Source organism: Strigops habroptila, chromosome 1 (assembly GCF_004027225.2).
Source record: "Strigops habroptila isolate Jane chromosome 1, bStrHab1.2.pri, whole genome shotgun sequence".
Lineage (NCBI taxonomy): Eukaryota > Metazoa > Chordata > Aves > Psittaciformes > Psittacidae > Strigops > Strigops habroptila.
In genome coordinates, this window is record NC_044277.2 from 154,228,003 (window position 1) to 154,372,181 (window position 144,179).

The following is a 144,179-nucleotide window of genomic DNA, read 5'->3' on the forward strand; positions in this document are numbered from 1 at the left end:
CTCTTATGAAAACATCAGATTAATCTTTTGCTAGAAGGACGCTTATGTTCTCGAAAAGCCATTATGAAGTTATCATCTTCTTTAAATTTAATTTAAAACCATCCACCCTTTTAGAACGTCAGCCTCTGCATCTTACTACTGAGATGTTCATTTGGGGGGGGGGAAAAGGCCCGATAATTAAATTACATACATATGTTTACCATCTCCAGAGCCAGAACAGCAGCAAGAGATTCGTTTTAAAGGATTGCTCCTTCTCCTTGCTCTCTGATATCTCTCTGTCCCCTCTTTGTTTTCCTTCCAGTTGCCACAAGTGCCATCTTTTCTGTTCCCAAAATGAAGCAGCAGAAGTGGTAAAGCATGCTCTGCTCAGCTCGTGCACTAGACTCTGCATGTGCATTTAATTGTAGGTATGGAGGAGTATGAAATACTGGAAGGAACACACAGCCTTTTCCTTAAACCAAAGCAAAAAAGAGATCTAGTAGTTAAAAGTAGCTCTTGAAATCATGTAGCATCATAAAAGACACCACCTGAGACACCACCTGACAAGTACAAAACACATAGGAAGAACTGCAAGATAAATTTTCAAGTCTGAAATTTTCATTCCTCTTTATCAGAGGATTAAAACTAAGGGGATACTGGAAAATACACCAACCTCTGTCCCTCAAGTACGAGCACACCTGGACTTGGTAGCAGAAGGCCTCATGCTTCACTTCTTTTAATTATCTCACACTTCCCTTAGGGTGATAGGAAGATAAAGCATGTCCATAGCCCACTACGTCTACGACAGGCCAAAACATCTTCTGAGACATCTCATTTGTATGCTCCAGCCCTGTCTGTTTATTGCGTTATTTATTCTTGAGGCTTTCCCTCTTTAATCTCAGTTTTCAGAAGCTCAATTTTCTCTAGCTATCACTCTGTGTTGAAACGTATCATGAGTCATACCCCATATACTGAACAGTAAAATATACTGCATGCAAAAAGGATTGTCCCAGCCGGCATATCTGAAGGAAACATCATTTTTGGAAAGCTGGATCTGCCCTGTTGCAGCAGAGCTGGTTTCAGGTTTGCAATTTTAATGAAGCTGCACCTGAACCTTTTCTTTTTTTCTTCTTTTTAGATTTATTCTCAAAATTTTTTTGAGATTTGTTCTCAATACATGTGATTACAGTAGCCTTAGTGTCCTAAAAGACAGCAGAACAATTCCTCTCTGTAGCCAGCGGGACTGTAATTGGTATAACGTCCATTTAAATGACAGGCCAGTGTATGAACTTCAGTCACAGATGCTCTGGGTGTTATCAGTCTTTCAGGACTTAGATTGAGCCAAGTCATGCAGAAATAGTGTTGATCTTGCATTGCAAATGTGACTGAGAGCTTATTAAGTACTTCTCCAATTTCCCCAAGATTGATGCTTTAGATTGATGCTTTAGATCAACCTGCTCCTGTGTGCTCCAGCCAGAGCTGAACAGGGTATTTATGCAAAAAAAGAAAATCAAATTATTACACCAAATACTGAACTTTGATTTGAAGGCATCAGAGATTTATTAAAATCAGCCTTTCTTTCAGCAGCAATGAGAAAGTCATAACTGGATGCTCCTGCATGTGGCACAGGCATCAGTTGTCAGTTCCAGGAGGTGATGCTATTTTATTTTGTCTGCTACCACAAACCCTTTCAAAACTGTGTTTCTTTTAGGAAGGGTGATGAAGGTGAAAGGGAGAATGATGACTGAGAGGCTGCTAATTTATCTGGAAGAAGCCATTCCAGGACAAAAGTCTGTTCCAAGGGGTAACTTCCAAGAGGCCCCAACCTTTGGTGCTTGTATATCAGGATTCACTAGGAAATGGGCATTCTTGGCACAGAGAAGCTGAAAACTCAGTCCTGGCTGCCTCTGCCCCAATTTGAAGACTATGAGTTGTTCAGTAACAGCCAGGATATAAATTTTGACTTCTGAATATACGACTGTCTCTGAAATGCAATTTAGTCCCATTTCCTCCTTCCTTCTAGAGAGTAACAATTCATACCCAACTGATAATAAAAGTGAATTTAATTAACTTTTCCTTCTGGAAACCTTTCCCTTCCTCAGGTTTTCTCTGAGCTCAAAGTTTTTTTTGACAGCTACTCCAATGGCAAACTGGGATTCTGCCTGCTCTGTGGTGTATTTTCACCATGTTGCACCAGACCTCGGTTGAAAATCCAAATAGGCTCAACAGGGAAGGATGGAAGACCCTTGCCAGTAGACACCAGAGCACCCTGTAGCCCACCTCCATCTTTACAACATCTAAGCATATAAGAAGCAGCACCCATTGCCATGTTAATTTTTTTCTAATGCTCTTTTCTTGTAGAAATTTGTTGATTTTATACTTCACTTGATGAAATTCCAACTCTGAATATGCCACTGAGAAATTTTTTGCATGGGTATAGGACAATGAATTTCTTTATTCGAGAATATATTGAACTTAACAAAGAGGTAGAAGTAACCCATCTGTTAACTATTGTTAAAAGATTGTATGCTGGTCAAATCATATCAAAGATATAATGAGAGCTTGTGCAACTCAGTGGCTGCAGCCTTCCAGGATATATCCCTGTGGTGTCCCTGGAGTCTAACTGGGAGAGAAACTTGGTCACAGAGATGCATAATGCAATCACTGTCTGAGGCATTCTTCTTCCGGAGCCTCAAAGGTGGCTGATGTTTGGCTTGCACTGCTTCGTCTGTGTAGTATTGACATGGCTAACATAATTAAGAGGAAAGGCAGAGTCAGAGGTTTCCAGATGAATAATTGAAGACAATAAATAAACTGGGATTATCACTATAAACCTTTTTCTCCATTCATTTACTGCTTTCTCTTTTTACCTTATAACTCATTTTCTACTTTTCATCTTTGTCAGCCAAGATTCCTCACTCAATTTTTCTTAATACCAGTCCAAATCTGTTGCCTATCACCTGCTACTTAATTCTAAATAATAAATCTGTCCCTATATTACTCATTTCAATTAATTGCCATGCTTAAATGATCTTTTCCAATCCTTTCTAACCCCAAGGCAACTCTTAACTGCCATCTTGGTAGGTGATTAATGACTTTCCATTCCTGGAACCAATGTGAAAGACAAAAGAGATATAAGACAACCCAGAAAAGACTGTCCTTCTAACCTTTCTTTCATCTCAGGAAGGAAGATGAGAAGGGTAATAAACGTTTCAGTCTTCTTCAAGGAACATCAGCTCTGCTGGTGCCCAGTGTTAATTACCTGAAAAATATTTAAATGAGTGAACACAACTGGAAAAGAAAAGCTCCTTTTCTCTTGTCAAGTTGGGCTGGTGGGAAAAATAGTGCCTGCTGACACTGTTAACTCCCTCTCTCTTTGAGTAAGGTCTTTATGTTGCTCCTTTCAATCCAGCCAAGCCTGAGAGCAAGAGCAACACATTTCGTGGATGTAATTTTAGACCAATCCATGAGTGGCCTTGGAGTTAATCTATCTGATTCAGTCTACAGTGGTTTACAGAGCACCAGTTACTGCCAGAGGTTTGTGTTGTGGTAGCACCTCGGGCTCCAGTCGTACAAGATTCTCAAAGCACTTTACAGTCTTAACTCACCTTGTCTCTTCTTTTAATTGATTTCTATCACCCTTGTCCGCTTGTTCTTAGCCCTCAGTAGCATGGACGTACATGGATCCAAGCATCATCACATGCATACAGTTGTCATTAAACCATTGCATTCAGCTGCAGAGGTTTAAACAGATCCACAAGGTCTTCCCACTTCCCTTCATCTTCCCTAAGGCAAAACCAAGTTCCCTAAGACATCCTGCGTATTTGAGTGCTGATCTGTCATGTCAGACCTTATTGCGAGTGCTTGACTGTGATTTGACCCACAGCAGTGGTTTTTTATATACTCCAAGTTTCCCTGTGCCACTCACACCATGGCAGGACCTGCCGCCATTCATCGGCACCACTTGAATGTGATCGGGTGATAGTCAGCTGGACCCTCCTTCCTATGACAGCCTCAAACCCATGGTTAACCAGCTTATTTCTCAGTCTGCAGATGAGTAGAGAGTCACCATTCCTCTGCAGCTCTGTGCAGAGCTGATGATTCTGCTCTGGGAAAAAGGGACCTGTGGTGGGGTACAAGGCTGGAGACCACTTCTCAGGAACCAGGAATAGCATATTTACTTTGTTTAAGAGGAATTTATGGCCCTATTTTCAGTTCCTGCTGGGACTTCCACTGTTTAAGGGCAGCCTTGACTATGGATTCGATATTACCCAGGGTGTTTTGGTTTTACTCAAAGCAGTTCATTTTACACAGCTGCATCTGGGGTGGCTTGGGGGTATCATGTAAGCTGGTTAGCTGGTGTAGCTAATAAAGTAATGGACCCTGAAAGCAACATCTGTCTCATCCTGCTCAGGCTCTCAGATGATAATTACATCACCTGCTCTATATCTCATTAGTACTGACAGTTCTTCTTTCCCTTGCTCCCAAGACAGTGGGGGGAAGGCACTTACCCATCTGCGTTTGGATTTCCACTAAGCAGGTGCTGAATCTTCATCTTCAGTGGAGAGACTCAGAGGCTGCAGCATTTCATTAGATGCTGCTCCATTTACTTGTCAGGTCTTTCCCTGACTGTCTGAGACCAAGGCCACAGTGATGCTGCTTAAAAGAGGGCATGCCCGCATAAGTGATGCCTTTATAAGAGGGCAAATCTTAGAAAGCTGGCTATGAGAGGGGTATTACATACAAAGACCATTACATGGCGATGTGTGATTGCAAAAATAACTCTAGGCTGAGGATGATCTGTCTGAGTCTGGACGTGGAACCACCCTACAGGAACAAGAGTCGAAAAGACCATTCCTATTTATTGCACTACCCATGGGCTGCACTGGTCTGGTGGGCAGAGGAGTTCAGTCACAAAGACAGCATTGCAAGCAAGAGGCTGCTTTGATACCTCTGGCCTGCTTCAGACTGTTTCATTAATTGCTAGCGTTAAATGTGACCAGTGTGTTAAATTTGTGAGGCGGTTAATTGGGGCACTGAAGCAGGAAGAGTTCTTAAAGAGCTCTTAAACTCCAGAAGTCATGGTGCCTCCTTCTCAATTAGCAGGTTTTGCGTAACCAGAGTCAAAGGGGTAAGTACAGTACCGTCAGATGAAGAACTGTGTGTCTGCTCCAGTATCTGATCCCTCAGCTCTTGCCTTATGATAATTGGGGTTGGGGGGGGTGGTATTATGCAGAGATTTTTACAACCCTTACTAATGTCACACAAGCCAACATAAAGGCTGCTGGGATTTTGGAGAAATCAAGCTAGAGCATTGTGACCTGTGAAACCAATATGTCCAAAGCTGGGCAGACACTTCCTGGGCACAGACTGGGAAGTGATGTTTTCTGAACACCTAGCATTCACCTCCTGCTCCAGCGGTGCTGTTACAGCCAAAGCTTTATAGTGTCTGCACGGAGCATGTTGTACATACAGCCATGTCCAGAGTGCCACCTTTATTTCTTTGCATAAAATGCATCTAAGTTTGCAGGATACAAAGATTGTCCCAGTTAACATTGTGTGCAGGCTTGCATGTTCCATTGCACTGCTGGTATTCACACGGAGGTCCAACACAGGTTCTTTGTGGTTCTTTGCGGTCTTTAAAGACCAGAGACTCACAAGCTCTGTGAAGAATAGCAATGGTCTTGGTGCCACAGTCTCCAAGAAGAAATCTGTCTCTTCCAGTCTCCACATGTGGGACCTTTTACCCTTCCTTTCAGTAGGAAATGTCTTACTGACCAGTGAAGATTTATGTTCAGGAATTAAACTAATTTTCTGTTCATTCCATAAAGCACCTGTGAGCTAGTGTCAGGATGCCAGTAAAGCAGATTTGCCTGCCATTTGTACTCCTAATTCATATGACAGTAGCCTCTAGAGGCAACAGGACCATACACGTCTCTACAGAAAAACTGCAGCAGATGGTTTAGAAGCTGCGTGTATAAGAAGATGGGTAGGAGTAAGCTAATAATGGGTTATTTTTGTGTATTTACCATTTTATTTACATAGTAAAATGCTGCAAACTGTTTAAATACTGAAAAAAAGTATCTGCTCCACTGTGTTTTTCTAGTTTGTCCCACCACAGTATTAGCTTTCATTTTAGCTCCAGTGCCATTAGATTAATTACCTTCTCCATGGTTAAAGCAAGAAACTGAGCACATGGGATCTAAGTACTATTTTTATGGGTAACCTTCTCTTGACACTATAATAGCCTGGGCTTACTTCTTCCCTGTGCAGCTGACATCTCATTCCTGGCAGGACTGAGCTTCAAACGGCTTAGTCAATTCAGGCAATAGTAATGTGGATAGCTGTGCTTAAGTAAGTAATACATACCACATGTACTGGCAGCTTAGAAAAGCCTGCCCCTACTGTCCTGCAGGGGGGAATTGATTACTCTACCTTATTAATATCCACAGGAAGCATCACCTTTGGCAGAAGGGCAAAAAACAGGGAGGTGAAACCTTTGCAAGACTGACCACAGCTGATTGGGATGTAGAGTGAGTGAAAGAGAGAGCAGGAGAGATTTGCATTCGCTTTGTATTTCTCGAGCCAAAATGCGGAGACAGAGGGTAATAAATACAGTGAATGGGCTGAAAACAGAAGTTGTTCTCCCATGTTTAGTATGACTCACACAATACTTGTGCCTTAGCGACCCAGACTTCTTCCAAAGGGTCAAAGTAAGGTAGTATCTGTTTTTCCCCTTCCATCCTTGATGCCATAGGGTAGATCCCCCAATCCCCAATGCTGATGGGATGTGGCTCACAGCAGTCTCTTTGAATGAGGGTTTCCAACCAGTTCATAGAAGATGCCCATGTGGAAGGTTGCTGAGCTGGGATCAATGCCAGCCTTGCCTTTTTGGGGGCCACTTGCTTGACAGCAAACATTTAACAGTGAGTGCACTGGATGGGCCTAAAAGGTTTTTCCTATCAGGACAGGGTGTCAGACTCACTCTGTGTGTAAAACGGGGGTAGCTGATTTGTTGGTGAGAAAGGTGCTGCAGCCTTCCCAGCCGTGGCAGGACCAGCAGCAGTGGTGGTTTCAGCTTTGTGATGCTTTATCTTCACTATCTATCTCATTATTGTGAGGCAGCCAGGTCAAAGTGGTATAATTTACATGTTGTTCTGATGTTTTCAGGCTGCCAATTTGTATGCAGTGTGCAGTCCTACCTTCACCTGATGAATGACATGCATTTTGGAGCAGTATCTTGACTGCACTCAATGTATTGCATATTTGCAGTTCAACTGCTGTAACTCTCGGTTTATGTGTTATATGCTTTGTTTAACACAGATAAAACTTGTCAGGGCTAGACTTCTCTGTAGAGTCATCTGTCTCAGTACTTATCAGGCACCAATTATGATCCTGTTTAGGTGCTGAGCAGTTTAAGATAAGGAAAAAAATAGGCCAGATTTTTAAGGGCATGCATTCTTGCCTTTGGGTTGATGTTAATGAATATGATATACATATGCATCTATATATGTTTATGTGTTGCCTGTATATTCATTTATAAAATATGAAATTAATCTGATGATTGACCAAATGTCATTAGCTTAGGTAGGTGTTGTACTGAGTTCCCTGAGCCACTCAGGAGATGGACACACATGCTGACCTGAAGCACTCCTACTACAGTTTTTCTGGTCCTCCCTTATGAAGACCCTGCCAAGTGTTCATTTCCCCGGCACATAACAGTTTTCTATATAAAGAATAGGTTTAAAAATAACGCTCATGTACCTTTCAGATTTAGATGTTCTTTTTAGCCATGGAAAACTCTATGTTGTGATGACATGTATTCCCACTGGGAAACACATTTATTCTCCTTTCTTTGCAAAATCTAGCCTGCACAATCTGCATGATAATTTGGGACTACATGTATCATAAAATGTCTCAAATACGAAATTGAAGACTTTTGTTGGTCTGACCCTATTTGTAGTAGAGCAAAGTACAGAAGGAGTATGCATGGCAATATCATTCGCACTCCTCCCTCTTTATATTTTAAACTCAACCTGACATACTTTGTAATTGTTCACTTTCTTTTGGACTCATTTTCACTTCTGTACAACCTATTTGATAAGTGTATCACCAGTGAACAGAAAATACACCTCTGCTTTTTGCTTTTTGTTGTGTATGAATAAGCAAAGCAACACCCACCCTTGCCCAGGCCAATGTTATTCACATTGGTAGATTGGAGCATCTCAGAATGTTGTCCTGGAGAAACACTGTGAAATGTCAGTAGAAAATGAACCACATGCAGATCTGCTGGGTAAGATCTCTAGGGTAAGTGCATGCTTCTGTTCTTGCTTCTGTTCTTGGAACTTACAGACAATCAGTATTTTTGCAGGCAGGGACAGGGTCATGCTAGTATTCTTCCTGTTCAAATTGAAATGTCCTTAAATAGGATTGGTTCTATATGATATTTAAGTGATGTTTGTATTTAAACGCAGAATGTTTTACTTAGGAAGCCACCCTTATCTACCAGCCAGTAAAGAAAATCCTATAGAAAGAAAATGGGGAAAAAATGCACTTTGGTTCTCATTTCTAACAGCTAGTAACTTCACAGGCACTGTAGAAAGTGCAAGACACATGGTAGTCAGGTGTAGCAGTTATAGAGACATACATGTTACACCTACATATCCAGAAATTCTGGCTAGGAATTCTTCTGCCCTGAGAGAGATGTTACATCTGCAGAAGTCTACATCTGACCCAGGTGTCCAATGATACCTTGGTTGTTGATGGGTAGAAACAGACACTTGTGAGGCACAATCTAGCTCATGTAAAAGCAAAAATCTTCAGTTGCTCAGGTGAACCATAGTACTGAAGTGCATGTTACTCCCTTTCCTGGCAAAGCATGAGAGCAAATCGATTTATTCGCTTAGGTGTAGACATTTGCAGTTAGATGAGACAAATGACATCACAGATTTTGGGAAGAACATAACACTGACTAGCCTTTTCCAAGACAAAAGCTGACCTCTAGTCCTTGTGGCATTCAAGGGTTCATTTCACTGTGGATTTCAATGGGATAAGATTGCTATGGATAACTGCATTTATTCAGTGTCCTTCAGGGAAAGAAAGATGTAATTTAAATGCTCAGCAGATCAGCCTTGTCTGTGCATATTTAAAATACATGAGTTAGGTTCATTTTGCAAAGACATCCATCTAGTACCATTTTAGACAACCTACATGGTCTCTGGTGACTTCTTTAGAAGGTCATGGTTCTTCTAAATCTCCAGTGTCACTGCTGGCTCTATGCAGGTTCCTCTGATGGTTCTGGGTGCTATATTTAGTCAATTGAATATCAGCAAATAATTAGAAGACAAGGTCTGTAAGCAGTGCTAAAGATAGATACACAATCTTTGTAGAAGTGTCTTAGTTTCCCTGAGGCAATGAGTCCACAGCTGACTGTGCACTGCAGCATCTATCTCTGAAGGAAGTCAAAATGGCCAAGTGTAGAGAAATGATAATGATAACGAACTGAGACACTGTGTTATTTATGGACAGGACGAGATGATGGTGATTCAGGCAGTTCACCCTCAACTTATGTTGATCAACTCTTCCTAGCACTTATAAAAGTATTCTGTACCAGTTTTATGCTGTGATGAGATGCGGAGTGGCTAAAATACATTCTGATGTGACAGAAACAAATGTTCAAGATGGCCCCACCACAAAACATCACCCTGAGTCTACACATGGTGCATACATTGCAGAAGAGCTACTTCAGAAATGGTTTGCTTAATGTGGCAAATACAAGTGCTGTAGATTTTAAATGGAAATGCTCAGTAGCATATGATGATGGGTTTAGTGAAGGTTCTTGAGGGTGAATAAGTGAATATGATACAATCCAATAAAAAGAAGCCAAGAAACATACACTTCTATTCTCCTTCCAACCATCACATAGTTTTTATTAAGCAGAATATTAAATTAAATCTGAACAGCATTTATCTCCTAAAATTCAATTTTTCTGAGCACACGCCTGATAAAGTCCAGTCCATTTTCTGTCTGACTTTAACTGCTTGCTAATGCAGTACCTATGGTGAACTGCATATGGTAGGAAAAAATGGTGGGATACTTGTCTGAATTCAGAGTAAGGCATCCAAAATCAATTCAAGGAAAATTACCTTAATTCAGCAAAGTGCTTTAGCTTTAAGCATGCAAATAGCCAATGAATCACATGCTTAAAGTAAGACTCATGTATGTGCTTCTTGCTAAATTAGGCATTCTACATATCAAACGGCAGCAAAAGCCCAGTAAAAAGACAAAAACCACAAAGATAACCATGAAAGCTTTGGTTCAGAAGCAATGCTTTCTCAGATGTAATACAGTCCACATAAGGTCTGTTTTGTTTTTACTCAGTCACTTTATTATTTATTGCTCAGTATCAAAAGGAATCAAACTGACATTGATTAAAGGCCATTGTGAGTTGTAGGTAATATTCATATAATTCTTTCAATAGCGTGATGCACATTGTAGGGATAAATTGAAATCATAGAAGACTGAAAGAGGAGGGAATCACAGTATGATGTAATCATGTAAACAACAGCAGATATAGAGATTAATACAGATTTCCTTTGTCCATGAGACAGGCCTGATCAAAAGTAGTAAATATTTTAATTCTAACAAACCTTGAGTTTTTCTTTTGAATGGGTGAATATTAGAAAATATATCTTACAAATCAGAGTAGATGAATATATCTCTACTGCTTTTCCTCTTGATCTTTAAGGCTTAACAGAATCCTTTGTCCTTGCACCAAGTTTATTGGTTACTTACTTAGGAAAATGAGCTGAGCAAATGTTCATTGTTTGAATTTAAAAAAAAAACCCTGACATTTATAAATTGCTGATATTCCCACAGAAGATATGAAATCAGATACTTCTGATCAGCCAGGAGGACATGAATTGGTATAGACTAATATAATAACTCATGTTACAAGGGAACACATTTCAGTAGTTGCCACCCCTGCAACTTCCTCCTCTGCAATAAGTGATACGTAAGAGCTGCAGAATGTGTCTCTGAAAGGTTGAAAACTGATCTACTCTGTGAACTTCTGGCCATGTGGAGAGTTGCACCAGATTTCATAAGGCTTTGTGTAAGATCAGCTATTCAAATAGAGTAACTATTGAGACATGGGTTGTGCATGCCTCAGTACACGGGAGCAGGACTGGTAGCTTGGTATTAGAAATAGTGTCATCTCTGCAGAAGCCTACACTAGCCTGGCACCATCTGAATTTCTTTTTGTGGTATCAGGATTTAGGACATCATTTTGGGCTTAATCTCAGTAAAGACTTGAATTCAGTCTCAATCTGGTCAAATAAGGCATGAATTCAGCAGGGAGCTTTGGGATAGGCCTTAATCTCCACGTCATAATACATGCTAAGCTGTTTAAGTGTATTTGGTGCAATTACATCCAATTAAACACTTGGAAACTAGGTTCCCTGTCTTGAGTCATCATAAGGCCCCTGCTCTGCAACAGGATTGGCACTGGTTGACTTGTACAGTTTGGTCGAGATCCACAGGTCCCACAGACTGCTTCCTGGGTACCAAAAAGTTCATATGCCCAAAACATGTTTGAAGATGGAGGTTTACATGGACAAAATAGAGCTGTCTGCACAGTCTTGCTGAGATGGAAAAGATTTACAGGATGCTAATGGTGGTTTATACCAAGGAGGAATTCATGACAGTGTATTTATTGCTGAATCTGCAAAAATTCTGTTCAGCAAATGAAGAAGATGCCTTTGGCGTGTGAACACAATACTTGGATAGTGCCTTTCTATCACAAGTTCTGGATTTCAGCAATTACAGACTTCACCTCCACGTGCAGTCTGTCCTTCCCTAGCATTTTCAGTCTTCCGGGGGTTAGTTAATTGTTTTATTTTTTTTTTATAAATAGGAATAATATATAAAATCTTTCAAGTGCAATAAACACAGAAAAATAGAAAACATTTCAAGCCTCTGGCTCTCTCCCAGCATTTCTGTATCACCAGATCAAGGCGCAGGAAACACAGAGGGATGCTTCTGAGAAGGTTTGCAAACCAGAGGACCAGCTATTTTTGTGAGCTATGAGAGCAGCCACCACACCCAAACCACGCTGAGAGCTTTTGTTCGTATACAGAGAAAACAAAGGACACACAAGTTCGCTACTCTTTCATATGGGAAGATTGCACAGAAAGAGAAAGCTGCCAACTTTCAGGGCACAGTGCATTTCTGGAACTGACGTTCACATGGTGTCTCCAAACCGCTTTGTTGTGGGACTAAACACCAGGGTTTAAACTGATCAGTTGATAATGGGACGAAACTGTAGAACCACAGCCACACTTTACTACAAGCATTGGACTGTAGTACGAGGACAGTTTGAATGGTATTTTCCCCCCTCCCCCCTAAACGCACACTTCGAACAAGAAAGCAGTCCAACAGTTTTCTAAGACACAAGAACAGGACGTAAGTTTAGTCCTTCAGAGCAAACTGTCTGTCTCCATGAGGGTGTAGCAGCCATCTTGCACCAGAAATCAGCCCAGACTTTTCTTTTCCTTACCTTATTCTTGTTAGTATCCAAGGACCTCTCATTTCCCTATTGGTTTCTGACTATGTTTTCTGTGAAACATTCCACTTATTTCTCAGTGTTGCTGTGGCAGTCTAAATGTCTTTTTCTTCTTGTAGTTGCAGTTTTCTCACTATTTCCCTGAACATCTGCAAGACAGCCCATCTGGGTTGACACAGTGTGAGATGAGGCAGACAGGCATTGCCGACAAAGGGCTCCTACTGCAGCAAGTGGGTTGTAGAAATCAGATGTTTTCTAAGACGTCTATGGGGACAAAGCCTTTCTTCTTCCCGCTGTATACTTTGATAAAGCCATCGTGTTCTTTTTCAGAAGTCACACAAATCTGAATGCAAAGAAGGTATGAAAATAATAAACTCCTTGCCATGGTCAAAGCAACAAATTATTCCAGGCTATTTATCAGGTGGGTTAGACTTCCTGCTAGTTATTTCTAGGGTAAGTAAAACAATCCCTTTTAGGCTCTCCCTGCTGAGATAAGAAACTCAAACTCATATATTTAGAGAATCACCTTTCCCCCACCTCCTGCACGTGCCACATTTGCGTAAGAAATGTTAAAATCATTAAGAAATTTGTGGTGGATCAAAGATTTTGAAACTTGAATTGAGACTTCAGCCTACTGTAATGGTGTGATTTAGTTGTTTGCATAGAAGAGGAATAGGTATTTCAGATCATGAGCTATTTGGCTCCCTCAACAGTTGCTGGTGAAAAGTAATTAGAATCCCAGACTGGTTTGTGTTGGAAGGGACCTTAAACCTCATCCAGTTCCAACCCCCTGCCACAGGCAGGGACACCTTCCACTAGAGCAGGTTGCTCCAAGCCCCTGTGTCCAACCTGGCCTTGAACACTGCCAGGGATGGGGCAGCCACAGCTTCTCTGGGCACCCTGTGCCAGCGCCTCAGCACTCTCATCGTTGTCACTGAATCATGATGCCAAGGTGGGTCACTTGCAGCAGCTGATCTGAATGCAAGTATATTCTCTTTTGCATGTTCAAGGAGCCCAGGTACTTCTCAGATGAGCAGTGGGCTATTAATTACTCAGCCCTTGCACCTACAGATGCCTGTTTTGGACACCAAAGTATGTGATCTGAATCCAACTCTGTGAGCGTGTTTGCATCACACCTACTCCAAATGGAGGCAGTTGTTGTGAAACCATATTGTCTTTCCAATAGCACAAATATTACATTGTGGTAAAGGTTTGCATTTCCTGAAGACCTTTGTGATCTCAGATATTTCCACTTTAGGGGCCTTTCTGAGACACTTCTGGTAATGGCCAAGCCATTTGAAAGCCTAGTGGCACAGGTACTTCAGACTGGGCGCTTCAGCACAGAGCCACACAAAATAAAGAATTGTTTTCAGACACCTCTGCCAAAGAAAGTGCTACATATTTCCTACTAATCAAACAAGGTTGAAAAATAGCCAGAAAACTGATGGTCCTTTTGAGACCAACTCACTGGTTTCTCATGACGTCAGTGCCAGGTCTTAAAAGCCCTCTGTCTGGACTAACTCTCGCAGAGGCTCTGTCTGTAAGTATTTACAGTGTTTAATTACAATAATTCAGAGAGTATGAAATTAAATAAAAAGTGGCCCTAGAGTATTCCTGGCTAAATCCATTTCAGCGTGACTGTTCTGGATTGTACGGTGACACCTAAATACCACTTCTGAAGTTGGGGCCAGCTTGTCTTCCTATTCTCACATACACAGAATTTACTTTCAACAGTGATGCTGCCAGAGGGAAATGAAAGGTCATAAGAAGGAGGTGAAGATGCTTCATATTTGCTACCTTCGGTATTTAGAAATTCTCAGGTTCATCTTTGTACCTGCAAACAAATGTTTGGAAATCAAATGGACTCATTAATTTTCTTGCTTAAGCTATCTGCTGAGCACTAACTGAATTGGATCCCTGCGGCAGAATGACTGAGCACACCAACAGAGCTGACATGAAATTAAATAAAATCATGTACTGTTGTTTGGGCTAAATCATATGGAAAGTGTGGGAGGTGTGGAATTGATGCCGTTTAGTTTAGGCTCTGTTGTAAAGCAGCCCAGCCCATTTGTGTCATGATTCCCTAGCACAGCAGCTGCCCCCTTGGCAGTTGCATCACCATTTGAAGCACATATACAGAGAAAGGTGTTTCTGGCCTTTGATAGATGTTGGTCTGTATCTCTAAGAAAAACTATGAAAACTTCAGCAGTGAGAGAAAAAGCCTGCAAAGAAGCATGAGACTGAGGATGGCTGAGCATGGCAGAGTATTCAACACTGGGAAAGAGCATCTTGGTTGAAAGATGCCCCTTCACAGTTGATCCCTGCTGTGGGAAAATGAGCCTTTGCGGCCTCTTTTCTGGTTAAAAGGAATGCCTGACTCCATAGCTTTGCTTTCTTCCCAACCAAAGATGTCTGCAAGACCCCTGGTTTCTGCATGGGCCAAAGAATCCCTAAAATAGATCTCCGGAAGATCTGCACTGCCTTCTGCCAATGTGCATTTCTTGCTTAAACCTCTGTTGCTGTGCAGAACGTATTGTGAGATTGGAGTTTTTCCCCGATGTCATGTACTGTCAGCGGAATGATTTGTGGACAAAAGACAAATACTGAGCTTTCTGAACACTGGTTTCCTTTATCTTGGGAGCTAAAAAGGATGGCAGATTTGGTCTTTCATTTAGAGGGTTTTTTTTGCTCTGTTGCTGGTTTGAGTGCTTCTTGGTATCAGTGGGTGTGCTCTGCTATAGCAATAACTTCAGATCTTCACTGGGCATGAAGAGTACAAGGTGTTCTGTAAGAACTTGTCTCTCTTTACATACAAATGCATTGCTCTGAATTCTCCCAAATTCCAACTGAAATTCTCCCATCCTAATACACTAAACTCTGCATATGCCAGAGGTCAGAAGGCAGAGGATTTTCCCACTCCTTCTTAAGGAAGGGGATGTGTGGAGGGCAGAACAAGCTTGCCCGCAATATGCCACATTATCCGGGGTTTTGGACTTCACCTGGTGGACCTGTTGCCCTGCTGACAGATGCCAAACTCGATGCTGTGAAAGCACAAGGTGCCACAGCTACCATCAGGGGATCACGATTTTCTGTGTCAAATTGAAAACTACCTGATCAAATGGCAACTACTCAGGCTGGCATGTTCTGGGGGCAAGGCTGCTGGCCTGGCCAGGTAAGGGAGCCACCGAGCAGCCACTCTCCAGTAAATCTGGTAGCAACACAAATGGAGATAAACAACAGTTGGGTTTTTTCCCTGCACCCACCTCAACAGGTCAATAGAGGAGTAAGCCCCAGGGTAAGAAATTGCATCTCGGGCTATTTCTCAGTGATCAAGTGATCTTCAGAACCAGCTGAAAGTGAGATCTACTGTTGTATAAAGTCAATGCTCAATTCTTTCATCTCACTTAAAAAAACCCCAAACCCAAACCACTAAACCCAAAACAACCTTCAGATCATGACTGTTGTCTGAACTTGTCAGCATCTGCCCTGTGGATTTTTTTTACCCAGCAGTCAGCCTGGAGCAGATGGGGAAGTTGAGCAGTTAGGAAATGATCCTTTAAGCTGCAAGGTCATTAATGCTCTCCTGTTCTTCTAAGTCCCGTGCTTTGAATTTGAGCTCAAGTGGCAAATTCTCTTTGCCCAGGAGTAATTTTGGACTTGCTCTAATTTCACGCAGCTATCCTTTACTTATCTTCTCTCTCCTATATATTTAATACACCTGTCAGCCACTCTGATCAAGGAGGAATTTGGTTATAATGACAGTGCAGTTTCAAGAGCTGCCCTGGAGCCTGAAGACCAGGTGAAGTGCTCTGAAAGCTCAAGTAAGTCTTCTGTTTGTCTGTGAGAATGATAGCATAGGGTCACTGTGAGTTTCTACATCTGCTGCTGCTGGTGTACTGAAGTTTTTGCTTATGTGAGCTTTGTGGATGGAAAAGTAAGTAGTTCAGTTTGCATACCCATTTAGTCTTAGTGAAAATAATGATGACAGGGTTTATATCAGCTTTTAGACAGAGAGCACCGGCTTGTTTTACCTACAGCACTTATTTAGGGCTTTAAATATGACCTGGACTGAACTGTATGCATGTTTTGGACTCTTGAAAAGCTTGTATGCTACTCAGTGTCTCTGAATGAATGAGGACACCCCTCCCTGTTCAGCAAGACTGATGTCAATGAAAATCAGAGACAGCAGGAAAAAGACACTTTTCCCCTTAAGCCTCACCATTAAGTGCAGCAGTTACAGCTGGGGAGCATGTGAAGAACTGCAGTCTTGCCTTCTGCAATCTCTGCCTTCTGTGTTTTATGTGATTCAGTCCAAATGCATAAGTCACCGTAATGCAACCGATTTTCAAAGGCAGCTGAGTCATGATCTTAGAAGTTCAGCTTCTCTTAGAGTATCACAGGATGAAAAATGTGGGGACATAAAGGAATTCCTGGGCAATGAGGTGAAAAGCCAGGTAGAGACAAAGCATCTAGTCTAACCAGGAGAAGAACTGAGGCAGGTGGATCCCCCAGGGCTAAAGACCTGGGCTGGAATCCTGCCTTGTTAAGCCCAGGTTCATGGATATGTTTAAGCCCATTCCCAGGCTCTCCTGGAGTGCCTGGATCATATCCGCACATAGCTGCTAACATACATGTGGCTTTTTGAAATCCATGTGACTGGGTGTTGGGATAAGGAGGGAAGTTTGCCTCCTGGGCTGTGGTGCCAAGGGGACAGCAAGCCTGACAACCCTAGTTCAGAGGTTGTGGCCGCCACCACAGCAGTGGCCTATCTGCAGCCACGGCAGAAGCTGGCTGGGAGATGCTTTTGGTAACAGGTCTAGTTTACAGCAGCGACATTTACAAAACACATCCCTCTCAAAACGGATCTGTTGCACTGACCTTTATGTAAACCCACAGTACACATCTAGATGAGCAGAGAGTTCGTGATTGCCAGTCTTGCTACAAATGTTGTGGTTTGGGGTAATTTCTGTTGCACAACATGACTTGTGCAATTTAAAATCAATTGTGTTATTTAATCACAAAAAGCCCAACTCTAAAGTGGTTTGCATTAGTGTGACTGTAGACGTCAGAGGCAGCCAGAGAAGGGCAGGAGTAGCTTGGTTTTAAAGAAGCTATTTCCTTTATTTAAGTAGGATGTCATAAAAGGAGTAAACCCACACATTCAAACAATAGATTATTATGACTTCTTTAAATATAAGGATGACTAAAAAGGTTAGGGGCATTTTAAGAGACACTTTTCCAAACACTGGTGATGTATTAGATGTGGTGACTTTTTCTTTTGTGAAAAGAGGTCAAATCAGAGCCTGTAGTCATGCAAAGAAGCATTTGTATAATGTGTGGTAATGAATTCGGGTAGGCTAGAGCAGAAGTTACAGGCTGGAGAAAACATTATATTTCCAAGCGATGGTACAAGCAATCAGAGTTGGAAATTATGCAGCCAGTATTGTGTGTGAAACAGCTTAGAAGAGTGGAAATTGGCTGGTTTTGGTTGCCCTGTTAATAATCTTGCTTTATTGATGTCAGGACCTATGTCTGCCTCTCTCCCACAGATTCCTGATTGAGCCCTGTGGTCCCCAGTCAGCTTCTGAAATGGTTTCAGGACCCAGAAGTCTGTCAGTCAACCCTAAACCCCAAGAGGTTGCTGTCTGAAGCAGTACTCTCATTCCCCCCCCAGGCTGGGTTTCACATTTCATAATGAACTTTCCAAGGGCTCCTTTGTGAAGACAAGCTTGCTCATGTTGCTCAAGATGGGTGAGCAAACTGTGTTGTTTTTCCCTCAGGCTTGTCCTGGAGTATTGGCTTTGCCATGAAGGTTTGCATGAAGCTGAAGCTCAAAATGTTATTCCCAGGGCATGAAGCTGCCCAGTGATTCCACAGAAAGCCTCACCCACTGTGCTTCAAACTTCGAAAATGTCTCTGCTTGCCTGAGATGGCTTTTCTTATGGTAGTCCTGTGGCTTTCTTGATGTGAGTGCCTTTTGCCTTAGAAGAATAGACTCTACCTGGGAACATTCATCTAAAGCACAAAAGGGATAGAGACATGCAGTGTAAACCATGGAGGGCATCGAGCAGTATGATTGATTAATCATGGAATCACAGACTGGTTTGTGTTGGAAGGGACCTTAAAGCTCATCCAGTTCCAACCCCCTGCCACGGGCAGGGACACCTTCCACTAGAGCAGGTTGCTCCAAGCCCCTGTGTCCAACCTGGCTGCCAGGGATGGGGCAGCCACAGCTTCTCTGGGCACCCTGTGCCAGCGCCTCAGCACCCTCACAGGGAAGAACTTCTGCCTAATATCTAGTCTAAATCTACCTCTTTTGGCATGTCATCTTTGCCTTTGTTGTCAGAATAGCTCTGGGCTCTTGTTAGACCCTGCAGAATCTGACCCACTGAATTAACAGTATAAAATTAAAACAATTATTTGCCATACTGTAGTCACAAGAATTTATTAGATCAGTTAATGAGGTTTTCTAGCTAAAGTGAGACTTGACAGGAATTGGTAGCAATAAATAACCTCCTCTTCTTGCTAACCTGGAATAAGCCAGGTTATATGTACTATGTGCTATGCACTTAGTACATATACTGCATTCACAGCGCTCTGGACACTGTGCCCAGAGACAGCTAAAGCAGCTGGTTATGTCCCACAGACATCCCCAAATAGAACAAATCAAACAAACAAACAAAATTCTGTCAAACTTTTCCCAGAAGCCCCATTCAGATGACTTTTTTTCTTTTTACGCCTTCCCTATTATATCTCTCTCTCTGCTTCACAAGGAAAACAATGGGGGAATAAAGGACTAAAAAAGAAGAGAAATGGCTGAAGAAAGAAGAAAGAAAATTTGACTTTGGAAACATAAAATCATTTTTTGAAGTAAAAAAAAAAAAACCCTCCCAAACACAGAATTGTTTTTGCAATCAGAGTTTTTCCACAGTGAAGGCAAAGTCGTGCTGTTAAAAAAAAAAAAGACAAAAAGCATGGTGCCATTCAGATAGTGATCTCTGTGGCAGACACACACATCCCACAGGTTAGGTTCAGGAGACCTTGTTCTCCTGTCGTTGTCCCACTGCTACATGCTGGTCATGTGCGTGCTGCCAGCTACCATGGGATGCTCAAAACCTGCATGGAGGGACAGCTGCTTGGATGCCTCCCTTTGGATAATTTGTGCAAGGTTGGAGTGAGATCTATTGGTTCCACTCTTTTCCTCTGATGTCTCTGCATTTGTCTGTCTGCCCTATTGTTTAACAGCAAATATTTCTTTATTCCTCTGAAGCCTCTCTCACACGGAGTGAGCACCTGGCAGCATTCACATTCGACTTCAGCATTTGCAGGGGTTTGAGATAGAGCTGAATAAGTTCACTAAAACAGAGGAAGCAGAAGACAGGCAGGACGTGTTCATCCCTTTCTTTGCCTCCTGCCCTACCACAGACAATGGTGCACCCCTGACTACAAACTCCCTTGTGAGCCTATTATGAAATAGGGACAATAGGAAGACCTTGTGTTTAGATGAAGCTGCCAGATCTGCCCACTTGGAAACTGTGAGTTTGTGAGAAATGAGGCAAGAAACTGGAAACTGGGTACTGCAGCAGCAGCTACACTAACAAAGAGGATCTGGTATGTCCACTGATGAGAAGGGACTCGGACCTTGAGCATTCCCTCATGCTGGCATGCCATATTCCCACACTACTATTTCCCCAAGCTTTGCCCTTGTGTATTGCTTATTCTAGAACACAAAGGGTGCAAACCCTCTTGTTCCGCTTAGATAATGTTTTTTTTCCTCTGTGTGCACATATATAAACCCTCAAAAGCTGCATTAAAAAAAGAAAATAATGAAGCACTGTTCTCTCTTTCTAGCAACTTCAGGGCTGCCCAATGTACTATGTGCGCAGGGACAGTTAAAATATATTCTAGTCACTGTATTGCTGTGCCTTCCTTAAAAAAGCTGTGTAAATCCAAGGGTTGTTGGCATTTGTATGGTTTGCTATGCTACAAGACAGCAGCAGCAAAGGTATAAGTTAATCTTCTCCACCAAATAAGTGTTACAGAAGTGCTATGTGGAAAAATTGAAGGCCCTGAAGTCCATTTGAAACTTACTTCTGCTCTACTTTATTAAAATCAGTGGCTGTCCAGGCACTTCAAGGTGAACAAATCCTGGTGATATGACATCAGTTGCCAAAGGAGAAGAAATATTTGATAAGGTGGGAGAACATAAGCCTTCATGTTCATCTCAAGATGCAGTGAGAAAAATCTACCTATTTCATCCAGGTGTCAGAGTACTCAAGCTGTGCATCACCCTTAGTCAGCCATCCTCCTAATTAATGAGTTTACACCAGAAACCTCACTGTCCCTTTATGCAGGTTTTGAGCCGCATACTTTTCTCACTGTATTCCAGCAAGCATTTATAGCAGCATCGTGAAACTTGACACTTGGATGTTTTAAATGTTAAAAATCATGTTTAAAATCAGATCAAAGACAAATCTCACAGTGGTGGCGGTGTCTTTCACCTAGTGAACCCAGCTGAAGGGCACAAAATAGAAGGAGCTGCTGAGAGCATGCGAGGGTGAATGGACCCAATGAGTCCTCACTGTACATGGTGTACTTTAACTCACAGTAGCATTTCTAGTTAAGAATAAATTACAGTAGAGAGGGTGTGTAAGTGGTGACACAAGCACTTAATGATTAAAGATACTTTGCAACTGGTGAACGAGAGTGAAACTTAAGATTTACAGGTTGGTTTGGTGCTGTCTTAACTCAGTTCATGTTGACTCAAACCAATCAGCTCTGTTCGCATCTTTAGGTAAGTTAAGGTCTGGGGAAGAGAGCCACTGTCTTTTAGGCTAGCTCTAATAGTGAGTAGAAAACCAGCTCATTTATCAAGCATACATGGTCTATCTCTAGAAGACTGTGTGTTCTTCAAGCTGTCCCTCTGAAGTCAGTAGCAGAATGCATAAAATGCAAAGTGCCTTTATGAATGTCTGTGAGTCTGAAAATTTAGGCTACATTAGGCAGTGTGCATGCATTTGCACAAGGCCCACACTGCTCTTAACTGGCTACTAGACACTATTAGTGTAGAAATAATAAATGCTGTAGTAAAACTAGAGTGAACAGCCTCTGCCTGTGCTCATCTTGCACAACAGTCCCTTCAGTCATCGGTCAGACTGCTGGATGCTCAAGTCCGGTGAGGATCTGGCACAGGAGAACTTACCTGGTTCTCTTTCAGAGTTATCTGTCCCTGTTCCTTGCAGCCAATGAATGTTCTGATACACCTGTAAATCTTCTCATTGTGTTGTACTCTTTGAACAAAGTTAGCAGGAAAAAATCCAGTTCTGTCATCAATTTTCCCCTGTGGAGAAAACATACAGGCAGAAGAAGATTGCTAACATAAGTAGCCTTCATACAATTTCAGTATTGGGAAGAACATATTTTTCCCTTTGAAAACAGGTAAAAAATAATATGCACATACCTTCCACCAGTCTTCATTGGAGTCTTCCAGAAGAGTTATCATATCTCCTGGCCTGTAGTTAGAAAATGAATAGTGGTTGAGTCTTAACTGTTATGTTGCATTAGCTTCCACAATTACCTTCTAATAGGAAGGAGGTCTTGTCTTGGTCATTTTATCTGAGCATTTGCTGCAGGTAGACTCGATGAAGCATCAAGGCTTACTTCAATCATGCACAGCAATGTAGAGAGAGAACCTCTGTATGTTTGGGTTGGATCTTTATTTTGGGACAACATCTGTGAACTGGAATTTTTGCTTCCTGTTTAATAAGAAACTGTTTAAAATGCAGCCCCTATTTGTTACAGGCGTTATCTTGTTACTTCAAGACATTTCACATTGTTGGGACACATCACGTTATCATCTGTGTTTTCAAGCTGTGATTGCAGAAGGAAGGCAGCAGGAAAATAGTTCTATTTAACTGACAAAGGCAATTAGTCAGCAGGGATATAATTCTGCCCAAGAATGTCTTTTTGATTTCAATGGGACATATTTACCTTTATAATATGTGGTGCAGGATGGTAATTGCTAAGTATCAGCATCCAGCTGACTAGTTCCAAAGCAGAGCTAAGAGAATAATTTGGCTGGAAATGCTGATCGCAAAATGTGCTGAGCTGACTGCATACAGGTAGTTGAACAGTTACTTGACCTCAGTCCCCCCACTGGAAGCACTTCATCAACATTAGTATGTTATAATAATAGCACTGCATTGTAGAAAGTAAGAGGCAGCCCATTTCCAAACAAATTAATGCCAGAAAGCTCTTTCTGCTTGATAACAGGCATTTCTTTGATCTTAATAAAATTAATGGTTGATCCCTAATTATTCAGCTTTCCCTCCATTCCTTGTTAGTCTCACTGTATTGTTGTGGTATCCGCACAAGAGCTTGCAAATACGCCTGGAGCATAGGATGGATATGGGTCCAATTGAATGGGCTCTTGCAGAGCACACAAAGAAGATGTGGCCCTGCCCAAGATGTAGCTGGCCCAGTGGTAGGCCTCTTTGGTTTACTTTCCAAGTGATTATCATTGCTGCTGACAACTGGAGAAACAGGCATCCAGTCTTCTAACACTGCACAATCTGAACCAGTGTTTTCCAGCTTTCCCAGAAAGCTGCTGTCACTAGGACAACAGGGTTGTTCTTTTTCGCGAGCCCTTCTTAGGAAGCTGTTCCAATGTGTTTGGAATAATTAAATGTTGCTGAGGTGAGAAAGGAAGCTTAAATTAGCACAGAGCTGGTGAGGCATTCCTAGGTGAAAAATTCTGGTTGAAAAACCAAAGCAACTGAGAACTTGGTATTTTCTAGCCGAAAGCCATCCTGCTCCTAAAGTGACGTAAGTGATTTTGAAACTTTTTATCTATTGTGTCCTTGCCAAAAAAAAAAGGTGGTCACCAGCTTTTTATCTGTGAGAATATCTTTGTAGCTACAAATGTGTACATCTATAAAAAATGTTTAGTACAAATATGAAAATGAAACCTCCCCCCCTCAAAGTCATATATGACCCTCAGTTCACATAGGTCAAAACAACTAACAAATGTTTTGTTACCTCATCTCCAAGTCTTCATTTTCTTGTGGTACAAATTTGTACAAGGCAACATAGGTGTTCATTTGTAACGTGCTTTTATAAAATGGTCCCTTTAAGTAAGAAGAGAAAGAGAAATTTCAATATCTGTCCTGTGCACATGGTTCACTTTGTTAGAGACTGAGAAACCAGGGCCTGATCTTCCAAGAAATGAGCCAGAATCATCTCATTCCTTTCACACCCTGGACGACTATGGCCCAGATACATTGTGAACCACTAAGGCAGCAACTATCTTCACTTAGAAATAAGATTCTTTGAACCCCAAGATCAATTTCCAGGCTTCCAAAGAACACAAGCAGAAATCTGCACAAGTTGGTCTTTTGGGTGAGATCTTAAAAATGAGTCTGCCTTTTGCTCTCTGTTAATGCATGACTCTTATGAGCCCAGTAGCGTACCACTCACATTATATTTTTATTATGCAGTCCTTGTTATGGATGGAGCTAGAGCTATACAGTGCACAGGTCCAAAAACCAGGGTGGCAAAACCACTTTCTTAATCAGAAAGCTGCTTGTGCTGGGCTTCCCACAGAGAAGACTGGCTACTCTCTCTCCTCGTTTTCTCCACTGGTATTCTGGAGGGGGAAAAAAGCACCTAAAACAAACCCCAAATAATTTTCCAAACCATATCTGTGATTTTTCTGTTCCTGAAGTTCTGTTGTAATGACATATATTCTACACCGGATCTTCTGTGTTCACAATATCAATTTGTAATAAACAGAAGAACATAAAAGAGTCCATAACGGGTAAATCAAAGAGCCATCCAGTCCTGTATATTGCTTCCAACTGTGGCCAGTGGCCCAGAAATGGTATAGGAATATGACAGTCAGATATCAGCGCTTCTCCAGAATAGAGCCCCAGCAGACCTACCCAAGGGCCTCAGCTATCTATAAAAACAAGACTTTTATATGACTTCCCATTCCCATTCCCATTGCATTTTCACAAAACATATGCCCATACCAGGGAATGTATACTTTTTGATTCTTCTCCAAAGTGTTCTGTGCCATTTTCAGAGTATGTAAACACTGAAATAAAGAAAACACATGACATTTTAGGAGTAGTTTAAGACTCTTCACCTCAGCAGGATCACTTTTATTTTGTTAATCTGTTTCCCCCTTAATTTCTCTGATCCCTTGTGCTCTCCTCTGAACCCTTCTACACTCCCAACAAAACCACATACACCACTGGCATATAGCACAAAATAATCTTTATCCTGAAGAATTTCCAATCATAGCAAATAAACCATTTTGATTAGGTGAATATACACAAGTACAGCTCTGGGAACAGAACCTAGGTCCCCTGACTGCATTACTATTTGAAGTCCATCAGCCTCTTCCTCACACTGAATGCTGGATTTTCATATTTAGGACAAGCAGTATTTCTGTTTAAAAGCACCTGCAAATGTGTTACTATAAATGACAACTTTGAAGTTTTATGAGTGAAATTCGGAGGTTTCTTGGTAGTAGGGAGTTGTGTTTAGACACTGGAAAAATGTAATGTTCTTATAACAAAGATAGATGAAACAGCAGCAACAGCGTGCACCAAAAAGATCTTGTACAAGGTGGTATGTACCCATGAACACACACAAGCACATATTCTCTGATAAAATGTAGTAATATTGTAGTCATAAAGCCCAATGTGTGAATGTGAAGACGGCATGAGAGCTGGTATCCACAGCGATTAAGTTGAAAACGCCCCACATTGTGTTCATCCACGTGGTCTGACCACACTGACCTGGGGGCCTCACTCTGCTCCTACCGAGTCCTTTTGTAGAGAGACCTGACCCTGCAAACTGTCGAACTGCCACCAGTACCAGAGGGAAAACCTTAAAAATAGAATTAATGTCTTTTTATCTTCTAGTATAGGGGGGTATGTATAGCTGACATCTGTAGAAAGGGGTGTAAATGCCGCTGTTACAAGCTGGCAGTGTTTAAGTCCTACTCACGTGGCTATTCTTTGATTTTTGTATCCAGAGGAAAAGAAGTTAGGGAGACAAATAGAAGAAATTCTAGTTAATAACGAATTGGGCATCCAGGAATATTTTGGACTTGCAGAAAGTCATGCACTAGACAAAGTAGAAGCACTTCAGCATCATGTTTGGAGTGACTTCTGCTTGGTGACAGAAAACAAAGCTGAAAGCTAACGTATTATGTACATTATGTACATTATGAGGCTAATGTACAGCCTCATAAACTGTGGAGTTGACCCAGGAGGTGGAGAGGGACCTGAAGTATATCCTGGGTGTGTAGGGAAGACATCCCATAGCTCACTTGAGGGGAAAGTGCTCAAATCCCTGTTGATAACAGATTCATACATGTCACTTGAATCACATTTTGGCTTGCAGGACTTTTGTTACAGACAGTAATTCACAGCAGTGAAGGAGTATAACTGGCTTAGAGGAGGCTGAAGGGTTGGAAATTCAGTATCCCACCTTACAGTTGTAAACCAGGAAGCTTTGCTTCATTTTCTGAATGAAACAACGTTCCTTTGAAGTTGTTGTCAGAGCAGTCTATAGGAGTGATTACATAGCCACACGTGCTGGGTTCTTTCACCTTTCTGCAGGCTGTGTCTTTTCCATTCTTTCCCTTTAAGGAAAGAGTCTCAAAAGTACATTTTCCTAGAAATCTTATTTGCAGAAGACACTTTTTTAATTAAAGAAAAGAAGAACTGGACTAAACCTGATTCATAGAGGCATCATTGTGACACTGCCTGCTGAAGGGGGAAGGGACGACTGAGGAAAATGGAGTGGTGAGTCACTCTGTAATAATATTTTAAATGTACTTTGTTAAATGTTTAATCTGTATGTAGCTCATGGTCTCTGGCTCTTACTGGGATCTGAATGCCATAGAGGTATGTGGTCCACTTCTCTGCACAATAAAAATCCATCTATTTTCATGTTTGCTTGCCCCAGCAGCAGTCAAAAAAAAATGGCCAAAAAAAAAGGGATTTTTCCAGTGTGAGAAGGATTTTACCATTTCCATAGCTTGGGCAAACAGTGCAGGCACTTTATTAAAAATCTACCAAGGGGAAACTTTTGGAGCGACTGATGCATAATTTATATCCTGAGCCTCTGAAGGATGGATTGCGAAAAAGCCAGTGATGATCAAAGGAATTGCTAATGTGCCACAGAAGTTATTTGGAGGTTTGACACATGCCGAGTTTTTTAAACTAATCTCTTTAAGTAAGTTCCTTGAATGCCTTTCAGTGCACCCAGCGAATACAGATCTCAGAGAAAAAAGTTTCTTCGGATGTCAGAAATGAAACTACCGATTGACAGTGAAATGAGAAGTTATCTGAAAACTCAGACAGGGTCAAATTAATCTTGGGTGGGCAGGATTAAACAATGTGAAGCAGACTGAATTCTTTAACCAGGTCAGGTCAACTTGCACTTGCAAAACAGAAAACCTAAATATATTGTTGAGAGAAAGGAGGTAACATAAATGGTATGTTCACAAAGTGAGAGGGAGGAAATGACTGAATACAGTGAGGAGAAGTGATAGGACCAGGAGGGGAGGAAAGGAATAAGGAGATAGCATAAAATGGGAATGGACAGTTGAAGCTCTTATTTTACCTACATGTATTGCTAGCAGCATGTAAGGGGGGCACTGGGGATGCTATGAAGAAGAAAGATATCCTCATGGTGGTTTATTTTTGTAGCGTACGTCTTATGTGAGATTCAGCAAAGCAGCCTTCAAGTGCTGCTCGAGAACTTGCTCTGGTGGTTAGGACCTGAAGTTTTGCTTAGGGTCCCAAAACCCTTTGCACTTATTTCTTCCCTCACCATGACTTAATTCAAGAACAGTGTCACAAACACCAATTTCATTGTCTAAGATTTCATTACTAAGCTCTATATGGGTATGATGGTCTTAAAATGCCATCACACCAATGCTGCAAAAACATTACTTTTGTACTACAAAGCAGACAAAGGAATTGGGCTATTAACATTACTGAGCACATACTGTAGTCATACTGAGCTGCAATTATGATCAGGATTCATTATGTTGAACATTTCACAGACATACGAATATTATACAATTCATTTCCTGTCCCAAAGAGGTTATGGTATAGAAAGACATGTAGACAAGTCCAACATATGGAAAAGAAAGAATTATTTTTGTTCCACTTAGCCAATGCGGAACTGAAGCATGTTAAGTGATTAGTCTACAGCCATGTTCCTGAAGTGTGGGAGATAGGGAATGGACCTGAACCTTGTCCAGTGTCAGGTCAGGACACAAAAACTTAAGAAAATGGTGGCTTGTATTTCATCTGATTTCATCTGAATGGCAACAAGCATTCCCCAAGTTCTTGCACCAACTTCATGCCCCACTCAACTCCCACTTTGAAAGCCAGAATGCTGCTAAAATATGGGCATGCCATAAAACCCCCATCTGAAATAGGTTGTATGCAGGCCTACATATCTGAAAATGCTCTCCTGGCCTGGCAGCACTCACCGCTGTTGCTGCGCTTCCTGCTTATGTCAAGGGTGCCTGCAGAGCTACTGCCTTCCTCAGGAACTTCTGCCAGGTCAGCTGTCTGCGGGGACAGAAAGAGCAAATGAAATGGGATGAGCCAGAAAGTGAGTGATGAGGTGACAGAAGACCGCAGAAGAGCCTTTGGGGAATGCGGTACTTGGGTGTTATCAGAGCAGAGCAAGTCAGGCTGATGGGATTGCAGAAAACATTGTACCTGGTGATGCGCAACAAATACCTACTTCACAGGGAGCAGTGAAAGCCCAGAAAGAAATTCAGGCCAAATGTACAGCCTGAAGTACAAATGATTTCTGTAGTATAAAGTGAAGTGAAAGTTAAGGAACAAAGATTTATGTTAAACTATGTGGTTCTCCGTATAAAATAGAAGGAGCTTGGGGGAATTTGTAGGTCCTGCAAGTACACTAAATAGCTATCTACCAAGGAGGCTGGACATTAATTGGAATTAGTGACTATTAATTTATGAACCCTGAATCCATTATTCAGTAAAATAACTGTAATGTATTGATTTTAATTCTGTTAAAGTGCTGTGAAAGGAGCTGGACTGTGATGAAGTTGGTGAAGTCAGTCTTTAAATATCTGCCCTCACATTCTTTTTAAACAGTCATCTGGCTGGTATGGTTAGGGAAAAATGAAACCCAAGTGGTGTTATCAGAATTACTATGATTTCTCATTTGTACCATATTAATGTCAATCATGGTTAGGGACCCATTGTTCTAGAGTGTAGGAAAACATGGGATGATATAATCTCAAGCCTCAGAAGCATACTCTGCATAAGGCACTGGATTCCTTGGTTGGGTAGTCAGCTTCTCCATCTATAGCCTGATAGGAACCAGGAGCTGGTCCAAACAACTCTGGCTGAATCTGACCTTATGGAACTTCAGTTTTGGAACTTTTCACATGTGACTTCTTTTGGGTAAAACATCTTTGATAACTGTAAAAAAACCAAACGCTGAAGTCAGATGCTCTCTCTAATCTGAAAAACTGAATCCTGATGTGCTCCTAAGATATGCTTGTTTCTTGTTAACTGGATTGTAAGCCACATGGAAGGATGTAACTTCATTTTTCTGTGACACTTTGCAATTGTACTGTACACACAGCTCTGTCCATTGCTTTGCAGACCTTTGCTTTGTTACAGGAAGAAAAGCCAAATGAGAAACATTCACTGCTTTTGTTCGGGGAGCACAGAATCTGAATTGCTTTACAGATTTTGATGGGCTCTTTTTGTTTTGTTTTACCAGTGTTGACAACAAGTAAAACAAGGCTGTTTCAGAAAGTACTTTGACAATTCTATTTTCCGTATCTAGTACATTCCCAGCTACTTCTCCATCCAAGGATACTAATGAACAAAGAGGTTAAAAGTAGATTTATGCCTTAGGTATCCTGTGGTTATGTTGTTTCCCTTGCTATTTTAAGAGCCCTCTACTTTACTGCTCTGTTCTGCCTTGCTTTTAGACTTAGCCTTTTGGAGCAGGTCATGCTTGTCTTGCATCTACCACAAATGGGTCACCCCAGATGAGAAGGCACTGCAACAGCAATGGTAACATGGAGTCAATGTAGAGCTTATCTAGAGAATTCTAGTTGCTGGGTGGAGAAGGAAAAGACTGGCTTCGATGAAATAGCAAGTGCCAGCTATTTTCCAGCTCATTGCAACGGCATGTTCCTCATTCTTCATAGAGTAGCTTAATAATTGCTGATTAGCTTCATATTTTGTTGGGTACTACTGCATATGGGATGTGCAGTGACTGTCTCTTCAGTACATACCTCATTCAAAACCTCCTGAAGTAACCTCAGCTACCTTTAATGATTTTACAGTCAAGAGCTCTATGACAAATGGTCTAATAGAAATGATAGAGGTACAAAGCTGCTTTCGAGAGGAGCTGAGCTATGAAAAGCTAACAAGAACTGGAATCACGTTTACATCACCTCGAGTGACTTTCTGTATAAATGTGGGTTGCAGAAGCACAGTTTTGAAGGAAGCAGTAGGTAGTAAATCTGGAGCATATGGCCACTTTCCTTTATGGGAAATGAAGAATCCGGGCTGAAAAATCACAGTGGGTGCGTCCACACTGCTCAGTCATGTTAAAAATACCATGGCTAGTTCTCTACTCTGCCTAAAGTCATGAACTGCAGTCCTGGAAACTTTATGGCTGTAGAGGCAAGGCATGCTGCAAAGCCTCTGCGCTGCTGTGAGCCTCACATTGCTGCTTCTGCTTGGAGAAGAGTGAAGCAACGCAGAAGTGAGGACCACTGGGGAGAGAACTTAGTACCTATGTGTTATTAACTGCACGCATGCTGCTAGCTCACATGCTCTGGTGCATTTTCACCTCTGCTCTAAGGGCTCTGTGTCATGTCCCTGCTGTGGTCGCTGGTCAGTGCCTGCTCGTGGGTCACACATCACAGTTGTAAAGCTCCATCACTTGGATCAGGCTTGTGTCTGCCCCTGGTTGTCTCAATCCACAGGCTTGCACTGGCACAAGCTATGGTTTCACATGTCTGTTTATTCAGTTTTCTCATGTTTTCAGTTTTCTGTATGCTGATACGTGTTATATTCTCTCACAGCCTCAATACCCTGGAGAAATTCCCATAATGAACTTGCGTTCCTCATTCTCCACCCACACCCCACCTAGACGTGATCAGCTCCCTAGGGCAAGCTTACGCAGCATTCGTGATTTCTATGCTTGAGTTGTCATTCATAATTCAACAGAACGCTTTGTGGATTTAGAGAGCAATAATTACATTTGTAGAACTTCTTTTTTAAAGCAAATTAAATAACTGAAAGAAATGCAATCACAATGTGAGAGGCGGTGGTGTTACTTTGGGCTTTAAAAAAGAATGGGAATTACAAAAATCCTGTTAAGGCACAAACAAGGGTGTTGTTTAATAACTTCTTTGCAGATTTCACTTAGTTCTTGTTTAAATTTGTCTGTTTTCTTTCCCATCTGGTACAAATGGATGTTTGTTTAGAGACCACCTATACCAGCTAACGTTACAATTCAGTGAGCATACATTGAAGCGCCACGGAGATGTTGTACCAAACATAAACAGATATTAGCACAACTTTAAATTAAACATATAGGTATTTGCTCTGAGGCTTGGAGGCCAAGTGTCATTATGTCTCTGTGCCTGCTGGTTTTTCTTCTGAGATGAGTGTGGGACAGACTGTCAGATAGTATGGGTCTGAGTTTTAGATATGACAATAAGTTTACCCTCCAGTGTATTCAGGGGTGATTTTGGTTTTCCTTTTTTTTGGTGGGGGGACCAGTGGGAAGAATCTCTATGGAAAAACAAAAGAGCCTCAAGCATAGGCTAAAGTGCCTGTTTATGAGAGATGAAAGGGTATGAAACATTCTTTCGACATCATGAATGAGCTCCTGATCTCATGGATTCCAATACTGCTGAAATAACCATTTTTGTAAGGAAGAAATTGGTAATTGTTACTGTTGAACTAGGTATGGATTTAGCAAAGGCAGGGCCAAGGGAATTATTGTTTCCCTTGTTCTCCTTCTCCAGCTTTCTGCCATGGTCCTGAAGAAAGTGACTTTTCTCGTAGGAGAAAGTGAATGACAGAGATTAACACAAAGGTGAAAATCTGCCTGTCTGGGTAGAACAAGCTGTATACGCCTGCCTGGATTTTGGAGAGGAATCCAGATCTGTGAGGCCTCCCTCCTGAGTCTATACTGAGCAGGAGTGAAAGTGACAGTCCATTGCCTTGTCACAGTGGCTTAATTTTGTTTGGGTTTGTACTGTGGAGCTTGTACTTTTGAATTTAGGCTCTGAGGACTCCAACTCATTGCCATCACTTGTATGAAGGGTAAATGCCCACCATCAACCACAGGCAGTACGCATCTACTCCAGCGTGACAGCTAAATATCTCTGTTCCACATTTACACAGATATGCAAAATCAAAAGAATACAATTCCCTTTTCCAATCTGATAAAATAATATTATTCATTTAATTCGTATTTTCCCCTTTTTCTCAAGGGTCATCTAAATGAGATCTAAAACCTGAGTTTGCAAAAGTAATGTGTTTTCTGGTCTCATTTTGGTAGCTCAGAGTGAGATTAGTTTTTTACAGTTTGAAATACAAGTTTTGTGAACTCTGATACCAACTCCTGTGGATGAATATCTGCTGCTCCTCCAGAAAGAAAATGGAAGAAAGATGTGGGATACTTACAGAATTTCTGTTTGGAGAATCAGACCCACTTCCAGAGCTGCCCTTTTTGGTTTTCTGGGCTAAGGAAGTCCCAAAGCGGAGAGTTTCATACACAGGATCAACCTTATTCCCACAGGCTGCAACAGAAGGAGCGAAACATGCATCAGTCCCTTGGAGATACTTCTGATCATGTTCCTGCTCCACTTGGAGAAAGACCTGCCTCTACCAGCATGCTTAGACACAAGTTTACAGATTATCCTGATAAAAGTGTTTGATGAACTTGGTGGAATTGGCTTTTGGTAGTGATTTTTCTGCTGCCTCTCTTCTCCCATAAAGATCATCCTCCCCTCATACAGGATCTTCAGGTCCTGGCCATTGCCTTGTCTCTCTTCACCTGCAGTCCCCCTTCTCTAATCACCACTGGTGCTGCCTACACTGAGGTAAAGAAGACAAAGTGCCAGTGACTCCAATCCATGTTTGCTGCCTGTTCCCACCACTGACCTCTTGCATTGCTCTCAACAGTAGATGCTTAAAGGGAAAAACGCTGTATGGTGCCTCAGCATGCTTGTGGTATGGGTGGGCCAACACCCCTATCCATCTGCTTTCACAGTGCTCCTACTTAGCTAATGTGGATAAACAGGATGGCCTGGATCTTCCTTGAAAGATGATGACATCCTCACTGTGAGGCCATGTGAGGTCTGGAGGCAGGCATGAGTAGGTACTTGATGTTGGGAATGTGCTCCAAGTTGCTCAGCTCAGTCTAGGAGTGACTAGAAAGGATACCACTCCCACTGGTGTATGTCTGTTCAGTTCTCACTGCCACTCTCCCTCATAGCTGCCCCTAAAACTCATTTTCCATGACAGAGAAATGGACATCTTCAATTTGCACAAGCAAATTCAGTTAAAATCCTTTTCTGCATACATAATAGTCCTCAGCCTGCTTTTTGGTACAAGGCAGTAGACGTGTATAATGCATTACATACATAGCACTGTGTAGAAGGAGAGAAATTTTGGCCAATATACTGAGAAAACACATGGGATTTTGAACTTTGATAAGAGCAAAGCACACTTCAATTTCAGCTAGAGTTTGTTCAAAACATTTCTATTACTTCTGACAAAAATTACGATGTTTTTTAGAAAGAAATTTAGATGAAATCTGTTTAATTATTTAATTTTAAACCCCTTACTTTTAAACTGCTGAAAACAACAAAGCAAATGTTCTCAGAGAAGTAAACTGACTGCCTAGTTTTGGCTTTCATGTTTTGTACTGCCAGCCCTGCCTGGTCAGAGTCCTGGGGGGGGGAGAAATATTTCCTAGAATCAACTTCTCCATTTCAAAATGTTTCTTTTCAGGCATTTTGGTATTACAGTGAGCAAAGTCTGGTCTCTGCAACATTCAGGCAGTGTGCAGACATGGTTAATAAGGAAAAACATGAGGAAAGTAAGAAGTGTGGATAGAAACAGACAGGAGCTGAGCAATGTCCCTCAAAAGCCAGACCAGTGGGTTGAACGCCGCCTGCTGTTTTGATCTCTCTGTCCTTTATCTGGTTCTTCCCAGCTCAGGCCTTCACCTCAAGATTCCAGTGCTTCCTCCCTTTTAAGTTCCGACCTTGATCTCAGCTAGTGATGATTATGAACAGGGTAATTGCTAAGAGGTTATACGTATGGGGGTCGAGTGAAATGCACAATAAACACACCCTCTCCTCTTCCAGCTTTGTATCTTTGAAGTGGTCCTTTCCTGAGATGGCAGAAGGACATCCAGTCACCGAAAGGAGCTGGAAGGCTGCTGAGGGTAAATACCACGGCTGGAAGTCTGCCGCTGCTGCTGCAGAGCACTGCCCAAGGGAGACTGAACGGAAAAGCAATCAAAACCTACCAATAGGCATCACTTCTTTGATGCAGCCAAACTGTTCATGAATGAGTAGTGGTGAGCTGTAGTACCGGCGAAATCCCTTTGGCTGGAGGGAGAGAAAGCAAAGACAAGTGAAGAGCACTGCTCCCATGATCCACGCAGTAGAAATAACCTCAGCTCCTCTGCTAATGGCGTAACAGTGTGGTGAGGCTGGAAATATGCCTCCTGTTTTTGAGTCACGATGGGGTTTAGAGATCAGGGATTAATTAGGTTTGTTGCCTGGAAAAAACTAATTTCCCTTAGTTATGTGCAAGGAGAGGCTCAGTTTCAGCTCCTCTTTTTCTTTTGTCTTACACAAAAGCAGCACTAACCAATTGCAGCAGAAGTGCTGAATCATTAGAGGTTCTGGGAAGTTTCCTCTCTCCCTTTCTTTTTATGTAATGTGAATTTGCATTGTTTTGCATTTGCTAAACATGCGACTACCCTTCCCCGCCCTAACTCCAAATCCTCATGTTCCCACGTCGGCACTTGTGAAACCCAAGGAATTTAGAGCACTTCTATAGATTTTCCTGAGGTTTGCTGCTGACTGACTGCAGCTTCCATTGCTTTCTTGTCTGGTAAGGACAAAAAACTTCCCAGGTTGTCACCAGATTTCCCCTCAATGTCCTTTTATAGAGAAATGCACTATAACAACTCAAGCTGTACCGTTAAAGAAGACCATAATATGGTGAACAACTGTGTCCTACACCACTTGTAAAACAATTCTTAGAAAGTTAAACATTTCCTTTTACTTCTCTATTTACTATCTCAGCTAGCAAATATCTCAGGCAAAGGCTGAGTACCCAAAAGGAAGGTGCTAACATCTAAGACGTTTGAAAGACCCTTCAAGGTAATAGAGATTCACAAATGGTCTCTCAGGTTTTTAATCTTCACAGGCTCAAGAACTTCCAGTCACAGTGAGAAGTGGAAAAGCCTCATGGAGGTGTGCATATCTTCCATATCCTGTGTTTAGTATACATCCAAAATGATAGGCAACTAGTTCTTTTGCTAATGAGCTGCAGTATAGATGAAGAAGGAATAAGGAGACTGATAAATTTGGTTTCTTAGAGTAATAAATTCCAGATCCTTGGTTTGACCCCAAACTAGATTCAGACATAACATAGCTCATAAAATCCAGTAACTTTGCTTGATGACTTCCTGATGTAAATTTGGCCTCTACTTTTCTGCTTTTGAAAATTAATGACCACAAGAGCTGAGTCTGGAATCAGGAAATGTATGAAAGTTTTTATATGAAAGTTAAGTGATTTAATATTTGACCTGTCCAGGGCTTGCAGTGGCATCATTCAGCTCTTCACAGACCAACTTCCTATATCAGAATGCCTCACACTAGGGCTATGATTATGGTTTATATGTGTAAAGATTTGCCTCACGTGTATGAACAACAATAGCTTTTACTGAATACTCTTGGAGAGAAAAGATCTTTCCAGTGAAAGGTGTGGTTTCCTGCCCTTTTGAAATCACTGCTTGGTTTTTTTTTTTCATCATTTAACACAGTGAAACTGCTTGGGTTTAGCTCATATTTGTCTCAGGTACCTTCAGGTTGCAACAAACCTGAGAACATCTGAAAGGAGAATAGGTCTATGCAGTTTTGATATTCTAAATGGTCATTTTTCCAAGCCCCTTTTCCAAAAGAACTATAGTCCCATAACAGTCATCAAGTTGAGTTAGAATTGTCTCAAACACAATGTCCTGCTTTTGCCAATAATGAGAATTTGCTGCTCAGAAGGTGACCCAGGCACGGGTCCATACGGGAGGAAGTCTCCTTCCAGCCTCTCCTACCGAGAGATTGCTTCAAACTCTGAAGTGTCCCACAGTGAAATAGCCTTTGGTTTTCTTTTTAAGATGAGTTCTGGGTTTTCTTCAAGCCCTAACAGTGGAAAAAACAATAAAACATAATTTGAAGGATTTTTCATTAAACTCCGTTGGAGTTTAATGAATTAGTGAAATTATTTTCACTAATTTCTAGCATTCCTTGTGAGATTTACACTACAACCAGCACAGTTTAAACCAAGGGAATTAATTCTATTATTTAGCTGAATTTGGATTATGGAGCTGTATTTTCACATCCACTAACAGACCAGATCTGTGTTTCATTTTGGTTCAGGTTTTTGAGTGGCAGCAATTGCCCAAATTGATAATACGGTGACCACCCGGCTTTACTTTTCTCTCTTCTGTAAAGTGACCTGGTTCTGTGCATACACCAGCTAAATGCCAGCTGGGAGGTCAGGCACACAGAGTCAGTAGTGCTTCCTACTGCACTTACCAGCTTGCCCATGCAACGCTGTTGTCCAATACTGTCCGCACACTTGTGGTGGATGCTCATCTTACAAGCCTTGCAGCGCAGTCCGTGCTTAGCGGTTGTCCCTGTGAAATGCACGGAAATGATTTATTCAGACAAAATCAATAGTTTCCGTGCATTTAACGAATGACCTGAAAGAACTGATGAGGAGGTCAGTTACAGTAGTGTAAATATTAGCAGCATTATTCGCCTCGCCTGCTTTTTTAATATACATTTATACACACATTTTCTTTACAGCCTATTTTAGGCATTTCTCCCCCAGGCTCTTTCCTAGGCTATTGTTGCCTTTAAAGATATATACTGGATGACGCTCTGTTGTATGACAGTCTTATCAGTGATGTCCCTACTTCATAAACACCAAGTAAAATCCCTTTGCTATTTTGAATGGGGCTTGGCATGAGAGCTGTGCATGGCTGAGGGAGCCGCTGAAGGAGCCTCCAGGCTCTGGAGGTGCCCTGGGGACCCAGGCCACCAGTGAAGGACCAGGTTTTGTGGGTGAGGGGTACCTCCAGGGGTGTTTGAGGGGGCTAAACCAGCTCCCTTACCATTGCTCACCCATTCACCAAGGGATTGCTGCTCTACCATCCTGGACCAGTGCTCAAAGGCTGCAGAAAGGGCTCCTTGCATGTCCCTGAGTGGGGCAGTGAGGATATCATATGTCTGACCTTGCTCTGATTCACTGGCAGTGGAAAAGACCAGCATGACGGGTAAGGTAGCTCCACGAGAAATTTTGCAACACAGAAGCAGGCTTCTCCCACTTGGGCAACAGTAGTTCTGCATTAGGCTTAACATGGACCTACTCTTAAATGTCAGAGCCAAGCCTGTTTGCTTCCAGGCAGGAACAGTCATTCGTATTCGTACACCTATAAGGCTTCCTAAACTATGCAGAAGCAGTTAAGCTGCAACAGCTCTTTTATCCCTACAGGGCTATATAAATGTAATGAGTAAGCAACATGTCAGTTCATTATCATCTACTATGAGAGTAAGAAACAAGGTAGTAAAAAAACCTCTAAAAAACTCTTGACATTTTAACCCACCCTCATTAGTCAGGCATGATAGGAATATTAGTCAGAAGGATGCTGCATCTGAAAGTACTCATGTAGCTCTTGGTTATTTAAGTAGTCAATGCCATGTACATGCTGCTCGCTTTATTCAGTGAAACCCTGTGTCTGAAAGAAGCACTTCAGGGAAGGGCTCATCAAGGTGGTGACAAAATCTGAGCCTTGACAGGACTGCTTTCAGTGGTAGAGGTCCCTGAAGTGGCCACTTTCAAGCCAGATAGAGCCAGGCTGGAGGAGCTGGGGGAGGTAGCAGTGAGCAAAGCTCAGCTGTTTCACTTGTAGGACAGGGAACTGACATCCTCCCCACCTTCCTTATGAGCCTGCTGGAGAGATGGGGAGTGGATGTGGTTGAGTGTGAGGTGCACCCCAGGGACTCTCACAGAGAGGGGTCAGTGCCTGCTACCAGCTTGTTGCTTTCTTGATCCCTCTCAGCCCCTTTTTGGTATGTGCAGATGCCTAGCCTCATTCCTGGGGTCTTTTTTCCTAGTAAACACAGGATTTACTAGAAGAACAAATCCCTGTGGGTTTTGGGTTTTGTTTGGGTTTTTTTTTTCTGTGTGGTTGCACTTGGATTACTGTGCTGTTTTTCAGTTAGTTTCTTTTCAATAACACATGCTCTAGCCAATATTGACAGCTGCGGCTTTGTGCTTTTATGACTGATGATGAAATGCTGACTCACCTTTCCCGATGGACAACAACTGACACAGTGAGAAAACAGGGCTTCCTCCACAGGTTTTTAATTATATTTACAAAGTGGAATGAAAAAAAAAGTAAATGGCATCACACTTTGCCTACGCAACATGTATTTAATGTCAGTGCTTAGACTGGGTCTAATTCTCCTCTCATGCTGATCTGTACTGACATAACTCTTAGCTGCTTTATCAAGTTGCTCCTGAGATTCACCTGAAAAGCAGTCAGTCTCACAGTCCTTTCTACTGGCTGTTACACCCTTCCAGCCATTTCATATGGTGTATATTTGTCCTTATGTGTTATAACCATGGGATCACAGAAGATACACATTTGTCAATATAACTGTGAATCCAAATGATGTGCAAAATGAATGCAAAGTACCTGTTCCGCTTTCAAAAATCAAGACCCAGCTTCTCCGAAGCAGAAACCTGTGATCACGTGAAAATCAGTAAGACCATAAATTACAAAAAGAGCAGCACTATATTCCTATTGCTGAATGTCATTTGTTACCAGTGGGCAGGTAAGTAGGGGCTTTAAAGAAAGGAAAAGTATTTCAGTCACACTCTTGAGTCTACGAGAAGTCTTTGTAAATCAAAATGAAATTCCCTATAACTACTGAAAGCTTCAATCTTTAATTCATTGTCATTTCTAACTACTTGGTTTACTGTGGGATTAGGCAGCCTGGAAATAATTTGCATATATCTCCCTGCCTCCCACTGAGGAATAACTAAAGGGTTTAAAGAAGCAGCATTTATTCTGTATTTACACTTAACTACCATATCCCAAGTTCTGAAAAAGGCATTTCTACAAGACAGATTTTCATTTTTCCCCAGGATAATGCTTTCTTCTTCAATTTCTGATCTCAATCACACTAAATCAAACCTCCTCAGAGAACCACGGCTAAGCTATTTCAAAACTGCATGCCAGAGATTAGGCAATTACATACTGGCAATGCATCAGACCCAAAAGTTCCTGAGATTCAGAACTGCGGCACAGCCACAGCCCACATTATGAAGAACAGATACACATTCCATATAGGTGTAAATGAGACCAGGGTTTGACCTGCTGTATCAGTTTTCAACCTCCCATGTAAGCAAGCTTGCTGACTTCGCAGTTGCCTGAATGGGGCTGGTTTTGGAAGGCATCCTGGTAGTTTGAAATAGGGGAAAAAGCTTACAGAACAGTGTTTCACTGCATGCAAATGAGGAAATTTCATGTCGAGATACCTGACTAACTCTTGAATAAACTTAAAAATGAGATTCTTCTGCAGCCATTTTCTTCAGATACCAGCTAATGCATCCAGACACTCGGCACTGGAAGGACACAGTGTTTTGAGAAGCAGGTCATGTTTAATAATGCCTTGCTAGAAATACTCTACGACTGGGTCAGCTCCCATTTGAATATCTAAACCTGTGGCTAGGTTTTCCAGAACAGCCATGGAAAATTGAATCTTAAACTGTTCTGATAATCTGACCTTAAATATCACCAAAAGGACAGACTGCATCACTTTCATAAAGCTAAGCTTTCTTTGGAGGAAGCCTAAATGGAAACAGGACACCTCAATATAGGTGGATGGAAAGATCTGGAGGCAGAGAGAAACAGAGGAGACAGGGCAGAATTTAATCCTCAGTCTTTATGTCTGTCTCTCCTATAAAAGTAATTTAGTAACCACTCTGCATTTCAGGAAAGTGACATTTATCCTAAGGAATGTAAATGAGAATTATATTTGTCACACACATGCAAAGTGAACCTTTGTCATCCTCTTGGTCAGCACAGCTATGGCCTCAGCACGGTTGGCTGCTTTCTGCCTGTTTCAAGACTCGACATAAGATTAATAGCTAGAGATGGATAAGAAGCCCTACAGCCTGGAGAAATGTGAAAGGGCACTGCAAATGTTGGTAACAACATGACATTATGCTGCCTGTATAGAGATAATTATGCTATACTAAAGTGGGGGAAAAAAATAAAAGAGGATAAAATGATTCTGGTCTGTAAAAGAGAGAAAGGAGAAGGGAAAGAGACACAGAGAGAGACTGTCACCTCCAGCTAACCCAGCTATGACCCAACAACTACTTTTTAGAGTTCCAGCTAAGTGGAACATGCCAGTCAGAAATTGTTTTGATTTAAAACTTACATAAATAAATACATTTAAAATTGCATATTTTCCATAGAACTTCAACTTCTGCTGTGGGAGGCTGATATAAATAATGAGTGCCTTGCCCCTTTCTCCCCAAGCACATTTGCAATTGTCACCAGAAAGCTGTCTCCATGCCAGAACCGATGGGAAAAGGAGAATTTTAAGGAAGCTGGGCCAGTACTGTAGCACGGAAGGGTTTTGGATGTCACCTTAGAAGGAGAAAGAAAAGTCCCTGAAATGGCACCGGTGCCCCTGTAGTCACCTCCAAGCCTTTGCACAACCTCCTTTCCCATCCCCTTCTTCATTTGTAATTGATTGTTTTTGAGCAAAACCTCTGATGCTCAAAGGGAGACTGGTTTTAAAAATTCCTCTATGGCTATTTCCTGCCCCCAGAGCTGCTCGACAACTTCTCGCCCTGTCCCATCCCCTGCTCTGCCTCAGTTGAGAGCTGTGGGTAGACCAGAAAATGGCACTTTCTCTGCGGAACATCCACCCCTTTAAAGTTAACATTCTAGATCCTAATTCCCCCAAATCATTAGGTTTGTAAGGATGAGCTGTGCATCCCTTGGCCTTCTTTGGCCTTCAGACTCCTGCCACCTTTGGAATTGCTCCCTTCCTCTGCCCTAATACCTGGCATCCTCCTGCCTCTTTTTCTTAACAGATGCTGGGACCCCATTGCCTGCCCCAGCCGACATTGTGGAGAGGACAGAGGCCCAGATCCTCAGCTGGTCATCAGGAGAGCTATAAATCAAAGCCTGAACCCAGATTTCCTGAGCCACCCTAGATAGCTTACTGCTGGAAGTCATTGCCATCTAATGCTAGACTGATAATGCAAGTTGCTGGACACGCAGTTGCTGGGTGTGTTGACTGATAGACAAATATTCACCTCACATAAAATTACCAGTACTATTAGCTACCCTCCCATTGTGCTTTCCACTGCTAAATACAGGACTGAGCGGATTGCTTAAAAAAGTAATAAAAAGATGACATAACGATTTTGTGGTCTGCTCTGTGTTGTTCCTAAATGGCCCACAGATAAACATCTTATGGCAGCTCTTGCTATTGCCATTTTGATGCTTCTAAAGGATCAATTTTCCTTTTTTAAGAGATGAAACTGCACTTCATGGATACCTTCTCTTTTGACCCAACTAGGTAGTCATTTGAACACTATTGCAAAGGCACTCTGTCCTGAATAACCGATGTGTAGGATGAAAAAGTTCAAAGCACACAGAGAAAACTAGGCAAAAATCTTATTTAGACATTTTTTTTCATGAATAATGGCAGCATGGGATTGACTTCAAAGGGTTCACTCTTTAGTGAGAGATATTTTTTGTATTGGTCTTCTTTTTTTTTCCTACAGTTAAATCTGTGAGTTCAAAGCATGCAGAGTTGTGGGTAGGTTAAATCAGTCACTCCTTGGGATGGAGGTACACTCTACAGAGACATCCAACAACATGTGTGAACTAGAAGAGGAACTTCCCCATTTGGGACCAAGCTGTCAGGTCTGGACCTGACACTTTGACTGGTTGGAGTGTCCCATTCCCCCGAGTCCACCTTGTGCCGGTCTAAACCAAATGGAGCGGGGGGAGAAGCTGAGACGTGTATATTTATGTTCTATAGAATAAGACTTGATATCCAACCATGGTACCTCTCCTGCTAAATTGATAAATGTTAGGTTACATGTCATTAAGAGGTGTGGGTCTATTTGAGTCCTATCCCACCCGATTTCCCCATAACAATATCCAATGTTTCGACAGCAAAAAAAGTTGCTTTGCCTGTAGGCAGGCTACAAAACAGTGCATAAAATTAGAACTGACTTCCCAGTGACATAGTTTTCTTTAGAAACGACATGCTGAGAAAAAACTGAGGCAGTAATAGGCAGGTTTTTCTTCAAGGCTGTTACAGAGAAGAAAAATATCCCTACTAAAATAAAGTACTAACTTCATGGTTTTAAATCATACACAGCAGCAAGAGGAAATGCCTTTATTCCTCTTGCAAATCAACTCTGTAGCTCCTTGACAAATGACAAAGAACTTTCAATAGTGCCAGACCTTTTATTATGTGGTTCAAGAACAATGCAACTTACTTAAAATGCAAATAAGCTTTTCCTGTCTTTTGGTGCAAAAGTGATTCTCATTCTTGATGTCTGGTGATCAGAAGAAGAAAAAATTGTCCACAAAAGGTTTTTTGCAATGCACTTTTCACATATTCAGCAGCTTTGCTATAAATGTCTGTCCCTGAAAGGAAATATCCACCTCCGTACTTCTCAAATTATCATCTCAGGTCTTTGATCATCTAAATGTTAATTAAGATGCTGGAACGCCATGATAAGTAAACTAACATCTAGATATTATCAAAAGAAACAGTCCCAGTCCTCTAAAAACCAAACAAGATAAATTATATCTAACCTTGTTTGCTCTAAACACACCCTCATATCTCAATACCTACTTTTCTAGACAATCGTCTAGACTACTGAGCCTGTGCTTGTAGACCTTTGCACTGTGTTGCTTTGCTGGGAAGGAAAATAGCTCAAAGAAGATAAGCATAGACTTGCCTATGGGAGGTGATGTTGAACTTCCCCAGACATGATGAACTGAACTGAACATGGAGAAATTAAATCTGGTGTCATGTCCCAGAGGAGGACAAGCAGAGGTCAGTGGCCTCAGAGATCTTGGCCTCAGTAATATTAGTAAACATAGTGTGTTCAATAACTTCTTAAGAAGAAGATGAAGAAACTCAGATTTCAAACACGATCTCCACGTTGGCAGACTCAGGTTTTTTGTTCCTGTGTTCTTACACGTGTTGAAATGAAAAGCTATCCAATTACAGCTTTTTGTGTGTGTGTTTGAAACACTTTGGAAAACCAGTTGAATTTTGTAGGGCCACTTATATGTGCTGATCGTTCAAGGACGTTGTACCATTAAGGAGGAGTTGGAAAACAAAAAAAAATAAATATCTGAACAAAAACCATGCTGCGAAATGAAGAGCAGGGCTCTATGCTTGCTGAAAATGTGGAAGAAGACTTGTAAAACAAAAGAAGAGTCTGTCTTCAGCAATGGGATTTAATATCCTCTCTGATCTGCTAATGGATTTTTAACATTGCCTGCTGCTCACAGAGCTCCATCATCAATTGGCTTGAAAAGAGAGGCTGCTATGTGCCAGAAGATTATGACAATTAATTAGGACTATAAAAGGTTTCCTTAAAAAAAAAAACCAAATCCTGCTATGTGAATAGTCAGTTGCTCTTTCAAACTTACTGAGGTTTTTGGCTCTTTCCTCCCATAGCAAAAAATGCTCCCTCAACAGCACAACCTGTGCGAGTGGCAGCATGATTTGCTCACACTAGAGATGATTCAGGGCACCACTGTGAGTAACTGGGCAGTTGTACCAGCTTGGTGGGATCAGTTTTCAGGGAGTTATTTTCACAGTTAGTCACAATGTGTTGCTTCTTTACATAATCTCACAATCACATTCTGTAACAGTGGTTTAGTTTTAGTTTCTCTTTCCACAGTGATTTTGAAAACAAGAAGTGAAATCGTAAATGTGAAAAAACATTCAAATGAAACCTTTCAGCCCAAGTTGAACCTTTTTAAATTTTTTATTTTTTATTTTTTTTTTTTTCAGAAGTAGTTACTTATTTCAGTGAAATCCCACAAGCTGGGCAGAAATCCTTTTTGGTTTACTACTGTCACCTGCTCAAACAGGCAATCCCAGCTTTCAACCTGAGAGAATTCAATACTTGACACATAGCAGCACTGGCCTAAAGCGCACCTACAAGTACACTTCCACATGGCATCAATTATTGTTTAAATGAAGAAGAAAATCTTCTGTCAAATGGCTGTACAGAAGTTTCTCCAGCTCAGCAATGTAGAATGAGTATTACCTGCCTGGGGGTAAAACTAAAACTTAGGCAGTTTAGGGAAGATTGCCCAAGTTGCATTTTCTTGCATTCATATTACCTAAGCAGAAAGAGCATGCAATGTTCCATGTAAGCCATAAGGATCACTGCTTTCTGAGACATCCTTCTATACTAAGGACAGCGACAAGCAACCGTGGGTAGGCATTTTACTCCACACAATGGCAATGCTCTGTTTCTTGCAAAAGCATTTCTGCTAATTGCCTCATTTTATGGCTTCTGGAACTCATAGTAAGGTGAAGCTGTCAGTAATTTCCCTTCTAGGTGATGCTTTTGTCAGCTGTGTGGCAATGTAATTATCCACATAACAGTGATACTCTGGTAGACAAAGACTCTTAAGTAGAAAAATAATGTTATGACTAGAAGGTCAGTTTCAAAGAAGATACATTTAATTTGCTTATCTGAAAACACCTGATGTCCCATGTGAGCTCAGGAAAAGTACAGCAGGACATTAAAAAAAGGAATCTTGTATTCTGCTTCATCCCTAGGTCTTTAACAAACCTTAAGCTTACCATTATGTTCTTCACTTGGGCTGATTTCAGAAGAAATTGCCACTACTGGGTAAGGTGTTTGGTATTTGTCAATGTAGTTTCTGGTCAAAAAACATCTTGGCTAACCTCACGTTAAAACACTGCTTGTAGATGTGCTGGAAATGTTTATTGTTTGCCATCTAGTTAGGCACCAAATGTTGGTCAAGATCTTTAATGTCTCTTTTCACTGAGGATTAACTGCAGCCTCATATTAATAGCAATTTCCTCAAATTATAGTGAGCTTGAAAATGATCTGGCAACAAATTTGAAACATGCTTGATGTTGTTCAACGACAAATTAGAATTTAAAATATATTTCCACCCCCTTTTTAAAAAATATTTCCACACTCTTTTCTCAGCTAAGCAGTCGCTGATTATCCCATTTACTGATAACATTCTTGCCTCCTCTCAGAGGAGGAAGCCCTCCCTAAGGATAAACAGACTAAATATTTGCTTTTCAATTATTTGCTTTAAAGTCTGTTTAACTCTTTATTAGCGAAGAACAATATTAATTTAATGCAAGGATGCTGCGTGACCCTCAGTAGCTACTTTACAAACGTGGGGCTGTATGAATTGGATATTTTTGTCATGCTTATTAAAATAGGAGTTATATTGGTGGAGCACACCTATACCGCATGTACCATATGTATTACTACCTCTTTCCATCTGGTCATCCCCACTTTATGTATTTCAGTAGACAAACTATCCACTTTCTGGAAATTGTGCAGAGTCCCGATGACATTATCTATACCTGACTAGTCTACAATTAACAGTTAACTGCATACCGTACAGTTTGATTTATGCAGTACTTCCTATTCCCAGAAGGTTTTTGTTTAGCTTTTCTTACAGGGCTCCTCTCTAAAGCGCAACTATCTATGCTTATGGAGAGTTACTAACTCAAGAAAGAAACTATAGGACAAGCTGGGTTCAATTTCAAGCTAATATGTATATTAACATTATTATTTTGCATTAATTTTTTGCAGATGTGGGTTAAAAAATGTGATGCTTTTGTTCGCCTTAAACCCTCTCACAGCAGGTCAGAGAGGACTGAAGTAATTCTCACTCACACCGATTCTTGAAAGTGCTAAGGGATTTAGGTGCCCATCAAGTGGAGCAAGAACCTAAGTCTCCTAAATCCAGGTGTGGATTTACCGGAGAGAAGGAGGAGGGAGAGACAGGGACTCCAGCTCACGTGTTATTAAACATGTGGGATGGCTCCTGTTACCAGTCACTGAGTCATTGACAAGGTTACACAACTGCCCCTTTTCCTCACAATCACAACCAAAGGAGTCTTTTGAAAACCTCTTTCCATAGAGAAGCTCTTTGTCCTCTTACATTAATAATACACAACATTCACACAGTGTTGTACTGTAGGAGTCATCAGGAAAATAGATCTGGGAAGGCTCAATTGTGACTGTACAAACCCATTAGAGAGGTGGACACAAAGCTGCCTCCAGAAGCTGCTCCAGGGGCATCTCCTTTTCACTGGCAGCCCTTTTACCCTTCTCTATAGGGGACAACTCCCATGCTGATGCAGTGGCAACACAGATCTTTTGCCACAGGGTCATGGGGGCTGGGAAACATTAGAGAGACTGAGTGGAGGAAAGGCTGAATAACGTTATTTTGCCTTTATCCTCCAAGAGAAGTCTCAGTAAATAAAAAAACCTTTTTTATATTTATATTTGTTCAGAGTCCTCCAAACTACTATAGCCTTGGAAACAGAGCTTCAGCTACTGTCATGCTTCCCAGGAAGTCCTTTACTTTGTCTAGCTGCCAAGCAGTGGTGATCAACATGTTTACCAGGCCATAGTCTACCTGGATAATGCTAAATAAAGGTAAGCCTGGATCAAACCAGAATGCCTACTTAATGGAGAGAGGCAGCAAGCTTAAAAAAAGTCAAGAATATTCTTTATGAGGGAGCCGATCAGACTGGAGGCAGAAAGCACTGTGTCATAGTTCCTGTGAAATTTTGCTATATTTAATAAGCATCCACATAAATTACAGTTACATAAACACTTCCTCAAACTACAGTTTTTCCATTACTTATTAGTCGCAGTTACCAATACTCTAAGAGAAGAGATTCAGATGTAGTGACTAAGGAAAATGGGAGACCATAGCTCCAACTGAGATCTCTTTCTCTCATTCATTCCTGCATTTGAAAAGCTGGGCCAATTTATCAACTTTGAGCCCAGCTTTATGGAGTATGGTGTATTACAGCTCTGGGGATGAAAATGACTGAAAGTTCTAATAGTCACAGTAGCACAGTGAAATAAAGGAATAAAGGCTGCTTCTAAAAGATGTGGCCAGAAAGAATTTTTCATGGCACTCTGTTGGTGGCTAAACCAGGACAGTGGTAGGAACCAGTTAATACTGAAGGGATATCACAGTTTCACTGCTTAAGCACTGTTGATTAGTAGACAGGAAGTAAACTGTGTCAGAGGTTTATTATTGGTATTACCTTTTTACATGCTGCTTAGATTTCTACATGTTTCTCTGCCTGGAACCTAGTAAGTTCCCTGAGAAGGCAGGTACTGAATTGTTTACCTCCACAGCTGCAAAGGTCTGGAGAACCTCCATTCAAACCAGAAACTTGATTGCCTAGAGACCAACTATAGATGGGTCTATCTCAGGTACATAAGCTAGTGATGACATGATCCAGAAGGAGCTGGTTTTGACTATTATTGGGCATTCCAGACCACAATTTTGTTGGGTCTTCCTGAAAGTTCGTGGCCCTCTAGCATGTCTTTCCAGGCAAAGGTACTGCCTCAGGTGCCAATGAAACAGGTGGTTGGTCAAAATTCTGCAAGGTTAAGCATGGAAGGAAACTGCTAAGTATGCTTTTGAAACACCAGGGTTGTTATAAATAAGCAGCTATTTCGTTAAAACACAGCTTTAAAGGATTAACTTTAAAGTCAGCTATTTTTAAAAGCAAAGGGGCTTATTTTTTGCTACGCTACTTATATCTGACTTAGATGGGAATACGTTAATTGCATGTAATATGCTTGGAATGTGTGGAAAAGAACATTTTTTCCATGTGAGTCAGCACAGGAAATGAACTGCAAATGAGTAAAATGTTGAGAAGTCTACAGATGGAGTTTTTTTAAATACACAATGTTTTTCAAGAGTAGAGCACTGACATCATGTTTTCTTCAAGAGTATCACAGAGATGACTGATGACACACCAGAGACTGAAGAAGAGCAAGAACTTGCTTCTGATCAGCATAGTTTCAGACTCTAACCCAATGCAACATTAAAATTAACAGTTTCGATCTTTTCTGGAGCCAGGCAGTTTTGCCTCCCCTTATGGACATTGCCAAAGCTTACCACATTCTTGCTAAAGACAGAAAATGGTAGACAACACAAAGCAAGCTCAAAGGTATTCTGGCTTGATTTTCTTTCCACAATGATGTAAAATAAGCAAATCAGTGTCTTCTAAATAATGATCTAATGATACATTCCACAAGATACTTTGATTTTCAAACTTCTCCCTTGTGGGGGGTTAGATATTAAAAGAGTGATAAATACTAGTAGTAAGAACAGCAAATGAATGGGTGTCTAAGAGTCTTACTGTGAAGAATGTTCATGGGTGGATATAATTAGGAAAAGATGTAGCCCACCATGGAGCTGAAACCTCAGTCCTAAACTAACCAACGCTTGGAGCTCACAGCAGCAGAACAGCGAGTGGCAGGAAGGAGGACAGAGTCTGCTCCAACATACTGTTGATTTGCTCTGAAATTACATGAATTATTACTGCTGACTTCACTATTAGAACTGGCAATTGTATTGGAGTATTTGATGCTGCAAGAAGGCTCCATTAATGTAAAACGGATCCTCCACACACTCCTCAGAGCTCCCCCTGTATCTGAAGTTTTCTCTCTTATGTCGTTTGGCAGAAAACTATTGCTTCTATATCAAATTTTCCTTCTGTTTACTGAGGTGGAACTTTTCCCAGCCTAGTACAGTCAGTAGGAACACTTCAACTCCAGTCTTTAACATGAGGTATGAAGCACACTTGTAATACTGCTTTTTCTTTTTTGAACTCGAACCAATAGAGTTTCTTTTGAATATGTTCCATTGCACTCTGGGATGCATGAAGAGCATTTGAATGAGTAAATGAATTGATCCTAGTATTATACTGGACTATACTGGTCCTAGTAAACATCTTCCTCTGAATGCTGAAATCGGTTACATGTATTTGGCCATTATCTTATGACTCTACCGTCAAATGAACACGTGCTGCATCCCAAAGGCAACATTTGGCTCTTAGTGCTTAACAATCAAGGAGAGATGATGCACATATTTTTTGTAGGAAGATAATGTGTCACATCCCTTTGCTTTAATTTTGCCTTGAAAAGAGCAGCCCAAGGAGCCTGCTGCCTCTGCTCCCAGTGTTCTGCTCACTCTGAAGCTACAGACAGATTCTGCCACACCAGTGAGGCTGAAGTATGTACTGCACGTTCATGCTACACACAGTTCATCATACTGCCCTGTACCAAACAGAGCTGCTTAGTTCATAGATCAGACAGCCATTTAAGGTGAACCTGGAAACATTCTTGGTGGCAAAACTGAAACCATCTAAAGTCAAGCCGGGATTTTCCTGGACTCTTTCCCCCAGTCTTCAAAACACGTATCTGTCTTTGCCTTTATTCTCATCAATAAGGAATTTAAAGCCATGGAGTCATTACTCTTCAATGTCACTGCCCGTGAAAAATGCAAATAGAGAGAACAAAGAGGCTCCATGTTGCAAGTGTAAATTCAGAGTCCCTGCACAGAAGCGAACTTGTTTCAGTCTGTCTTTGGGAGCATGAGTTCCGGAGAATCTGCCTGGTTTGCTTCCCCATCAGCTGCAAAAGCTATATGGATTAACTGAGCTGCAAACAGTAACATCCAGATCTCCCATGCTCCTTAAAATACAATACAGCAAAACCAGGCGTGACTGCAATGAGGATCAAAAGGACAGAATTACGGGAAGAAAGTAGATGTCTATTTAGAACCAGGGCATCTAGACTCTAAGGCATTATAAGATAAAACTCTCAACATCTTTTCTGCTGTACCTCCAGGCAAAGATGAGCTGGAGGAGGTGAAAGCAATTCACCTGACTCAGCCTGCCACCACAGACAAACCAGGTTGCATTAGCTTCTTCAGCAACTATAAAAGGCTTCTTTCTCTCCTGAAGTAGCTAAGTTACAGAACAGAAAAGGGCATATCCTCAGAGCATAGAAAAGAATAGAATAAGTTCAGAAGGCAGGTGGGGTTAAAATTATATTTTGAAGCTTATAGCTATGCTTCAGGACTTTCCTATCCCAGTGGGACACAGATTGCCCAGCAAAGGAGAAAGGCATGGATGTTTACGAGCTGGAGTTACTCCCTGCAAAGTTTGCTGCCAGTAATAATACATCTTGAGCAGCAGTGTTTTGAAACAGTATTGCTGAGTCGTGCAGATTTGTGAGGATACTAATCTCCATACAACTTCACGAGAAGCTGCCAGGAAAGCAAAGGACTTACATTTGCAGCATGTATTTGTGAAAGTAAGGCTTGATAAAACGTCCATCCACATTACAGAAGACGACAAGTTCTGGGCCTGCTTCCACAAATAAGTTATTTCAGCTAACCGCCTATATTCTCTCTTCCAGACTTCCTTTCAGTCTCTGGTCTATGAACTTCCCTGATATTGATGCTTTAGTCCTTCTCCTTTTGACTTGTTTTATCATATAATTTAAAGTAGAAAAAAGCTTAAAAGACTGGAAAATAAGCCCAAAAATTTGGGATCAAAACTTCTCTGTTTCCCTGGATTCAGTAGAGCTGTGATGCAGAGAGGATGAATTAAGCCTTGTGTTTAATTCTTTACTTCATGGAGGCAGGATTGTCTTGCACAAGATTTAATGTTCTGCAGATATCTGCCTTTTCCCAAGCACACGAGCTCCCTACACAAGTGGGGGACACTGAGCAACCTTCTTAGGAAAAGGAGGTACCATTCTCCGAAAAAGGTTGAGCAATCCTGCCAGCATCTTTCAAGAACTTACCATACTGTTATCTTAAGGGCAGTGACTTCCATGTCAAGGGACACAAGTTTCTTACAGTAAGCTAGATAAACTACAGACAATAGTTTACGCTCAAAGACCTGTGCTACTTTTACATAAAGCTAGTGTTTTACTCCTTATCCTGACTAAAAACCTGGAAACTGTGTCACTGACTTTCACACTGGTACACTGCCGCTGAATTTATTCCAGATCTACTGTACTGAGACAACTACATGATAAGTAGCAAGAAGACTGTCATGTGCACATAACACACTAGCCAAAACAACATGAATTTCTAGGACCAGACTTCTGAATAGCAACTCCTGCAGCTTCCCACTGTGGTGACCACGCACGTTCTACACCTCCAGACACTGGCCACCACTTCTTTCCCGACCTCTCCTTGCACAGCCACATAGATAATCTGCAGCATGAAGGCTGGCTTTTTAGGCCTTCATACTGCACTGAAAATTACCTCAGAAGCAGGGTTCAGTATGACTTTAAACACTGCCAGGGATGGGGCAGCCACAGCTTCTCTGGGCACCCTGTGCCAGCGCCTCAGCACCCTCACAGGGAAGAGCTTCTGCCTCAGAGCTCATCTCAATCTCCCCTCTGGCAGGTTAAAGCCATTCCCCTTGTCCTGTCCCTACAGGCCCTTGTCCAAAGCCCCTCTCCAGGTTTCTTGTCATCCCTTTTAGGTATTGGAACACTGTTTAAGGCCTACCCTGAGACCTGTGGTCACCACAGGTGAACGCAAACTGAGGGCAATGCAGGGTGTGGGGGCAGACACAAGTTGCAACAGAGTTAGAATTACTGTTGTGCGGAAGAATAGCATACACAAATTTGCAAGATATATTTCTGCTGTTTCTAGTGTAACATAACAACAGTGTTTGTGCTTGATGCTCAGTATAACCTGAACGAGGGAGGAAGTTGACTCCAGCTGAAACCCTCACCTGTAATTTGTGATAACATTATGTGTCTGCAAGGCAAGAGATCTGTCAACAAATATAGAACTTTTATTAACCAGTGGCAGATGTGACAGAAGTCTGGGTCCTTTTTGCATGAATATTCTCAAGAAGACATCTGGGCTCATGTAGGCTATGGAAAGGTCACCTTGTGAGCTCTAGCACGGATGCCCCCACAGATTAAAACCCAACCATTCCTTACCAACAATCATGTGGTTGCAGACATCACAGAAGGTGGGTTTTTTGAAGATGTGCTCCTGGAAGATGTGAGCCTTGTTGTTTTCCGGCAACTGCTGGACTCTGGTAGGGGAGGATGCCTGGCTCTCAGAGCTGGGGAGCTGCCCGGTGCTGGTGCTCACCTCAGGCATCAAGTCCACTTGCAGTTTCACATCACTATTAGTCCTCTGGAAGAAATTGTCCGCGCTTTTACTCCGCAAGCTTTTGGTCTTGAAGGAGAGCGATCGTTTCAGTTTCTGCAGCTGCAACAAAAAAGCCAGTTACAATTACTGCCCTTTCCTCTTCAAGGGCAAGGCAAGGCTCCTGGATTTGGGGTGTGCTGTTAGCAAGTGAGCCTGGGAGCCGTGGGCAGACCCTGAACCACCTGAGCAATGAAATTGACTTTAGAATTTAACCAGCAATTTCAGAGCAAAGAAAACAGATCCCAAAGAGAAAATAAACTATTCTACATATGCTTTCTGATAGACAATAAAGCCTTTATGAATGCTTCTATTGGTCTTTTCTTTCAGGTATGAAAGCAAAGAGTTGTACATATTAAAGAATATATCCTTATAACACCTGATGTGTGTTATTCATGCTTGCATGGTCCTTAAGCAGCTTGTAAAGCCATTTCAGGAACTCCTGTTAAAAAACCCCAGTACAAGAGGAATGAATTCAGTAAAGATATTTGATACACTTGTATTTCCTGAATTTGGCAGAAACAGAGATTACATGCAGTTTTGACAGAAATTCTTATTTTCTTTTAGTTTTTTTAAATGAAAGAAGTCTAAGGAGCAGTAACAGAATCACTAACTAGCTAACTGATAGTTGATGCGTTAATTAATAACAGTTAACACACACTCACATATATTCTTGTATATATATAGAATATATACGTGAATACATATACGTATATATATGTATTGTGCGTTGATTGTCAGAACTATTGAGCACTGCAATAAGGCATTATTAACTTAAAATTGTTAACTCAGATTCTTTACCTGTAAACTGTCTTGCACCATAGAGACCCTCTCATCCTTCCCCACAAAAAATTAGTTTATATAAGGCTGAGAAGGGTGCTAGGTGAGGCACAGAAGCTATCAGGATATCAGCTACACAAGTTTGTGGGTCTGTCAACTCCGATGGCCCACAAGTAGAGGCCAGGTAAAAGAAAAGCCAGCTCTACATTCCCATCATGTTTGCTGTCTCTGAAGCCTAGTACCGCTGTATCACCTTTCACTCCGCATTATTCCAACCACTGCACAATCATTTCAATCACTGCTGCAATTCTCTGGGCAAATGTGATGTAACAACCAAAATTTTCCATGCCACCAGGCTGTCTGTGGTATCCAGCTGGAATGGTTTATATTAGAAACTGTTTATGTTAGGAGCAATGATGATTTGGAATCATAATTCACACTAATAGAAAGGGAAGGAGTTCGCATGCTTTCCTAAAAAAAGCATGGCACTGGTCTGTCACACTGGCTTGGTTGCCTCAGAGTGCTTGCTCTCCCTAGGTTCTATTCCTGATCCATCCATTTTTTCTATGGTGCAGCCTAAAGCACAGTGTCAGAGAGCAGCCTGAAGGAATCCTAAGGGGAAGCCTCTCTTCCACCTTCACACGCAAGCAGCTTGTTCTTTGAGAAAGGAGACACTCCAGCTCTCTTCTCCATGTTTCACAATAAACTCTCCAAGTCCAATAAAGAGGCAAAGAGCTGCCACTGCCTCCAGTTAACAGTGTTTGGGTTTGCTACGTGGAAGAAAACTGCATTCTGCTCCCTGTGCTGTTTCTCTTCAGCGACTTTGGGAGTAGGGAAAGACCAGAGCCCATCTGATGTACACCACTCTCACCCACAACTCTCTCGGGGTTCATGGGATCCAAAAGGAAATACCTGTTTGCAAGAGACTCTCAGTCTCTGGGGGAGTGTGTAAATAAGAGCAATGAAATTATTATATGCCAACTACTAAGTAAGAGCAGTTTCTGAAGCTCTTTCAGCTGAAGCCAAAGTCATGGACTAGCTGAGCCTAAAACTCGCTGCATAACTGCACCAATAAAATGTGAGATCTTTTCTCTTCTGCTTGGATGTTAAGTCACTGGTTCCCGAAATCACTGAGGTTACTCAGTACTGAGATTACTTCATTTCTCTGGTGACAGCCAGGAACTCAGCAATAATTCACCCCCTTCCTCCTCACTGGAGTCAGGCGTAACTAGTGTAGCAAAACACAGAGAACTGCACCACCACAAGGTGACTGAAATGGCATTCATTATTGATTGGCCATCCATTTCTACAGTGCCACAGGAAGTTAATTACATTTCAAAATGCTGCTTCGGCCACAGAAAGAAGACTAAGCTGTGCAATACACCATTTGTTTTAACATGAAACAACTGTCCCGCTTGTTTGGACAAAGTATGCAGTATATTTTAAGGAGCTCTGCACTTACTATCCTCCTCCTGGAACAGCCATTTGCCAGTCAAGGGAAGTACCAGCAGCTTTTCCTCCCGCGGGCAGAAAAGTCAACAATTTTCCATAGTTTAATCCAGCATTCAGGCTATGCGTGTCCAAACACATGCATGCATACCAAGGTAAGCATGCAACTGTGCATACCCTGTGCATGTCCAACAACAATATTCAGAGCAGGACACATACTGAAGAAGAAGTCTACCAAGTTACATTCACAGATTTGGTAGCCATCTCTGCACAAGCCAATAGTCCAGAGATTCCCTGAGCACTGTCCTGTGTTAACGTGGTTAAATAATTTCCAGACAAGGTGGGCATCCTTGTTGTTACCCAAATGCAGATATCATACTCATTTGCATTCACATTCAGGCTAGAAGACACCTACGTATTTGGCTTGCACTGCATCCCTAAAACACCAATGAAATCTGCAGCTATTATATCCCAAATAGGCTACATGTGTACAGAAGTGACTATGCCAAACTGCAGAACATCAGCAATGTTTAGCATTTTACACAGCTAATTATACACTTTGCTCAGTACTGTTAAAAATCACCTCTCCAATCAGAACGGTTTACACCCACGTTGCATAAGTGAGAGTACACAGGGCAACGGAAGATTGGCATCAGGTCTTAAAATTTGATCCAAATTTCATTTCTGATACTAAGCTTAGGAGAAGATTTGTACAGATAGTAGAAATTGTCAAACCATAAAAGTCTAACTTATTATTATGTTGCAGTCAAGTAAGCATCACCTCACTTGTTTAAATATCACCATCTCCTCATTTTGGAGGTTGCTATGGCCTATCCCTATTCTTTTACTAGAAGATTCCAAATGTAATAACAGGCATGTAATCTGTGCCTGATTTTGGTCTGCTGTAAAGTGATTTAATGCACTTGTGATTCCACTGGCTCCTAATGGAGCTGCTATAGCATCACCTGAGGCAGGAATCAGCTCTTTCAATGGAAAGTATGCAAATTCTACTATTTATCATTTCTTTCTGCAGAGTGAGTGAGTCCAAAGCTAAATCTTAGGAAGAAACCAAACTATGGATAAATGAGGGTTTTTCTGCACTCAACACTTCCCTCAACACCTCAGTGAAAAATCATGTATTGGGACTGAAGAAAAAACCCCTAAACCAAGCACAAAAAAGCTTTTAGAAACATGTTTGAGATAAATCTCCTGAGCCTTCCAGATTTTCTCCTCTGCCAGGAAGGCTACAAATTAGCTTTCATTTAAATAAAAATTAAATTCCCATAAGCACAAGAGTTTTTCTAGACTTGTGATAGCATCATTCAACATTGACACTTCAGAAACAGGAACCCTTGATATGAAATTCAGGATGTTCCTGTGGTTTGAAATTAGAGTCAGGGAAAAAAAGTTTGTCTCTAGTTAAAAGCATTTTATCAGTCACACAGCCTCCCAGTGACTGCACGCACTCACCCCGCAGGCAAGATAGAGATAAGTGCAATAGCTCTACCTCAGAGCTTGGTTGACCTTTTTTTCTCAGTATCTTCCAGCATAATCTCCATCTTCCCCCAAGATATTGAAAATTCAAGCTTCAAGGACTGAGGAAGCTCTGACAAATCACAGCTTATCTGCACCTCCTCTGTTCCTAATTCCCCTATACTCAAACTCTTTAGCTGTTAAAATCAGAGAATAGCAGGCAGAAAAAGGACAGCTATTGAAATTCATTCCTAGTGTTAACTAGGTGCCACTGCTTTTGACGTGAGTGGGAATTGCACCTGCCTTCACTAAGAATTTATTTGACATAAGCCTCAGAAGCATGCAACTCTTCTACAATTTTGATGTAAGAACTTTCCATGGAAGTTGGGAAGATATCAGTGATTTGAGCTCTTTTATATTCCCTGGCTTTTCCATTCCAAAAGGTAATTATCCACCCTGTAATTTATTCAGGCTCCTAACTGCTCCCTGGTATCTAGAAACTCTTCTTTGCTTGCCTCTCCACTTTGTCTACATTAGCAGTCAGCATGGCTCAGTAGGAGAAGATCTGGAGAGTGAAATAGGGGCTGTTGAGGACCCAGCATACAGACCCTACATGTTTCAGGGCACAGAGTACTCTGAACCAGCCCACCCAGTTAGTCCAGCTGTGTATTAGGTACAAACCTGGAGCACAAGCAAACCCCCAAGTGACGCAGCCTAAGCTCTACACAACAAAACAAGGACCAAAGTGGGGTGAGCAGCAACAACTGGGAGATTTGCTTTGAAACCACGCTCCCAAATCAAACTAAAATGCTAAGATAGGTGCCCCCTAGGCCATCATCACTTCTCTAGCACAAATTCTTCATCATACCTTCTCACCATTCAAAAAAGTTTAAGGAAAGCCTCACTCTTTCCACATCCCACACACAAATGCTTCATTACCCTTCCTGAAGCTCCCTCCATAATGATCTCAGGGTGAATGGTGGTTACTAGGAGGAGAAACTGCATCTCGTGCTATGTTACATTATGTTTGTTCTATTAAGTATGTTGTGTTATGTTATGCTTGCTATGTTTGCTGATGCCAAAAGCTTTGGCGTTCAGAGGAACCCTCACAGAGCCTGCCCACTTCAGCTTATTTCCCAACATGCTTGGTCGTGTTCGCTTCTCAACCACTGCTACTCATCCTTGCTAGCAGCAGAGGCTCCTGTGCAGCGTGAAGCCAACGAGGAGATTATCTTCATACATTTCCACTCTTAACTATCTTCCAAGATAAATGAACAAATGAATCACATAATCAACTAGATTGGAAAAGACCTTTAAGTGAACCAGGCTTATCAACTGTACTTAACTAACAGACCATATAACCAAGCCGTCATTCTCAGACACCAGCTGTCTGCTGCATTGCTATTGTGCTAGCAATAAAAAAAGAGGTACTGCTTGCTCTTCATTACCCTTTTCTTCACACTAGTGTTAACAATATCACTAGATGGATAGCAACTAATACAGGGTATTAACAGAGTTGGAATGAGCCATCAAGCCAGTTTGATTCCTGCAATTTCTATAAAATGCAGCTATTTTGTTTAGCTATGCAGACTAAAAATGCTCTGTCAGCATATTTCATTCTGCTGTGAGATAAACATCCACCTTCTGTAAGGAACTGCTTCTTCTTCCTTACAGCTTCTTGGAGCAAGTTTCCAAATAGTTTGACTTTTACATTGTTATAAAAGAAGGACTTAAAACACAGAGGGCATAGATGATGTTGTGTAGATTCACTAGAGAGCACATCATGGGATATTACCCAAGGGGACTCAGACCAAAAGCCTTTCAAATAAGGGAAAGAACAAGAGTCTTGATGAATGGCATCATGGCATCTCTTCTACTCAGCACAGTCCATTTTCTGGGTCAAGGAGCATTCAATTTGTATTAGTAACCCTCAACATACTTCAGATGTTAACTAGATTTGTTGAAGGACTGGATGTTACCAGGGTGTAAGCTAGCCTGGCAGCATTGCTTAGTTTCAGCTATCTATGCTCATTAGGAGCAAACAAGGAACCAGCTCAAACAGAAGTGCTTATTTTTTGTGAGCGTGAAGGCTGATGATTTTCTTCTTAAAATTGAGGGATACAAAAGTAAGTGATTTTTTAGCACAGACAAGGCTGGTTTTTATTCCTGGGTTTGATTTGAAAATGCTCTGCCCTGGTATTTTAATGAGCAAAAATAAGATTACGACATGCCCAAAGCCAGTACACTATTTCATAAATAATATGTACATTTGCCTGCTGATGAGAGAAGTAGCATTTCTTACAGAATTAACAAGATAAAAGGATATTTCAAACACTTCGTTCGTATTGTTTATTGGCAAAGCACCCATGATAAAATTTGTTAGCAAGGCCGATTCCTTTTCTATCTTCTTTCTAAATAATGAATAGTACAAATACTCTACTGTTACAAACTGAATTAGCTGAACTGACTTCAATTGTAACTGATTTATACAGTCTGAGAATCTGGCCCTATCGTGTATTTGTGCCTGCTCTAGCCAGCTTTCTTGGAAGCTGTATGATTTTAATCCACTACAGACAAAGAAGGAGTGTTCATTATTGCAGAATCTGCTACGTATTATATCTGTGTGTTTTCCCAAACAGATTGCATAGCTGGCATTGGAACAAGTATGTTTGTTATTGTTGTAAAAGTAAATAAATCAAACTGTCTGCTTGAATACTGTGTTGGAATACTCAGAGGGGAGACGTTTTCCATCATACGTAACAATAACATTGTTCCTGATTTATTGGGTACTTGCAACTACTGTGGTTGGCTCTTGCTGCTCTGATCGTCATCCTCAGATTCTCCTCCCTGCCTTATTCTGGTTTTGAAACTCGGTCACTGATCCTCAAACCTATTTAGGATATAAACCTTTTCAGGCAGGGCTCTTCCTGTGATTTTGTTTCACACATCGAGTCCTAACTACAGTGAAATGCTCTGATTGGCATGCCGGAGCCTAACAGCGAAACTCCTGAGAGAGCCTCAGGGTTTGAAAGCATGAAGTCTGAAAGGATGCTCAGTTGTCACTGCTCCTATGAATGTCACTGTAAATCACACATCCTCAGCCCTTCCCTGACGTACTACATTGCTGGCAGCTGTGCGTTTGCATCTCTAATTCCAGACCTCTAAATTATCAAGAGGTACAGCCTGCACATGTAGCCAAACAGTGCGTTGGCTTAGCAGACCTGTTCATTCTGTATGACTCCCTGGTTTGGTTTAAACCAAGCTGAACAATTAATTTAGTTCTCAACAGTTGTTCCTGCAGTTGGTTTGAAATTACCCTACAGTTTTGGGTACGTTTTCTTCTCATATTGCAAGGAACCAGGTTTAGCAAATATGTGAGACAAATGTGAAATAAAGTGTTGAAAGTTTTAAGGCCTGAAAAAGATGAAAAAGTCTCACTTATGCTCCAAATTCCTTTATATATCTTCAAAATTCAGCTGAAGAGGTGTCAGGAGAAAGTAATGCAGTCTGAGGAGTGATAGATTTGAGGAAACACAAACAATTTATTAACTATAACAACTGACATCAAATCTCAGGAAAATCCTTTTTCTCCAGTAAGTTCAGAATAGTCTACTTAGTCTTAAGGCATAAAAAGAGTAAACTCTGTGTTAGATATTCTGCAATTGTGACTTACCCTGAGCTCGTATTACCTTCCCTGCCAAATATATATTCATATTAACTTCAAAAGACTCACAGCCATTTAAACAGTTTAAAACAGCTTGTAAAAAGGAGGAAACATATGCAAAATATAGTGATACTTGTATGCATGTCAAATCCAGCAAATTTTAAGGTTAAGTAAAATCCCGCCCTAACACATGTAATAATTTATATATTTAGCCAGAACTCTTAAATTCTACATGTAACAGCATTTTTGCTGTTGTGTTTTTGAACAGCCCTATTATGGTGTATTCCTCTGTTTTCTTTTAACCAAGTTATATTAGAAAGAGTAACGTAGAAAGGAGTGCATATAACATTTCTCTTTGTGAGAGATCTAGTCTCTATTGATATCTCTTCAAACTTCCTAACAGGTTGGATTCAAGTTCAGTTTGGGAAAAATGCTTGTGATGACACTAACCCAAGGTTCATGTTCAGCCTGCTTCTAACAGAGAGGTAAAACTGAATCTTTCTCAAATTTGCAGCATTTCAAGCTAACGACAAACAACATCTTTCAGAGAAGCTTCACTGTAGCTTTCTGAAGTTTATCATCTGGTTCATGAAAATTAGATCAACAGTCCTCAGATAAGATCAGCTGGGTTCATTTTGTTGAGCTTGATGATTATCAATTCTTCCCTCTCTGTGAATATGTGCATAAATCAAAGCACATTAGAAATCAAACTAAACAACACTTCAGACACTACCAAAGTTTGTTGCTTGTTTTACATCAGGATTGCAAGATGTTTTGTCTCTTTGATCTCCTCTCCTGCTTCACATAGCAGAAGAAGAGCTGCTCCTCTCAGGAGCAGAGGGAAAAACTCCAAATCCTGTGTTTATATCCACAATTATATCCTCCCTGCTGCTAAATAGCTGTTCCAACATGGGGGGCACCAGCTGTAGGAGATCTTTTATAATTCAGTTTAGGAAAGGTGCCTGGTAGAATAACCAGCTGCAAACCTCTGTGTGGGTCCTGTCCTGTCTCTCTTTCATGGTCTAGCAATTGAATTGTGTGAGTCTTTCCTCCTGAAACCAACAGGAAAGCTCATGAAGAAAGCAGGACATAGTTAGGAAAAGTCTTTCAATTGTTTTTAACACAGAAAAAATCCCTATACTTCCGGTTTCAATATGGGTACATGTTTACAACATCTTGTTTTGTACTTTGGGTTTCACCTCAGGCATCTGGTTGCTAAGCAGCTCGTCATCTCCATACTTTGTCCCCATTAGGATGGGGGACACATGGTTCTCTCTTGCTTCTTGACATAGAAGGAATTTGGACTGTTACCTCTGAGGTTCCTTCTGGGAATCCCACATTTTGCCGCCCTTTTTGGATATGTCTTTTCCATTTCAGCTTCCAAATGGAGCCACGATTTCCCTGCGGTAACTCCTGGTTTACCAATCTTTGCTGTTGTGGAAGTAACACAATGAAATTTGGAGATTAAAAGGCTGGATTTCAGAGTAATGTAAATCCAGGCAGCCCTGATAAGTTGAAGGAAGCTGTGCTGGGCTTTACCCGCTGGGAGTCTTCAATAATAATAGAGCTTGCATCTTGCTGCTTTTCCCTCTCATGAATATTCTGCCGCGGATGTGATTGTGAATGCAAGATTAATCATCCTTGATTGTATCTTGTCTCTGTCCATCTATGAAGAGTGCATAATCACTTGCCACTATTGATCTTATGAGAAATTAAAGCTCAATACAATCCCCTTGGACCAACATTCTGCTAAAAAGTGCTGCTCTACCTACAGCAATAGTTCCCACTAATTTATTTTACAGATTTGTTTTTCCTCTTTTATTTATCTTTTTTTTTTTTTTTTTTAAACAGGGCTGTTTTATAATACTTTAAATGGTAGTATGTCTCCTGGAGCAAATATGGAAACACATCTGGCAAGGAGGCTGATAGTAACCGAGGGCAAATTAACATCAGCACCAGATCCCACATACTAGATAACCACATTTGTACCATCTTAAAACAAAAGGAAGAGTGAGATCTACTTGGAGTTGTTATAGTTAATATTCTGTCAGTGTTTCCACTCCTACTTCTGGGGTTCAGAACTTACGCTGTTCAAATTGCTTCGCAATGAAAACATGCAAGTGCTCAGCTCTACAACAAAGTTATTGTCACTAGGCCAAATCTTAAGGTCTTTGCTTACTGCTAACTCCTGCTGACTTCAGCGAGCATGTTTACTGAATAAAGGCTTGGGGTTTGGCTGGCTGGTTGGGTTTTTTGTTTTGAAATGAAACTTTTTGTTTTTAATACTGTTTTACACTATGCATTAAACCTGAAGGCTTTCTGCATGCATGCAGCATGAAAAGACACCTGGCCACATTCGGCATCCTGTTATCTGGCTGACTTCATTCAATCCGTCTCTGTCAATCTCCACTCCTCCATAACCAAATATAGATAGATCCAGGGGGACACTTAAGCTTCTTGCTTCTTTGGTCTTTCCTAGACACTTGTTTCAAATTCATACTTTGTGTGAATTAATTTTGCCCAAACTTCTCACTTAGCTGCCGTGCTTTAACCCAGAGATGATGCTACCTCATTTTCCAACCAACGAAAGGGCCAGAAACACAATGCCAGAATTTGGGTGCTACATGGCTTATTGGCTTAAAACAAGCCCCTAAACTTAGATATTTTGGCTTATTTGATCCCACAGGTTTCTGCCCTCCCTTCTTTGCTGCCTGTTCACAAACAAATACAGATCCAAGTTGTACAACGTGTTTCCATCTTTCCATTTCAAGCCCATCTCAGTGGGAGATGGCGTAGGAACTTCTGCCTTCCAGAATACTAGCAGTGTTTGTTGGTTCATTTCCAATTTTCCTTTTTCACAGTTCCCTTCCCCTTCTTGTGCATATCTTTGCAATCTGACAGCAAATTTACTGCCTTCCATCTTCTTTTTATCCCTCCTGAAGACTGACGCTGTCCCATCCTGTGAACGCGGCTTCTTGCCAGCCACTCTGGAGGTCAGAGTGCAGCCACCCTGGCACTGCCTGTTCTGACAGCACAAATCCAACAGGATCCATATGGTCCTGGTGCTGCTGCCCCAGCACCACTCTGCCCTGAAGCCCTGGATCTGAGGGAAGAGCTGAAAGCAGACGTGGAGCAAAGCAACTAATTCCTCTGGGCTTTTCTTTGCTTCACCTGTGAACCCACCAATTTCCTTCATCTCACATTTCCAGTTCTAATGTCCTACAGCAGCTATCAGATACATTACAAATGCTCTGATACGTACAGATGTATTACATACATATGTATCTGGGATGTGTCAGATAGATACATTACAGATGCTCTGATATGTAATAACAAGATATTACAAATACAAATCTGATATTACAGATACAAATGCGGTGCCAATTATAATTTTTTCCCATCTTGGTAACATCTTGTTATTCATTCTGCATCTAGTTATCTTACTGTCCACCATAGCAGAGATCTTTTTATTTCAAGATGCAGCCCAGATCTGGCACATTTTTCATTAAAGCACTACTCAAAGTGTAACTTATGGCACACATTTATCCCTTTCAACACATCTACTCTAGCCATTTTCTAATTTTCAAACAGCACTTCCAAATAATTTTGGGGAAAATTACACCTGTAGTGTCAGTTTCCAAGGAACCTGTTACCGGTACAGAAAGTCTCTATCTCAGTTCGTCTTTTGTCTTCTTGTTATTACACATTAGTCATGCCCAACAGAAACTGCCTTCAGTGTCCTACATAAAGAATAGGCCAGCTCTCTACATGTAGAATCTGCTCAACTTGGTGATGATATTGTCGTATATATGGCATACAGTTACTTGGCACTTCTTGGAGATATTTGAAAGCCTAAACACTGCTTCAAGAAGTTGACAATGTAAATACATGTATTTGGAGATGGTAACTGACAAGAATTATTACGTATGGGATCTATCACACATGTTTGACTCCTTTCGCCTCAGGCTATTCCGTTTCTTTTATATTGTTTTCTGCAAGCTCCAAGCTGCTGAGCATATTTCACCAGCTATTGTTTCAAGATCAACCCTGCAAAACAAAACCATTTTATTTTTATCCTCACCAGCTGCACAGCTTTCCTCTTCAAATTACCTCTATCAAAGTCTCACGATTAAAATGACTGCCTGAACTGCAAAAATGTGTTTTCACACTGTGATAGCTAATTTCATGTAAAAAGATGGTTACACACAGAATACCAGAAACAGAAAGGTAGAAAATTTAAGGTTATAGCTTTCTGAAGAACTACATTTTTTTCTGAATGTTAGAAGAGATTTTAAGTCCCTCAGAATCCTCTAAAGTTAAACTATTGCTAATGAAAGCCTGCGCACAAACAGCTAATAATAAACAAAGGAAAAAGCTTCTAACACTGTCATGAGCTTGTGCTCATCTAATAAATGAAGTATATCCAAACTTCATATTTTTGGTATTGAGAGAGAAAAGAGCTGTTGGTATTGACATAAAATAACAACAGATTTAGTAGGGGTTACTTATTTGATAGGAGAGTTAAGGATCTGTGAAGCCTTGTCTGACAAAGATAATATCAGTGACTCCGATGGGAACAACGTATTGCATGGGCTGCAAGAGGGATTCAGGCAGACAGGAGAGCAGGGGAGTAGAAGGAGGAAATAGAGAAAAGTCAAGTTAGGACAGAGAGGGTTTTAAAGAATATAAATATGAATTCTGTGAAAGAAGAAGAATTTCCATGAAGTGCCTCACTTTGTTTAGTCCCTTCTATCCGAGTAGGTATAATTCCTGGTATTGGCAGAGTAATACCTACTTAGAAAGAACATAATGTATTACACCAGAAATCAGATCTACTGATCTCTACTGAACTGAAGAGCAAGTGCAGTGCTTGCTTCATTTTATATGAACTGAAGAGCAAGTGCAGTACTTGCTTCATTTTATATGCAGTAGTGGCTGCAAGTATGACTGTACTAAAGGTACAATAACTCATGGAACGGAGAATTTTTTCCGGAACTCAGCAGCTGGTAGTAAACATGAAAAGACATTACTGGTACTTTAGAAATATTGTATTTACTACAGTGTGTTCTCTACAATAAAATAGATGCGCCAATAAAAATAGGTTAGCCTTTTCATCTTGTTATAGAAGATCTGACTTTTTTCATCAGGCTGGCTGACTACACTTCTCATGGCCAGCATCTGGTCATAGCTGAGTTCTTCTTAGAGTCAAATCACCTTTATTAAGGTTTTTATTTTAAGACTTGGCTGTCATATTTTGAACATTTGTGAAATGCTTTTGATTCATCTACATTCTAGCAGGATTCAAGTAGGTCTATAAGAGCTGCTGGCATTCATTTTAGCTTGGATAATCTCTAAGGAATCATATGTCCACAGCATTTTTCCTGGATACCAGGCAGGAACTGCTAAAAAAGCCAATGTTGTCAGAGCACAGAATTGCAGCCCAGGGAAGTCTGTGGGAGCCTAAGTTGCTTGGGGAAGCAGGAGCTCAAAATCCCTCCACTGGCAGTGCAGTTGGAAAGGGATCTCCCGATTTGCATTGGTCTTCAACTACCTACCCAGAAAGGAGACTAAGAGGAAGGCTTCATTTCTTATGTGTAAGGAATGTTTTCTATTACCTCATTGCCTGGGTTTTAAATTTATGTACAATTTCCTGCATATACATATAAAAAAACCATAAGGTTACATCATGTAAGAGGTGAATAGGCATCCACATGCAAGAAACAGACCACGTAATACCAGACAACGTAAGGAAACTAAACTGCAACTTCAGGCATTTCTTTGTGAATAAAGCAAGCACAGCTTGGGTATAGATGAAAGGGAAAGTACAAAATGTAGGGCTTGCTTTTTTTCAAGTGCACTTACAGCATGAGTGCTAGCATCCACACAGTGTTTATAAGAGGTCCCTCTCCCTAACAGAAGAACCACCACCCGTTTTCTGAACAGGAATCTTTAAACTTAGCTAAGCTTGGAAATGTGGAAGTTTTTCCTGTAAAGACAGACCTTGCAGTGGCTTATTGTATCAGAGAGCCCAGTCCTGGATTAAAGCATTTGGGTGAGAATAGGAACAGAGGGAGAAACATTGAAAGGCAGAGAGTGAGTGGATGAGCTAGCAAAAAAGTTAACTGTTCGTCTGGATCTTTAACAGCCAGAAGGATTAAGTCCATTTGTCATTACGACTAACCACAGGAGATAGATCTAACTGCTGTGAACCTGCCAAAGACTCCTGTGTGCCCATACTTCATGAAACTGGTACATGATTCATCTTGTGGCTACAGTTTAATAGCAGCACTTCACATTTTGAAGCCTGGATAGGCTCACATTTGTCTTCCTTTTTGTCATAGGTGCATAACTTTCCATTATAGGGCTGGCTGAAAAACAGCAGTTCCACTTAGCAAAAATTTTCAAAGTTTGAATGATTTTGTTCCACGTTGACATGAAAAACAACTGTAGCCTTTCAAAATGTCTTTGAGCAAGCTGTGGACAGAAGAGGGGAAAGTCAGACAGACTAACCTGCCAGGGGAACAGAGAACTGGCCAGTTTTTATAGCCAAGGTTCAAGACCTTGCTCTGACAGATACACTGTGGTGTTCACCCTACTTAAATTCAAGCTTTTAACTCAGCTGTAGCTGCCTACTATGGTTCATGGAAAAAGATCTCCCCTCAGAGATGCTAATTTAGAGCACGCAAGGCAGGCTTTTCCTCTAAATCACCTTTGATTGGTAAAACAATTTCAGTCTGTGTTCCATTTATAACATAGGGAGACTGAACTACTAACTTCACTGCCTAAAGCTGGTCTCTAATTACAGGTGAGGCTGTACGATGAGTTTTTCTCCTCTTTTGACTAGAAATACCACACGCAGCCAGGGATATTTTCCTGGATAAAGTTTATCCCATCAAGAAAATGGAACATTTCTGCAAAACCAGAAGTTTTGATATTTAAAAAACCCAAAACTTCACAAGTACACATTTCACTGGAACATTCATTAACAGAAATGTTTGGCAAATCAGTATAAGTCACCTTACGTTTATTTGTAAACGATAATTTGAATTAAAAGAGGATGTGTGAACGTAAGAAATGAGCTACATGCGCTTATAAATAATATAAATAAATACACTAAGAGGTACAATAAAAATTGAATGTGCCAGACCCTTGAGCTGATTGGTACTGGCTGATAACTTAACAGTGGGTGCCTTTACAAATGCGTATGGACCTGAGCATCTTCACAACTTAACCGCACAGAAGCAAGTGGCGCACTGCTGAGTTTTCCATGTTGAATTTTGTCCAGTATATTTTGGTTACTTGTGAGGACAGAGCAGCCCGGTCCTAGGCCATTCCTCACCCTGTGTATGCACAAAGACAAGGGAGGCTGGGTCAAGGTTTTCAGCCTCTCAGTTCAATCCAAAGACATTTTGGTTTTGAGAATGGCTACCACAACATTTAAACTGTCAGGGGAAACAAAATCAATACTGAATAATAAACCTATATATGTGATGTTTGTATGCATCATGCCAGTAATCTGACTCTTGGCCAAGAAAAGCTGATGCATCCCTTCAGCATGCATGAGCACTTTTTGTAAAAAGCAGATGAAGCGAAATATTGGAGTAATGGAGATGCAAGTTGGTCTCTAAGATCAAATACCACAGTATTTGCTATAACAACCTGTCAGGCTGACTTTGCTCTCTCACCTGAGCTGGGCCTCCATAGCATACTTTTCTTTGTCTTACTCTGATGAATAAGCTGGGATAAAAAAAGTATTCTAAACGCTGATTTCAATAGCTTTGTGAATCCCAGTTTCTGGTATTTTGCTCCTTTCTGAATTAAACCTGATCATCAGTTACTATAGGTCAGCTGCATTTTTCTTTTCAGATCACTAGATTGCTAAAATGATGTTTATTAATAAAGCAGTGCATGTGTGGCATTTTAATAAAGCTTTCAAATGGCACTCAGAAACAGAGCATATGATGCCTACAGAAGAGGAAAGCATTCACATTGTCCCTGTTACCCACCTAAAGGACTGTCTGTAATTCCATATTGAACTTGCAGCCTCCTGTGCCTGGGAAACATCTCTCTCACACAATTATTCATGCTATGATATTTTTAAGTCACCACAGCAGCTCCTGAACTGTAATACTTCGATTTGACAATGCTTAGCAAACTACTCTCATCAGTTACAAATAGGTCAGCTAAGAAATGCTGACCTGTCAATGAGAAAACTTCTGCGTCTAGCATCTTTATGCAAGACTACAGACATAAGACATTGCTTTTAACTAAATAAGAAGATATGCAAGTCATTTGTCATATTTAACTGCTGATACCAAAGACACAGGAAGTCTGCTTTTCAGACATCCCTTGTAAATATGTTTTACATATGAGTTGAAATCCCTGACAAGGAGCATATATTCTATCAGCTGGCCTACTGAATCAAGGGAGTTCCCCGAAGTAGAGGCATATGCCAAAGGGAAAAAAAAAAAGATCAAGTTATTTCAGTCATTCACACATAGATTTCTCATTTTCACAGCTGGTCCTCTTTGCTAATGAACATGCAAAGTTTGCTTATGCTTCAGCTAGAATATAGACATTCACTTTCCTGGCAAAGCGAGTGCTCATTTAACATTGAATGATCACTTTCTTGTGCAACCGGAAGTCACGCAGGTCTGAAGACTGTGTTAAGAATGTTCAACTTGTGCTCACATCTGAAAGATCAGTCTTCTGCCTGGCAAACATGAGCACAAATTTATCAAATATGCAGTCTTCTACCTATCAAGAGTATGCAGCAATGGCTCAGGTAGGCAATAGGAGAAATGCTCGTCATACAAGGAATTACAGTTTTCTGTCAGGTGATTATGATTTACTTCCATCTAAATTAGGTGTAAGGGGAAAATGAACCTCTAAGACATGTTTTGGATTTCAAGAGGATTGCCTTTAATGTGCTATGTTCCCTAGAAGAAATTCCAAGCCTCAGCACTCTCAGATACCTACGGATATATTTTAGATCACATCACACTTTGGAGTGTGACACAGAAGGATCCAAGCTGGTCTCTGTCTGAACGTATGATGATAAAGCAGTGGTCTGGAAAGCAGCACAGCTACGAAAGCAGGTAACTGTATTTGCTAACAAGTCCTGGTTCTCAGCAAGTACTGAATGCTGATGAACCCAGGTGACCACAGGTTGTAGAACAACCTTGGCCTTGAGGTGACAGGTTAGAGACATGCTTCACTGATAAACATGGCTGATCAGAAATGGTCAGATACTTGAATGTGCTTTGATGCGTAAGAGGCATAGAATTTCTTCAAAGCAAATCTGTTAATACTACCTGGAATAAAAAATGAAAAGAAATAAAAAGATTCTGTTAATGTTTTCCAGGCAGACTGCATGAAAATAGTTACCTCAAAAGGGAAATTTGGAATAAGCAAAGAATCCACAAAGAATGGTTGGGAGGGGAACGAGAAAAAGTGGGAAAAAACCTAGTGTGCAAATGAAACCAGAGCTTTCAAGCACAGCTATTTAGGTCTAAGTATGCTAATCGTCAAGACAAGCTGAGTGAGTCCTTGCAAAAGGTATTTAAGGAAATGTCAATGGATTGATTTGGGCTAAGGAAAGAAAAAGAAGGAACAGGCTGTGGTACAGTAAGGATGGGATAAAAGGCTAGCTCAGAACTTCAGCAAACACTTTATCTTGCATTCTTCCTGGAACAGTGGGGTAAAATAATAGGGAAGAGGTTGCAGAAATGGATGGGATGACATTAAAAAATCAGCTCAATGTATCAGCTGAGGTGAAAGGGAGAAAAGAAACCAGTTAATCTCCATTACAAAATTTTCCTTTGGAAGAGTAGGATCAACTTTTCTTAACAAGATTTATGAAGGCAGAAATGATACAAAGTAAAAAAGAAGTCTGTTTCAAAAGCAGCAGGAAAAGCAAACCCCAGCAAATACAGATTTGTAGATCTGACCTCAATATTGCTTGGCAAAAAGGAAAAAAGGAAAAGGTAGATCCTCCTAGACTGCTTGTCTTGGATAAGATGAACAATTTTCTAGACAAACAAAAAGTTTTAGGTCAAAGGTAGATTCTGCCTATTTGGATTTCATTGAACTTATTGAGTATGCTACCTAAATCTGTCCGCCAAGACTGAAAAGAATGGAACAGAGCAGACTACAGTCGGCCACAGAGATACACTTCTTTGGCTCTTGAAACACTTATGCTTGGAACAGAACTGAATTTCCTTTAGGAAAAAAAGAACTAGAATATTTTGAGAGATTTAGTTTAGATATTAGGAAGAAATTCTTCCCCGTGAGGGTGGTGGGACCCTGGCACAGGTTGCCCACAGAAGCTGTGGCTGCCCCAACCCTGGCAGTGTTCAAGGCCAGGTTGGATGGGGCTTGGAGGAACCTGCTCTAGTGGAAGGTGTCCCTGCCCATGGGACAGCTAGATGAGCTTTGGGATCCCTTTCTACTCAAACCATTCTATGAGTCTGTGAAGTAGTGAAGAATGTCTAAGTTCAATGAGAGATGGTTATTGTTGAAAGAAGTGCTAGGTTGAAGGAAGGTAGAGTTCTTCAAAGAACAACATTGGCATAGTGTGAGGATTAATCTTGTTCTCTGCATTTTTATTACTGAATTTGATGCAAAGATTAGGCATGTCATAGGCCATTTCTCTTTGACATGAGGTTGGAAGCATTGTCAAGGAAGCATTGGGGAGGCGTGGGGCTTAAGGGAACGCGATGAGGTTCAGCTTTGGAAATGCAAGCTTGTGCACCCGAGACCTGATCCAAACTACGCTAGATGAGAACAGACAAATGTATCCTGGATCCACCAGGAATTACAGAGAAATAGAATGGACACTTCTGGTTGACCAAGGGGAGATGAGGAGACACAAACATCAGGAGCACAGTTTCTGGGAAAGTTAGGGAAGCATTAGTGATACTGTTCAAGATCTCATGTAGAACACCATGCACAAATTCAGCTACCTGTTTTCAAGATTATTCAAAATTGAAACTGATGCATGGATCTGTTACAAGAATGAGATGAAGAGTGGAGAGTTTATCTTGTGTGAGCCTGACTCGTTTGGTATAGAAAAGAAAAGGCTGGGAAAAGATGTAAAAGTCTATTCTTACATGATGGAAACCTGCACCATGAATGGAAAAAGAGGTGTTTAAACTAAAGCTGAGTTACTAAAATTATAACGGCACACAAGCTGGTCAGAAATAAACTTGGACTGGAATTAGGAGGGGGTGAGGGGCAGAGGGCATCCCTTAACCATTAGAGCATCCAGGTGCCGGGAGAGCCTTTTAAAAGCAGTGGTTAAAAATGAATTCAACAGGATTACTTTCAGAGAAAGAATACAGAAAAGGTGAGATTGTGGCATCCAGCTTTGAAAACAACTTTTGTTACAATGAAAATTTGCACTTTTTAGTAAGTCAGACAAGTCACCACTAGCTGTTGAAAGGCAATAGGCATTTTCTCTATTTTGGCAACATTGAAAGTATGCATTGAAGAGAATGAACTGATCACATTCCTATTTTGCCTTGGATATCTCAGTGTCCCTAGGAACTGATCTAACATATATATCAAAACAAAAACAATACCAGAGTGTTTTAATTAGAAGAAGAATAAGAAAGACAAGTGAAAAGAAATGTAAATACAAGAAGAAGTCTGCTTAAGAAATTATTGATAGGGTAGAGTATTATTTCCTGGTCTTAATGAAATCTTTCTGTACATAATTTGTTCTAACATGTACATAATTTGTTCTAACACTTCATCAAAAGACATTAATATATTTAAGCTCATTTCTTTCCCTTAGTCTTACCTACACAGCATGTACTCACCATTTTAAGCAGAGGCACAGAGGTAAGATTAAGAAGAAGAACTGGTTTTTCCTTCCCCTTTACGGGATTTTTTAAAGCTGTTTGGTATTCCTTTGAAGACTACAGCAGTAGTTTATGTACTAGATATTTGTCACTGGTATGGAGGGTGAAACACTAACTGTACACCAAACTCCCTGCGCTTTTAAAATATTAATTGATGAGTAACCATCTATGGAGCCTCATAAAGTATTAACTCTTTAAGTGAGGAAGATCTGTGCTGAACAGCATAGCACAAATCCTACACGATTAAATCCCACACAATCCTATTAAAATCCAAAGAGTTACAAGCTGTTTACGTTAGTTTAGTATCTAATATTAACACCTGGGTTTGAAACCTCATGTAAGCTCCATTGCTCTGTTAGATCAGCAGGTCAGGAGAAAGTAAATTCAATTTTCTTGACCAATATGGGAATGTACATAAATTAAGTTTAACCTTGGACTTTGATGCTTGATCTTTTTATTGGCTTGTTATTCTTCAGCAACTTCCATTTTATGTACTACACATCATGTACCACATATACACATGATGTGTAGTACATAAAATGGACATACACATTATGTACTAGGTTAGCTAGTGTTTGAATAATTGTGCTACATCTTCGGAACTGCCATACCTGAATTTGAAGATGATGGTCTGCATTTCCTTGAATACTGGCCACTGGATAGTCAGTGTATGGAAAGTCTAGACTGAGACAGACTCATTTATTTTGTGAAGTACATAGTCCAGACTAATAGCTTGAAGATCAGCAGTACTGATCAATCCTGCTGGTACTAGCTCAAACATCCCAGATGCTCAGGCCCCCCTAAAACTTAAAACTGGTAAGGGAATTTTCTAAGATACATTTTCTTGCCTATGAATACCCTCAGCCATTATTCACAATGCAGTGATAATGACTTGACTCACACATAAAGAAATCAGCAGATGGGCTCTTTCCTCTTCATATAAAAATGTCAGTTAAATATAAGAAGGATAAACCTAGCAGAATTATGTGCCAACTATGCCAAAACATAAAGAAATACTGCCAGGTGTAGGAATCCTTTCTTTAGACAGATATTCCTTCAAATTTCAGTTTTCTTTACTAAATTCTAAGGAATCTTTACATAAGAGACATCAGAAATATGATCTCTGACCGCTGCCACTAGAATTCTGCTTACATTGCTAAGTTAGTGACTGTACAAGTGTGCAGTGTGTCTGTAATTGCTACCACCAGGAAGAAATTTCCCTTCAGGATTCCTCCCTCACTGAGTTGTAAATCTACAAAAGTCTTTGGCAAACTGGTGGCTTGACTTCTTGGAAGCCAAACTTGAAGGACCCAAATAGATGGGAGCCATTAACTACAAACATATGAATGTAATAAATTTAGCAATTACCTGTATTTGTATGGTACCCTCATGAAGGTATTCTCCTAGTAAACTTTAAATATCCACTCAAATCATACTTAAGTGTGAAGTAAATGTTTTCAAGAGCCAATAATTTAATAAATTAATTATTAGCTTTGCAACATTCTTTTAACCATTCAAGCTTTGGGGATTTTAGCACAGTAGCAGTATATACAGTGCTACAGGCTGGATTAGTTACAGTGTGTTTGCTACCCTTCGGACACCTATTTGAAGTTATATTAATGAGAGAGTACGCTGGAGGTGCTATTTGTAAAGTAAAGTACTTGAGGACACGTAATCCAAACGACACAGTGATGTTATTTAGCAATATATGTACTATGCAGTAAGGCAAACATGCTTAAAACATGTAAATGGATTTTCTGTTAGGGTCCAGGACTTGAAAGCGCATTTGATTTTCCTCGTTCTGAGCGGTTATACTGAAGTTCAGGTGTTAGGATGCTCACGATGAGGAGGACATGTACGACAGTGTAGCATTTCAACATCTGGGTGTGCTCACCTGCCGATATGCTCCTAATCCATAGGAAAAGGTGGTGATGACGTACACTTTTGGAACAACAGTGGGAGGCTTTAGCATTTATTAAGGAGTGAGCGACCTTCCCATGACGGGTGTGTGAGCAATACATGAGAGTCTTTCCTCCAAATTTCAGCTACTGGGTAGCAGCCTGAAGTTCTGCCTCTCAAACTCACACTAGTCAAGAACTGCAATAACTCCTTCACGTCAGAGCACAGTCCTGTAGTGTGGTACTAGAAAGGACTCTATGCCACAGTCGCTTATGATTACACAGGGCTGGAAGCAAGCTTGCTACGCTAGTTCTATATTAGTTTTTCAAAACTGCTCTTCTGCTGAATGTTTTCAAATACATTTTGAAGGATGCTATTATCCATGTTGTTTCCATTCCCATATTTGCAGTCATAATAGTGTTTTGCCACAGAAACAAGTCATTGTGGGGTAATTAGATACTGCACAAACTGTTCTACACTAGCTGCCACAGACGTGAACTTGTTAACCTATGCAACAGAGAGTACCTGAAGAAAGCTTAGCCCTCTTGGCATGCCAGGATATCTCCCTCAGCAGGGGACACCACAGAATAAAAGCTTGCACACAGGCCCTTGGCACGCACTGGCTTATGCCTTTGTCAGTCTTTAGGTTCTGAAATGTAACAATTCTCTTAGAAAAAAACAAGCACAAACATCATCTTTACGAAATCACAGAGAATTTTTCCATCCTGCTGTTTGCTAGGACCAAAAAAAGAAAGCTTATCGCATTACCCTGGAGATCAGAAGGTTCCTCTGACTCTGTTTACTGAAATGACAATACAGCATGCTTTCTGATGGGTTTTGCAGTTCTACAATGTAAATACACAGATTATATATTTACTAAAAATATCTGTGAGTAATGGCATCAACTGCACAGTCATGGCTCTTGCCTGTTCCAGTGTACTACTTCAAACTGATGATGATAATGTTTGATTATAAACCAGTTTGTAGCTAATTTATTCTCTGGCCAGATGTGCCTAATTCGTGTTGTCATCCTTGCAAGAGCATGGATGGATGCACAAGGAGGAGCAGCAAGGAGCTGCAAGGAGGAGCCCTACATGCAGCACTTCACTTTCCCTCAGTTTTGAATTCATGCTGGTTAGTTTGTTTTGGGAACAGCGCTCTGTGACCCAGTGAAAAAGTCCCCCAAAGCACCATTGTAATGAAGTGCCCAGCCATGTGAGTGGCACCTCGAGTTCCATAATCACTTGCCCAGCACTGAATGAGGACCATTGCTGTGAGAACAGGGAGCATCAGGCCCTGTGCACAGCCCAATGCACATGAGCTGCTCCTGGTAAGTGCAGTGCAATCTCCAGTTACTTTTGGGACCTCACTGTGGGGCTGAGCTTCCCACTGGCCAAATAACAACTCAGCAATCCCAGAGAAGTAGTCTCAGCAGATTTGGGTACCAACCAAGTGAATCCTTTTAGAGCCTGTGGTTGAGCTGATGACCCATTTACTTTTCATTTGCCATTAACCAGGAAGACTACAGCAGCACCCTGGTAGTGCTGCATGTGTATAGTTAATAGTGTATATTATTGCTGGGGAGAGAGCTCTTTTCTTTTAAAGAGGCTGTTTTACATAGGGAATACCTCAGCTCTCCTTGGAGTATAGCAGCTAATAGAAAAAAGCCTAAAATAATAAATCCCAAAGCCCATGTCAGAACTACCCACACAGACAGATAATTTCGACTCACTCTCCAGAAAGCTATAGCTATAACTGCGGAATAACGGAGCCGTCTTCCTACGTTAGAGCCAGGCAGCCACTGCCTTTAAACTCAAGCTGGAACAAACCTTCCCTGTCAAGTGGCTGTTTTGTTCATACACTGCCTCCTAAGGTTCTACTCAGCTCCTAGTGACAAGGACCTCCCTATTTTTACATGTTTACACAGCACAGATCATCACTATGAAGTTCACAGAGAGATCAGTCAGGTGTTATCGTAATACCCATCATAAGTAAGTAGTAGAGGATCAGTAAAAGCACATTATCCAGGTAAGCTGCAAAGAACGTTCATAGAATCAACTAGATTGGAAAAGACCTGTAAGATCATCGTTATGCAAGGTTACCTCTTTTCTCCCTTTACCTCTCTATCTTCCAAGTGACATACTAGCAGGCAGAAAAACTTTTCATATGCAAGTCAGTTAAAGATTCAGAGGCCATGCCATTTGAGCTGGAAGTTGGTTTCCAGTAAAGTAAATTGAATGACATTTAAAAATTAATAAGTAAAGGAAAAAGGCTGCAGGAAAAAAAGAAGTGCTTTTCTGGGTGGTATACATAAGGATTATTGTGCCCAAACTGTCACATCCTGTTTCAATGCTGAGTGGCTAAACAGTGAAAGTTCTCTGATGAGTCTACCAGAGAGGGTAAGGCAGGTGAAAACCCCCAAGCCCCTAGGCAAGTGTCTCTTCTCTGAACCTGTGTAAAAAATCAATCTTTCCAACCATGAACAAACCCCTGTAAGCGATCTGATGCTTGGTGTGAAAATAACTAAAACCATCTATTGACATCGATCCTCTCCCTGAGCCCCACCACTCCCCCAAGACCTTACTGTGTAAGGAGGGAAAAACACAAGCAAACATCCCCAAACCAAGCATCTCAAAGACAGATATTTTCCCAGTTCAACCTCCTGAGCTGCCCAGGTGACAGGGAGAATTCAGAAGTAGGAGTGTCAGAGCAGGCACCGCAATCAGAGGTGTCTTGTAGCACTCCACTGCTGATCCTGGCGCAGGGCTCCAAATGAAAATCAAAGCAAATCTCTCTTCAAAACAAAGAAAGAGTAAAAAAAAAAAAAGATGAAAAGATCTCATTGTGTGAGTACCTTTGATTCCTGGCTGGTAGTTGATGCTGGAGAGGGGGGCTGCTCTGTGCTCTCCACTTCATTCTCTTTCTCCACACTATCCACGCCGACTTCGGTCATGCTGCTAGGAGGAATCATTTTACCGCTAAATCACTGCTACTGTCGGGAAGAAAGCTACAGACCTTGCTTGCTTTTTTTCATTGAACGTCCCCTTGCTTCTCTGCTCCTCTAGAGCAAATGAACTCCGGCTGCCGGGCTTCACTACATTTGCGAGACTGGAATTCTCTGGATTTTCTTTTTTTTTTCCCCTTCTCCTCCTCCTCCTCCCCCTCTTTCTCCTCTCCCTCCTCTCTCCCTCCCCTCTCCTGTGCGATTCTGCTGTGAGGGGAATAAGTTATCGATGGCTCCGTAGGTCAGCTGTGTGCCTGCTCCTGTGTTTTCCTGGATCCTCCTCCCCTCCGTGTGGAGCAGAGTCGTGACCGCCAGCCCAGTGATCGGAGGGGAGTGAGCTGAAGCAGAAAGCCCAAGCCACGCACACACACGCGGGGCACTGAAGGGAGGAGTTGTATTTCCAGTGCTGGGAATAGCTTTAGAGGAGCATGTGCTGTCATAGTAGTGAAAGAAAGTAAGGCTTGCATGAACACATACACATGCAGGCAGAGGGACAGGCGGTGTGTATGAGGTTTGGAAGCATTTTACCTTTTAGTAGGCTGGAGAAGGCAGAGTTTGCAGCCTAGCTTTACAAGTCCTTTCCTGAAGAAGGGTTCTGGAAAAAGAGGAGAAAAATGAGTCTTCCCTTACCTTGTCGCAGAGAAGACGACTTAAAATTCTAACTACCCAGTGTCTCTAAAACTCCCGCCTTGCTTTACATTTACCTTACATCCCAAACTTGCTAGTAAGTGGTAGGACAAAGTCAGGGGAGAGTCACCTGTGGTTCCATACGTTCTTTGCTCCCCTCCCAGGCAGGGAAGCCCAACTCCGAGCCAGACACGTGCAATCCGGGTCAGCTGGTGCTCCCGCTGCTGCACACATCCTATACCTGTGGGTTGTCATAGTGATAACACTCCATCTGGCAGACACTGAGCAGAGGCAGCCATCGGAAAGTGCCCTCTGGCTTCCCCAATGCCGTCATTCCCGAGGATGTGACACCCGGAGTCATGCCTGGGGCTGTGGCAGCACCAGCAGAAGGTCAGCACGACTTTGCCGGCTGGCTCTGATTGCTTTCTGTTGCTTGAGGTTTTGCCTGATTCAAATCTGCCGCAACTGTGCCTGTCAGCTCTCTTCCCTGCTGAATTACAGTCTGTATTGGAAAAAGCTGAAAGGATGTGCTATAGGACCTGTTAGAGCAAATCCAGGGGAGGCTACAAAGATGCTCCAAGGGCTGGAACACCTCTGCCATGGAGAAAGGTTGAGAGACTTGTGCTAGTTCAGCCTGGAGAAGGCTCCAGGGAGACCTTAGAGCAGCTCCAGTGCCTAAAGGGGCTACAAGAAATCTGGAGAGGGGCTTTTTACAAGGGACAGGAGAGAGGGGAATGGCTTTAACCTGCCAGAGGGGAGATTGAGATTAGACATTAGGAAGAAATTCTTTAAAAGTCTTAGACAGTTCTCTTAAGAGCCAGAGGTATTCTCCAGGTGCAAAGCTCATTTCTTGCACTCAGCAAGTGAGATTTGGACTTTGATGTAAAAATAAACCTCTTAGCAACGAGCGGGAACTGGGCAGAGTCCCAGTTTGGGAAAATTAGGGCAGCTGTGGGCAGCAGAGATCTTGGCAGGTTGACAGCGATGGAATGCTGCAGCTCTGGCAGTGGTACCCTCTCCTGATGGTCCAGCCTAGCACAGCTAAGTCAGGGCCAGGGCATGGTGCTCTGCCCCCTGCAAGGACTGTTCCACATGCCCAGCAATGGGACAGATGAGAAGCACAAAACTCACTTTGGTCCCTAGCAGTGTTCTGGACCAGTCTTGTTAAGAGCCTCAAAACCCACCTTCTTCTGGTGAAATTTTAGGTCACCTTAGAAATGGACGTGGAGTGGCTTGTTAATGATTAATGCTCGAAGTGTTGTAAAATCCTGCACACGTTTTGTATGAAAAGCTTGTAACGTCATGACTGTGTAAGTGACTATCATACCACTCCCCACTCGTTTTTTTTGGTTGATTTACCAAATTAGTACTGACACCTGCTGCACTCCCTCTCTTCTCCCAATTACTCACTTGTCAACCACCACTGATCTGTCAGCTTCTTGACAATTAGCCTGGGAAAGATGAGTCAAACCTAAAATCTTACCAAAAAAGCAAAAAAGAAAAGAAAGTGGATTTCTTCTATTTTCATTTCCTTTCAGAGGCTCTTGCAAATCACATCTTCTGTATAACAAAACGGACTGATCAGTTAAAACCTACATCTCCCTCTCTCTCCCATACTTCACTCCTGAGAAGCTGGACTTGTGATTGCTGCCCATCAGTCTCTAAGCGAAGATACTTGTTGGAAATGTGAGCACTGCTACATGGTGCTAAACGAGGAAATTGAACAGATTCTCCAGTGAAGAGATAAACGTAGATTCCTGGAATGGGGAAAGGCAATCTGGATGAATAAAACATGAGAGCTGATGCTCAGCCCCCAGCTGAAGTTGTTGCACCACGTGAAGGCACTTGGATGCTGGCTGGAATCACCTCCAAGCATGGCCTGACCGGATGCTCTGCGGCTGACTGCATGGGTGCTACACCTTGTCCATCCTCCTTCCCACTCTCTGGTCCCCACCACACAAAGGTAACAGGGTGTGATACAGAGCACTCCTCTGCTGGGGCTCCAGCACTTCTTCTTAAGCTCTGACTGCAGCCAGCACAATAAGAGCATCCCAGAGGACCCTGACACCAGGAATATACGTGCACTGCTGTATTGCCAAGTCCTACCTGCTGTAGAGCTCCACAGTGGCAAGATTAAGCTGATGTAGGGGGCTTGGCACATGCCATGTTCTTTTGACTTATTTTCTTCTGGTATAGGCATTCATTTGAAATATTTGAGCACCTTTCTGTGAAAGAGGTACAAGAGTAGAGATGGATTTCATCAAAGGGAAGATATCAAATCAGTACTTATTAAAAGATGTTGTTCTTCAGAATAACATGCAGTTATAATAACCAGTATCTGAAGGAGGCCTACGAGGATGCTGGAGAGGGACTATTCATGAGGGACTGTAGTGATAGGACTAGGGGTGATGGGTTCGAACTGAAACAGGGGAGATTTAGGTTGGGTACAAGGAAGAAATTCTTTATTGTGAGAGTAGTGAGGCACTGGAACAGGTTGCCAAGGAAGTTGTGGATGTCCCATCCCTGGCAGTGTTCAAGGCCAGGTTGGACACAGGGGCTTGGAGCAACCTGCTCTAGAGGAAGGTATCCCTGCCCATGACAGGGGGTTCGAACTGGGTGAGCTTTAAGGTCCCTTCCCACCCAAACCATTCTGTGATTCCATGATTCCTCTTTAGAGCCTCATGTATTTACTAGAGAAAAAACAGAAGTAAAAAGGAGAGAGGGAGCTATAAGTGTCATCATTCGCTGCCTGCTGCATAAACCATCCCATGCTCCTTAGCATATAGAGGATATAAGAGAGCATATAGAGAAGACACTACTGATAAATGCCATTGGTTTAAACCATTATGTGCCTCTCTCTGGAAATGTACAGAGCAGTGAGGAATCAGGCTGGTTGCCACCGAAGCTGGGCCCTTGAAGGAAAGAGGAATTACGTTTCCTGAACTATATCCGACTCCCAGGAGGATGCAGACTGAGTGCCACAGAAAACTGTTCGACACAGAAAAAAAGGCTGTAGCTCTGGCACTTGCAGTGAAACTTCCCAAGTTCCTCAGTCCAATTTGTGAGTGTTCCAGGTGAGAAACAGTAGCTTCATTTCTTAGTCAATTTAGTTTTGTCTTTGTGGAAACTGGCAGCACAATACCCTTCTAGTGCCATTTGTGATGGGAATTTTACTGTTGGTGTACTGCATTTGGCCAGATGAATCAGTGGACTTCACTAGGCTCTCCTCTCAAATATCTGCTGTTGTCCACAGCTGGCTAAGAGACTGCAAATACCAGACCATTGCTGTAGTGGAGTATCTGCCTGTGTTTCCAAGTAACAGGCTCGTGGGCATTTCTTACCAGCAAACATTGTAATCACAGAGAAAAGGACACTAAAATAGTGTCAAGTGGCTGGGTTTTTTGTTTATAGTCACAGGGCCCATGTTTGCTTTCAGTACAATCATGACAGTTCATCAGGCTACTAACATAGTAACACCCCCCCCCCCCCGGATTCCGCTTATCAAAATGCCATCTAAGGGCTACAATAACCAGTTCATCCAGCTGGAAGCACAAGCTGGTCAATGCTCTGAAAGCATTCCCAGTACTAATGGGATACTGTTGGCTTGCATTTTGACTAAAATTATCTCAAAGTACTTTTTAGAGTTTAAGTATTAAGCCTCCCACTGCTCCAGGGAGCTATTATACTGTAGCAAACGAGTAACGGCGGAGGAAGCCAAACCAACAGATTTGTGCTTGTACTTAAGCTGAGAGAAAAATGGAACCTCTGCCTGAGTATTAATTTCAAAACCTTCCCTCTCTCCATCCACAGCAATGCTACAGGGAGCGATGCACAGATCACGCTGCATCTTGGGCAGCTCGAATCTGTCCTTCAGAGAGATCATGATGAGGCTGAAACACCGCTACCCAGATATCTAGACCAGGAGAAAGAAGAATGCTGCATCCTCTTCTGACAGCAAGAAATGTTTGAGAAAGGGAGAAGAGGATGTAATTATAAGAGATGGAATTTAGCCAAGATACAGCATGTAATATGTTCAGTCTTACAAAAAAGCATTGCAATACCTTTAAATAACCAGCGACAGTCCCGACCTGATTTTACTTCTCCGCTGGCAATATGATTCCTTCTCACTTTTTATAGGAATGCGATATAAAAAGAAGAGGCCCATGGAATCAGTATCACCATTTCCTGCAACTCACAGATGCTCCTAGAAATTCCTGTCATTTAATAACCATTTACTGACTTGGACCAATATGACTATAGCAGGAACGTCCTGAACCAGTTCATCAGGTTGCTGCAGTGGGTATTTAGCCATGTATTAAATCCTTTCAGGGTATCTATGCTCCAAATATTTAAAGACATAACAAAGATGTGATAATTAATATGGTCTTCTCCACTCTTTCGGGACTCTGCTTTAACCTCACTTCTATTTCCTTGGATAGGCGTTAAGACTCTTCCTGATGGCTGACAGTACCACTCAGAAGGGTCTCATACAATGACACCATTTCAGCCAGATACTACTGCTTTTCCTCAGCCTTTTCCGGGGTGGGGTGGGAGGAATCCTTCCCCCACAGGTCAGCACGCTGGATCTTGGGCTACTTTTTCATTTTCTGAAAGGCTTTTGTTAGGTGTGAGCTTTCAATCACCTCTTTCTTTCTTAGACCTTCCCTGACCTGAACTGCCCCTTAAATTCCTTTGTCTGGTTGTTAGCCTCTCCAGGCGTGAGCTGGGTATTACAGCTCTCAGGGCTTTACTGGATTTGTCTCAGGTTCCTGTTTTCTCCATTCACTGTGGTATTGAATACCGTCAGCACGAGCTATTTCTTCACTCATGTCAGTGAAAATGCATTGAGAGCAACATTTTGCTCAGACTGTAAATAGAATCCAAAATAAGATCTGGCAAACATTCCTAGCATAGCTGGTGGTGAACACAAGGATATGTATATGCATTTCTTTTTTTTCATACAGATATCTTATGGCTGTGCACCAATTTTTGGAAGGCTGTGCATGCAGAGTGTTTCCTGTCTTAGGTAGTTACAGCACGCCTGTCACTGCAATATTTAGGCACAAACATGCATGCTGAATGCAAAATGAACCTCGCTGTCAACTGCAAACCTGCAACAGTTGTGCCTTCATATTTTGATCTGGAAAGAAAAGGATTTCTCAGTGTGCCAATGACCTCTGTCAGGAAAGTGGGGCTTTTCCACGGGGTGTGGTGGAACTCGGTTACATGCAGCATGTCTTCTAAATGTGTTCAGAGCCTGTAGGATGAAAGGTTTTGTAGAAATATCAGGAATTATCATTATCAAGATTAACACTCCACTCTATCAGATTAGTGCATATGTCAGCTGGAATAGAAGTGTGTATGATGAGGGTTCTCCACAATTAACTAACTTAAAGTGATCTATTACAGCCCTCAAACAATAATGAAGAAAGTAAGTGTCCAGCATCCTATAAATCTGATGGGAAAGTGAATATCTTACAGCCCACATATATTGGGTTTGTTCCTCAAATCTTCGTAAGAGGCAAAATTTGAAAGATATTGGTAGTAGCTGGGTTATCTCTCTACATATCTACCAATTAAAAATAAAAATGGGAAGTAAAAATTGAATTAAGCAAAAAATAAAGGTAAACCTTAAAAACACTGGAAGACATTATATATAATGATTTGTATTATTTTATTTAAAGCAATGAAAGTCTTGGAGCCCAGTGAAAAATGGTAATAGAAAGGTAAGTTTGTTTCCTTGGCAAAGACAAAACTATCACTATTCTACGAGCCTATCAAATACAATCAGTACGTTTTAAAAAAGATTCAGGTCAATTTATAATATAAAAAATCAGATTGTGCTATTAAGACTCCAAGCAGTGATAAAACCACTGAGCACTGCAGTTGCAAACCTTTCCAATCAGATTTCTCCATAGAAATAACATCCATTTTTTTAAAGTGCTGCAGTGCATACAATCGTTATATTTTGTTGCTTAAAGCAATAGGAAAGAATATGATCACTCCCATTTGAAACCTCAACATAGAGCATTCTGGAGTCACTGCTTTTTTTGATAAATACAAACCACTGCCTCTCATTATTCAAGGAGGTCAAGCTCAGCTGCAAGAGCAAACAATTTCACCAGCAAAGATAGCAATGATTTTCAGAAGTACAAATATCAGAAGAGAAATAAAAGAAAAATTAGGGGAAAATTCTCCAAAGTACGAGTGCCTTTACCTTCCACATGCATAACTGTTTCCATTCTTCATTAGATTTACAGGAAAAAAAAAACCTCTTAAGGTTCCCTGATGTTTGTTAGTCATATCACCTGCAGTATTACCCCTCTAAAATTGCCATTCTAATGCCTCAGAGTGTCTGAAGTGTTCAGGCAGAAAGACATTGCCTGCCAGGTCCAGTAAGAGCTGGACCTCCCCTGTTGTTTCCATGGAATGCATTATCTCAAATTCAAATGCATAATAACTGAGCTCAATGGTTTCAGACTTTGAGTAAACACGGTACTGCAGTTGTAGATTTACCCATATAGTTGATCAAATTAGTTCTGATAACAGACACTTAAAGTGACATGAATGATGATGTAAGTAATATAACTCATATGATTTTAAAATTCTATTTTCATTTTGTAGTCTATAATACTTCTGTCTTACTAGGCTTTTTTAATGGACCATGAGGAAAGAAAAGGCTACTGAGCAATGAGCATTAGGATGGCTGAAATCTGGAGGCAAAGCAAGTTCCTAGGGAGAGCTAATGTTTGGGATGCTTTAATTTAGTGAAAAGCTAAGCTATGAGCCTGACAAAGCTGAGCACAGGTCATATGTAAACTCAGTGGACCAAAAATGAAAGAAAGCAGCAGTTTATAGCAGAAAGGATAGCCTTCATCTCAGAATCTCAGGGACTGATTCAAACTGGGGCATTCTTCTGGGATCCCAGAAACAGGGAAATCTAGCAGACATGGTAGTCCCCATGATCGCAACATTCAAAAGAGATGCAGGCATTGGGAAGACATAACTTCAGTCAAAAAAAACCCTTTGGTTCATGAAAAAAAATACAAAAAGCACTAGTAATCAAGCTGGAATACAACAGGTGAGATTGTCTTTCCAGAGGGACGTGATCAGCCCTCAGATATGAACTCCTGCAAACTCAGAAAGTTTATATCTACATTGTGAGCTCTTCAATCTAGGTATTTTCCTTTTGTTTTGAGATTCTACAGCAGCTAGTTCTGCTTTCTGTCCAGTCTTAGACATTACAGTAAACCAAACAAATAAGCATTTTAAAAGGTAGATATATGCCTGGTCAAGAAGAAGCTACACAGTAGTTTTTTATATATATATACACACATGTATATGTTCATATGCTACATACTTAGCACAGTAATGGCTTCATATGCTGTAACCATGTTGAATGACAGATAATAACAGGCAGTAATGCTCAGGAAAGATAGGGGAAAGCTCACTGCAGACTCCATACATCAAAAGAAGTAGTGTAGAGAATGATCTGACAGAACAAAAAAGTCTGCTGTGTATTTGTGTGATCCCCAATGAGAGCTTTGTGAAGGATATCTATTTTTATCTTCCACGTAGAAAAGCAGAGAATGTGCAGAGCTATGAATGATGTGCTTTAACTGCAGACGGCTGGTAAAGGTTTTGACTTCTTTGGGATAGTTTTTTAATCTCACTGCACTCAGTGGAGTTATAAGGCTGCTTGCAACATGCCTTAAAAGCTATTTCTCCATGAACTGAAACACACCATGCGCAGATCATCTTGGGACCTTTTTCTTCTTCAACATATGTGAAAGCTGCCCTCCTTTCACCTGGACAGAAAAGTTGGACCATAATCAAGCACTTAGTTGAAAATCCTAACCCCACTCTGGTCCAAGACAGTTTAAGCCTTTTTTCCTTATTATTATTTTTTTATTATTGTTACAGGAGTAAATATTAGTCCTGGAGCCCATGTTCAGAAGCAAAAATAAAAGTAACTTGATGCTGCTTCGCTCATCTCCTGCCCATCTTTTTACTCCCTAGAAAGTCAGGCCTGAAAGCTTTATTCTACAGAACCAAACTTTATCTGATCTAAATGCAAAAAGTTGTAAGTAGCATAAAATACATGATAACAGGCAGCTACAACCATTTTTTTCCCTGGTCCTTTATGTTTAGGTGTTTGCTTAGCATCTTGTAAATAGGCTATTAAAAAAGACTTGGGGACAAAAGACATACATTACACCACGGTCCTGGACTCTGGTTAACAAAAAAGAGATAAAACTCATTTTTAGTTTACAGACACATCTCCCTCCCACCCAGAGACTCACAGTTTGAAAATCACAGTAAAAGCTTACGTGCCAACCATAAAAAGCATCTTCCCTGAGCAATAGAGTTTTGCACACGAAGTTTCAGTCCTATTATTCTATCAACAAGGAGGAATCATTCACATTCAGCTATCAAAAGAATAAATATTTTGAAACAGGATTGTCCTGAAGGAAAACTTTGAGGACACATGCCAAACCAGTAAAAGGTCCCAGGATTTCATCCCTGGAAACAAATCCAGGTGGCTTCAGTTAGGCACATTTCCTGCTATCTGTGGGAATAAAATGATGCCGAAAAACCAGGCCATAACAGTTATCTGGCAAAGAGATCAGACAGTGCTATTATAGTCAGCATGCAAACCATTTTCCCTGTTAATTATATGCATCTAATGTCAGAGATCTAATTATTCAAGAAAAAAATTAAAATTCCTAAAAGAGCACAGAACTGAAAAAAAGCCAAACTTCCCTGAAGTTTTCACTCAGGACAATGTTCGCCTGAGAGATCAGCATACGTTTTGATTATGTTTTAATGGTTGTTTTTTTGGTGGGTGGTTGTTCCCCCCCCAGGTGAAACGAAAAAAGCTAAAAATAACCCTAGGGTTTATCACAGTCGATTGCTTACCTTTCTCCACTTTTTGCACCATCTGACTGTAGCAAATTACCCAGGTTATTCTTTACTTTCAGTCACCGTGAGAAACATCCCTGGAAACATAAAAAGTGACTTGGTGAAATAGAGTTTTACACCAGTATTCATTTCACCTCTGAATAAACCACTCACAAATCCTTAGAGCCATGAAGAATATCAATAACTGCTCTGTTAACTATTTAAGCTCATCAAGTGTGATCGATATATAAACCGGAAATTGGAGTTAAGCTGAAATTCCTTCCTTTCACAACACAGGTGTTTGGCTTGTTTCACCTAATTCAAGAAATGAAATGGCTGAGTTAGGAGATCTGCTCATGACCAGTATTATCAAGCTCCTTTCCGTCTTCCACTCAGAGGTTCCCTGGACTGAGGGCCAGCCTTTCTCCAGGATTCTGTGAAATGTCCAGCTGTTGGGTTGGCCTAATATTGGTGGTATTCAGCTGGGTTAAACAGCCATAGAGTCATAGAACCAATTAGGTTGGAATGACGAAAAGACCTTTAAGATCATCAAGTCCAACCTTTATCCCAGGACTGTCAAAGACACCACTAGACCATGTCCACAGCTCAACTGAATTTAGAGAGCTGTATTATTTTACACAAATGTGGTTACAAACACAAAGTTGGTGAGCCAGAACCTAAGCTGCATCTGAAGTCACTTGTGGAAGTTTCATTTTGATTGCTTTTTATCTTTTTTTTACGTCAAGCCTGAAGTCTCCATTCTGAACTTTCAACTTCTCTACTATCAGAGGGTATGAGCTGAGGGCAAATTTACAGAAGAATGCACCAAAAGGAGGAATAAGTATTAACTTGACATTACAGAAACTATATTAACTACATCACCTGGGACTGCAGAAGAGACACAAATTAATGGAATCATCGCTCTCATTTTTTAAGAGTCTGCCATGAGGGAGCAACTTGACAAAATATCAGTCACTATTTTAAACGATGAAGCTGAACCAATTCATCTCAGCTGTCAGATGTTCCTGTTCAGAAAGGACAATCACTACTTTTAGCACACATACTCCTATTTTCTGTATTTTGCTGGATATTCTGTCTCACAAAAAAGTGTAACTATTCCAACTCATTTCAGCACAGTTTAAAAGCCATGTCACTGTTTCAGCCTCAAGGGTTCCTATTAATTCCCTCCAAATGTTACATGTTAGTTCAGGAAACAAGGATTTTTGGCTTTAATTAGTCACCTTAATTATCAGCTCATATTCCACTATCATTCCTGGACATGTAAACAATTTATATACTCTCCATAAGGCTGGCTTTGATAATGCGGGCCTTATTTAACAAACAGTTTGTCAGGGCTCTCCAACAAATTCAACCTACTATTTTTTCACTCAGAGAATACTACTACTACAGATCTCCATTGGGGTTTATTGGCAAATGTAGAGAAGCATGTTTGTCAGCTTAAGCAGTATGGTAACCAGCTGGATAGATTTTCCCAACACGGAGGAGGTAAGTTGCTGCTCTGTGAGAGCACTGCTTGTGTCTTGGCATTTATTAAAGACTCATCGCAGACCTCGTAGAAAGCCATCAGCACTCAGGCTTCTTGGGATATAGGTTCTGAATGTATGTGAGCATGCCCCTTTAAGTGATGGCCAGAGGGTCTTCCCTTCTTCTCCAGGTGGAAAAGGAAAAATCATGGGGTTATAGAGTGATTTGTCTACATAAAACATGTGCCTGTGTTTACACTATGTGGACTCAGGAATGGATTGCAGGCATGTTTCAGAACACATTTAGAGGACAACTAGGATGTGGTTGGTCACTGATTAGCTGCCTCCTTAGATGAGGTGGGATAAATAACTTCTTCCTATGTATTAGAAATTGAGACTTATCCACCATAGACTTACTGGCTGTTTTGGCTTGGAGATCTGTCATTCAAACTCAAGAGGAATAGGTGAGGGTTTTTTTTCACTCCTTGAAATTCTAAATCAACAGAGTAAAATATCCTATCAATGATTGTTGAGCCTTTCCTAAGCCAGCTTTTCAGCTGTAGTGCCTTAGTCATAGCATGAAGACAATAGGTAATATGCTGAAGGTTAATGCCTATATCTACTTATTGAACCACCAAACATATCTCCTAATACCCTCATTCTCAGACCAGTGCAAACTATCCTCTCCCACCCACATTGTACCTTGGCTTTTGATTGGAATAGTTGTTCATAACTTGTCTCTTCAGGCAAAACTCTCCAGTGTTTATCATTTATGGCATGGACAAAGCCTTTCAAACCGATGAGTCATTAGAGCTTGATGTGAGCTCACGAAAGGAGGAAGGAGCGTGTGTGGGGAAAAATGTTTCTTTCTTATCTGTTGTGTGCCTGAAGTAAGCCTTTTTCTAGGCTACTGCTCATGAGCACTGGTATTTCTATAAAAGGAGGGAATGCACCAGGTATACTGCGTTCAAATGAGCTTTTCATTCTGAATGTAAAATTCTTCTTGGATGTCAGCTGTACGTACCGATACATAATTGAAATGGAAAATGGATCTAATGTTGCACAGTGCTGCAGCTGTAACAGCTTCCTTGTCTTCCAAAATGGGGGGAAAAAAAATATATATATATTTCTTCTTTGTAATCCCTTAAGAATAAATAAAGGTAAAATAACAGAATAGCAAGACCTCAGGTCTTGTCAAGAAAGTAGGATTTAGGTTTAGTTTTGCTGGGCCAGATACATGGATGGTGGGATTCACCGCAGTGATTTTGGAGCTAATGGCAGCACTCTAAAATTACACAGCAGAATATCAGGTTATGAAACACTCTTACATGCAATTAAATGAAGCTACAAAATGTGTCTGTGATTTTGATGTAAATCTGTCAGATGGTTCATCTGTGTTAGAGGAACGTGAATTCTGCAAATTTTGATGCACTTGACATTAACTGAGATTTAACTGCAACAGAACTTAAACCTGTGAGGTTTAGGTTTTCAGACATTTAGAACCATTTTCCTTAAGAGGGTCAACAAAAACGAACTTTTATCCATATGAAATTCAATGTTATCACAGCATTCCTGTGACTGCATGTCAAAGTTAATGGATAATTTAAAGGCTACAATGTAAGAGCTACATTTTCTTTGGGAGTAGAGCAATCAGATGTTTAGGAGAGAGTCCAAAATCCAATCATATAAATCTATTTATATATATATGAATATATATCTAATTATATATGGTACATAAACTATATATCATGTATACATTCATATATATACATATGAATGCTGCAAATGCTTTTCTGGGCATGGTGTGCTGTACTAATTGTTTTGATTACAAGAATTAAAGCCAGTAGAGACTTAGCCCCTGGGCTACTGCTACAGAGTGAATAAATTTCACTAATTTAAACATCTCAAAATTTGGGATTTAAAAGACAAACCAAAATCTGAATCCTGCTTCATACTATGCAGCCTCCTCCTTCTCCCCCGCTTCCCTCTTGGTTTTACAACCCAGAAGTCAAACAGCTCATTCCAGGCACAACACTATCCCGTTCTTCTTGCTGCTCTTCTTGCTTATCAAGCGTACCCTCCTCATGTGTTTTCATGCTGCTGCTACTACACAACACTGGAAGCTGCATTTCTGAGGTCAGTCGTCCTAAGCAAATGACTCAGTCCCCAGAGAATTGAATGGGAACACTGAATTACGAAAGGGCTGCAAGAGCTGGGACCTAAACCCACGTGTGCTGTAGCCCCACAGCCTCTGAAACAAGCACAGTCTTCTCATGTATTTTGTTTTTACCTTCTACAGTGCAGATTTAAAGCCATCTGGGATGGCAGAACTACCTTTAAATGGAAAACCAGATTAATCAGCCTACCTACACTGATCTCCATGTATAGATCACTGGTATGTGAAGGTCCTTCCAAGTCCTTAATCTGCAAATCTCCCAGCTGTTTTTAACTCACTTGATGCAACCATAACTCAAAACTAAGACCTTTGTGTATTTGTGGCATATCTTACCCCAGCACATCAGCAGGACAGGTTTTGCTTCTTCAGCATTACATTGGTCATGCGTCTTTGCTTCTAGCTAGAAGAGTAGCTCCTGTAAAGGTTCATTTAACACCAGGCAAAAGCAGTTAGAAATAAGGACACTGAGCCAAGCACACCTCTCAATCAGGTTGGCTGGGTGCTGTGAACCAATCAGCCTAATTAGACTGATATGATGAGGAGCTACTGTCCTCTCTAGAAACCCCCAACTGTGCATAGAGCTGGCAACGGTAATCAGCTTTTTGTCAGAGATGAGAAGCAAAACACTAGCATTACAATCACCACCAAACACACTCTGGTGCAAAGCCTTGTACATCTGTATATGCGACAGTAGGGAATGTTTAGATTGGCATGAAACCGTGCTCCAGGAGTTAACCTGACTCAGAAAGGGGAAAGAGTAAAATGAAGGATTGGTGTAAGTTCTAGCAGAATTAATTACAAACTGGCAAAAATGTGAGATGTTGGGGAAAAAAAAAAGCGCCAAAAGAGGCAATTATATTCCTACAATTTTATGGTTATTGCTGCTTTAATATAAAAAGAATTGAATGAAACTTCTTATTTTAAAGTGTTGAAATAAGAGACAGAATTTCTTTTCATGCTGTCGTATCTGCACACTTTTTTGAAAAATTATAGTTTCTAACCCTTATAATTATGACTATAATTTAGAAAACATTAATTGGAACACTACAGAGACTGAAAGTGTCTGCAGTCACTGTCTGAAACAATGACTTGGATGGATATGAATAACTTCATCCACCTTAGCATATAGTAACTCTGAAGACTGATAATACTGTTACCACGTCACTACTACTCATTTCATTTTAAATACCTAGCTAAAGCACATATCTCAAAAACTTATATTCTCCTTCAGCATAACCACATGCCCCCCACCCCCCGACTATATTTTGTATAATCAAACATGGACAGATATTCTCCTTGCAGCCTCTTTGTTTGTTGGAGTTTCTTTGATGGAAATGTTTTCTTCTGGCAAATGGTTTCTTTCCTCTCCTCAGAAAGGGTCAATTTCCAATGAAATATGAATGTCCAGTAAAACAAAACCAATTTTCTGAAGCTAAAGTTGACACATTCTGAATTAGGAGAAGCAGTGCCTTTCATGTTTGAGTTTGGAATTCTGTTATCTCTCCCTACACACTTTGTCTGAGACTCCAAGGACCCAGAAAACTGAGGGTCGTTTCTGCAGCAGAGGTGTAACCTTAACTAACATGTAAGCTTAGCCTCAAATGGTCTTTAAGCTCCTTCAGGATCCGGCTAACCTAGTTACAACCTGCACCACATTAGACAAATGCCAAAACGGAAATGTTAGAAAGCTTTTTCACCAATTTCCCCCCCCTCCCTTTTTTTTTTTTTCCCCTCCCAATGAAAGAAGAAACCAAAATTAAAGACTTTGTCTAATTCCTCTTAAATGGCAGTGATGTTGTTGTGGTTTTTCCTTCCCTCACACGTTCTTTCAGATGCAGATCAGTAAAGTAGTTCCCCGTTTCTAAATCTGTGTCACAGGCACAATGAGCCCATGGGAGATGAAGGCAGTGGAATTCCACAGGCCCCCCACTGACTCCAATTAAGATGAGGGCCAGAAAGCAATTACTCTGTGAAAGTATATGTATATCTGCAACCACCCGGGAGGGCCGGCATTAATAAAGAGTTTTAATGCAGTTGCCTAATTAGGAGGAGAAGAGCTAATGTTAGCTGCTTTGCTTGTCACGGTGATTCAAAACATGACAAACGGGAGTGAGAAATAGTACTTTTAAGGTAAGGAAACCTTCACTTTCAAGCTCGTGGCAACTATGCTTTCATCTGATGACTACAAGACAGATGGAAGTAAGAAGAAACAGCCCTTAGAATCACAGACTGGTTTGAGCTGGAAGGGATCTGAAAGCTCACCCAGTTCCAACCCTCTGCCACAGGCAGAGACACCTTCCACTAGAGCAAGTTGCTCCAAGCCCCTGTGTCCAACCTGGCCTTGAACACTGCCAGGGATGGGGCAGCCACAGCTTCTCTGGGCACCCTGTGCCAATGCCTCCCCACCACAAGCCACAGCCCAAGAGAGTGTCACAGGTTTTGGAAAGCTGCTTTTTCAAAAAACAAAAATCAAACTCACCCCCATTGCTCCTATGAGGAAAGGAACCATCTTAATTTACATATTTCTTTTGAACCTCACTGCCATCCCATTAAACCCTCCCTCCCTCTTCATCTCTTGCATTTGGGTAAATGCCAACTCAAAACGTGTGTTCTCTTTGGGTTCTGGATGCTCTCCAAATCTTCTGGCACTTTTACTCCTTTCATCATTAACTAATGAGAAGTTCAGGGGCTGAAATATCTCTGTTAATGTCTGGGTCACTGTGAACTGATTTAAAAGGGCTCCTCACCCTACTCGTGATGATCGGGTCTCCCTCCTTGCACTCACCAAGTGAAATCACATGGTGGCCCTGCCAGACAGGTGGGCTCTAGTCTCTAGCTCCTCTTTTCAGTGACACTTGTATGAAAAGCCAGGTCCTCACCCCTTCTCAAGGAGGTCACATCCACCTGTACTACAGGGTTTGCTAGGAAACCTTTTCTAAGTGTGCTGCACTGCATCCTCTGCTGAATTAAACTGCCTTTTCCCGCGTGACATGAGTAGGTCTGCTCCAAGTCACACAGGCAGTTACACTGCATCGTGTTCAGTTTGACTGGAAGGAGAACTTGACACAGGCATCCTTACTAGGATGGATAGGAAACTCCACTCTTATGGCAGGCATATGAGACTGTGTTATGTGTGTTGTTCATCAGGGCCCTCATTGTAAATGTCATTAATCTGGCAACAAGTCCAGAGGCAGCAGAGTATCCCCTACAGCTACTCTGGATCACGGGTGAATTTGAGGAAGCAGCACAACTATTGAATCACCTCTTCCTGCATTGCTCCAGATTCCAGCCACTTAACAACCATCCTTACCCTGGCCAGATTATTACAGTTTATGAGGCCATGGCCCTATGGAGTATATATGCCGTCTAGACAGACAAATGCAATAAGTCTACACTGGATGAACTGGCACTGTTTATTAACAAAATAATCTCTTCTCACGTGCTAATTATTTACTTTGCTACTGGAAAATATGCCATGGTAATATTAACATAGAGCAGCCAGCACATAACATTTGCAGTGTACTTTGAGTAATTTCAAGTCCTGCTGTAACATTTAAGAATGGGAATCTTAGAAATGACTACTATCGTCTATGAGTGTGAACAGAACCAGTTCAAGTGTTCTCAAATACTAGCATCTCCTCATATATGGTCAGGAGGGTTAAAGGTGGTAAAAGTATGTGTTTATGCATAGTTCTTCCTCCTTTACTGCACAATTAAAACACACAATTGTTTTCATCTGCCAGGCAGAAAGAATGTATGTATACATTATAGCAAAACTGTACAAGTCTTCCTCTCCACGGCCAACTGGTGATGATGCTTTTAAATATCGTCCAGAAAGATACATGCTCAAGTCCCATTATGCTTCTATACTGCCAACAAAAAAACCAACCTGAAGTACCCTTCTGACATCTCTCACTTGCAAACTTTACCTGCCTGCGAGCAGCCAGTTGAGGGGATCAGCCAGAAAGTGCAATCCCTGTCTTTTAGGCCACTCAGAAACAATTTCCTTCACTTTTGCCCTCACTGGGGGGAAGCAGGATGCTTGAGGAAGTCTGGAAAAGTGACAGGGCTTCCTTCCCTTTCAACTACCCATATGACAGGCTCACACACAGTACAAGGAGAGTACTTCTAAGGGAGAGAAAAAGATTGCACTCGACTGCTTGTGAGGAACTAGACACCAGGGCTCTGGCTTAAAAGACATTACCCAGCTCACAGGCTCCTACGTGGAGCCACACAAGAACACCAGGATTCCTGGTGCTACAGAAAGCTCTCATTAATTTCAGCCCAAGCTCAGCATGTTTCACCCGTGGTGACCTGCTGGGCTCTCTGGCCAAAATTCCCACTGCAATAGTTTTGCTAAAAACAAATAGGGAGGAGAAAGAAGGCAGCAGAACTTAAAAAAAAAAAAAAGAAAACCAAAATGCTTCTGCAGTTAGAAAGATAGTGAAAATACAGAACGTGGGTATATTCAATTAGGAACCTGTTTCTCTCAGAATAAAATTACCATGAGTCTGCTTTTTTTCCTGGCATGACCTCTTGTCCCTCATGCACTTTGTTCAGGAAGGGATAAGGCATTTAGCTAGTCGCCTGGCATTCCAACATACATAGCCTTCTCCTTGGAGAACTAAGTCTGAGTGGACTACCCAGGATCCAGAGGTCTGGAAAGCCCTTCTACAGGCATCAGCCACATGTATCTTACACATGTACAGAGCCTGGACTCTCTGGGTGGGACAGACTTGCCCCAGAACAACAGTATATAACCTAAATATCCATCTAATAGACTAAATTCCAGTCTCAAATGGAAACACAGATGCATTCACAAAGAGAATCAACTTCCATATGAACAGTATGTGTGATAAATCCAGCATGTATTGGGTGCACTCTGAGTGACTGTATATGTATGTGTGCCTGGATGATACCTGGGGAGCCCTGGGCTAGTACATGGTGCTAATCCACTGTGAGAGAGTAGAGAATGCTACTGTTGAGTAGCTGATGCCTTTTTACGTTACACAATGAAGCTTGGAAGATTTTATGATAAACTAGCAATGCTACATCTACTCAGCATGTGTCTGCACCATGCGATTGCTTTAGTTCAAGTCTACCCGACTTATTTTAGTTTGAGGCAAATGTTTCACTACAGGTTTGACTCCATTTGGAAATCCTTGCCTGCTGTGCTGCTCTCGCTGCTTGATAATTCTCTCCTGAGTAGTAGATTTCTTAGTGTGTCTGTGAGGATGTCTCTACAGAAAGTTGCCTGAAAAATGGCTGTTACTACCAGCTGTAAGAACCGAAGACAAGGATCCTGAATGTGCCAGAGATTACAAAGAAACAGAACAAAGTCTCTAACTGGGCATGTGAGAAAAACACATTCTGGTTAAGATCAAAGAGGGAAAGGAGTGAGGGTTTCAAAATTGCCTCTTTAAAGCAGCAAAAAGGGACTAAAATGACACTCAGTTCTGGTCTTACAGTCTTCTGATTCAATTTTCTACACTTCCTCCCCATTTTCCCACTCCTCGTTCCTTCCCAGCTTCATACAGGATATTTCAGTGGCTTGGTGAAGACGTTTTCTTAATGCTATCACTTTGTGGAAACAATACATTTCCTCAACACAAACCTGAAACCTTCCCCTCTCCTGGAAGGGAAGTTGAAGAGCCATTCTGTTTATTTTTATTTTAAGGTTGGCATCATACCCATGTAGTGATGCATGAGCAGTAGATGACTTGAGTCAATAAGGGAAATCCACCATCGAGGGGACTCTCAGGAAATCCTCCACAACAACATAAGACTGTGATGCACCATGCTTGGAAAGAATTGAGTCACCATTTCCAGCCAACATTAACACTGGCATGGCTTTTCCTTAACCTTATAGCCTGCCAGCACCCTTCTGGCCTGTGATCCCAAGTACAGATCTAATGCTGTAATGAATTAGAGATGCATCCTACCTACCTTGTAGGCCAACCTCACTATTTTTGAGCACCAGCAACAGTTCAGCCCAACCAGAATATGTGGAGAGAGAAGGGGACTTTGAAGATGAAATAAAAAGACAGGAAGAAGAAGAGGGTGACTTTGCTGTATGACACTGACTCCTTTATGAACTTGGTAGCTTTACACTAAAATAATGAGGCCTGAAAAAAGGCTTGTATGCTGGCTGTGCGTTTAAGTGCTTACAAATGAAAGACATCACTAACCACTGTAACCTTAAGGAACTGAAAACCCCATCAAACAAACAAAGCCAACCAGAGACACTGCATTCCAGTTAAACTAGAAGTGAAAATGTACTAACCTGAACATTTGTTTGGATTGCAAAACAAGTTTGGTTTAAAGCCTGAAAAATAAAATCCAGAAAACTTGGCAACAAATGCATATAAGCTTTCTCTGCTATCAGAATACAAAAGACTTGCAATCCTCTATTATGATAGGAAAAACTGGGTTTTCACCAAGCATATTGAACAATCAATCCAAGAGTATTTGCAGTAACATTTCCAGGAATTAATGTCTGCAAATATAGGAGGATTTTTCAAATTATCTCTTCTCTTACTAAAACATTCATTTTTTGTTTTCAAAACTAAAGAACTCTCAACATCTTCCTGCTGCAGCAGTTGTGGTGGAATGTTTAACCGTCTACACAGTCCAACTTCTTGAGCCCTTTTGAAAATCCAGCCTCTTAGCCTGGTGCCTAAATGCTTACTGTGGGTTAAATCCATTTGCAAAATCTGGCCTAGAATGTGAGGACCACCTAACTTCTGTTCAGATTACATTTCCAAAGACAAATAATCTAAGAGCCACTGACTGTCACAGGCAAGAGATACAAGAACTTGTAAAATTAATTGATATTTCATAAAACCAAATAAAGTTGGGGTAGAAAGCTGGCCTTCTAACAAAACTCTGTTTCCCTGCTCCTTGGGGGCATGGCTTTAAGGTAAGACTCAATCCCCTTACTTGGCTTAAACCCCACAAGCTGGAAGGAGATTTTCCTTGAACTGTGTTTACAAAGAAGGTGGCTAGTAGAAGCCAGTGGCAGCTTAGAGAAGTGGAGCAAATGACCATGGCCCAATTTAGGCAAAGAGGGACTGGTGCACATCAGAGAAGACCATAATAAGATAAGAACTTCTCCATAGTTCTTTGCCAAAACCAAAACTTGTACCTGTTTAAAAACTATTAAGACTGTCGGATTGGGGTCTGCTGCAGAAGATCAGAAGAGAGAGAAGCAAGGCTGAGATGGCAGCAGCCATGGCCATGCAAAGAAGTTGAATAGGCCCAAGACAATATAAAGCACACAAGCACACCTGCAAAAAGGCATAAGCAGGTGACCGATGTCACCCTGGGGTCACACACTAAAATTATGATCCCCCTGTAAAGGTAACCTGCCTAGAAAAAAAAAGGCTTTCAGAGATGTGCCAGTTGCCTTTGCAAATGGTGAGTTCTTTAGGGTAGTTTGTTGCCCATGGGCAGTAGCTGCAAAGCAAATTCAAGTGATATGTGTAGACGGGGCATGTTTCTCCCATGGGGGCAGCAAAAGGAATGGCTCTAGCCGAAAACCTGGTGTTGCCACAGCCCTGGGGGTTGCCCAGTAAACCAAACGGTGCTAAGGCCCAAGATTTGTCAAGTTAAGGTGCTCAGCTTTGAACTTGCCTCTAGGGATGTCTTTACAGGACTACGTAGACGCAGCCACTACCGTGAAACGTCAAAATGCTTTTCACTTCCACAAATTCACAGCCAGAAGGATGAATAGCAAGGTCACAGGTAAGCTATTCTAGTGGTTTTGTATTATTCTGTGCTAGCATGAATGCATGTTGGGGTATTTTATCCTTTTGTTTATTTGTTTTAAGCTGACAGCTAATTTCCAACTACATTGAAAAACAAATGGTATGACGAAATCTTGTTATTGTTTTTTTTCCTCCCTTTTTCTTGAAGTAGCCAAAACAGCATACTTACTAGGACAAAACCACAAAAGATTAAAGAAACAGACTTGCTGTTGTAGTAAATTTTATAGCACTTCAGAATCAAGAACACTCTTCTAAAATGGCATTTCTCTTTCTGAGGATGTGATGAAACACATGAAAAAATTAATCTGAACTCCTGGCTGAAAAAATTAAGTGCTAACAATTTATATTCTTCCTTACAGTCAATTCCTTTTGGGAAGAGGAGAGGGGAGAAGGTTATTTTTGCTTAAATGAAACATGCTCACCAAAGATTGGCAGAATCTTAAAAGGGGGGGGAAGCTCAGGAAACTCAGGAAAATAGGTCATCCCATGAGTTTCTTAGACATCCTTCTAGTCTCAGACATAAAAGCAAGGCAGTCAGCTTTCCTTCTGCTATTTTTCAAGTTCTGTATGAAGGCAAAGTCCATAGCTGAAAGAATAATTAATGAAAGCCTCAAAACTTTTAAGCTATTTTTCAGCATAGCACTTGGAAAGATAGAACTGCAGAAATAATCGATTATTTGGGGTTAGTGTCTGAAACCATCAACCAGCCAGCAATAAACAAAACCTTATTTGGATGAGGTGCTCTGACTTGGAATGTGTTTCCTCCTCCATCTTCTCACTAGACTAAAAAAAAGCAAAACCATGTTTTAGAATCTCAAACTGCACTTTCCTGTTGGCATTGGTCACCTCCTCCCTAAATTTTCATTTCATTTATCACAATCTAAAATGTGGATTTGAAAAGAGAAAATGTTTTCACTTAGAAAATGCTGCGTGAAATATGAAAAGGAATGTTATGAGAAGGTCCTTCATTTTCCCAAAGGAAATTTTCCTTCTGAACTTAAATCCCCACTGGGACATTGTTCGGGTCATGCAGAAATTGATTTTTCAGCTCGTAAACAATGCAGCTGAAACTTTTGCCAACATCTAACATTACATTTGATTTTGCCATAACCAGTTCAGCTATCCGAACCTCATTTCATAGGTTACTTTCCAGATTTCTTAACATGTACTTAGAGCCTGCCATCAGATATGTCATTCAATCAAGTAGTAATTGCACACTCAACTAAATCGTATGTATCTCAGCAACCACAGATTTATATAAAGTGTATTAAAAGCTTTGCTCTTTTCTGATTGTGCATTCCTAAGAGATTAGTAGCACACTCTAACAGGCTTTAACACACTGGGCCCTCAGGTCCTTTAAATGGAACACCATATCATATATGAAAACTGTGTAATCATGGAAGAAAAAACATTTCTTCATGCACAGTAATGTATTTATAAAATATGCTTATAGACAAATGCCCACACTTAACATTCTGTGCATGTTCTGTATGTGTGTACTTGAAAAATGTGGAGGTGTCATTTAGGAGCATTTTAAGAAGGTCTACAAAATACCAGCACAGAAAAAAAATCCACTCCTACAGAATTACAATGCTGGAAAAGCCCCCAAAACAACCTGTAGAGAACAATGTATGGAAATGTAGCTGGTTAATAAAAGAGTTAGGAACAGGGGAGATGATAGGCCCAATATGCCTGGGAGGAGGTAAGAAAGCATTAGGAAGATAAGACGGACAATTGATGTGTAAGCATGGTTTTTTTATGATCTAAACAAGAGGATATAAAAAGGATTACAAAACCTTTCACATCCTGGCTCTGTGTGCAAGTACACCATAATGTGCTCCTGCTGAGAAAAACATATACACATATAAAGTAATCATTAATAAGGATGACATTTCCCTTCCTTTACCTGCAATTCACTGGTGAAACTGAAGAACAGTAGTGTATAGCAGAATTCTAAATGGTCTGCCATGGCCTTGGGGCCTAATTGAGCTTCTTTGGCATAAATCATACCAGTTTCTATAGCCAAAAGAGCTATTTTACTGTATTTTTCTATTTGAAGATATCAACAATCTCATTCAAACTAACACTACCAGGTTGTAGCTGATATTACCAACCCATGGAGGAGTGCAAAAGAACCTTCTTTTGGAGATGCAATTTCTCATTTGCCTTAATTAGGGCAAATTAGGTGCTGCAGCTATGCCAGGCAATACTAGCAGGTGATACCATATTATACCATGCCTGAAATACACGTCCACATCACAGCCACCGGTGCCATTATTGGTTACATCTGCTGGGAATTAAACAGGATCTGAATGATTCCCAGGAAACAGGAATTTCCCATCTTTGCTCTGCTGAACACCAGGTGGGAGAGGAGGCTGAAAATTTTCATGTCCTAAGAACAACACAGGGCAGCTATGCTGCTCAACTGCCCCAACCACAGACAACAGCTTATGAAGCTTGACAAGAAGCTGCTCAGAGGCAGCTGTTGTCCTCACTCTGCATCTTGGGTTTGGAGCATTTCACCAAATTAAAATTCTACTTCTACAAGCCTTGCGTTTATAGCTTTTTAGTCATAAATTTATCTATGGCTGATTGGGGCTATTGTTTTCCCCTGGTAGCACATCTCAGTGATTCAGAGTCTGAAATGATTCATTCAAAAACTCAGGGGCATTCAGAGGGGATTATTTTTGGAAATGGACAAATATCCAACCATTGCAATAGTGTCCTGAGGAGTCACTTATACAGAGGCAGGGGAAATGACTGGCTGAAGGATCATAAGCAGCTGAAACTACAGCTCTGCTGTAAGCCAGGGTGAGGAAATGTGCCTCTGTGTATGTCCATTTGATGCTAATGAGAAACTTGAAAAGATGGTAAGCGAAGCAGTGCTATGACTCATTAATCAAATTATTTTCTTCACAATCTCTTCACCATTTCAACATTTCCTCTTTAGCTTTTCATTATTAGTTCCGCATTTTATGATCAAAGTAAAAAAATAAAATTAAAAAAGGGCTGGGGAACAGACACAGCTTTTTGGTTTGGAAGTATTTTTAATTGAGTTTCCTTCCAAGTAAATAATTCTCTCTAACTGTTCCCTAACTACGAACTTGCACAAAACCCCCCAGCAACCCATGCTGATGGAGCTGGATAAAAATCCTAGCAGTTCAGAGGGAACAAAAGGTTTATTTCAAAGACATGTGATTCAACAGCCCTCCCTGAGTGCAATGGATCAGTGCAGTGGGGTATGTTCAATGCAGCATCACCCACCACACTCAGCCCGAGGCAGACAAATTCTGCATTTAACAGGAGGAACAAGAGCTCTTCGCCTGATTCCCCGCAGTATGAACAAATGAATGGGGACAGCAGTAACTGTAAGAGCATCCTGGTTTCTCTCTTTTGTCAATAGAAGCGAAATAGCTGTTGGCAGCAGGAAAGGGAAGACCACTAGTGTGTGAAGTAATCGCCCTCCCCCTAGACTGAAAGGGAGTTTCTCACACTCTTCACTTCTCATTTTGTGACCATCTGCATAGTCTTCCCTGGGTAAGAAGTTATGCAAAGTTACAGTACGTCTACCTTCTTTACTGGCAGCTGTAAATCTTCGCCATCACAAGGCCAATGCCTCCCCATAAAACTCTCTCAGACAACCTACCCAAGCTTTACTAAAACATTCAGTGCGAAACAAGTAACATCAGAGAGGATGAAGGAGGCAGCATAAAATAACAGAACTTCATGAAGACTAATTCTTGTTCTGAAGAAGAGGAAGAGAAAAATTAGACGAATTTGCTCTAAGTTTCCCAGTATTAACAAGTGCATGTCAAGAAGAAAATTCAGAGAAAAAGTCTAAAAGGCTCTGGAATACAACCTGGCTTTTTGCATAAGTACAATTTTAGAGTGGAGCTGTGGTTGTTTGCACTGTTTCTGCAGCTAATTCTTTGAATCCTGAGTCCTCAAAAAAGTTACACATTCTCATAATCTCATTTTCTATCCTTATCTACCTTCTGTGTCAGAAAACCATTCTCACAAGACAGGACACATCCTTTCCCGGAGTTAGAAGCTCCCATCAGTGAATAACAAGACTTTCTGAAAATGGTGGTTCCTTTCTTTCTGGAGCAGGTCAGGACTCTGACATGACACAAACAGCAATTTTACACTCCTTGTAATTATAATTCTCTCACACTGAGTTTAGGAGTTTGTGACTGTTATGCAGTCTGTCCACCTTCTATATTTAGATCCATAAAACTAACATTGCTCAGAAAATATCACGCGCTTTCACACTCTGATCTGTCCTTTCATCCTCTGAGAATTTCACAACTCTGCAATAGTACAAACAAGACAGAAAGGCTTAGCTTTCCCCTATATTTAGTCATGGGACAATGTCATAGTCTGAGCTCTCTTATTTTCCTAAGGATTATGGCTTGCAGTAAGCGACTCAGTTGCTTTGCCTCTGATCCCACTGGAAACTTTGCTGCTGATTTCTGTGCAGAAAGAACAGTTTAATTTTTTACATCTAAATTTGACCTGAGTTATTTTTAGGATACCACAGCGATATTCCCTCTGTAATCTTTTTTCTACCACTGGTCAATAGGTTGATATAAGGAAAGGCAAAAAACATATATCATTGACCAGCTTGTACTCTGCAAAATGTCTTTCTAAGGTATCGGACTTCAGACCCTTCATAGCATATTGAATTTTGTCTAATGCAACTGAGTATTCTTTTTATCAGCCAAGATGGAATACAAATAGTAAGCAATTCTATTTTGCAGCGATGAGGTTACATTTTCATTGTGGAAAAGGATACAGTATCGCTCTCTACTATTTGTTTCCTGGGGTGCATACCCATTTGCTGGAAGCTTGGATCAAAACCTAGTAGAATATCAGATAGAGTTAAGTGAGAGTATGGATAATTATATGCAACATTTACTTTCCTGCTTTTAAGTACCAGTTTGTTTGGTGATTGCGTTTTTCATCAGACTGGCTGCTTAGCATACACAAAGCACAAAGCACATTATCTGAAGGCTAAAAAAAGATAACCACAAGAAGTGGAAGACAGAGACCCTCGGCTATAATCTACCTTGAGATAGCTATAGATTGTGCTTGGGAGAGAAAAACTTAACTTGCAGAAAAGTTAAAACGTGAAGAAAAGTAGTGAAGCAAGAAAGATATTTAATCTGAAAGATACCCAGTAAAATCAGGTATAGGATAAGACACAAGACATGGATTACAAAACCTATATGAAAAAATGAGATGCGTATATTGCATGAGGGATCTTTCTTAACCAAATGAGACTATTTATGGATGACTTCTATGCATAATTTAAGTACATAGCCTATTTTTACACATGCACACAGTTGGAAAAGTACCTGCAGAGAAATGAGCATAAGGTTTCTGCTCATCATGTACTTTATGAGACACAGGTGGCTCTTCCAAGTATAATATTTAATGAGAACGGTACATGCTAACAGCTCCAGTCTGGACTCAAAGAATCTTCCATGACTGGGGAAAGGTATGGTAGAGCTCAGTGAATATTCACACATTGCAAATATTGATGTCCAGAAGGGGCAATACTTCTATTTCCTGTTTATGGCTCCATAGACTAAGATCACTATTTAAAATGAATGAGAGCTCACAAGAGAAAAGGCAAAGCTGGACAGCAGAAGTGAGATACTGCAGAGGAAAAGGCTCCTGGGAAAACTAAAGGTGGCACATAAGATGTTGCAACGTTACAACCTTACCTCTGCAAGAACCAAATTCAAACACAATTTTCAGTCTGTTCCCAGTGGGTCTTGTGCTCAGTTGCGATCTTTTAAATCCAGAAGGGTAGCAATTCCTCTGCACATCTGGGAAAAGACCATATCCAGAGGGATATATTCAAATGGCTTTATCCTTGAAGGTAGGAAGAGCTGCATTTTTGTTTGGTGCTTGCCAAGAACATTCTAATTTACTGTTATTATGTTAAAAAATAAAATTGAAAAGTCCCATCCCCTGTAGTAACTGAGAAATCACAAAATGTGTTTTTAGCAGTTGTTAAGTGGATCTTAGCAGTTGGCAGCAAACGAAAATTACAAAGAAAAGAAGTGTGTTTGAGTTGATAACCCTGGCTGCATGAACATAACAGTAGGGAAACAAGAATTACTACAGAGCTCCGCTTTGAAAACAGTGAGCTCCATTCGCTTGGTATTTGTCTCAGTGTTTGATCTGAAATACGGACACACACGAAAGAGTTATAATAAAAGCAGTGAAACATGGACTGGTAATTATTTTGCCAATACCTCACCTAACCAGACCTGATTTCCAGCAGATCTGCATCTGAGATGTGGGAACCTGCAGAGATGCAGCTAACACAGAGCAAAGTCACAGCTTCTCCCAGAGTGACACACACTTGAGTCTTCCTCTCCCATCCCACTTGCTGTCACAAAAAGAAGTTCTATGCTTCTGGCAAGGTTGGTTATGATTTGCTAATAATATCAAAATGACCAGGGATAAGTGAAGGGGAGGAGACTGGTAGCCAGACTTTGTGATCATCAACAATTTATTGCCTAGGAAGTGCAGCAAAACGCTCTGGAAAATTGGTCTCTGACACCGTTTAATGGGCAAAGAGTTAACTTTAGCATTACTGAAGGTGTCTTTGCCCTCTGGACCAAACTGACAGTGGAGCAAAGTCTGCTACAGCTCCAAATAAGCATGAAATAGTAGTGTCACAGGGCCATTAGAGATCTTGGTTCAATTCCTGCTTGCTTAGCCAAAACGGCAAGTGTCACACTATCATAAATTATGCAAAAAAGACAGCTGAGGAGCAGTTCTGGCAGGATCACCTACTCCTTCTTAACTCTCTATCTGGTGAGTGACAATGTATGTCAAGTAAGTGTTAGTTGGGAAAATAGGGCAGAAACGGGAGGAATATGTAAATGCAAAATGAAGAGAGCGTGGTTTTGTTTTCAGAGAATTGAGGAGAGGGCATCTCAGAGAGTAACAGCAGCGCAGCGAAGCGTTCTGCAAGTATGTATAAGGCCTCACTATCAACTTTAATTAAAGTGCTTCTTCAAAACACTGTGTAATGCAGCTTGAACGGAAGCAGCCAAATATAAGAAAAGAAGATATGTTTTTCTAGAATAATGCAAACATGAGTGAGAAAAAAATAAGTCCTAACATCTAAAAACATTTTAATGCCCCGGTCTTCATGCCCTTATAGGTGCTAATATAACAAGCAGGAGAATTGAAGCCCAAAGTGCCCAACCACACATCAGCGTTCCTGAGTTCCTACAAAATTATTTGGCAAAATCTCAATTAAAATGCAGATCATTAAACTGTAATTATATAAATTTATTTCCATATTTTCCCTGTGCCTTCATGCAGGAAGCTATAAACAAATATTTATAAAACACACTGTGGATGTAATTAAAAAGATCACAGTGTTGGTAGAGAGAGGGCTGAATGGGTTTATATCAAAGTGCTCCTCTCAGAGCCCCTATTAATTTAAGAGGTGAAGCCAATCATCATCTTTTCCAAGTTTCTGAGCAAACCTGAAAGTGCTACGAAATAAGAGAATGGCTCTTTCTCTAAAATGGTATAACTGCCAAAGACTTGATTGGTTCTGCTAACAATCACCATTAGTTCTGTTAACCAGCAATATTTCCAGTCAAGGCTTTAAGTGAAACTAGTCCTTATTTCTTTGTGTGCTTTATCTTTAGTAGAGAGCTCAATTTTGGTTCTTTTAGCACTGCCCAGAATTTGGGAACTTATTTGTTGTTTAAGGGATTGAAATATTGCCTAAGGAAACCTCACCATTTTCATGCTCAGGTAGTTGTGCTAAATAGCCTTATTGGCTACTTGAATGCATTATGTTAGACTAATCCTTTCCAGCTTCACGGACTAAATGTCCCATTCCTACCTTCTTTGCCTTTGAAATCTGTAAAAACAAATGTCCCTAAACAGAAGAGTCAATGAATGAAAAAGACATGGAAGAACATTACCTGTTACAAAAATACCCGCTTGAAATACCCACATGGGCAGAGTTCACTGCCTTGTGCAACTGTTGCATGCTATGAAGATGAAGAAGACTGACAGGGTACATCCACATGCAGCAGAGAGAGGATGCCAAGGGAAGTGTTTGCCCCGGTTTTGTGTGGGAGACAGAGCTGAGGCTAGGAACTTGCAGATAAACAGTGTGAGACACTTTTGAGAGTTGAGACAACCATTTTCCATCTTTCATCCCTTTCACATCCTTTCCATGGAAAGGGGAGCTGGGCATGTGGGTCACAGACAGACTGCAGAACACCAGCCCCTCACTAGCCAAATATCCACACCCCAGGCTAAGCACTAATCCTTCCTTTTCTCTATCACATTCACTGCAAACCCCTGCCCTGATATATCTGAGAGCTATAGCTGCAGAAATGTGTTATGCAAATGAAATGAGAAATTGCTTTAATATTCGCTTTTCATGGGCTCTTCTAAGTACTGAGGTCTCATTTTCTCAGTTTCAGGAAATGTGCTGCTTTGTTTTTTGGCTTTAAGGCACAATATCAGATTGTGTCCACAAGTGAGAAAAGACGGCCAGTCTTTTCTTCTTTGTTCTCATTTTCCTTAATGTGACACATAAAAAATGAACAAAACATTTTGACTGACATACTTGTGGTTTGCTCTTTTCTGCCTGTCATAAACAATGTTGTAATGAGTTCATTTTGGTTCATGTCCATTTTAGGGGTCTTATGACTTGTAGCACTACCTCTGCTCTTAAAATGAAACACACTTTCTGGATCTGGCAGAGGCTCCACAGATATCAAAAACTTCATTTAACGTGTCCATTATATTTTATATTTAGAGTACTTAACTAGAACCAGTGGAGAATTTCTGATTGGAAGGTGTAGATTGGGGAGGAGTGGAATCAAAAGTTTCCAATAAGAAAAAAATTGTTCTACATGAAGAAAATGAACTATTGTGGTTTGTGCCTGTTCAACCCAGAGTATTTCAATTTCTACAGTTCATGCAAAAGCATTAACCATCTTTCAGTTTGATAAAACATTAAACTGAAATGTCCCTCATATCACAGCATAGCCTTGAGAAAAATGAGTTCAGAGTCTGATTTCTTCCCCATGTGTGGCATTCCCTAGCAGTATAATTCTGTCAGGGTGAGATTATACAGTTCTCTTCCTTCTATAGCAAAAACTATATCAGACATTCCAGCACCTGCTTGTTCTGTCTTCTTCCTCCCATGCCATCTATCAGTAAATCAATCTCTAAACTGCATCACTGGGCTGATTCAGACTGCAACAACTGTACTGGAAGCCTATTTAGTCCGGTATGCATTATGATCCCCAAAATCTGCATCAGCACAAGAGAGTGGAAAGAGCAGCTCTGATTGGTTTTGGCCCTAAGCCCAGCATACCTCAGACCGTCCCTGTGTAACAGTCCTCCCAGCCACCCATCTAACTATTGATTTGCTATGCCCAAGGAATGGAAGAATTATGGGAGATGTATCCCCTGGGATGGATGCTGTGTCTGGATGGAGACAGAGAAGGACCTGAATGTCTAAATTCATGCTCATGAGAAATTGCTGTAATCAGTTACCTCCAAGTATTGTGTCATTTCAGAGGAATCAATCTCTGAGAATTTTAATTGGAACTGCTGAAACATTTCTAAATTGGATGACTTTCGAGAATATTTACCTCACAGCTATTCCATTTTCTCCATTTTCACCAACTGACAAAGTATCCTGTGTTTTATTATGAGATCGAAATCCTTTGGGTTTTTATTTCAGTGAAGTCATGTATAGAAATATCTATATTTCATGTATAGAAATATCTTATTAACCTTTGTTTGGTGTTTTCAAGTCAGATAAATACTTCAGGAATATAATAAAATAAGCTGCAACTGAAACAATTTAACAAAGCAATTTAACCTATTCAAGGGATGGGCTTGGCACGTGAGCTCTGCTTTGGGTAATCAGACTTTTCCAGCCTTTTATGAGGTACAGGAAGTGTCCAAAAGTGTGCAAAAACCCCCCAAACAAACAAAAAAAATCCAACCAAAAAACCCAAACAAACTAAAACCCCCCAGGATTCGTCAAAGAAAGCTGATTGTTTTCAATATGCTCTTCACAGCAAAACATCCTTAGACATGCAAGGTGTTATCAGTTGGGAAATGTCACTGAAAAAAGAATCAAACAAAATATTCTGATCCCCTTTGCTTTTCTAAGCAGCTCAGCAAAATCAATACAATTGAAAACATGAATTTGGTCAAAGCTACAATTTTGGGGTGTAAAAACACCTCTAAAAAATATTGTTGCCCTTTTCTACTCCAGCTGCTATTGGGCGGTCAGTGCACATGGCTGATGCATCCACTCCTAAACCCAGATTCTGATGGTCAGCCTGAATAAATAAAAGACGGAAAACATTTGCCATGCTCAGTGGCTGTGGGTAAGTGCCTGTGGTTTACAGCATTGCAAGACATTAACCTTCTAATGGAAGAAGAACAAATTGGGTTTCCTGTTGGGGATGTCAAAAAGATTATAATTCTAGTCCTTCCTTTCTTCACTATGTTGGTATAGAGAAGTAAGCTTGACTATAAATCATCTTTTGCATACATAAGCTCATCAGGTTTTGACATAATGTGTCCCTAGACATCAGAAGAAAATTTCAGAGAGGACTGACTATATTGCATTAGGAAAACTAATTACCAAAAGTACAATCTAATTAAGATAGGGCATTTAGGGCACAGGATCCCAAAGCTAGAACTGCTGGGGGACTGTAAGTAAAACCCTGAGCAGAGAGTTTCTAGTGTAGGGTATCATGTCTTCTCTATAGCCTACATTAAACCAGTGCTGTTTTACAGCAATACTTTGGAGAAATCACTTCCCTGCATGTGGTCTCACATGCTATGCAATTTCATCATATAACATAATGACTCTAAAATATGTGTATTAAGCATAATATACGGGTTCCCATTTCTACATCCTGAGAACCTGTGTTCTTTTATTAAAGGTAATATAAGCCAGACATGAGCATGGATATAATACAAATAGTCTGCACAAAGCCAGCCTAAGTACATAAATAATCATACTTTGCAATTACACTTTAATAGCCTCCACATAACTACCTCAGTGTATCTTGGGAAAAAAATTAGAAGTGAGCCATTTTACACACTTAAACTGCAAAACTATGAAGATCTTGATCACTCAGCTTTTCCAGAACCAACTCCCCTCAACAGCCTCCAGCAAGGCACCCAAATCATCAGAAATCTTGCTTTTTCTAAATACCCATGCATCAAAATTACATTTCAGATAAATGAAAGCAAGAAGGCAATTAAATCCCTCATATCTTATTTTATTCTATTTTATTTTAATTTATATTTTGTATTTTATATTTATTTTTTTTTACCTGGGTGTGAGAAAAAGGTGAGAAGACAATGGGTGACTTGTCCAAAATCTCAAAGAAAGTTTCTGGAAAGTGGAGTTCGTGGCTGATTTCTAGGCTATGCATTCAGCTATGGGACTGCCTCTTCTAGTGGCCTCAATACAGGAAAGAACAGCATGCAATGCCTGTCATCAACTTGTGCTCTCCCAGTGAATGACATACATACAAAGCAAACAGAAACTGATACATTTAATGGAATAGGGTTAAGGACATGGATTCTAGCACTTGAAAGAAGATAAACTTTAATTAATATTATTGAATGAATTGTTGAGAAATGTAATTCCTCTTAAGGACTAACACCAAGACAAGACCCAAACACAACAATTGTAGCTCACCATTTAAAATGTAACTTAAAAGTTTAAGCTGAAAAAATGTGGCCAGAAATATCATTAACAAAAAAAAAAAAAAGTAATAAAAATGTTAATGATGATAAACCAGTGACTGAACAAGACATTATCAGAATAGTTGTCTTGGTGTTCCCAAGGTTTGCTGGTTTGATTGAATAGGGATTGATTTACTATATGACTGGACTTGGAATATACTGAGCATGAACAGATGGGTGTGCTAGGAAGACTGGACATGTGCCCATCAAATGCTTTAGAGAAGTCTTGAAATTGCCCTGTTCTATGACAAGGTCAGTCTCCAGCCAAGTAGAGAATCACAGAGCTGTCAGCAATTCTGCTGCTGCTTTTGTGTTTTTGACAGAGGAGATTTGGGTCATGCCACAGAAACCGGCTCAAATCATTTAAAAACAAGGGGGGGGGGGGGGGGGGGGGGGGGGGGGGGGGGGATTTATCTGGAGACTGATTTTAGTATTTAAACATGTCTATAGATTTAAACATGTATGATGAATCAGATGCTTAAGTTGTCACACTGAAGTACAAAAGTCAGACTGAAGAAGTTACTTAGATAATGGCGTACCATAATAGAAAATAACAAAAACTATGTCAGGTTTATTCCATCAATCTAGAATAAGCCATAGCAATCAGTGAAAACACTCTAAATAGTTATTTTTTCAAGGTAATTGCCCTAATGTAGCTGATACATTCCCCAAACCCGATCCTGAGATACTCTTATTCCCTAGAGTCACGCTAGTGCTTTGTGTAACTAATTGTCTTTCAAACTCTTCCTGCTCACCATGAGTGCCCCTCTGAACAACTGCAGTTTGTTCTTGCATGTGAACATGTTATATGCACTGCAAACCGTGGCGAATGAGCTCTGAGTGTGTATCTGTATACTGGAAGTCATTATGCTTTCTGTGAAAATATGGAATATGAACAGCATTTTGCATGCTGATAAAAATTTGCTAAGTTCTAAGTCTACAGAGCTATGAGACGTCTTATCAAGATGACCTAGCAGCCTTCTAGATTCCATGACATGGTTACAAGCAGGCTGAACTGACAAATTTGTTTAAGCAACACAGTCTGTCTTTTGAAACTAAAAAATTAAATTGAAAATAAAGTTTGATTATAAGGCAAAACTACAGCTTTATTCTACCTCAAATTAAGCATAACTGGAGTAACAGACTGTTAGGAAATGAAAATCCAGCTGCCAGAACAAAGCCTCAAAAATCATGATCAGTTAAGTCTGCAATTCAAATAGCCATATCCTCTGCCCAGAGAAGCCGAGACTTAATGTGTTCCTAGTGAGAATAGCAAAAGAAAGACATTTTTTCTAGACTTAATTTTAGCATGTCACCTTCCCTATCCTTCTGATACTCCATACTTCATGATTTGATCTTGTAACAATTGGAAAACTTATTGCTTTTGTTTCCAGTCAGCTCCCTCCCAACTTATGCCTACCCAGCCCTTCATCTCTGGTATCATACAAAGCAAGGGGGGATGCAACTTCCCAGCCTGCGTTGCTGGCTTTCACTGCTCCCCTGGTACGTATGAAAATAATCTTACTGTGTGCCTTTCCCTGTTCCGTGTCTGAAGGTTTGAAAGAGCAACCTATTAATAACTGCAGTACTACGTACTTATCCACCTCCACTGACTTCCCGAAAACTCTCACTTCAATGGCTACAAAAAGGGACAAATTAGTGCCCATTTCTCTCCTGTCTCTTACAGATTCACAACTGAACATCAGCATTAGGCCGCAGATGTGCTAAAGTCATTCATCATCATACAAGCATTTCTTTGCATCTTCAAATTTGTCTTCACGTATTTTACATTTCTATCCTAAACTCTGGGCAAAAAAACATTTCTAATTGTTTATATAGCATATAGTATAAGGTGAGCCTAAACCATACCTTGAGATCTTAAACACATGAACTAATAAGTAATATTCTTTAATTATGAAATTTCTTCTTACACTTAAAATACCACCAACAACTACGACAACTGCTTTTGCACAGTGCTTAAAGCATTTGAAATCTGGGCTTTCCACATATTTCACAGCTATTCAGCAACATCCTGTATAATGAAAAAACAGTAAAAGAGAAAACTGAATAAGTAAACCTGTCATAGAAACAGTTACAGAGAAGTGTGAGATTATACTAATAGGTGACTACTGGCAGCAACTTCCTGTTAAATCTTTTGGCTAACTCCCACACTTATTTTGCTGACACCTCTTGAAGATGCTGTTAGTGAATAAAAGAGACACACATCATCGTCAGTTACAGATTTCCTGTTTTCACATCAGTATTGAAGTGAAATGCATGTAGATTTGATTAACTATTTATCAGGCTGTGCTAAATTGATCATTTAAATCTAAAAGATGTTAGGAGACATAACTGGGGATTAATTTCTTCAAGGGCTTAGCATTCATTTAAGTGCTAGAAAAGGTGGCGAGCTTTTCAGAAGAACTTGTCGTGGTAGATATTGAATGAATCTAAAAACAGGGCCCTTATTTATAGACCTAAATAAAAGTTTTATTCTTTCAAAAAGCTTATTGTTAAGACTTTAAAACAGTTTTATTTAAGATGGGCCCATTGGCAAGTTCCTAAAAGCTGAAGCTCTGGTACAGTGCTTCAGCTAACCCAGACTTTTGCTTCTGGGTAATACTAGCAGAACAGTGAAGAATCACCAAATACACAGGCAAGGCATAAAAGCTGTTCTTTCTGAAAGGTTGTTGCTATCCACAATGACGCCACAACATTATTACAACATCATTAAGAGATCAAGTACAAGACATAGTGAACTAGAGAAGCATATATTTTCTTTAAAATTAGTATTTCCAGCAATAAGCAGAAATGGCGAAGAAAAAATACAAATTTTAGAGTAACTCTGAAAATGATAAAACTATTTCTATGAGCTGGAAAATCTCTTTAAAGCTGTTGTAAGAATGCACTGAAATGGTGAACTCAGGAATAGGAACTTCTGAAAACGTTTGCTTCTATGAAGAGACAATTGGGAAGCAAAACTGTCCAAATCCTCTACTCATTATCTATGTCACTCCTGTAAGCTAAGGCAAACATAGAAGCAATTAAAGGGCCAGAATTTTACTAGCATACATCTTCACATACCAGTATAACAACAGTGGAAGTCTTGTTACTTTCACCACAGCTACAGTAAGATTTTCCTCACAAAGGATTCTGGCGCAGCAGTGTCCTGTTGGAAGGATCCAAACATGCACAAATGCCAGACAAGATGAGATACTTGAGAATAAGCATTGCTACAGCTTCAAATTCAAAGGCTGCAGCATGTTCTAACTGTACATATGGTAAAAAAATAATGGATGCGTTTCCTTGAAGGGTCCACCTTCTGACTTAAAATAATCATCTTTGTTCATCAGTTAGAAGCATGATAGCCATCAAAACAAACTAGAAATTAACTCACTATGTAACTAAAAGGCCTAAAAGACATTTCAACATGTTAATTGATTGTATATATTGAATACCAACAGGAAATAAAATGAGCTAAAGACAGGATGTGATTTGAATTGGCAGGCAGTGAATGAAGGGCAGTAGGCATATGCATGTTTTCTGTCAAGTATTTGTCATGTCATTCATTAACCTAATTGAAGTCTTCCACAGGGGATATTCCAGCCTCTTTCTGCAAAATTCCTTGGATTTATGAAAAGAAATAGCTCAGGATGATGCATCACATCAAATCACCAGTTCAATGGGGATTTTTTTATTTCCCTTGTTGCAATCATTATAACTAAAGCCCATTAAAACACCTCCAATTTCCTCATGGAAGATGGATGATAATTTCACCCCAGCTCACATACACACAGTTTCATGCAACATTTCACATCTCATCTCCAGAAAGAGGCTGCTTATCTACCAGGATGTTTAAGGACAGCATCGCCCTGTTTGTATTACACATTTGCATTTTGAAAACTTCCAGAAATTGTCTCTATGGTCTAATTCATATTTTAGCAACAAACAAACAAAACACCAGTGCACTGGATCAAATGGAACAAGGAGGAAACCATGTATTTTTTTCTTAAAATCTTATAAAAATGAAGAACTTCTACCCATATATATGCTCTTAATCCTTTCTCCCAGTAAAGGAAGATGGACAAACACTCAAATGCATGACTGACCATCGTTCAATGTGCAGGTTCAAAGAAACAAATGATCACCATTAACAAGAATCTCAGTGTCACACTGTATGCTGTCTTATGCACGTACTCTTTACCAAATTGTTAAGAGTATTTGAACAATAGGATACGTAGTTCACAAAAATCCAATACTATAAGGTACAGACACACTAACATTAACTTCTATGCTACCTTTTTAAGTGATTCAAAAGTCTCACTGTAGCCAGTTAAATTCTTATCTAAATCTCATGTGAATCACTGGAAAGATGTCCATTGCCATTAACCAGTTCTAGATCAAAGCAGTCTATATAAACTGCATGGAATTTCAATCCTGGACCTTATTTTCCTCACTACTTCCCTGTGGTTACTGCACATCACGTATTGCGCCGTGGCATGTTATAAGCAGAGGCAGCATCTTTCTGCAGCTAGCATGAGCAAGCTCATGTTTTGCAATTGGTGTTACCAAATCAAAAGTGAGAGTTCTTCACCACTCGGAACTATTTGGGTTGATTTACTTCCTTTCCAGCAAACAAACTGAAGACAAGATTTAGTGACTTGCTCTAAGTATCTGCAGAGTGAGTAGCAGACATCAAGTCCAGTGTTTTGCTGCAATGTCATACCTAAGTGCAGTGTAAACCTGTGATGAGATCACCATGAGTGCAGGCCCGTTTGGTTACAGTGGCAAAGGAAGAAACGGATGAGTGTTAGCAGTTTGCTGAGTGGAGAGATCAAGTCCATGCTTACACTACTGGAGCGTTTTAGTTAGCATATTGTATGGGGGGTTTTTAAACACCGTTCATCACAAAGGAAATAAAACCGTGAAAAGGTGAGTACTCTAGTCACATAATTCCTTGCATCCAGTGCAGCTGCTGGTAACTCAGTGCTACCAACATCCCTTTGGATGCAGTTGAGCTGTTGTCTGGTAACATGACTGCGTTATTTTCTATCTGCAACAGAGGTGAAGCTTTTGCCTTTCATTAATAGTAAAATGGTAGGAATCCTTACTTGAGATAAATGCAGTGTTTCTCAGAGGACAGGACAGTTTTATCTTCGCAAGATGACTCTAATTGCATGGCAGTACTTTATTACTTTATTAGGGCTGGATTTTGTCACTGCGAATCACGAAATGGATTGCTGGAATGCCTAGCACAAGACTTTGGATGCTGTGGCTTTCCTATTCAGATGCTTTAAAAAAAAATAAATCTTATTGTGTTTTTACTTTCATTTCTTTCCCCACAAATGATCGACTGGCTACAGAGTAGCTTGGAAATTGAAGAGAGTGTTACTGTTGAAGCCTTTGCAAATGGCTCAGCTTCTGTAAGCAAGCCCCTAACTATAGCAGGGCCATTTGAACCCCGCTTCTCAATTTCTTATCCCTCAATCAAACTGCAAAATATTTTCCAGTTTTCATTCTGGGTTCAAAGCATGGCGCTAAGGATGCAGTTTTGGAAGACGTCTGTAAGCAGTATAGGAGCCCCTAGAGGAGAGAACACTAGAAATACAGGGAAGCCATGTCAGATCCTCCCTCTGCTCTTCCCCCTGGGGCCTGTGTCAGGCTTAACAGTGCTGAGGAAACCCTCACATCTCTAGTAGCACCAAGATCAACTGGGCTATGTCTCTACAGCATGAATGAACACAGCTTAGAAGCAGCTCCGGCTCCTCTGGGAGCCAGGGCTGGCCTTGAGATTTGGAACAACTTTCCAAAACTTCCCTCTCTTACTCCTTTCCCCCAAGCCAGGGAGGGAACAGTGACAGCATCCATGCAACCTCTTCCTGGGCTGCTGCTTGAGTTCAGCAGTACCAAAAGTAAAGCTGCAAGGAGGCAGGATAGAAGACCTGAACTGCAAAGGTGCACAATAAAAGGGAACCATCAAACTGCGCATGAGCCAGAACTCGGAGCTTTTTTCGTCTAACTAAAGAGAAGAATATAAAGTAAGTGATTGAGGTCTAAAGTTAGAGAGGCTGCTACCTTGACCTGCAATAGAGCTCTTTTCTATTTTTAATTTGTCCTCCATTTAAAACTGGCACAAGCCACCAGCAGTAAAGTTATTAAGGGATTACTTCTGAGTTTTAGGCTACAGAGGATTTTTTAATTCATACATACCATGGGTGTGGGAGAGAGTAATGGGAATACATTTTAACAATTAATAGGAACGTTAGCAAACACACACTATTTTCAGATCCTTGCTGGTATCACTCTGGATGCTTGTGCACAAATGCGATGTTTTGTCAAATAAGGTGCTATGTACTGGAGACTCAAGTTATCAAATAAAAATAGCAAATATAATTTCAGCTCCATCCACAGCACTGGGAGTTGGGGAGGGGAGGAAAGTGGAGGTGGAAAGGAATATTTGTGGAGTGGAAAAATTCAGAATTATTTGGGGGTGAGAAGAGAGGAGGAAAGATTTATATAAAAGCTCTGCAGAAACTGTTGAAAGGACAGAAGATAGTGAATCCAGGCCTGGTCTGAATGCAGCTTCTGCAAGAGTCTGCCAGTGTGTACATACAATGTTGTGTGTGTTGTGTACTGCAAACCACCAATACAATCCAACTGTAAACATGCTTACTTTGAAACACGTGTGCCATAGGCCTTTGCATATACACCCTCCTCAATCAGATAGCTGAGTTAGAATAAACAATGGAATTAGAAGGTCTGTGAGAACTTGACTTAGACTTTAAAGAGACTAGAAAGCACTTCTATGAGAGCTCAACCAGCAGAACTATGAGGCGTTCAGCCTCAGAACTATGGATTCAGCCAACAAAAATGATGCAAAAAAATGACACAACTTTCTAGATGGGGAAAAAAAAAGTCTTCGACATTCAAGTCAATCTACATTAGGATAGTGAGGAAAGATCATCTGGAATATTCTTTAATGTTGATTGGCTGTGCAGCCCTAAAACCTATAGGCGAACACTTAGTATAAGAGTAGCCACAATTCAGCTTCCCTTAAAAAGGGAATAAAAGGCAACAAGCTTAATTTCAGCCATTTGGTTCACCAAGGAAAACTCCACTAAAAGGTATAATGCAGTTCAGCTATAATAGTTATATCCTATCTGAATTCTCTGTAATAGAAATAGGCAAGCCAAAGTGGTAAGTCTAGGAATAGCCAAAACCCTCAGACAAGAAATTCCTTCTCAAACAGATCTCCATATATATGGGCCCTCAGTGCTAACAGTTTAAGAGCAATTTCCTCTTTTCAAATGAAAGCCTGTAACAAAATAACATATGCTGAATTATTACAAATTCTGAGCAAAGCAGATTTTCCTACACTTGATATTCATAAATTCGATGAGGCAAATCTTTGTACCACACAATCTGTGTTTTCAGCAGAATCATCCTCAAGGCAGCCAAATATGTCAATTTGTGGGGTTTAGAAAGTCTTAGTTATAAATAACATACCTATTGCAAGGGGTGTCAGCCATTATCAAAAGATTTCTCACCTGTCTTGAGCCACTAGTGCCCTGTTTGGGATGTTACCCAAGAACTGAATATTTCTTTTAGCAGTGAGGTGAGACCTTTTGTGCCCATGGCCACTCCAGGGTGCAGTCAATGTGTAATTTCTCCAGTGATCTAGAGCTTTTGGCTAGTGATGGCTGCGTTACTACCACAGTCACTCTACTAAGCCAGTGAAAACATCTCAGAGCAGAAGAACCAGGCAAAGTTGGAGACTGAGAAAACTTGGTCTGGTCTGTCTCTCTTACCATACCATAGCATCTCCTGATTTCATTAATAGCAGTAAAAACATCACCTTCTTGTCTACTGAGGTTACACATACACTTGTGCTGTCACACTTCCCTCCTGCTATGCATTTGGGATATACCTGCAGGTACCTCAGGGTCTCATGTGTAGACTGCAGGAGAAGACTGTGAGCCTGAACAACTCTCACACCCAACCACTCCTGCTTGTGAGCAACGCTGACCTTCCTAAATGCAAGAGAATAGAAAGTAGTCCCTGCTTTTCCTCATCTCTTTGTAACGTAACTCCATCCACGGATTCGCTCTCCTCCACTAGCAATGACTAAAAAGAGAGACAGGTGGTTCCGGGAAGGGGCTGTGCATCGAAAACAATTTCAAGGCAAAGTGGATTTAAACAGCATGAAATCATAGAATCACAGAGTGATTTGGGTTGGAAGGGACCTTAAAGCTCATCCAGTCCCAACCCCTGCCACGGGCAGGGACACCTTCCACTAGAGCAGGTTGCTCCAAGCTCCTGTGTCCAACCTGGCCTTGAACACTGCCAGGGATGGGGCAGCCACAGCTTCTCTGGGCACCCTGTGCCAGCGCCTCAGCACCCTCACAGGGAAGAGCTTCTGCCTAATGTCTAATCTCAATCTCCCCTCTGGCAGGTTAAAGCCATTCCCCTTGTCCTGTCACTATATGCCCTTGTCAGAAGCCTCTCTCCAGACTTCACCCTACAACTTCATTTTTGTAATTCAGTTTCAGACTCCAGTCTCTGATTACTCAACCAAACCAACTGGCTGCATTAATGAAGCTGAACAAGCTCTCCTATAACTGATGCTTTTCTTCCACTTGCCAGACAAAGTCCTTCAAGACTGCTGTCCGGTCACTCCACAGAGGCTTTCTGTGACGCTTCCCACCATGTGCTTTGTTCAAGGACTGTGTAACATTACTCTGCCTGCTTTAAGGCTGCATGAACACAGCTGTCACTGTCTGAATTAAATGAAACAGTGACTCATACTACATTCTTGATATTGAAAAAGGTGTGGGCAGTATTTCATAGCTCTCAAAAAGCTATGATTTCACATTATGTTTAAATAAAGAAGGGCAATGACTTCAGAACATATGAACCCTAGATGAGAGGTGATGTACCATGTATTAAAAATTTTTGGCAATATTTTACACAGTTCTGTCATCACCTACCAGCATGAGGGCTGCAAGCAGAAGAGAAGTTCAGATAAACTTTCAGAAGAAACAGTGTACATTACAGGAAAAGAAATTAATTAGAAACACAAAGCACTATTCTATTTACTCCCCAGGTCAGATTTTCTTTGGTAGGGTAGGAAGAAAAAACTCTGTACATGCAGAAGCTCAGGCTATACTGGTTTTCGTCTCACACAGTCAGTTACATTTGTACAAAGTGGGTATTAAGTACTACTGTTCTTGTACGGTGGCATTCCCACGTTTGCCGTCCAAAATGAGAGCACTAGATCCTAGCAATGGAGAATTGTAAGTCACTTAAGGGATTAGAGACACACTTAAATACTGCTTCTCCCCATTCTTTTCTTTTCTTCTGCTATTTATCCCTGATGTGTACTTTTGAAAGTATTTTCTACTAAGACACCTACAAATAAAACTGATCTCAAAGCAAAACTAGTAGACACCAGCAGTACACAGCACTTCTTATACAGTGCAGTCCCTGGCTGGAAATTCCTTGCTATCTGTGCGTCAATATATTCTTTGAAGTTATGTCCTTCAAGACACATGATTTCTTCCTGCAAGTATTAGATACAGGAGAATGTAATGTAGGGGTTTTAAAACCAGGACCTAGGCAAACAGTTCCTAGGTTCTCTTCATGGAAAATATCAATGCCAGAAATTTAGTGGCACTTAGTTAAGGAGTTAAACAACAACAGTCCTGCAGGGAATAAAATTAAGGAAGACAAACAACACTTTCTAGGAATACCGTGAAATGTACATACATAGGGTACATCGTGACCACTTTTCCTGTTGAGAAGCGAGGTAGAAGACACTGTGGTCAAGTTAGTAACAAAGGCAGCCGTTGGAAAGCTTGATGAACACTTTCCTTTTCAGATACTTCAAGCTGCAATTTGGCTGAGAATCATCTTAATTTTTAACACTGTTCCTTTGTTGTTGCTGTTGATTCCAAATCAGCATTACTCATTTCAGAGAAGATGCCAGTGTAGAGGCAGGCTGAGGTAATCTGGGAAGTGTTAGCCAGCTGATACCCTGGAGGTGTTTGGAGGACTGGATTCAAATTCTTCTTGGCATGAGTTTCAACACCCGTAAAGTCCCACTTCTTCCTTGTAGCCAATAAAAGAGTGAGTCAACTAAGACAGTTTTATTTTATTACATGTACTTTGCACCTGCCTTTCTAACTTGCATGTTATCTCAGTGACTGGCTGTCATTCTGCTTCAGTCTCCCCCCCTCTGCTTTGTTGTATCTTCAAGTACCAATGTAAGCTTTATGTTTTTTAGAATCATAGAATCACAGACTGGTTTGGGTTGGAAGGGACCAAGTTCCAACCCCCTGCCATGGGCAGGGATGCCTCACACTAGACTAGAATGCTATAACATACTGAGTAAAGAATAAGTTTTCCCCAACATTTTCCCCATTTCCTTTGTCTTCATCATGGCCCATTAAATCTAATTATATCCACTGGAACACCCCCTCAGCTACTCTCTATCTGTCAGAACAACCAATGGTACATTCTAGAGAAATGTGCACAAAAGTCTGCTTGTAATTCAGGTCCCACACACTCAGAGGTACAGCTAGAGATTTATTTCTTCCTCTGACACTCATACCAGCTCACAAAAAGGGTCAGGGAGAGGAAAACAGAGCAGACTTGCAGTCCAAGTTGCCTCCTTGCTTGCCTAACCATTTGCACAACATGGGAATTGCATGAGGTGCTAGAATCAATGGCTATCGCCCATGTCGAACAACAATCTGCTTTCCACATATCTTGTCCTTGACAAGATGTAACACAACAATGCCAGACCCTAAGCTCTGGACTTAGACTGCTTTCTAGATTCACATCTTGTGCCCCTTGACCTTTGGAAAATCTCTGGGTATCCAAAATTCTAGCACTCTAAACATCTTTGCTTGTTTGTTTGGGGTTTTTTGCAGTAACATAAAGCAAAAAAAGAATAAGAAAGTATCTACTTTCCACTGTTAAGTAAGATTAAGACTAAGGGTTTACGGTAGGGTTTTTTGTTTGTTTTTAACCTACTTTAGATTGAAAGGAGCCTTTGGAGGTGGTCTGGCCCAAACTCACTGCACAGTCTGAGTCAATTTCAAAGTGACATTGGGCTGCACAAAGCCTTATTAATTTGAACTGGGAAACATGAAATGAGAGAAGAGATGGTATTCTCGTGTTGAGGGTATTTCTCCATGTTTTAAAAACTCTTTATTTAGGTATCAGAGCGAGAGCTTTTCTTGCTTTTCATCTTACTCTTTATCTCAGGAAGAAAGATACTGCTGACTGCACAGTGGAGATCCAGCCAATTAAAGAGTGTGAGACAGTATGAAATCTGCCTTACACCTTCCACATTCCATGCTGAAGGGAGCTTGGAGGCAGGAAGTGGCATTGCAAAGCAACCCTGGCAAAAAAATATGGACATGGTTTGCAAAAAAGCTGCTTCATAGTTCCAAAGTTTTTTCTATTCCCCTTTCCCTCCCCCAAGCCTTTAAAGTTTTTAACACAATTCTAGTAAGATCTTCTTCTTGACACACAGCCTATTAGCAGTGTATCAGCTCTCTGCTCCTGGCAGCACACTTGCAGTCCTTGGAGATATCTGTATCTTAGGCTACACTGCAATACAAATGAAAGTGACCTGAAGGTTGCTGAAGTCATGCTTGTAGCTAGTCAGGCTTTCAGCACTCGCTGCTGTGGATTCACAGTGTGTATAATGAACTAAGCTAACCAAAACATGAGCAAAGTGACTTAGGTAACTGTGAAACATGTCTCCATTTAATACTGCACCATCCCATCCTCAGGGTCATGTTAACAAGGCCTGAGGTGGGTGTCACATGTTGCACATAAAATCATTTTTCTTCTCCCTTATGACTTTCTCTCAGAATGAGAGAAACAAGTAGAAGCAACCTGTTTGGATGAGGGCATGTGTGCAGCTTGCTTAGGAGCTGTCCTTCTGTGCCTGACAACAATATGGTTGTGTTAGAAGCTTCTACCTCACTTTCCAGTTAGGAGCACTCAAGGTGCGAACGTCCCTTGGAAAATTTCATGTCCTGTTGGGTTTTGGGTTTTTTTCCTAAATAAATAAAGATAAATGTAGAAAGAGTGTAGTTGGGTAGAAGATAATGAACAGGCCCTACAAGTATGTTAATTGTTGCTCCTACAAGATCAGCATGCTGACTGCAGAGAGAGCTGTCAGCACAGATTTATGATCACAGCCAACATGCCAACAGTGACCCATTCATGCCATGCCAGCAAAATTAACAACTTCATTTTATCCTGTACAAACTGGCTACTGCATGATCTCAAAGTATGATGGCTAAAGACTCATCCACCTGTGCTTCAGTAATCCAAATTCTCTAATGAAGTAAGGAAGGCATATGTGGACCCCATTTTGAGCAGGAGGTTGGACTGGATTACCTTGTGAAGTCCTGTCCACCTGAAAGATCCTAGGATTACCAAAACATGTTTTGAATGTGACTTGCTCAAACTCACAATGACTAGAGAGATGTTTGCTTACTGCACCCAAACAAAATGCAATTTTAGCTTATGAGTACCCAAATTCAACATGAAAATGGGATGGGAGGAGTAGGAGGTAAATTATCCTAGCAAAAATGGAAGGTGGATGTTAGTGAAAGATTGTTGAAGAAAGTTACAGGCGACAGAATAATGTCAGAAAGAAAACTTCACTGAAAAAAATAAACTCGGTATCTACAGCTAAGTTATTCAGCCAATGTTAGCCCATATGACACAGTGGCTCTCTTTCTCTCTCTCCACACTCTCTTCCCTCTCCTTCCTCTCCTCTCTTCCCCCATCCCACCAAGTTATTTCTCTGAAAAAGTAAGAAAATACCTGGTTTGTAAAGGAACAGGAGCTCTCTAGAAACAGAGCGTTTGGATAGGAACAAAGAATTCATTGCCAATGATGTTTGTACACTCAAACTCTAGGAGACAACAGGACCATAAACCAAAGGTTTATTCCCTAACACAATTGTTGTGGATGCTGCTGTCCCTTGGATGAAGGAGCTACAGTTTCTGCTTGGGAGACAAAGCTCATCTATAAAAAGACAGGGGATCAGCACCCCAACCACCCTGATGTTTTTCTTATGGATTCTCTTTATTGAGTGTATTTTACTCCTCCCAGTGATAATCCAGCAAACACCAGTAACTCTGATCAAATACCAGGGCCCAGTTTCATTACCAAAATAGTCAAAAGAGTAAAACTATGCAAAAAACCCTGGGACACATATGAATAATTTTTTGAAAAATGAACAATGAAGGATAGAGACTGGTTTTGTACAGTGATCATCACTCAAAGTGTGTCAGAACAGCATTAGCTGACGAACATAGAGAGGATGATGTGAAAATTTAGGATGATGGTTATGGAATAGTCGTACCTAACCACCTTCCCTAATTAACTTTCTTAAACACCGTTTATATTGAACACATTGCCTGATTAAAAAATCAGAATTATGACAGAGCGGGAAGTGCTTACAATTTCTCTGAAGCTCAAGTTCCCAACCCAGGAGGTCACTGCAGAGACACAGAGGGAGGGCAGGAAGAGACAGCTCTTCTAATGAATGAGATGGACCTGAAGAGAAAGAGGAGATGATCATCAGATGTCCCCAGGAACAGATACATTGACCCAAGCTAACAGGTAGCAGAGTCAAGGCAAAAAAAAAAAAAATTAGTAATTCTTCAGACAACATGTATTAACTGAAGCTTCTTGCTGCATGATATTCAGTTTAGGGAACAGAAAAGAGGAAAGAAAAAGAGAAACAGCAGATTGTAGAAGATATTTGCATAATTTTGGAAGATGGAAGTGTTTCATTTTGATTCCTGCAAAATAACCAAGTAATAATGCATTTTAAATGTCATTACAAAACAGACACACTTTCCTTAATCACCACTATAGCAGGTCTGAAAGCACTCAGATTGGAGCTCTTGTTCGTAATGTTCCACATCAAGATTATAGTTAATGAAATCATCCAGAGTAATTGTAAGATGCTGGATTTTCTAATCATGAACAAAAATAATAGTGGCAAGTTGTTTCAGCTATTTCTCATCGATAGGTTGTAAAGCACCATACGTTCATTAATTATGGATTAACGCAATCTAATCTGTTTAAGAACGTACCCCGAACAAAACCAGAATAGCTTGCATAAACTTCAGCTCTGAGTAACTTACTGTTTTATTCCAAAGACATTATCATAGCTTACAGACAGAGTCTTTTTGAGGTGTTATTAATTTTAGCAACTGCTCTAAGGAAAGTATGTTTTAAACTGTTAATCAATTGAAATACATGATTTACACAGCAGCATTCACAGAACATGACTCAGAGTGCTTTCTGAAAAATACAGCGCAAATGCTTAAGTGCTGGAATATCAAAAACAAAGGGAAAAATCTGGAAAAACCCCACAGGGATAAATAAACATAGAAGATAGGAGCTCATGATGTTATTTCCTGTTTAGGTTGGTCTGGCCAAGGAACAGTTTCAGTCCCAACAGAGGTCCTAACCTGTTGGATATCTCCACACCACCAAGTTTATTAGCTTCACCAAAGCTTCCCAGAAGCAACCTGGACCCATCTGGCATGTGCAATAGAAAGCATGCTGCGAAGTGCAAAGCAGGATGTTAAGCTTCCTGGTTCACTGAAAACCGAAATAAGTCACCCAATAATTCCTTTTTCACCTTTCAATTAGAAAAGATTTCTCCAAGCAGAAGATCATTTCATGTTTTCCCACGTGTACACAGTGCAAGAGCCCTGAATGTGGGAAAACCATTGATCACCTATCAGGTAAACTTGGTTGCTTCAGGTGGTTGTGTAAGGTGATATAGATGGGTGAAGCATGATGTTATTTTGAAGAAAAACTTTAAAATCTACTTCTCTTTACTTCAGAAGTCAAATACAAGCCTTCCTATACACCATATGGATCTAACTGCATTCATCACTACTACATCTCTAACATTAGAAGATTAGGATATAGGGTTACAAAATTTTTCTATGTGTACAGCTACAAGCATGGTTTGGGATGGTACCATTGATCAGTAAAACAATCGACAGTCATACTGATAGAAAGACCACTTTTGTATAGTACAATGGAGTGTGTACTTGTACTGTTAAGAACTTACTGAAACTCTGCTGAAACCTAAAAACTGTGTGCCTATGCCCAGGCCACAGCCTTTTGCAAATCCTACTACCAAACGGAGAGCAAGGGTACATCGGATCACATCCTGAGGGCCCTAAACTGCCAGATAGTTCCTGGGAAAACCTAGTATGAGATCCACAGCACAGCCTGAAGCAGACCCCAAAAGGTTAATTGAACATAGAAGAACTGTGAAGACTAAAATAAAAAGTTATTCTATTAACTCGAGTATAAGTGTCTCACAGCTAATCATGATTTGAAAGTTTATCTTCCTCCTGGTCCTGAAAGAATACAAGTTGACTGCTAGTATGTATCTGCTGCTGTAACCCCAGGTACCTCCGATTTCCCATTAGAAAATGAAAGGAAGGAAAACAAAAGTACGGCAATTCATGCACCCAGTGTATATATACGCTGGAAGGTAAAAGGTAGAAAAAGGCAGAGGTCATTCCACGATGCAGAAAATTCATGTTGAACTCCTCCCGAGTTATTTCTTAACTATATTGTATGTGTATTGTTACACATACACATTGCATTTTATTCTTTCAGGCTTTATGGGGGCTTATTGAGACGCGATTCAAACATTTTCAAGAATATTACTTTAGGCAGAGTTCAGTGCAGTAAGAAATGAGAAGGCAGGAAACCATGCTTATCTCATTCAGAGCAGCTTATCTCACTTGGTCCCATCAGACCTGCAATATCATTTAGCAAGAACTCAAAAGTACTACCTTTGTCTTGGGAAGTTCTTTGCTTATAGTAAGAGGAAGACATGATGCAAGGTTTGAGATGATGGCTAAGGAACGACTTAATGCATCGATTTATTTCCAAGTCCGTATTGCAGACAAAGAAAGTAGGGATAGGGGTACTGGAAAACATTGGTAATGTTTGACATGTGGTTTGCACAACTTCTGCACTCTTCTGTCCATGCAAGCGTCAAACTCTGTAGCTTGTGGGAAAATCGGGTGAGAAGCTAAGGCAACAGCAGCACAATACTAGCGGAACCCAGAACTCCTCAAGGGAGATGATAAATGTTATGCAAACTAAGGATATTGCAAATAGAGCACCTCAAATACCAATTAATTTTGGTCTTAGAATAGGAACAATCTGGTACAGTTACTAGTTTCTCCTGATGATTTAGGCCCACTTCAGACAGCTCTGCTCATCTTATCCATAAGTGTTACTGGACTAGTAACAAGACCACACAGAGTAGTTTTGCCCATTTCTCTCACCACATCAGACTACTGGGTAATACACAATTAATTCCCCTCTGGACATGTCCGAGTTTGAGCACTGATGTCAAGCCTAACTCATTCAACTATCTGTCCTGATGTCATGATACATGATCAGCATCATGGAATAGTTTCTTGTCTGGGCAACCACTCAAATTACCTACTTCCTTGAATTAGAAAACCCATACACATTGTTGTGGTTCATGTTTCTGACAAAGATCATCTGTAAACTCAGAGATGTCAAACTGATTACACATCTCCTTTTTCTTTCAGCGTCACCAAGTCTTCTCAATACTGTGTACTGTTTCATCTTTTGGCAAATGTTTCTGTAGGATGGGGGAAAACGTATGCGTACAGTAACATTCAGACTCCTAGACACAACAATATTTTAAGCTATGTTTTGGTAACATCTATTCAGAAATGAAGCATCTAATACTGCAGTTCAGTGACTGCTTCTTAACTGCATCATTTTACTGACAGTGAAATTCTACCACCCGCAACAGGAACTGTGAAAGCTTTTCTGAGGGAGAAGGATAGGGAAGACGTGGAACACAGCATGCACGCACACGCAGAGAAAAGTAAAGTTTAATTCTCCTTTTAAGGAGGCTGGACTCAGATGTTTTGAGGCATAAAATCATTTTAATGGACAATAAAACTGAGAAATTGTTGGCATGAGGCAAATCTTCCTCTCTGCGGTCTCTCCATAGCAATTGCATTAAGATTCAAAGTACTTCCATGAATCAGAGGCATTAAAGATTGTTAATGCCTATTTTCCTAGCAGTGTAAGAAACCCTTGAATGCTCCCCATGGCACTGCATCAGGACTACAAGATAGCATCCCTATGCAGGTGGTCTACAAAATCCCTAATGAAAGTTTTTCTGCCTTCACCCAGTATCACAGTTTATGAGAGAACTACTGTTAGCTACCTACTGAAGTTCTTACCAGCTTAACTAAGCTTTTAGCACACACCATCTATAGGTAACCCTAGCTCTCATGCTCCACTGCTCTATAAATGGTGGTATTTGTGTCTTTCTACTTGACTTTATCCACCCACAGTTATCTAGACTCAGGTTGCTATTCACTTTGACTGCTAGCGACATGCAGAACTAAAGCAGACTGGTATCCGTCACTGAACTTGAGCTGGAAGTGCAGATATTTGTGCATCATCATCTCATCACCCATTCCCTATAGCCAGCCCAAATTGTTTATGTTTGCTGCAGCAACAGAAACTCAGTTTGCAACAAGTCTGTGTTATTTACAAGTTAACCATGAAAAAACAAACAAATGCACAAAATCCCAAACCTGAAGGTACATAAAAGCACCAATTATTATGTTGTATCACACACGGACAAACAGTCAGCTTGAAACAAACTGCAATATTTAGGAAAGTAAAATATTCACCATTCTACCACAATCCAATAAGGTCTCCCTGTTCTGCTAATGAATCGTGTTGCTTTAGATACAGCTTGGCAGCTGGAGTCCAAGGCAGGGGTTTCTGAGAGGTTTCATAAGCAGAAAAATGAGGCCAAGAGACATAGGAGAGCTTGATTCAACCAGGCGTGGTAAAGAGCCAAAGAAGGACCCCCCGTTCCACTCCAAAAACTTCCCTCCACACCTTCTTTATTTTGTACCAAACAGCTGAATTTAAATAATTTCTCTAATAATTAGTTGCTTTTTAATCAATCCAGACATTTATTTGCCTACACTGAGCACAGTGTACCAGGAATAAGTGTTCTTAGTCCTCAGAAAGCAGTGCCATAATGCATACCTATTGCATACTTAGTTGAAATTAAAGAATAAAACTGGAACAGATTAGCAAAATTAACTTTATATATATACATATGTAATGCATAAGTATGTATTGTAGCACTTCATCAACCTATTTGAGTTCAGATAATTCACCCCTAGCAAGAATCTTGGTAGATGCCCATGGCAGGGGGATTGGAACTAGATGGTCTTAAGGTCCTTTCCAACCCAAACCATTCTACGATTCTGTGCTTTAACATGCTAATCAAGACCGGTTAAAGCTGGACAATAGGAGTTCAGAGCCCAGTGCTATAATCTTTTGTATTTGTGAGGGGTACCATGGTGAGAAAACACTGGAGGAGGGCAGTATCTTGTGCCTACGATCTCAGCTTGATTAGGCTGGCAGGCTGCCTATCCACCCACCTGGTATCTATGACTAGTCCTTAGCTTTTCTATCTTCTTGACAGTACCTGTAAACATACCTCTCATAATAAAAGAAATAGTGGTGAGGGTACTATCTACTGAACAGTGTAAACATTAAAAGAGAAAGGTGAAACTACTACAGATGTATTGATCAGAGTCTACGGTACTGACATGGCTCATTTAAAACCAATCATGGTAAGGGCCATTCTTATCTTTCTACACCATTGCAGCTTAATTTGCTAATCTCTCAATGGAATAGTGTATGTGTGGTGTCAGCTTAGCTGGAGAAAAACAACAATTTGCACAAGTAGATCAAATTTCAGAACCCAGATTACACTTCAGTCTAAGTGTACTGAAATTAAATTAGATAGCCAATACATTAGGCTGTGAAGAGCAAATATTAAAATACCAATGCTTAGCAACAGAGAGGAGAGAGCAATTCAAGATGTCATTGGAAAGAAGGCACTTGGCTGAAAGGTGATTAATATCTACAAGACTATGTGCAACTTGGCAATTTCCCCTACTACAGGTGTGAGCTTTGGAGTTAGAATGGCAGTTCTTGGCTAATCAAGTTTCCTAGTTAGGAATCAGATTAACCTTTCAGAGAGAAGTTTCTTGGTGATGTCACCATCTGTCTTGATCATATTTGCATTGAATGAGATCACAAAGGTTATTCTTGTTATGAGAACTGATCAGATAATTTGCAAAAGAAATGAAGCATTCAGTGCTGGTAAGCCTAAGCAGTCAAAGAAGTGCCTGTAATCTCATCTCCAGTTTCAGAAGCTTGATTCCAAGCACTGTTTCTTAGAGGCATGCAGCATTTCAGCAAAACACAAACAAAACCACCCCAACCCATGGCAGAGTGCTCAATGCACCAATGGTCGCAGGTTGAATATTTATTAACAGACATCATCTCAAACTCCAGAGAATGATAAGCAAAAAAAAAAACAAACCACCCAAACCACATTAAAATAGACAAATCTGGTCTGTGTTTTTTTCTGCTCAAGTAACTGCCAGGACCATGTGCAAATCTAAAGATATCAACTAATCACCAAATTATCCTTTTTCTTTCCAATGTTTCCATTCTTCCTGACTTTCAAAATGTTTCTGTAGTTGCTATTCTTTGTTTGGTTCTCATTTTTCAGGTAAGATGCATAATTTGTTTATTAGTAGGCTAATTTTTCATGCCCTTCCACACCCAGAACTCATTTAACAAGCTCAAAGTCTGGTCTTGTAAGCATTTAAACTAGAAATTTCCAGGCACAGCTACAAGTGACAGCTTGGCTTAGTGAATTACCAATATCCCCACCTCTTTCCTGTGTGCCTGGAAAGGGGGATTGGAATTGGGTGGCCAAACCTGGCATGGTCTGTTGAAGTAGACCTCCTGAAGGGGTCTAGTGATTTGCGCAGACCATCACTCCAACAGGGCTCATCTAGACACACTGATACTGAGCATCCACAGTACAGACCAGCACCTACATGGCAGAGAGTAGCCCAGAGTGGTTTGCTATAGCTTAAGAAAGGTGATCAGAATATAAATCCATATTGTAAAGAGAAGGAATACAGGACTCTGTTCACAATAAATTCAAAGTCCTCTTTGTGCAGCAGCTGAGGCTGATGACATATTATCAATGCATGCACAGTACAACTTCATATATTTTCCAAGCAGCTTCTTGGTATTTGAGCAGTGACACAGCTGATTTCTCAGCAGGTTGCCTTCAGAAATCCTCAGAACACCTTAACATTTTCAAAGATAATCCATACCATAATCTTTAAAAACCCAGTCCTGTGCCTTAATGGCTATATCTTACCTCCTTCATTTTTTCACATTCCTCTAGTGCCAAGTTTATGTTTAACCAATTTTCAATCTTCTTGGTCTGTTTCACAGCTTTCACACATACAGCTCTTGCTCTTATAGAGAGCTCTATTCCTACATTTGTCATGACAGAACAATTAGCAGTTAATGTGCATATTTTGTTTTGTAATAGACAGGAGAGCCTTAATTGTAAATATGCTAATTTTGAAATGAAATGTTATTTTTAGAGTTGCGAATGCCTTTAGACCAGCCACTTTATTACAACGAATTACATGAGTTCTCAGAGATATGGTCTGCTGGCAAGTAAGGTAGGCTGACATCATCTCTATGGCTTTAATGTGGAACACAGGCTTTCCAGTGCTGCCTGGGCAGCATCTTCCCTTTGTCCTTGCACAACTGGCAAAGTAGCAAATGTCATCTTTTTTGTTTTTTTTCTTTTTTTAAACAAATTGACAAACTTTGTAGGAAAAAAACCTCAATAATTTAGCAAAAGTTCCCAGTTTCCATAAAATTAGGATTTCTGATAAGAAGAGGTTATTCAGGTTTTACAGTAGGAGGATGTTCTAGTTCTACAATTGCTATATTAATAGCTAATGAGGCAGATGAATTTACATATTTGAAGAAACATTCATCTCACCCACTGTGCACTATCATACTTTGCATCCCTCTTCTCTTTATGTTCATAGTTTGGTACCTGTTCTCCAAAGAAAATCATCCTTCTTTAGGCTCTTGGCATGCAATGAGAAAAAGAATTCCCTTTCGCTAGGCCATGAACAGACACCTGGAAATAAATGAAGGCACAACCCCAAAACAACAAAATACAACTTATGTGTTCACCAAAGACTTTGACTCCACATTTTTCTAAAGCCAGGAATTTCCATAGATCCAAACGCCTGTGACAAGGCACTGGTGGAGCCCACAGCACAGGGCTGCTTGAGACAAAGGCAGTAGGAGTGAAGCTCTTCCTCTCTGGGCAATTCACAACCGAGGAAGGACAGACCTGCTATATTCTCCTCTGATACAAGAGACTTCCTCTCTTTCAGTAGGAAATAAGTTGCACACTGGAAACCTCGTTATTTCAAACCGCTGTGAAACACTCATCTTTATAATTTAGAAGCAAGAAGCAATTAACTCTCATCCTTTTCACACCAATGGTAAATATTGCAAGAGCCTGCTAGAGAAAGCCCAGGGCATACTCAACACTGCACTTCTCTCGTGCTGTTTCCTGGACTGCACAATCCCCTCCAGCTAAATCCCAGTGGATATCTCTGTCTCTTTTCAAATAAGAGAACAAAGTTATTGGCTGGGAAAAAGAGAGAATTTAAACCTTCAATCAGGGCTTTTCCAGAGCCCTTGCATTTTTTGAATTCTGTGGAGTCTGCAGATGAGCCAGGGCTGCAGATGGACCACCCCTTTCCCCCACCTTGGTGTGCAGAAAGGGTCTTCAGAGTCCTTAGAAGGCTTAGAGAGGAAAAGTCTCTTTGAATTTGTAATAGGACATAAAAATATCATCTGAAACTAAAACATATAATCATTGCATTTGTGTTCATATGGTTCAAATAGCTAGTTCTACACCTTATTCTCCAAGTGTCCCTGATGACTGCCTCCAGGTTTCTTTTCCCCTCCACACAGCTTCTGGCTGTGCTTTTTCTGAGCTTTTAAGTGTTTTTTGTTGGCATTTTTTTTAGTTCTTCTCTCATGGACTCAATCCACCAGTGACACCAGTAAGAGAGGTGGGGCTGATTAGTTGTCCTGTCTACACCAAGGTCTGGCTGATGGGAGCGCAATTCAGGATTCAACACTATGTCATGTAGCAAATAGGCAACTGTTATTACCACCATTCAGATACATAAAAATTGAAAATGCAGCTTAATGCTGTCCGTTGTACTGTAACAAGCTCACCATTCACAGCCTGCAATGTTATTCTTTTTCATGATAACAAATCTTAAAAAGGTGAAATGTTAAAGTAATTAAGTCTGCTGGTTGTGCCTGCAGTTCATCACTTGGTTTAGCCTAATGAATATCGAAAGAAAATGCAGAAATGCCAAGACATTTTCAGTAATTCTTGACTAGTGCAAGTAAAAGAACCAGTAGTGTCATTTTAAGACTGTACACTGGAAAAGAGCAGGGAATCAGAATATGCACTTGGGTCTATTTTTTCTGCAGTAACAAGTAATAATAAATTCTAAGCCCTCACATAAGCAATCTACTCACAAGGGGTAGTTTCAGGTCAAAGTAGAAAATAGAAACAGAGTAAGAGAAACATTGAAATTAAAAACAAAGCCAGAAATGTAAACTTCAAGAGATTTTGCCCAAGGAAGAACTCATTTTTATTGGCCGACAATATTGTAACTTTCAGCAAGTCCAGTGTTGAGACTGAATCTGCAGTGATTTCACACCACACAACCCAGTGCAGAACAAGTTCTAATTACAAATTTTAATTCAAATTTCATACAGCCTATATTGGCTTAATTTTCCTTCAGTTTATGACCAACAAAGCTGTCCCCGGCTATCTGACTCCTCCTGCCTTCAGCAAAGAAGCTTCTGATTTACACTGGTGCTCAACAGAGTTCTGCCATGATTTTATTGCTGATGTTCCTTCTTAATTAAGATCCTAAACTTCCACCAGCTATTCAAATTAAAGAGTTAGTAATTGGTTCCCCACTGTATACATGCTTTATGCTGAAAGCTGAGAACCAGCAGGTTCTTTAAGCACTAGGACCTGCCTGGTGGGCTAAAGCAAGCTGCACACAAATCATGATGTGCAAGGAAGGTTTTCAGTTCATTACATGGAAGCAACAGACATGGGCAATATTAATTTGACTATATGCAGCTCTTCTTTCCCCTGCTTATTATTTGTAGATTTGTGCAGGCATCAGTTCAGAATGGCTGATGGGATGTATAAAATTTTCAGTAACAGCTGAGGTTTTGCAGTAGAGGATGGCTGATGTAGAAATTTGTTTCACCAAATCTGTGCTTTAACTAATAGGGAACAGAGACTAATAGGAGGAAGGAAAGAAGCAAAGCAGTCCTGGAACTAATAGGAGATTACCATTATGACCAAGAGACTCAAGATGCAACAAGTTTATTAGATACACCATTATGCCCAAATGGATGTGTTTTCCTGATCCCCATGCTAATTTATCATGAGCAAAAAGCAGCTGCGCCATTAAGTGCAGAGAAAAAGCCAATGAGATGCAAATATGCAAGAGACTAATTACCAGGCAGGCAAAAGAGCTTCTATTTTAGGTCTGTTGAACAGGGGATTAATTTCTTGTAATGGAAGTGAAATCTGCCAGATCAGGCTCCTGTATAACCCATTGCCTTCAGATTCTCACTGAACCATCCTGCACATCAGCACTGAGCGCTCTGTGTCAGGGGCTTTTATCCATGCACAAACCCAGCACAGACTGCTATGGGGTATGATTTTAAAAAGGCATATGTCCTGATGGCTGGCATGGGTAGTCACTTGATAGGTTGTTTGAACTAAAGTCTAAAAAGAAGAAAGCAAACACGTCTGAGGAATGTATTTTCCTTGGATTAAAGACAAACCAACCTCTTTTAACTCATGGTCTTAATCTAGTCAGTAGTAATCACTTGATGTTACAGTGATGCACATCAATACATCTGAGAAGGGGAACAAAAAAATTGCTCACTTTCTCTTTATTCAAAGACTTGGGCCTTCATAAAAGAAATAGCTTCCTTTCAGAGGAGTTTCTTTGTAATTTTGTTGTCACACTAAAACACTGATCGAGTAACACTCTAATACACTAGATTTATGAAGGTTTTTAACTGTACTTACTACTCTATATATGAACTGTATTAGTTATAATCCTCTCTGACTATTTAAGGGTATGTATAACAATTTTTTTGGTTTATTTTCTATGAAGTCTACTAATTTCTAGAAACCAGCCTACTGAGATAATCAAGCAGCATTGCAAACATTTCATCAGAATTCGAGAGGTTTAGGGAAGCGCAAAATATCATCGTTGTGAATTTGAACTGTTTCCCCTGGAACCGCTGAAGTTAAGATTTTGCCCAGTTTGCACGAAATCTTTTAGGTTGGTGGAATTCCCTGTTCTTTCCCCACACCACTTGAGATCACTATTTACCCTTTAAGCAAGCAGGGGTTAGGCTGCTAAAGCTGCATATTACCACATCCAGTGGGCATTTCCTCACCTTTCTGGCTGGATCCAGACCTCCTGCATCTCTCCAGTTTGTGTTAATATAAACATGAGATAGGAAACAATGATTATAATTCTTACATACCACAGAAATCATTCTGTATTTTAATGGTAGTGGCTTGAGGCACAGATGATGACATTGCAAACATACCCTAGAAGACAAAGGTAAAAGTCACAGTGCCATGTGTTCACTCAGCAGTGTGAACAGATAGACTTTCTAGGCAAGACTTTCGAAGAGTGGCCAGGTCTCACTCTGAAATACTGTTCTGTATTCTGAAGTGGATTACCCTTCTTTCTGTCTGCTACTTCGCAATGTGTAATTCACAGTGCAGAGGCATGTCTGACCCAAATGTTGCAGCAATCACAGAATATGAAGTATCACTTCTGACAGGAAAAGCGGATTTCAGTTCTACTGCACTGCAGTCTCTGCATGTGCAAAAGAGGTGGCTCAACAGAGCCCAAAGCAGTTCAATGCAACAGGGTATTATCAAGCCCCAATCAGAGTCATAGCAGACCAGCTGCAGAAATGACAATTACATTTTTTACTTTAATTGGGAAGTACACCTGACCCCATGCTTGTCTCACAAAAGCTGATGAAGCTTAAACAACCCATTTCTGCGCTAGGCCAAATTCAGATCTCTATGTAGACTATTAGAGCTCAAAAATTTTAATAAGATAATTACAATTTCTTACACTCTCAGTCTTAAACATGAAAACCCAAAGTACGTGATTAGAGGCACTAGTTAAAACATACTCGTAGTTTATGAAACCGTCTGGGTATCATAATATCTTGGAATGGGTTATTTTCTTGAATATTTTGAAGTATCTCTGTTTACAGTGCAGTTTTAGATAAAGTATCTGGTGTGGAGCATTTGAAGGTAATATTCTGCTTAAAACCATTAGAAATAGCACCAGATACTTGAAAAAATGATAAATTAAAACTTTCACCCTTTGAGTACGTGCATTGCCTTGAGAAGCAGAGTAGTATAGTAGGCAACCTCTGTAATTTGCCATCACTTTCCATACAATTTTTTGCCTGCTGGTACCTCTGTTTTTCTCTGGTATTTCATCTTGTTTTGCAATACCTCCTCTTTTCTCCCCATAAACATGCAGATAAATTACTGTCCTCATGGGCAAAAAGTCTGAGAAATTTTCTTCACTTCTTAAATTACAAACTTGACTTGGAACACTAACCCCAGTCTTGGAAAGCAGAGATTAAACTGAGTTTAGCCCAGGCGTTTGCTTAGGTTATTCTATTTTTTTTCAGTTTTTGCCCAATCCTTTTTGAAGGGAACCAACGGGACACGGTAGCATTGAGACAAAATTTTTCAGGGCACTAGTACAGAGTAACAGGCTGGACTACATCAGTTTTAAACTATCTGGAGGAGTAACAAGGTGGTAAAGCTTGTGATCTGCAGAGGTATTCAATTTCATACATGGTTGATGGGGAAGACTCTCCTACAGAACAGCAAGTGTCTGGAGCAAGCTGCAAGACAAATTTCTGCTTTAGAGCTCAGATTGAAAACACAACAGCGATAGCAGCAGCAGCAAAAATAATACTTTGCTGTCAGGGGTTCAGCTGTAACAGTTGTCTTTCTCCTTCTTAGTAGCTTGTGCAGTGCTCCATGAACTTCCTTCTTCAGTATACCAAAAACTGGACTGGGAAACACTCAGAACTTTATCACTGGGTTGTATTGCATTTTACTGTATTGAGGATGTGGAAAGTGAACACTCTAGAGATCCTTCCAATTTTTACCAAAACATACTGCTCTGCAATTACTTGCTTATCAATGTGGTTTGTGTCCTTAGAGACAACAATCTTTTACACTATTTACCATAATCGAGGCCCTTTTCTTACTGCTGTAGTAAACAGTACATTTTTCAGTTTGATATTTTTCCTGGATATGAGTTGACAAGACTGACTTATATAGAAGTTTAATATGTCAAGGGCAAGTACTGAAAAGCATACTCAAATCTTCAAGACTTTAAAAAAGCCACAGCAAGCTACTACCTCTGCATAATAGAGAGGGCATGAAGTGCTGGCAGGATAATCATGAGAAAAGCTAAAGTTACACTTAAAACACAGGCACTTAACTAAAAATGTCCTTAGATAAGGACATCAAACAGAATAATACACTCAAAAAAAAAAAAAAAGGAGGGGGGAGGTGGGGGAAAGAGGAAAAAATCTTTCTATGCAGGGGTTCTTATTCTCCCAAGATCTATTCTGATGTCTCAATTGATACTTGTCCTATTAGTCTGTCTTTGCCTGAATTGAGGAATATGAATAGATTTCCTATCAATCAGCAAGGCTGGCTGACCTCATTTCCACAAAGGCAGAGAGTTTCTGGTCCTCTGTGTTTTGACAGCATACATATTAGGATAAAATATATCATTTGCAGAAAAGGGGTCATGGATATTGGCAACTAAGAGTCTCCAGGATGAAAACTGCTTGTAACTAGACATTGTGCTATGCGGGAGTTTACACCATGAAGTACTGGACAGGCAGGCACCCAATGAATGCAGCCAGTTCCAGGCAGCTTGGCTCCAAGTGATTATTGAAGAATGCTGGAGACCTGGATTTAAACAAACTGGAATATCCTCAGAGGAAGGACAGAACCGTGAAGTGCCCCACCAGATACAGGAAAGCAGAGATACAAGGGTGCAGAAGAGAAAAACCCACCTTTGAGAAGAAAGGGATTGCTTTTTGAATTACAGATCTATAACAGGAAACCCCATACCAAGGGAATATCAGTGATTACATGCACACACTCCCAAGAGCATTCAATAAATGTGGTCAATATACCTTCTGTTTCATTAAAAGAAACCAACAAACAAATGTCTGGCCTCAAAGAGTACGTGAATTATGATTACCAGAGCCTCTATTGAGGAGCAGAGCCTGAGAAATCTAATTCCTTCTGTAAGCACAATGTGGTCAGGGAAGAAAATGCCTCAGCATCATTATCAATTTAAACAGCAGTTCTAGAGACTAGAGAGGATTTTCTTTAATGCCAAAGGAATGTTAACTCCTTAGATGCTACAGAGGAACATGTTATAAAGGATACAGAGGTTATTTATAGACATAGGAAAAGGAAAGAAAATGCATCCAACTTTTTTGGAGAACATACAAGCAAGTCCATTCACTGTGTTCAGCCATCATTAACAATAGGTAGTATGATTCGAGAAGCCACTGGATTTATTGCTTACTCATTCTCAGTACATGTCATATATACCTAATGGATCTCAGTTTGTCCAGCATGCATTTAAGCAGTTATCAGCCATGCATGGGATTATTTACATGAATTTAGTATGGTTACCTAGTGAAACACCATGAATTTAGTATGGTTACCCAGTGAAGCACAGATGCTTACCTGCTGACAATCTCATTCAACAGAAAACAGAGGACAAAACATTATCAGTAACTGAGGTCACAATACCTCAGACCTCAAGGTTTTATGAAGAGATAGGAAAAGCATCAAGCTTTTATGGTTTTGGGGGCCAGGGTCTGCTAACTGTTGCCTGACAGAGAATTTTCACAATCAGAAGCAAGCAGCAGTATCATGTACCAGTCAAATGTATATTTTGGGGGGAAAAGACAACACTTTTCATGACTCCTTAAGAAAAGGTAGGTAAGAAAAAGGGACCTGGCTGCTGGGCTGTGGGACCTCATCAACTCCCAAAGGCAAAATACAACCAGAACACAAAAACTTTTATTTAACAGCCAAGCTGCAGAAAACTACGCAGAATAACTTTGCAGAAAGCCTCAGAGAACTGCTAAGAAACAGGTTGGTCATATACTTTTTAAATGCTCTGTCATGACAGCTGATTTAGCAATAATTCTTTATATATCATAATTATGCATTATTATTTCCATTACTAATACTCCTGACAGATGATGAAAGGGGGAACAGTACCTTTCGGGCATTTGGAAACAGCTGTTGTGCCTTGCAGAGGATGTAGCTGCATGAAACCAAAGAACTTAGTGTAGATACTGAACAAAGCTGACCTCTGCCAGACTGTGTGGCTCAGAACGACTACCAAACAACATGAAATACAGATTCTATGTTGTTCATCTGTGAAATCATGCTTTTCATCTCTCTTTCATTTCCTAGGTTGTATACGACTGCACAGTATTTGGTGCGAGAGGCATTCGCACAACTCAAGTGCTTCTCCTGCTGGATCCAAACTTCAGTCTGAACTTTCAGGAATAAAAAGGAAACACTGACAACATGAGACAAGTTAAAAATACTCACCAGAAGGAAGAACAGGAGATACAGTAAGGAGCAGTCAGTTAAGAACCAGTCACTTTGAACCAGCAGCTTTCTACCTTGTTTAAAGAGCCACACACAAGAAGACCAAGTGAGAAAGAGGACCTGCAATAATAGAAAGAGAAGCCCACCACTAAACCCCACCTACTTCCTTTAAATATGGGAACATTAACAGCAGTCAAAGCAATCACTAGAAATTCCTCCTTCAGGACTATTTCTTTGTCCTGACTAGGAGAGCTTTTGTTCAGTGTACTTATGGTTAAGTAGCTGGAGGCCTCCAAAGACCACAGTAAACTTCAGACAGATTTTGCAAATGAACAAGTAAATAAAGGTCAAGGCTGAAGTTTCAGCCACTCCTCTGGTTGCACATGGATCACAGTCCCTAGAGACAAGAGACAAAGCAGGCAGTGCTGTGACACAGCCACATGGATTGGCACAAGTAGGCAGTGTTTCCAAAATAGAGATGCAGGCAGGAGTCCCATCACCAGAAGTAGTATGAGGGAACAGTTTCAAAAGTGACTTCAGAAAGTAATTCTGTGTCATGTGGACTCCAAAATCACTTGGAAAATGTTACTTCACATCTGTGTGTTCCTGCAGGGGGGGTCTGACAGCACCTCTTCCCAGTGCCAGCACTATCTCTGCTTTCAGAGACAGAAAACACATTCGCAGTGCCAGCTTTCTGAAGACTACTTCCCTACATAAAGGGGCATGAGGCTAGCTCAGGTGCTGTCTGCATATGGCAGGGCTGTGCTGAACCTGCTGTAATTCCCTCCTAGCTGATATATCAAGCTGTCCATGTCACAAAAACAACATCTTGCACGAGAAAGGTGACGGTGCATAGCCATATCTCAGCCCACTGTGGATACAGGCATGGGTGAAGTCAGAAACTTGAACCAGGGGCATGAGCAGTCCTCTCGAATCTCTCCATAAAAACACTGTGCAGCCAGCCATGGCGCACAGCCAGAGATGGGTATGCCCTTCTCCTGCTCTGTGCTAGGTCAGCTTAGTGGTCTGCCTGTCAGAGGTAGAGCTCTACCTTCACTCTGATCCCTCTTGCTATGGCCACCGGAAGCCCCTTGGGCTTGCTCATGGAAGTAGGCAGAAAGGAGATGGGGGATAGTGAAGTGTGTCATGCCTGTGTCCATTACCACAGGTTGGCTGTCTCATCAGGGGCTCTCTCTTTATCGCCTTGGAGAAGTAACACAGCTATGAAGTATGCTCACCGGTGGTAACACACTTCAGCCATCCACAACGTTGTGTGCTTTTGCCGTGGCTGTTGTGGGGTTACATAAAATAGTGGCAGCTATCCCACAACCACAAAAGCCTTGCTTGCATGAGGATCACCATCGTTTGGCCAATGTAGTTAGGGATGAATCCAAGGGAGAAATATAAATTACCACAGATTTGGCTAAGGAATTCATCCCCATTTCTGTATTAACTCAGGGAAGGGAACAATCCAGGCCATGCTGTCACAGCACAAGAAGAAAAGTCTTGGGACCAAATTACCTTTATAAGTCTCTGGAGACCCCTTTCATTCAGGATTTCAAGGGGCTTGATGGCCAGGCACAACCAACCAAAGCTTCACCACCACTTTTTCCAGACTTGCAACAGCCCTATGAGTTCTATTCTCCCCACACCTTATAAAACAAAAATGCAGGCTTCAGTTCTCTTCTAAAAATCAAAATAAGGATTTCATAATTCATTAATCAATATAATAATTCATTAATCAATATAAGGAATATAAGGATAGATGGCTTTTAAACTGTCTTTTGAACTTCTTAGAACATTAAAGACCATTTTCACTGTACAGAGGATTTTGCGATACAGTTCTCGTCCTTACACAAAAGGAGTTTCTGACAGGTATTCCTACAAAGAGGAACTCTGTATTGATTTAGCTAATTTGCAGCGTCAGGATCACTTAGTTGTTGAAGCATCTCACCTATGTACGCATCCAGTTAATATAGGAATAAAGGACAGGGTGTTTACCTGAGGTAAGTCAAAACAGGACAAGAATAAGAACTGCCTCTCCTCTCATTCCAGGACATTCCCATTTCTATTATTGTATTATTGTCATCATTTTAGTTGCTATAAATCCATTACTCTAGTTTCTAAATTATTGCAGTTACTTAGAATTGAAATAACCAAGAATGTGAAAGAAGGGCGAAGTGGCAAAGTAATTGTTTAGCATGGGACTCATGTAAGAGATTGCCAACTAATTAACAGTATGAAGGATGGAAATACACTCCATTTGCATGTGTAACAACCCACTACATATGCTGTAACCCCACGGATACCACAAAGACACTTCACATTGCAAAGAGTTGACTCCATTAACTTTCTTATCTTTGTTTTACAAATGTATGTAAAGGAGATTTTAAATTACATGATACTGCTCTCCAACAATTGTTACTCATTCATGAGCATATTACACCCCAACGCAATAGCTGTAGAAAAAGCTTTCAGTTCATCCTTCAGAAACACAGTGTGTCTTATTTCCAGGTTATGCATAGCGGTAGGGTAATACTACTGGCCAAAGCAGTTAGTATAGACAGCAGGATGACAGCTGAGGCAGTCTTTGCTTTGCACGCCACAAAGGAATAATGAGTAAAACCAGGAGATTCCTCTTTCCTCTGCTCACAGGTTGAAGGAATGCATCACTCAGGCACAAGGCTTCCTAGCTGGAGCAATGCACCCTGCAACAACATGCCCCTAGGATTGCACCTAGTCCTATCGAGAATGGGATTTGAAAGCAAATTTCTGAGATTTTTGAACTTTACAATGCATTTCACATGGCTTGCCTGGGGTTTACAGGAGCTACCAGGTTATTGCTCCAACAAGTACTCATACTATAACTGATGGTGGCCTCAAAAATCTCTCAGGAGCAGTGGTTGTGTTAAAAAGCAGCCTCCAGCAGGTAAAAACCACCAGTGAGTATCACAAGCTTGTCTCAGACAATTCCAAAGGCATTTCACGCCACCGTTACTGTCAGGAAGTGAATAGGATATCAAACACAAACCAATAAAACTATTAAGGGCACCTCCCCAGAGGAAGAAGAAAATGGAGCTTTGAGCCTTCTTCATTATATATTAAAATCTGAGGGGTTTCAGCTGGAAAAAAAATAAAAAAATAAAAAAAATTAAAGCAGCAACAAGCACCTGGGTTATTATTTAGCGATTTCCAAAGCATTTGCCAACCATGCTAATAGCCAAATACAAGAGCCTTGAACACCGCCACCGCTGATCTTAAAAACTAATGAGGCAGTCTATAACTACAAGCTAAATATTGAGAAGTTGTTTCCCCTGTCACTGCCAATATACACCGGCTCCCAGTATGGGTAGTACAGCCACTGAAGTAATTTTGTGATTTAAATGTTAACACAGTTTTTCTTATACTCATGTAATTTTTTTATTTAGATCATTCTTAATGGAGGAGCTGGTGGGTCTGTGTGCAGTGGGAAAACTGAGCCATTTAACTATAAAGAGATTAATGGTGTATATAATGACTAAATTAAAAAAGCAGTTAATATCTGATGAAATGCGTTCAGTTAATTTTTGTAATATCCTCTGATTTTCCCAGCCATTATAAGCTTTGGTTTGTGCGTATCACTCCCATTTGAAGGTCCAGGAACAGTGGCTAGGACTTAGTCAAGAAATTAATTTTATATACTATAGATTATTTCCATGTAATTTGCGGTCCCAAGTTCTTCCCAGAGCAAAACAGACAAGCAGACAAACTGATTTCAAACAGCAGCTATAGTGAGGAAATCAGTCTCTGTTAAACAAATGTTTTGTTTACATCATCATTTGTTTATGGCAACACTTACAGCCTGATATGTGTTCCCCAGACCTTCAAGGTAGATTTTGAGACAAAGAATGTCAAGGTGCTTCTGAACTTCTCAATTAAATTACACAGCAGAAAACTTGAAAAAGAATGACTGAGTGTAATGTCACACAGCTTCAAATCACCTTTAATAGACAAATACCAATTTTTCTGTATGATGCAAATTAAAACATACAGAAAATGCTTTTTTTTTTTAATATATATGCATGAGAAATGGGATTTAGCAGAGGCTGTTCTTATCTTCTGGAGATGAAATTTCCCAAACGAGTTTTCATCCCTTGTCCTTTTGTGATCTGGAGGTAGAATCACAGAATGATTTGGGTTGGAAGAGACCTTAAAGCTCATCTAGTTTCAACCCCCTGTCATGGGCAGGGACACCTTCCACTAGACCAGGTTGCTCTAAGCCTCAGGTAACCTGGTCTTGAACACTGCCAGGGATGGGGCAGCCACAGTTATTTTTACGGATGCTCTCCCTAACTCAGAAAGCCAGCACCTAGGCTGTATAATCACTATGTCTGTAGTAAGAAGAGTGTGGTTAAAGGACAGGAGATTAGAGACCATACATTTCTTCTTTTCTTTATTCTGTGAATATTCTTGCATTTGTAACTTCTTGTTCATACTCAGTGAAGTGTCACAGGGCAAATTTTTTTTTATTGTGCTCCCAAATCGTTCTTAAGTTTTCAAGTACATTGAACACGTATTTGTCACAACTCTTTAGCCCTGCTGAGTACATCTGCACTCACACATATGCTTTGGCACTGCCTGGTGCATACATAAAGTTGAACTTAAAAGATGCGTTCAAATGCCACTTAAGAGCTATTTGCTACTAGACATTAAAATTCACAAGCAGACTATCAAAGCTTCCCAGTAGTCTTACTAATATTTCAACTTCTTGTCATATTCCAGATTTTTACTGCTTAAAGAAAATCAACATCTTAATTTACTTGAACGTTACAACAGACCTGACAAACATTAGTGAATGTTCTTTCAATCAAGTGAGCCAATTTTGACACTTTTTGTCTTTAAAGCTATAAAAAGTAACACACTGTGTGATGGTTTCAGTGGGAATGCTATTCCCAGAAACCTACTATTTGCTTTGTTTACATGTGAGAGCCATACCTGTGGCTAATGAGGAGATACTCACAATTAACACACATTAACTGATTTCCATTACACTTGCTCACAGTGGGCTGACATTAAAAAATGAGAGCATCCATAAATGCCTTGAATCAAAGACAGAACATAGAGCAACAAAGAAGAATGTGGACACAAAATAGATAAATACATACTAAATGCAGACACAATTGGTAATTCAACTAGAAATCTTCTTTTTGCGGTAACCTAAACCAGGATGTGATACAATTAATTTTTGGCTGCAGGCTGTTTCCAGCAAGATGCTGTACTAGAAGGCAGGTCTATAATATCCTGGTGAGCAAATCCTGCCTTCTCTAGACTCCTATTGTCCAAGGCAACAGTAGAAATGGATCCTTCCTTAGTAAAGGAGACCTCTTATGAGGGCTTACCCATTATTGCAAACCTCAAGTACCAAAGCCCAAGCTTTGAGGCTCCAAAGCCCCTCTGAATGACCCATAGAGCAGTTTCCTAGAAAGCATGCTTTCAAGTCAATGGCAACTGGTTTTTTTCCACTGCCACAGACCACACAATATATTTATCAAGGCTAATTTCATCTTGCAGTATTGTTTTGCTTATTTGTGTTTGCTGGTACAATAGCAATAACATGACAATTAGCGTCTGAAAGATGTACTGCACATTTATTTTCTGACTAATTGAGCATAGGTTACTTGCTGGTTATTACTGTAATGGAAATTTCATGCATTTCTTACCTTTGCTTTCTGGGGATTTTTTAAACTACAGGGAGCTGTGTACCTGCTGCTCTAAGCACAAACCTTTATAATCCTTACTGGAAGCTACAGCCACCACTGTACTTTCTGAAAAAAGCAGTGTCCAAATATGCCCTTTGGTACTTTCTAGTAAGCTTCAGCTTTAAAAAAAAAGGTTTGTCAATATCTTGGTTCCCTGAAGAGACTGAAAGGCTGGTCTTGCCCCCTGACAAATCCAGCCAACGAACAGCCCAGCATCTGTAAGAGAGTCTCTAGCAGGCTTCCTTCCATAATCAACCAGCATAACCCACTGATCATGCAAGCAAATCAATAGTATTTTTGTCCCTAAACCTCACATTTTCTGTTCTTAATACATCTTGAAATTAATGTGAAGGGGATAAAGCTATCTTCACCAGATATCACTGTCTGAGACTCAAACCTTTCTGTTCAAGAGCTGCATTTTCAGCCCTGTCCCACTCCTTCTGATGTATGGCTCAGTATAAGTTTCCATCTGTAAATCACAAACAGGGATGACTTTCAACCCCACCATTCCTTTGCAGTTAACAAAGCAAGGGCAGACGGTCTTCCAGGCTGCAGAAATTCTCTTGCAGAGGTCAGCTCAATCTTT

The 144,179-nt window shown here is 40.7% G+C and overlaps 1 protein-coding gene across 3 annotated transcripts; it reads right to left on the reverse strand.

The window, feature by feature from the left end:
* Nucleotides 1–9,876: 9,876 nt before the first annotated feature.
* STAC (SH3 and cysteine rich domain) lies at nt 9,877–76,929 on the reverse strand. Of its 3 annotated transcripts, XM_030505481.2 has the most exons (12): nt 76,857–76,929; nt 76,179–76,278; nt 51,982–52,258; nt 36,429–36,529; nt 34,130–34,211; nt 32,275–32,390; nt 28,062–28,143; nt 24,571–24,635; nt 23,579–23,667; nt 22,002–22,053; nt 21,744–21,881; nt 9,877–12,884 (listed from the first exon to the last, which is right to left on the reverse strand). In XM_030505481.2, the coding sequence occupies exons 2-12, from the start codon at nt 76,275–76,277 to the stop codon at nt 12,786–12,788; spliced, it is 1,200 nt and encodes a 399-aa protein (XP_030361341.1). In that variant the 5' UTR covers nt 76,278; nt 76,857–76,929; the 3' UTR covers nt 9,877–12,785. The 3 variants fall into 3 exon arrangements, with proteins under 3 accessions (XP_030361341.1, XP_030361331.1, XP_030361350.1); XM_030505471.2 differs by lacking the exon at nt 76,857–76,929 and having other exon boundaries at nt 76,179–76,660; XM_030505490.1 differs by lacking the exons at nt 9,877–12,884; nt 76,857–76,929 and adding an exon at nt 17,196–18,556 and having other exon boundaries at nt 76,179–76,660.
* Nucleotides 76,930–144,179: the final 67,250 nt, after the last annotated feature.

Coding starts and splice junctions, on each gene's coding strand:
- STAC (XM_030505471.2), bottom strand. CDS start 76,295: ATGATTCCTCCTAGCAGCATGACCGAAGTCGGCGTGGATAGTGTGGAG. Junction 21,882..22,001: donor CCAATGAAGACTGGTGGAAG/GTATGTGCATAT, acceptor TTTTCTCCACAG/GGGAAAATTGATGACAGAAC. Junction 12,885..21,743: donor TAACTCTGAAAGAGAACCAG/GTAAGTTCTCCT, acceptor CTTTGCATTCAG/ATTTGTGTGACTTCTGAAAA.